The sequence below is a fragment of the Coccinella septempunctata genome, chromosome 8 (assembly GCF_907165205.1).
Source record: "Coccinella septempunctata chromosome 8, icCocSept1.1, whole genome shotgun sequence".
Lineage (NCBI taxonomy): Eukaryota > Metazoa > Arthropoda > Insecta > Coleoptera > Coccinellidae > Coccinella > Coccinella septempunctata.
The window spans coordinates 15,840,912-15,979,685 of record NC_058196.1 but is presented as its reverse complement, the minus strand read 5'-3'; the positions used below and the strand labels follow the sequence as shown (position 1 = coordinate 15,979,685).

At 34.6% G+C, this 138,774-nt stretch overlaps 7 protein-coding genes, 1 long non-coding RNA gene and 1 other non-coding gene across 9 annotated transcripts; all 9 read right to left on the bottom strand.

Moving 5' to 3' along the window:
* Positions 1-21,600: 21,600 nt before the first annotated feature.
* LOC123319380 (ubiquitin carboxyl-terminal hydrolase 10-like) lies at positions 21,601-29,215 on the bottom strand. The gene is made up of 3 exons (XM_044906300.1): positions 28,962-29,215; positions 28,638-28,878; positions 21,601-22,375 (listed from the first exon to the last, which is right to left on the bottom strand). The coding sequence occupies exons 1-3, from the start codon at positions 29,120-29,122 to the stop codon at positions 21,749-21,751; spliced, it is 1,029 nt and encodes a 342-aa protein (XP_044762235.1). The 5' UTR covers positions 29,123-29,215; the 3' UTR covers positions 21,601-21,748.
* Positions 29,216-41,393: 12,178 nt separating this feature from the next.
* On the bottom strand, positions 41,394-43,278 carry LOC123319026 (ubiquitin carboxyl-terminal hydrolase 10-like). The gene is made up of 2 exons (XM_044905831.1): positions 43,094-43,278; positions 41,394-42,168 (listed from the first exon to the last, which is right to left on the bottom strand). Exons 1-2 carry the CDS (start codon positions 43,100-43,102, stop codon positions 41,542-41,544), a joined length of 636 nt encoding a protein of 211 aa, XP_044761766.1. The 5' UTR covers positions 43,103-43,278; the 3' UTR covers positions 41,394-41,541.
* LOC123318345 (ubiquitin carboxyl-terminal hydrolase 10-like) lies at positions 43,120-43,687 on the bottom strand. Its single transcript, XM_044904955.1, has 3 exons — positions 43,418-43,687; positions 43,220-43,334; positions 43,120-43,161 (listed from the first exon to the last, which is right to left on the bottom strand). The coding sequence occupies exons 1-3, from the start codon at positions 43,576-43,578 to the stop codon at positions 43,120-43,122; spliced, it is 318 nt and encodes a 105-aa protein (XP_044760890.1). The 5' UTR covers positions 43,579-43,687.
* An 8,455-nt stretch (positions 43,688-52,142) lies between these two features.
* LOC123319048 (ubiquitin carboxyl-terminal hydrolase 10-like) lies at positions 52,143-54,427 on the bottom strand. The gene is made up of 3 exons (XM_044905891.1): positions 54,167-54,427; positions 53,843-54,083; positions 52,143-52,917 (listed from the first exon to the last, which is right to left on the bottom strand). Exons 1-3 carry the CDS (start codon positions 54,325-54,327, stop codon positions 52,291-52,293), a joined length of 1,029 nt encoding a protein of 342 aa, XP_044761826.1. The 5' UTR covers positions 54,328-54,427; the 3' UTR covers positions 52,143-52,290.
* Positions 54,428-64,704: 10,277 nt separating this feature from the next.
* LOC123319009 (ubiquitin carboxyl-terminal hydrolase 10-like) lies at positions 64,705-66,982 on the bottom strand. The gene is made up of 3 exons (XM_044905809.1): positions 66,729-66,982; positions 66,405-66,645; positions 64,705-65,479 (listed from the first exon to the last, which is right to left on the bottom strand). The coding sequence occupies exons 1-3, from the start codon at positions 66,887-66,889 to the stop codon at positions 64,853-64,855; spliced, it is 1,029 nt and encodes a 342-aa protein (XP_044761744.1). The 5' UTR covers positions 66,890-66,982; the 3' UTR covers positions 64,705-64,852.
* An 8,565-nt stretch (positions 66,983-75,547) lies between these two features.
* LOC123319079 (ubiquitin carboxyl-terminal hydrolase 10-like) lies at positions 75,548-80,780 on the bottom strand. Its single transcript, XM_044905925.1, has 5 exons — positions 80,569-80,780; positions 80,287-80,363; positions 76,501-76,526; positions 76,039-76,234; positions 75,548-75,955 (listed from the first exon to the last, which is right to left on the bottom strand). Exons 1-5 carry the CDS (start codon positions 80,572-80,574, stop codon positions 75,670-75,672), a joined length of 591 nt encoding a protein of 196 aa, XP_044761860.1. The 5' UTR covers positions 80,575-80,780; the 3' UTR covers positions 75,548-75,669.
* A 19,535-nt stretch (positions 80,781-100,315) lies between these two features.
* LOC123319623 lies at positions 100,316-100,453 on the bottom strand. Its single transcript, XR_006538577.1, has one exon. It is a non-coding gene; the product is annotated as a U4 spliceosomal RNA (small nuclear RNA).
* Positions 100,454-101,025: 572 nt separating this feature from the next.
* Positions 101,026-103,824, bottom strand: LOC123319362 (ubiquitin carboxyl-terminal hydrolase 10-like). The gene is made up of 3 exons (XM_044906279.1): positions 103,610-103,824; positions 103,287-103,527; positions 101,026-101,439 (listed from the first exon to the last, which is right to left on the bottom strand). Coding segments are annotated over exons 1-3 (456 nt in total). The 5' UTR covers positions 103,612-103,824; the 3' UTR covers positions 101,026-101,226.
* A 245-nt stretch (positions 103,825-104,069) lies between these two features.
* LOC123319363 lies at positions 104,070-105,108 on the bottom strand. Its single transcript, XR_006538466.1, has 3 exons — positions 104,702-105,108; positions 104,379-104,497; positions 104,070-104,275 (listed from the first exon to the last, which is right to left on the bottom strand). It is a non-coding gene; the product is annotated as an uncharacterized LOC123319363 (long non-coding RNA).
* Between the last annotated feature and the right edge of the window lie 33,666 nt (positions 105,109-138,774).

Sequence of the window (138,774 nt, the reverse complement as noted above, 5' to 3'; positions counted from 1 at the left end):
ATGCGTGTGGTAAAAACTACTTGGGTCGATTTATTGTGATTTAATGTCATCCTCCAAGTTTTATACCAATTGTTCAATTTATCGAAGTGTTCTTGGACCTTTCTGGTGAAGATATCTGGATCTTCGTCGTAGGCTAATATTGCTACGTCATCTGCAAATGCTGCAATGGTTGTATCACAAGCTTCTGGCATATCGGCGGTGTAAAAGTAAATGAAGCTATGGTCCCAGTACACTGCCTTGGGGTACACCAGATTTGATGCAGTGACAGTTTGACAGACAGTCTTTGTATCTGACCGAAAAGTTTCTGTTAGTGAGGTATGACCTCAGGATAAAGTAGTACTTGTTATCAAGGATTTTTTTGATCTTATATGATAACCCCACATTCGCATGCCATATCTTATCGAATGCCTTTGAGATATCCAGGAAGACACCATTACAGAAGTGAGTTTCAAATAACATTGACCATTCTGCAGTGGCGGCTCGAGCATATTTATCGTGGGTCGGCAGATATATATATATATATATATTTTTTTTAATATTTTCTATACCTATGTATTATGCAGATTTCCACATCACCATGGGGTACTGCACTCGGTGCGTTAGTTTTTCGTAGTGAAGTTTCGCCAAAATTTTTGTTTCTGTTTCAATAGTCTCTGAAGATAATCCGGAAAATGAAAAATGATTGAGAAGGACCTATTTTAGCCCTGCATACCACTTACAAATATGAAAATAAGAACCGAAAATATATATAACAAATAAAAATACTCTAAAAATGCTTATCCATAAAATAAAATTGGAAAAACAATCAAAAGTGCACTCTAGCGAAATTGAGAATTGCGAGAAATTAACTTCACCTCGAGCGCAAACGATAGAATCGAGATATCCCGAACGATCATTCTTCGAGTTACGGAAGAGAGGCATTCTAGGGACGGCAGGGTCGCTGCCTGCCGGACCTACATGTCCTACACCGTGCGAAGTATCGAGCCAACAATATCAACTTTCATCATAGTTTTGGTCTTTATTCTTTGAAAAGTTCTTAAAAAATTGTCGGAATTTCATTAGTATTATATATTCAGCACTCACGTTTATGAAAATTAACAAATACGATAAAAATTCGTTTTAAATAACAGCGATCTCTTGTAATTTGTTATGTGAAACTAAAACTATCGGATATTGGCGTAAAAAACATTAAATAAGAGGCTTATCTGATTTTAATTGTTATCCGAATGAAATTCCAACAAAAATTATTCAAGTTAGAAGCAACTTGACTCATTGATATTAGCGCTCCTTCGATATGTTTACAATCTAGATACTGCATGCCGTACCTGAATGAACAGAACGAACGGTCGGTCACTCGGTCGCTAGAGAAGGCATCTGCGGCGCTGTCTTCATAGCTCGATTGGAGATGAGCGTATTTTGTCTACGGACCGAGTAGATGTGGGATATAAATTGAAACAGCGTATTTCAAAGAAGTTCCATATTCAATTGATATCAGATATCATATACCTAATATTTTTATAAAATTTATTGAGAGCTATGTTATGTTTGGAGAATTTCTAATAAATTATTATTTTACACAAGTGAGAATTCACATTTTTTCTGCTTGCGAAATTTTGGGTCGGCACTGCCGACCTTGCCGTCCCTGACGGGCCGCCACTGCCATTCTGTGAGTCTGGTGGAGTGTAAACATCTGTTGGCGAAAGCCAATTTGATAGTCACGAATAACATTTGTTGGTTCGTGGTCATCTTGAATTCTTTTGAGTAGTATTCTCTCGAAGACCTTTCCAGGGATGGACAGGAGACTTATTGGTCTATATGATGCTGGTTCATGTGGAGGTTCTCCACTTTGTGAATCATGATGATGTGAGCATATTTCCATAGGATTGAAAAATAACCCAGATTCATCATGCGGTTGTATATTTGGTAGGAAGGAAAGCTATTGCTTTTCTGGCAGTGGCGGCTGGTGGTCATGAGAGCTGAGGAGGCTAATAGTTTTCGAGGAGTGTTGGAACAAACTCTTATCAGTCAATTAAGTATACTTCTTCAACATAATGAAAAGTTGTCAGTTCTAAGATTTTGAATGCAAGAGGATGCTATATGCTCCTTTGACTTGTTATGCCTTTCGATAGTTCGCGGTAAATTTTTCAAATCCGAAAACCCCGTTTTGAACCATGAAGTATATTCTGTTTGATGAGAAAATAGTAAATATGGCCAGCAAAATAATTTTTCCCGTTTGATCGATCCAGTTAACCAATCACATTTATCGTACCAAACAACACTGACTTCTATTCTGACGATTTTCGGTAGACTTTAGTGTAATTAAATTTGGTGGAGGTCTTGTAAAGGTTTTAACAACGTGTACAGTTAATTATCAATATTCAATTCCATTTTATTTTTTGATCCGTATCAGTACTTACCCCTAATGCCCTAACAAAACAACCTATCTTAACAAGAATAATTCACAAATTTCCCGAAGTTCCAGTTCTCCACGAAGTCGTTACATTCAAATTGAAAATTTAAATCATAACAACTACCGCCGGACAACGCCCCTACCGTCGGAGATCAAGCGAATATAGTCGAAGACGGCTCGAAGGAATCAATGGAGAACAGGGGAGCTGTGCCTCCTCTGGTTGGTACATTTTACGGGCGAATATGGTACAGTAAGTCAGCTGAATTCTTGTTCGGCTAGTATGTGAGTCCAGAGAACGTATGCGTGAGTTACACTATCAACGGAGGCAGCTGGCCCAACAGCCTCCGTCCGAATAGGCAGTACTAGGAAATATTCACATTCGACGCGGCGGACGCGTACGCAGCCGGTGGATTGTTATGCTGGATTTTTATGAGCGGAGGACCGAAAAATGAACTAATTTCTATCTGAATATCTAGTTCAGGTGTTCGGAAAATTTATATAGAAATTACTTTCTGAAAATGAGGACATGCGCGAAGTGAATGTATTTTAGCTCTAAGCTTTATGAGGAGGCTTAGCCTCCCTTGCCTCCTCTGACGAGCCGCCCTTGTTTTCTGGGTTATTGCTTCTTAGGATTTGCGCGGATATTAGGTCGTGTCCTGGTGCTTTGTGGTTTTTAAGCCTGCGTTTCTCTGCTTTTACTTCCTTGGGAGATATTGCCTGGATAGGAAGCGACATCTGACAGGGTGCATCCAACAATTCTTGTACACAGTGGCGGATTAACCTAACTGGGGGCCCTAAGCGCAAGACAAATCTGGGGCCCCTACTGAGCATACAATGTAGGACACAGACATATCTTATGTAAATACATAACGAGGGCTTTTTTTTCCAATTGTCTATGAAATGAGTTAAGCTACAAATAAAATTAATAAGAAAAATAAAAAAACATATTTGAATAATTGAAAATATAAAGAAGATATAGAAACTAATGCAGCTATTTTATTCTACAGGAAAAAAAACATAAAACTACTGAACAAAATTGAAAAATTCATAAAAAAATGAATGGACCATTTTTTTATTTAATTTTAATGAAATAAATAATCGCTTCTATTTTGACCATAGGTTTTTCCCGTGATCACTTATTACACTCAATTACAAAAGGACCTCTCTAATATTTTTGTAGCTATCAGCTAGGGCACAAACTGCATCAGCTCTTGATGATCATCTAGTATCGCAGATTCTCTTGATATGTTTAGTTTTGTCACTCAAGGTGTTCTGCAAAATATACCATCGTCTTGTTGAGGCAGAGAAATAAACACATAAATTCTAAACGAAACAGAAATAATGTATGGCACCTCGACATGATTCGGCTGCTGAGTTCCCAACTAAATTGAGAGAGTGGCTGGCACAAGGTATATATGTACCTAATATGCTGTTGGACAGAATTCAGATAAGTACCTATACAATGCAGGACAAAAAATTTCCTTCCTATTAGATTTTTCTCCTTCCCTGTGGCTCGAAAAGCGATTCTCAAAGAAGACAATAGTTTCACAGTATCGACAATCTTTTTTAGAATTTCACACCAATAATTTTTCTCTGCATCTAACTGTTTCATTAATTCTGTGTCAATGCGTCCAACAGTCATGCATCGCCTTCTGAATTAACACATTGCAGATATGTGTTCATTTTGAACATATTTCTCAAGTCACTGAAACCAGTTGCCAGTTTTGTGGTTTTTGAAAATATTTTGCAAACATAACAGTAAAGAGCATTCGTTGTCTCTGAAAATATCAGCCATTTTCGTCTTTCTTTCGAACCATTGATTTTCACTGTGTAAAAATCTGCTTCGTGTAACTGCCTTCGATAAATCCTATTTCTCTCAGTATTTGTCAGTTTTTATTTTCGAAATATCCCCGATATTACAGGGTTTATATGATTTTCAATCATTTCATTAGTGTTTTCTACCGACCATGAAGCTATGTCATGAGAAAAGGTTGTATTATTTGGCTATTAATTGATGGTACACTCACTTTATAGACAACAATAGTCGTGCTGGGGGTGTCACGTACGGAATTTTCATTTTCTCCTTCAACTGCGTTTTGGTACTCCCTGGGTTCAAATTTTCATTTCTCTGTTTTGAAACAGAGTTATATTCAGCAGCCACTAAAAATGAAGATAAGAAATTCTTCTGTTTTGTACATTGCTTCTCTCGTTGTCTCCGTTTTCTTCGCTTTTCAGCTCTCAAAAATGTTAAAAAATATGGGAAAAAGTTCGCATTAATTTGTAGGCCGAAGCACAATCTTTCTTTTGAGCGTTCACCCCGATAGTTGGCGAAGCGAATTCCATAGGCCTGCAATTAGGGACTACACTCTTGTCAGACATAAAAACAAGCTCTATTTCTTCTGGGAATAGATATCATAGCATTAAGGAGAAAGTTGGGCTCGAAATTGTAATGCGAATGATTGTTAAAAATTACCCTCGAAATTACCAGATGTAGAATTGGAACAGCGTCGTCAAAACGAATAAGAAAACACGATCAGGTCAGGTGTGGTGCAATTTTTGATGTTTGCAATAAAATTACGATAAACAACGGGAATTTTTCGGAGAGCCGGGGGGGCCCTATAGTTGGAGGCCCCAAACGGATAAGAAAGCACGGTCGGGTGGAGTGCAATTCTTATGATCTGTAATGAAATTTTGACAACTTTTTTTTTTGTTCCGACGAAAACGGATATTTTTCGTAGAGCTGGGGGCGCCTTTTTAGTTGGGGGCCCTAAGCGCGCGCTTAGTGCGCTTCTGTGATAATCCGCCACTGCTTGTACATTATTTTCGAAGCCTGGAATTTCCATTGGCTCTTCCAAAATCTCCGATAAGTGGGATGCGAAGATCTCAGCTTTTTCATTGTTTGAGCCTGTCCAACCATTAGGTCCGTATCGGGATGTAACTGATGGTGTTGGCTTTTTGAGCTTTTTCGTAGCCTTCCATAAACTGTGATCTTCGGTAGCTAGATGCTCAGTATACTTTTCGAAGTAAGCGTTCTGTGCATCTTTTAATTTCTTTGTCAGGTAACGTGTCAGTCTTCTCTGTATTGGTGTAGATCATTCATGTTGCGAGACCGTGCCACACACCTCTTGCTCTCCTTTTTTCAGTTGTCTCATATGTAGGGGTGTGCTAATAGCTTTGGGGATTTCTTTCTTTATCCAGGGAGTTGCATGCCAGGCTGCTTGTTGTATTGTTTCTGTGAAATGTTTGGTAGCTTAATCTATTTCTATTGGTTTTTTTATGCTCATGTTACAGTTTAGTTCTGCATTAAATTATTCTCGGAAGTGGTTCCAGTTAGTGTGTTTTGTAGCGAGTGTTGGTGGATGAGTGTCAACTTCAACAGGCGCGCTATGCAGATTCGTGCAAAACGGGTGAATGATCGGATGTTAGGTCATAACTCGACTCCAATGAGCAGTTTCGCGTTGGGATTCCGTTCAGTATAAAGAAATCTAAAAGATCAGGATCAGGCTACTTTCTTGGATGTGTTGGCCATTATATATGTGGGCTCTCCGTTTGAGAAGGGTTCATAATTTTTGTCAATCAGGGCTTGCAGCAAGTTTCGGCCCTTAATTGTTGTTAATCTGGAACCCCAATCTATATTTTGGCATTCCAGTCGCCGCGAGCAATGAACTTGTTTCTGAGGGTGGCAAAAAATTCCGTGTAATGTCAGTTGAAATTGTGTGACGTGGTGGGCAGTACATTGATGTTATGCATACATAACCAGTATGGATTTGGACTTTTACCGTGGTTGCTTGAATGGCATTCGTTTGAAAACTTTTCTGTTCTTTGTGACATTCACAGCGGGTTTCATAAAACTTTGATTGTCCGATCAACGATTTGACAGTTACTCGATTTCTGGAACAAAAATATTGAAACCTCTCATTTCTGAATATATTGGAGAAGTGGCAATCGAGAATAGTTGAATGAACGCATGAACATCATAATTTGATGCGATAATGATATTCTGAATGATCATGACTGAATTATCGATTGAAAACAAATTGACGTCTATTCGTCAATCAAGCGTTGATTCCCCGATCAAGCTTCATGAAACCCGGGGATAGAGTTTTTGATTATGATTGCCGAACCACCATTAATGTGCTGTTCTAACGAACGACTTATATTTTAGCTGAATGTTTCCACAATCAGGAAGATTGCGGATGAAGAGGATAACAAAGAATTTCCTTCTATTGAGACCCAAAAAAGTAGCATTTGAGAATTTTATATTTGAGTGAATTAATGCGAAAAGTTTACTATAAGATTTTCAATTAATGTCATCGAAAAATAAGTTCCCGAAAATTGATTCTTCTATTTTTCTTTTAACTTGTCCTATAAATTGCAAATGTCTGAAGGTACCAGTAAATACCTTATTATTATTATAATATCAATGTATTGAGATGAACAGCTTCAAAAACGCGCCAGTTGTCCTGTTAATTGTTTATTCATGTGAAATTTTTGTTCAAAGGTGAAGTTCCTCTTGAATTGAAACTTCCTTTAATTCTTTTTACCTACATTGATGCAAGATGATTTTTGTTGAAGAATTTAACATTCTTGTAATTATGTTCATTCCTGTTAATTCCTTCGAGAGATACCAATTCCAAACCACTGCATCATATGCATTTCAGCCTCGGGTTAATATTTTTGAAATCTACAAATGATGTAACGTATTCAAACTGTAGCCAAAGAAGATAACGAACATTAAAACTCTCCTCAAGCTAGTGCATATTATGATATTATATAGAACGGGCAACATAGCGTTGATTTAAAACCCAAAAATATTTTGACAAGCGTCATAACCCCACATTTTATTAGACCCCAGAACAGTATGTAAAAAATTAAGGTGTAAGATGATCCCCAGGGATCATCTTGCCCCAAGTTCAACTTTTTCATTCAGCATTAGCTATTATAACCTATATCTACGAACGTCATTGTCTTCAAATAAGCATATAAGGAAGCAACAAATATAAAAATCATTGTTATCAACCATTCACAACGAAAGTAGCATAATCTTAAAGTTAACCTAATCTCAGATTAAGCGGTCACAATTCATATTTTTCTCTGTGAATATCGACTGTTCGCTTGAACTGTACTAAAAAATTGACTGAAGTAGTGTTCGGTTCTTGATGTTTTGGGTAGCCCCTGTATTTGGTAACACTCGCATCTTTTTCGTTTTCTATGATTTTTCCCCTCCCTTTTTCCTACATGTGTGACCGAGAGAAATATGAGCGAGATTGAAAACGCATCGACTGCAACGAAGGAAAACGAAATAGTGTGAACGAAAACAAAAAGTGACTTCCGAAATAAGAAAACTGAGTATTGAACGCCGTGTGGTGATAACCGAGTTTTGTTTGTGTTTGGATTTGAAGAACTGCTGAAGAATTCGCCCCATAACGAGAGCTCTCGCAACGTGACCAGGAATAAAGAAGACTCAAGGTCAGTCCTCCTGGCTTTCCTTCTTTATTAAAAGTATTCAATGGATTTTTAGATTGTTTATAATTCAATTTAACCGGTCAGATTGTGAACAGATGGACTTCTTGGACATAGCGACGATTACGGGGTATGCGTGGGATTGTCCATACTCTTATTCTTCGAGAATCTGAAAATGGTCCATATTTGGATTCATCAGTGAAAAGGGCACTACGCCATTGATCGTTCCAATTGATATGTTGCCTTGCCCATTCCAGTTTTTGACGCTTATGGTCACGTGTCAAGGGAACTCCTCTTAATGGACGTCTAGAACCTAGATTCACCTCTCTCAAACGTCGTCTGTTGGTTTCGATGGAGACTTGGACCCTATCTGCATTTTGAAGAGTATTCCGTAGCATTCTACACGTAGATGTAGGGTTTCTCCTCGCCGAAACGGTGATGAAACGATCCTGAGCAGGTGTTGTTTTTCGTCGCCCACCAAGCCTTAGTCTTTCCAACAAGGAACCTGTCTCCCTGAACCTATTCCAAAGTCGAGATATCACACTTTGGCTGACTTGGAGCCTTTCCGCTACAACAACCTGAGTTAGGCCATCCTGTAGCATTCCGATAGCCCTATTAGCCTCAGCGTTTGTTAATTTACGTATTGGCATTTTCAGAAAACTCGTTTCAAATCAAAGCCTTTGATAAACTGACTTCATTTCAAAATAGGAACATTCATGAAGTTATCGATTTGTTCGATGAAATAAAGCTTTGATTCTGAAGTAACACCCAAATCACGAACATTATGGATCCTCTGCAGCTGCACTTTGTTTGTTTTTCTCTTGTCCTGAAAAATATCTTAAGATCATCTGCATATAACCAAAACCGAGCATGACGAAAACAGGAGAAAATATTATTCGAATAGATTATGAAAAACAGGGGACCTAGAAAGAAACCATGTTTTTCTTTGATATATTACAAAATATTTTGTCATGGTTTGTATTACTCTGTATATGTGCTGAAACCAAGTTAGAGGAAAAATAATTTCAGAAAATTATCTGACAACGCTTCACGTTTACAAATGGTGAATTTCTTACATTTCCCAAATGAATCATTCTAATCTTCACATTTGCCGAGATTTTCTGGTAGATTTCTTATTATATGGAAAATAATAAAACGAATGAATGCGATTTATATTGTTTATTCAAATATAATATATACTTTCATAATAATTGCACTTAATAATACGCATCAAGGAAAAGTAACAAAATAAAATATTCTATAATTGATCCGAACTAAACGAATAATTGATCAAATTTTTCCACTTTCACTTATTCGCCTATAAAATAAAAGATAAGGAACTCTATGACCTTGTGGTTTTAGAACACTATGTTCTGGTACAGCCTTGACCTTCTCATCATCGAACCTCAGCCAGGTGTTATAACCATCGTGAAAAGCATCTGTTAGGTAATGTCCATCACTGACTTCTTCACCTTCATGATACACTATAGCGAATAATTTATATTTTTCCTTTCCTGAAGAACGGTTGGTTCCCTCCGAAAGAATTTTTGAATCAATTTGGAGATTCATCGGGTAACTAACTTTTTTTGTTATCTTCGAGCAGTCGCCATTCCATTCAAATTGAAAGTATTTCAAATGTAGCACTAGAACTACAGGAAGCTGTTCAATTAACACCTGTTGCCAGGCCTCGATGTTCTGCTTGGATTTTGAAGAAATGAAACCCTCGATTTTGTTGACATCTGTGAGATGTTTGAGGGCTTCAGAGATTGTAGTGGCCCTTTCAATATCCAATTGAAGGGTGAAGAACGGTTGGGTATTCGACGTAGATTCCTCACCTTTTTTATGGATATTTGATAGAAGTTTTCTACCAAAAATATTCTCTATAGGAGTTTGTTTGTTTGTTTCTTCGTTTTCCCTCTTAAACATGTTCATCATCTAGAAAAATAAACATGAAATTACTTTATAAACGACTTTAGATGAATATTCAAAGTATATCTTCGTCAATTATAGATACAAAATGTCCTGGAAAGGGAAAAGTTTCCACGATGGAAATAATCAATCAAAGACATTGTATATAGACAACATATATGTTGTCTTCATGACAAGTCTATGTGGTTCCCGATATACATATTGGTTCGGGTATCTAAGATGATTGCGTGAACCAGTAGTGAATGCTGGACTTTCACCGAGGCCTACAGTATTGCAATTAGTTAGGTGCGTTAGTATTAATCATTGCGTCAAAAAAATTTAAGTATCTTTCAATACTTTTACCGGAAATGCCCAAAGTGTTTGGCGTCGACAGTACTAAACTACAAAACTCACACTACTAAACAAAACAAAACAATTAAAATTGTTGAATGAAGCTCTCAGTATAGGTAAAACATAAAATAATGAGTTTTAATATCACAAGAGTATAGACAATAGGTATTCGATTATACAACGACGCAGGATAGTTCTCGAAAAATCACCATTCAGGTGATGCCTTGTTTACCATCTCGTGCTGTTTTTGAAAACATGGGATTGAAGGTACTCGATACGTCCCGTATTTTGACAGGAATTGTCAAACTGCTCCTCCCAGATATTGGTGGAAAGCGATAATTGAGAAAGGCTTTGCGTCATTCGATCAGCGAAAATATCACAGAATTGTATGAGGATAGTAACTATGTATTCAAATATCTATGAAATCCTTGTGAAGTCGAGATTGGGACTAGTATTATTCACTTATTGATACTCACTTCCCAATCTATGAGTGCGCTGGTCTATTGATTTGGTAGAAACCGAAATCATGGATGATTTATCTCGCCTATTTTTGACTTCCGTCGACAATAATTGCGAATTCTGAAAAAAAAACTACGTTATATATTGAGGTATTAGCCTTATTGGAGAAATTTCAAACTTCCAGGAGAAGACCAGATTGTACATTAACTTTCAAAAATGAAAATAATATTTCTGATACTTAACGAAATAAAACCTTAATTATCAGAAAGTAATTGATGGAAACTAAATATAACAAAATCAAAAGTTAAATACTCACGTCCATAACTTGAAAATTGTATAACCTATAACACCAAAATATAAAACAACTTTTAGTTTGAGTATCGCCAGGAAATGAACACCTTAGAATAAGATACACAAAATTGAGAAATTTTCAGAGGCCTCTGACTTATATAGATGTGCCCCCTCCCTTCCCTATCTGGTTATCGTTTTTCTCAGAAAAGGCTAATGCTAATACCTGATGGGGGTAGTGAGGGTAGGAGGTATTGTTCTCTCTTTGGTGCGTTTTGAAAAATTTTAACGACTTTATTGAATTCAGTTTAGGGTAATGTTATATTTCATTTCATTTTACATTACATACAAAAATCCCTCTGATATCACCTACCTACCTAATTTTCGGGGATAATTCAGAATAATTAATTTTAGCATTAGTAAACAAATTGAAAATAATTTTCAAAAATGGTATCTAGAACTACGAATTTTTTGGAGACACTGATTTCTTCGCGAACCTTTGTCAGATCAAGATGTCAAATTCAATATAATGAACAAAATGAAATTTCGCACTCGTAGTAAAACCCGATGACCATTAATAAACGTTATCTTATATAATGAACAAAGTCATTATACATATATGTTACGGCTAAAGATAGGTGTGAGCATAAACTTAAGATTAGCCGGCTAAACTTAGGTTTATATTCGAGGATCGGCTAAAGTTCGATAAAATATTCATCTGCGTCAGGGCATTTCATCTTTAGCCGGCTAATGTGCACATTACCCAAAACGGAGCGGCTGAAAATGTATTCGATGGACACGCGGAGAGGTGATGTATCATGAATGGTCGGATGGGAGAGAACGAACGCACACGGCCACTTTTTTGTTTAAATTTTTAGAATTCAATTAGGCAAAAGAGCATCGAATGTATTGGGGTTGTATTACATAACGCCCATGGGTTTTCAATTTAACACTTAACCAATTATTTTCATCTGTTTAGGAGATTAATTCTCTTCAAATCAAGCCCAATTTGTGAAAAACCATAATATGACCCCACAAGGAAATGAGATATAAGACATAGAAAATTCTTCCTGTTAACAAAAGTATATTTTCCCTACCATTCAATAATTGGGTTTATGGAAAAATTACGAAATAGGAACTATATTTCTAAAGTTGCAATTTCTTTCGAACCAATTCTTTCGCAAAAAAGAACAAAAAAAACTATGAACATGAACATAGTTGAAAACACTTTCTCTAGCTGATTTTGTTAAAAATTTCTTCTCGAGTCATTGAACATACGGGTTCCAAAATACGCCACCCTTGATGAATCATCCCGGTGGATACAAGTGCATTATTCATCGTAAAGCTTATCAGCCAAATAGTCCCGTTAACTACAAACAAGATTGGGTACTTCTACTTATATTTTTCTAGAATTTGACCTTTGGTATTTTGATGAAGAAGTTCGCGGCATCATACTCGTCTTCATTCTCTCCTTTTGCTCATTCAATTCCTCTCAAATTATGAATAATAACAAGATGAAAAATAATCATTAACAATACAGTTTTCCCTCACACTGAAAATAGCAATTCTCGAATTTTGTCATCAAGCGTTTAGATTTTTAGATTCGTCAATAAGAATTCGTTGAAACACAGTTGAAACAAATATATGGTTATTCTCCAATTTCTCAACTGCTTAACAGAATGCTTTTCTGCTATTAAAATATGTGAAATTCATACAAAAAATGCATTGCATTAATAGTTTGATTAAACTCGTATTACTATTTCTTTACATTCTTTTATAATTGCCGAAAGTTTGCGCCCCTCAAGCCTTGTACATTTTAAGCCGATGGGATGTGGTTACACTTAAGTTTAGCCGGCTAAAGATAGAAGAAACTAACATTAGCCAATACCCGAAGCTAAACCTAAGTTTAGCCGGCTAATCTTAAGTTTATGTTCACACCTATCTTTAGCCGTAACATATATATTTTGTATAGAAGTATATGTAGAAAGTATTTTTTGAGAAATTGTGAGAGAATGTGTATTTAATATTATTATTATTAATATCTGAAGGGGAAAGAATAGTCTGTTTATCTATAATGAATGAATTCTAGAACTACTGAACTAATTACAATAATTTCTTTACCATTCTGAATATACAGGGTGATTCAAAACTCGAGGCGAAAAATTGAGGAAAGTATACAGGCTGCTATTCTTGATAAAGAAGATAAAATAAAATAATTGGATGTTGCTTTGTTTCCGAGATATAAGTGTTCAAAATTTCTGCATATCATCAATTTTAAACTTTAATAGCTGATAAAAATACAGAAAAAATTGAATCCAATGTTCAAAAATGCCACCATTAGCATCGATACATGCTTGGCAACGCAGAATAAAGGAATTGTACTCTAATTGCATGTTTTGCCTATTCTTAGTGGATTCGACTGCATTGATAATTCGTTTCATTAATTGTTCCTTATCATTAATTTCCACTGTGTCAACTTGTTCTTTTAAATGTCCCCATGCAAAATAGTCCAAAGGATTCAAATGAGATGAATTAGATTAGATTTTTGTCGTCTATTAGGAAATCTCATGTTGTACTCCCGACAAGCTTTTAATGAGCTGCCATCACAAAAACACAAAAATAATATCTGCCTATTCTTCGTTAGAAAATTGCATGTTTAACAGAAGGACTAAACCATCAAAGCAATTTTTAAATTGGCGAAAAATAATTGTTCTGTCAGCAGGTGACATTGATCTAATTCATTTCTAGGCTTACTGTAATTTATGTGATTTAATTGGTTGCATACAGAAACATTATTAATATCCAAAAACTCAGAATCGAAACCTCATCGGCCAAAACTTTTTTTTTACATTTAATCAAGAATATCAGTCTCCATATGTCCCTTCATTTTTTGCCTCGAGTTTTGAATTACCCTGTATAAGTACATTGATTTGGGGTGACATAAGACATACTTTATTTGAGTAAAGATATGATTCCATTCTGGAATAATGAAACTTCTATAGGCAAGTCGGAAGAAAAACCCTTTCCCAAACTCAGCCTGACGCTGGACAGCACTATGCAAAATCATATTATATGAAAATGTTCAATACAACTTTTCAGATCTCGAAAAGGACTGGTTATACTATATATTTATTTATTGTGTATGTAGCCCGTTCTGGCCATTTTTATAGCCTCGAATTTGTTTCAAAATAATACTATATTATTTGGAATATTTTGACTGAAATATTACAAATTCACAACGTTACGTTCTTATTAGAAACATCATTAATCTGCAGATGGAGTGATAATCGATCTGGTCCTTATACCTTATGCAGATCTCGCATTGAATAATAATTAATAAATTGAAATTTGTGAAGTACCTATGTCTTCTCTCAGCAAGGAGATTACCTATCAGCATTGAGTATTGAATACTCAAACTTAAAGGTTTTTGCATAAATCTCTTCTGAGAAAACTCCGGCAAATCTAGTAGATTCCAAATTATTAAATTCATCTGTTATATATACGATAATTATATGTAAGGGCAGACAATTATTGAGGCACCAACGGCTTATATAGGAGCAGAAAACATTACCGTTCATTCGCGATCGTTCTAGAAGGCAGCGGCCGCGGTCCTTCCAGAAGATAGCGGCCGCTAGGGCCGGCTGGTTATAGTATATATATCCGAAGTTTCATATTCGTAATCAGTCTGGGTTCATGTTCATGTTACTTGGAGTTCCCTGTTTATCGTTGGTAGTAAAACTACATTGATCCCAGAAAATTATCACATGTCTTATTTCCCCTACTTCAACCTTCAACAATCATTTTTTTTCAAACAAATGGAAATTCCAGGAATTCATTAAAAATATTTTTATATAGAAGTCTTTCATTAGGCCACAAAATATTTAAAAGCTATTCTAATATGATAAAATAAGTACTTTATCATAAAACCTTCAACAATTGGTTGGTATAGGGCCTTTCCTATATGATGTTACCTGACGGATAATTACACGCATTCTTCTTCTTCTTCCCCTTTCATTTAGGTCATAACCTGTTCTTCTTCAAGGTGTTTCTACTGAAGTGGAGACTCAGCTTACCCACCATCTTTTCCTCGATCTTCCTACCGCTCTCCTTCCAGAGGATCTTCTATCTTGCATTATCTTTTTAATTCATTCTTTTTTGTTCATTGTTCATCTACTGCTTTTGTTGAGATCATGACACTTTAAATATAATCCAACGTGTATACAGGGTGATTCAGAACTCGAGGCAAAAAATTGAGGAACAAGCTTCTATTCTTGATATAAAAAGTAAAATAAAATTTTTGGATATTGCCTTGTTTCCGAGGTATAAGTTTTCAAAATTTCTGCATGTCATCAATTTTAAACTCTAATAGCTGTTAAAAATACAGAAAAAATTCAATCAAATGGTCAAAAATGCCACCATTAGCATCGATACATGCTTGGCAGCGCAGAATAAGGGAATTGTACACTAATTGCATGTTTTGCCTATTCTAAGTGGATTCGACTGCATTAATAATTCGTTCCATTAATTGTTCTGTATCATTGATTTCCACTGCGTAAATATGTTGTTTCAAATGACCCCATGCAAAATAATCCGAAGAATTCAAATCAGGTGATCTCGCCGCTGGCCATAGCACCTTTGATAAGCGTCAGAAAACACTCGGCGAGATGGTTGTTGTCTATTAGGAAATCTCATGTTGTACCTACTCCCGACAAGCTTTTAATGAGTTGCAATCACAAAAACCATACACAAAATTAATATCTGCATAGTTTTAGTTAGAAAACTGCATGTTTAACAGAAAAACTAAACCAGCAAAGCAATTTTTAAATTGGCAAACAATAAGTGTTCTGTCACCAGGTGAAATTCATCTCATTTATTTATAGGCTTACTGTAATTTATGAAATTTAATTGGTTGCATACAGAAATATTGATGTCCAAAAACTAGGAAACGAAGCCTCATTGGCCAAAAATATTTTTTACGTTAAATCAAGAAAATCAGTCTCTATATGTTCCTTAATCTTTCGCCTCGAGTTTTGAATCACCCTGTATATAACAGTTCTGTGAGATTCCTTTATGAGATAAGATAGTCTGACAGAACAAGATGAAGGAATTGGGTTGACTATCAAAGAAAAATCGTTTGGCTTAGGAGTGTCCCGTATATCGTTCTAGGGAAATTCCCAGAAAATTAAATGAGATGTCTAATTTAACGTCCTTCAATCTTCTACAATAATGTACCTACCTAAATAAACTTTTTTCCCAACCAATGGAAATTCCAGGAATTCATTAAAAATATGTTTCATCTCGTTCTACAGTTCCTTTATCAAGCAACAACATATTTGAAATCTATTTAAATATGATAATAATGATAATAGGTACTTCACCATAAAACCTTCAATAATAGATTGACAAATGAAAAGGCCTTTTCTTCCTGTTGTTACCCCACGGATAATGACACCAATTCATATTCATAATATGAAATTTTTCTAATCCTTCATCAACAATAGGCTGGAGTTTATGTCAGTAATGTGAAATGGTTTTTGAATCTTTAATTTTTACAATTCTTCTGCATGTGAAATTTTCTGGTCAAAATAAATTAATTTTTTCTACAAGCGTTTGCTTTCAACTCTTTTGCAGCACGCATTTCAAGTTGAAGGATATAATTTTTCGACAAATGTGTGTATGGCAATAAAACTGAATAATTTTAAGGTTAGGTAAGGTAAGATTGAATTAGGACAGTGAAAAAATAATTTATCACATGAAAATTTAATTTGTAGGCAGTAATGAAATCAATAAACATTTATATTTAGTTATTTAAGTGTTGAACATAACTTGATGCTTTGTGAGAATATTATGATATCTCACGCATTTGGATGAAATTTTCGAGAATCTTGGACCAAAGCTTTCAAATATACAGTTTGCAAAGATATTAACTATTATAGTACCTATCAATGGATTTTCTTTCCCCTACGTAATTTTTTTTTCTACAATATAACAGCTTTTGAGAATTATACCATTGATTTTCGATGAAACTCACTTATTGTATCAGGTGTTTCAAAATAAAAGAGCCGTAAAAATTTCCTTTAATATTTATTGAATTTTTATGAAAACAATCTCAACATGTATCAAATCTAAATAACAATAATTTGTTTATTCTAAATTAGATATTCTATTCCGCACATACTGATGACATAATGCCTTCAGATGTAGGATGACCTAAAATATCCTCCTTGGAATTTCGCATCGAAGTATTCACTCGCCTTACTAATCACCACCAATTTTTGGCATCAATTTTTGAAGTAAGTTTTTTTATTCACAACATTTTTCAGAACATCAACTGTAATACTTTACACTTTCCTCTGTAATGAGAATTATAATTCCGTTTCAGTAAATGATTGCATTGAAAAATAGGAAACAAATTCAAGGAATCAACTACGTATAATCATGGTGTACGGGAATGGTGAAGAAAAATATCATAATCTGAACTTACAGTCCCTGGCCAGTTTATTAGACGCACTGAGAATTTTTTTTATATTTACTGGTATTGCCCGAGGAAAAAGCAGAATATTTGAATTTCATTTCCACAGAATGTCAGTTTTATCTACGACTCTCATTAAATTGTTCTATTTGGCATTTATTTTTGATGTTGTAGTATTAATACTTAAGTATGAATCAGTACTATGTCTTCCAGTGGACGTCTTGCATTCTGCAGGTTCGGACGTTATTTCGATAATCCACATATCAAATCATTATCTTCGAATGCAGCAAACCGAACAATTCTGCTTTGATAGTATGAAGCTCTCATAGCTACACAGGGTGGCTCAGCAAAATATTAGAATTTCATGTTTAATCATCAATAAATCAATATTTTTTATCCAATATGATATATTATATGTGAAAACCATTTACAGATGAAGTATATGTAACATATACATTCAATTTAATAATTCAATATTGAGATTTTGCATCGAATCAATGCGTCTAATAATATGGCCAGGGACTGTATAGATTACACTCTTATATACACTTCTCACAAAAATTAAAGGAACAAAAAAATTTTCGGAATTTTTAGGTGATTTTCAACAGGCTGTATTTCAGTGAAAAATGGTCGTACAGGAAATAAAAAAAAACTCTTTTGAAGCTTGAAGACTCTTGTTTTTGAAGTCATTGGTCAAAAATTTTTCGGAGCACCGGTAGCCATGCAATCCTTAGATTAAGTACGAAGAAAAAATTTTCAAAATTTTTCACATTTTTTTTTTGCTCTATGGGCATGGAAAAATTCTTTCGAGCTAGACCAATGCATAGGTCGCATAGCCTCTTTATTCAGCTTCAATTTGCTTCTTACGGGCTTCAGATACGACCATTTGTCTTTGAGATATCAAATTTTGAATGCAAAAGGATCCTTTTTCACTCAACTGCCAATATCTCTGGAACTACTGGTCGCCCAGCGAGCTGCCAGGCGGCGTCTTTTTCTACAGAAAATTTCCTACAAAAATCTGCTATGGTTAATTAAAAAAAAATTTTTTTCACCTGTTACGTTAACGTGAAAAAGGAGCAAAAAATGCCATTTTTCCTTTTTTTCGTTAATCGCCTATATCTTCGTCAATATTGGGGGACAGCTTAGGTTAGAAGAGAATTTTACAGTCTAATGTATCCCGAAGGCCCCCCTAAATCAGTAGATTGATCGGTTCAGCGGTTTTCCTGGACCGATTGATTGAAATTTTGAAAAAATTAAGGGAACAAGGTTTTTGTTCCTTAAACTTGACCTAATCTTTTTAAAAATCAATAATTTCATTTTTTTTCACTTTTTACTCAATTTTGTGTTTTTTAAAGATTAATTATCGAAAAAAAAAATCCAAAAAATTTTTTTCAGAAATTTCGAAATTTCCAAAAAAAAAATTTTTTGAAAATTTAAAAAAAAAAAGAATTTCGCACAACGAGTACCGTGGGCAGCTTAGATCAACTTTAAATTTATTCAATAATTTTTTTTTTGAGCTTCAGTGGAGGTGAGTCAGAAATGGCTTCTTGATTTTTTTCGATTTTTTTAAATTTTCAAAAATTTTTTTTTTGGAAATTTTCGAAATTTTTGAAAAACTTTTTTTTGGATTTTTTTTTCGATAATTAATCTTTAAAAAACACAAAATTGAGTAAAAAGTGAAAAAAAATGAAATTATTGATTTTTCAAAAAATTAGGTCAAGTTTAAGGAACAAAAACCTTGTTCGCTTAATTTTTTCAAAATTTCAATCAATCGGTCCAGGAAAACCGCTGAACCGATCAATCTACTGATTTAGGGGGGCCTTTGGGATACATTAGACTGTAAAATTCATTCTAACCTAAGCTTTCCCCCCAATATTGACGAAGATATAGGCGATTAGCGAAAAAAAGGAAAAATTGCATTTTTTTGCTCTTTTTTCACGTTAACGTAACAGGTGAAAAAAATTTTTTTTTTAATTAACCATAGCAGATTTTTGTAGGAAATTTTCTGCAGAAAAAGACGCCGCCTGGCAGCTCGCTGGGCGACCAGTAGTTCCAGAGATATTGGCAGTTGAGTGAAAAAGGATCCTTTTGCATTCAAAATTTGATATCTCAAAGACAAATGGTCGTATCTGAAGCCCGTGAAAAGCAAATTGAAGCTGAATAAAGAGGCTATGCGACCTATGCATTGTTCTAGCTCGAAAGAATTTTTCCATGCCCATAGAGCAAAAAAAAAATGTGAAAAATTTTGAAAATTTTTTCTTCGTACTTAATCTAAGGATTGCATGGCTACCGGTGCTCCGAAAAATTTTTGACCAATGAATTCAAAAACTAGAGTCTTCAAGCTTCAAAAGCGTTTTTTTTTATTTCCTGTACGACCATTTTTCACTGAAATACAGCCTGTTGAAAATCACCAAAAAATTCCGAAAATTTTTTGTTCCTTTAATTTTTGTGAGAAGTGTATATGAAAAAAAAGTTGAAAAAATCTACTTGTAAGTAACCGACACATAACAAGAATCTCAAATATCATGCACGGAAGAACTCAAAACAATCAAAACATTTCAAAGATTTCATAAGAAATGGAGGATTTCAATATTTAGAAGAAGATATTTAAGTCATCAATGTTTACGGAAATGAATATTTTATTTTTTATCAAATTCTGCTTTGTCGAAACCCTGTCATTATTGCATCTGCGAAAGAATAATTCAACTGGAAGCATTCTTTTTTACTGTGAAAAAATATTTATTTGAAAATTGATGGCTGCCTTTCTGCCGGTTTCTTATATCTAGCGAAAATTCAGAAATGATTTTTTCCCGCTAAAAGTTTGAATTTGGAAAAATATAATTATCATAACAACTGTTTCATTCAAAACTAGAGTGAAGTTTATACAATATTCAATATAAAACACATCAAGATTATGACAACACTCCTAAAAAGAGAACAGCTGTTTGCTGTATCGAAAGGCTATTACTATTAGACTTCTTTAATTTTTGAAAATATTCGTTTCTAGATTGAGATTATTACCTCGTTATTTCATTTCAATCTTTTTTGAATTGGGTTCTCAATTTTAGGTCAATCTGATGTATTGAATCTAATTTTATTATTTTATCATTTTCTGCTTTTGTTATCTCTTCATTTCAGATGAAAGTTTCTGGTATCTTGGAGATTTTCCTTTTTGTCGAAGTATCAATTTTTGCAGTACGAGATGCCCTTCAATATAAAATATTTCAGCTTATTCCCTGAACAATTTCATTTCTTATACAATCCACTACACTCACGAGCAGAATAATATAAATCGATCTCAGCGATGGCCAATCGGTAAGAGAAAATACTACAAACGTTAAAAAAAATAGATCGCTGAAGCTGATGCACGAGAGGTGCAGGCCTGCAGGATAATACAGAACAACAAATCAGCCAAGACAAGCTTGGTCTAACATAATTCGCACTAGGAAGATATATTTGGATATGAGTTTTTATTACTTATATGCAACAAATATTTATTAGATGGGAGCGATCGTTGTTCCACATATAACTTAGATTTTTTTGAAGTATCTAAGATTGGATGAAATGAGACAGTTCTTGGTCTTAATAAATTGTTATATTTGAGATGAACATAACAAGTTGCACCGAAAGATATATCTTCTACTAAAATATATTTTCTTTTAAAATAACATACATACGAAAACGCGATTTTAACTTCATTGTTATTTGTAGGTATCTAAGCTGTTAATTTCATTTTGAGCTTTAGTATTTGATAAATTTTATAAATAATGAATATTGATAAATATTATTCAATTTATATGGTTTTAACAAACTGTGAAATTGTATGCAAATAAATAAACCTTTCTCTCAGTATATTGGAACAGGAGATGATAATATTGATAATCTATCAAGGTCTTCCTGCGGTAAGTTACAATCATCTGTAATTCTTGTCCTGAAAAATATCTAAAGGGTATCTGCATATAACCAAAACCGAGCATGACGAAAACAGAAGAATATATTATTCGAATAGATTATGAAAAACAGGGACCTAGATGAGAACCCATGTTTTTCTTCGATACATTACAAAATCTTTTGTCATGGTCTGTATATGTGCTGAAACCAAGTTCTAGGAAAAATAATTCTCGAAAATTATCAGACACCAATCCAGTTTTACAAATGGTGAACTTCTTCAATTTTCCAAATGAATCTTTATATTTGCCGAGATTTTCTGGTAGATCTTTTATTGATGGAAAATAATAAAGAGAATGACTGCGATTTATATTGTTTATTAAAATATAATATACATATTTGCATAATATTTACAATTTATAATAGGCATCAAGGAAAAGAAACAAAATAAAATATTATATAATTGATCCGAACTATACGAATAATCGATCAAATTTTTCCACTATCACTTATATTCGTCTATAAAATAAAAGATAAGGTACCCTATGACCTTGTGGTTTTAGAACACTATGTTCTGGTACAGCCTTGACCTTCTCATCATCGAACCTCAGCCAGGTGTTATAACCATCGTGAAAAGCATCTGTTAGGTAATGTCCATCACTGACTTCTTCACCTTCATGATAAACTATAGCAAATAATTTATATTTTTCCTTTCCTGAAGAACGGTTGGTTCCCTCCGAAAGAATTTTTGGATCAATTTGGAGATTCATCGGGTAACTAACTTTTTTTGTTATCTTCGAACAGTCGCCATTCCAGTCAAATTGAAAGTACTTCAAATGTAGCACTAGAACTACAGGCAGCTGTTCAATTAATATCTGTTGCCAGGCCTCGATGTTTTGCTTGGATTTTGAAGAAATAAAACCCTCGATTTTCTTGACGTCTGTGAGATGTTTGAGGGCTTCAAAGATTGTAGTGGCCCTTTCAATATCCAATTGAAGGGTGAAGAACGGTTGGGTATTCGACGTAGATTCCTCACCTTTTTTATGGATATTTGATAGAAGTTTTCCACCAAAAATATTCTCTATAGGAGTTTGTTTGTTTGTTTCTTCGTCTTCCCTCTCAAACATGTTCATCATCTAGAAAAATAAACAAGAAATCACTTTATGATCGACTTTAGATGAATATTCAAAGTATCTTCGTCAATTATAGATACAAAATGTCCTGGAAAGGGAAAAGTTTCCACGATGGAAATAATCAATCAAAGATTGTATATAGACCTAACTAGGTGCGTTAATATTAATCATTGCGTCAAAAAAATTTAAGTATCTTTCAATACTTTTACCGGAAATGCCCAAAGTGTTTGGCGTCGACAGTACTAAACTACAAAACTCACACTACTAAACAAAACAAAACAATTAAAATTGTTGAATGAAGCTCTCAGTATAGGTAAAACATAAAATAATGAGTTTTAATATCACAAGAGTATAGACAATAGGTATTCGATTATACAACGACGCAGGATAGTTCTCGAAAAATCACCATTCAGTTGATGCCTTCTTAATAATAATAATAATAATAATAAACTCCTTTATTTCAGATTTTACATATAATTTCTTATATATAAGAAAATGAAATGACGTCAAATTAGTGACCAAGAAACTAAATAATATTATCCGAAAGAAAATAATCCGATAAATTATATGGTTCCAATTGAACCAGCAACCTCTTAATGGATTTCTTAAATTTACCCACATTATAACATCCCTTGAGACTATTTGGTAATCTATTAAACATTTTCACACATGCATAATATGGACCCTTTTCTATCATAGTTAATCTATGAAAAAAGGAAAAATGAGATCCAAACTTCTTGTGTTATAATTATGATCACCACATGCGATGAACATATTCCTATTCTTAAAGACAAACATCAAACTCTCATATATGTACAAACCGAATACAGTCAATATTCCCATGCTCCTAAATTTGCCTCTACACGATTCTCTATAATTCATTTTTAAAATGTTCCTAATGATCCTCTTCTGGACTACAAATATTGACGTAATTTTGCAGTTCCCTCCCCAAAAAATAATTCCGTATCTCAAAATTGACTCGACATTAGCAAAATAAATAATCTTTAATGTATTTTCATTTATGTAGTGGGCTAAAGTCTTAATTCCGAATCCCACACTGGATAACTTCAAACAAGTCTTCTCTATGTGTTCTTCCCAATTAAGAAACTCATCAACATGTACACCCAGGAATTTTGTGTCCGATACAATTTTAACTTCCTGATTTACTAGGTTAATATAAGCTGGAACAGAATATTGTGACTGCCTCGTCCGAAACAACATTAGACTTGTTTTGGATTCATTTATCATCAATCCATTCATAGAAAACCAATCGTTCAATATGCAAAACTTATCTTTATTTTTCTCTATAATTTGTTCCATATTATTTCCTCCAATTAAAACGTTAGTATCATCTACAAAGTTTGTAATTGAGCTATCATGAACTGTCAAAGGAAGATCATTTATGTAAATAATAAACAAAACTGGACCGGCAATACTGCCTTGTCCAACACCAAAATCTATAGAACAAATGTCTGATTTTACCCTATCCTTTCCATTGCTGACAACAACTTGTTGATTTCTATTTGATAAAAATGATCTTACCCAATCATTAGCTTTACCTCGTATGCCATATTTCTCCAGTTTTTTCAACAGAATTTCGTGATTAACACAGTCAAAAGCTTTACTTAGATCAATGAAAAGTCCCAAGACTAAATCTTTGTTTTCTAAATGATTCAATATTGCATTAACAAACTGATAAATAGCTGTGTTAGTTGATCTACCCTTTAAATATCCATGTTGAAACTGAGCAAATAATTTATTTTCATTCATGAAACAGAGCAACCTTGAAGTCAACACTAATTCAAAAATTTTGGAGAAAGCTGGTAATAAGCTAATCGGTCTAAAGTTGTTCAAATCATTTGGGTCTCCTTTCTTGAATATAGGTTTTATCAAAGCAAATTTTAGCTGGTCAGGAAATATTGAGTATTTCATAGAGTTATTTATGATGTAGCAGAGTACGTCCGATAGTGTCCCGATCGAGGCCTTCACAATATTTACAGGTATTTCATCATAACCACTACAATATTTACTTTTTAAATGCAGAGATAATTCTACCAGTTCAACTGCGCTAACAGGCCTAAGGAACATAGACCTATCCTGTTCTGGAATTTGACATTTGAAAGTTTTACCACATTGAACATTAGTTAAATTCTTTATAACTTCTACAAGGAAGGAATTGAATTCATTAGCAAATTTTGGTGGATCCTCACATATTAAATTCTCTTGATATTTATTTTTACCCGTTATTTCCCTACAAATGGCCCACATTGACTTCATCTTACAATCCGATTTTTGTATCCTATACTCATATTGCCTACTTTTCTCTTTTTGCAACAAACTATCATATTCTTTTTTCAACTGACTGTATTGGGACTTATAAACTGAGTTAAAACTAGATAAAACTAACATAATGTCCAATCTTTCTTTGATTTTATCTATTTCAACATTTTTTGTTACTTTAGGCTTTTTATTTCTGTGAACCACCGTTATTGGAAAAGATTCATTAAAAAGATTTATAAACTGATTAATGAAAACCTCCCACTGAACATTAACATTAGATTTTACAACCTTAACACGTTGACTGTCCCATGAATCACATATGATACATAAAAATTTTCGCCAGGAGTCCATGAGTCGTATGTAAGATGTCTAAAACACTGGTGTGTGCACTTGTCACTTTTTGCAGGCATCAACATTTCAGAAAATCGGGGATATGGGATCAGTTTCGTGGCGGCGCCACCATGTCATTTGCTTCCTTCTATCCTTGTTCTATCAAAGGAAGTCCAAGATACTCTCTCGTTTTATTTTGTTTTTCGTTGATATCGAATATCGATCAACGAGTGCAAAATAAAAACTGGCCCATTTTGTCAGCTGTTAAGGAATATTTGTGATTTACAGTTCAATTTTCTTTGTAAAAACAAATTTGTCAACATTTCAACACTACCGAATAAAGGTTCAAAGGAGTATTTACTGTTCTTCTTCAAGATAATTTCCGTTTGACAAGTTGAATTCGTGAGGGGGGTAATTCAATATGATTTTAATAAAACACAATTGATTGGTCAAATATCCAATATATTCAGTTGATAGAAAGGTAATTTTCACTATATCTATTCAGGAAGAATATTTGAAGAACAAACTCGAATAGATTTATGTATTTCTGATTTTCAATACATGCTCACAATTCACATTACGTATTTCCAATACAGATTCTTTGAAATATTGCTGAAGTTTCCATAAAACTTAGCTATATCGGTCCCGAATGTTCATTCATCTGATTTGGTTCTGCTTCAAATTCCAACAACACCGAATTATTAGCTGTAGTTCTTGATTGTCCATACAGAAACCTGAACTTACTGAACGACATGTTGAATAAATGAATGTTCTACACCCCTTTCTCGAAACTAATACATTTTCACACACCAATAATCGCTTATAAATACAACATATTCGTACGTCGTAGGAAATTATTTTCAAATATCAATTGACAATGCTCTGTCAAATTCTAAACAGCGCTACCTACAGTGGGAAAAACGAAACTGGTCCGATATCCCCACGAAATTAAAAACAATATCGAATCAGTGAATACACCAGAGTTTTAGACATCTTAGTCGTATGTGATTCATTGATTCATTTGACGTTCAAGATAAATATGGTTACTTTTCATGAACGCTGCAGTTTAATCGGTTCATATGGGCTTAACGTTTTGTAGAAATATGTATTGATAACCTCAATCATAATTAATCATACGCGATTCAAGAAACGTCAGCATCAAGCCTTCCATTGGACTTGAAGATTTTGAACAAGAACACTTTCTTAAATGGCTGCAGAATTAATTTTTCATAGAATATATATTTTATCACTCAAAAGTAACCCTTCTCTTTCGATAAATGTGTTGGACGTGGGGGGTGAAAAAAAAATTAGAATGGGGACAGTCAACGTGTTAAAGACATTTTCCCAATTTTGTTGTTCTAGCTTATGAATGAAACATTTCTTATTATCGATTGTAAAGAATCTTTTCCTCACAAGTTCATTTTTATCACTGTGTCCCACGTAGAAACAGACCTTTTGAGCTCTGTGGTCCGAAATATGATACTCTAGGACCTCAGATGATGAGATGCTGTTATGATTGGTGATTATATTATCTAAACAACTTTTTGAGTGGACAGTAATTCTCGTATATTCAGAAATTTGTGCTTTTAAGGAGAAATGATTCAGTAATGTAAATAACCTTGTTTTGAGACTGTTATCATCCTTCATCTCAATATTGATATCACCTGCCAAAAATAAGTCCCTATTGTGATTAACTTTTTCGGATAAGATAAATTCAAGTTTTTCAAAGAACAATTCGATATGTCCACTAGGTGGCCTGTAGATTGTGACAACAACAATCTTCGACTTTTGCACTACGCATTCCAATGCACAACATTCAAATTCACCTGCCACTGACAAAACACTAATGTGTTTGAGTTCTTTAGCCACAACACTTCCGCGAACATAAATTGCCGAACCCCCATATCCAGATTCTCGACAAAAGCTGGTTCCAAGTTTGAAGTTATGCAATCCCAGTTGTCTTAATTCATCTTCAGATTTCCAGTGTTCAGTTATGCATAATATAGCACATTCAGGATGGTCTGCTAGTAATTTCTCCACTTTATTGACACTATTTCCCATAGATTGGACATTTTGATGAATTACACTTATTGTATGTTTCGATATTCTTTGTTAATTGTGTTGCTGCCTGTTCTTCCGAAAAAATTGATTGTCGAAAGAAAACTCTCTCAAAATAATACCTTTTGGCCAAAATGAATCATTGAAAACTTTTTTGTATGTATCATCATCGGGAAGTCCAATACTGAATGCCGAATTTTCACCCACAGTATTGAGTTTTTTTACCATAATTTGTTCACTCTTTTCGACGTTTTTCAAAAACAATTTAATATCCTGCTCTGTAACATCTTTACCCGCTATTTTCCCAACATAAATCCAACTCCTTCTGATGGCGCCTTTTATTGGATTATCTTCATTTATATCCTTCGCCCATAACAAACTTTGTTTGTAATTCTTCCATTATTCGACTTTCTTCCTCTTCTGACAGTAGTCCATTTTTCTTCGTTATTAGGTTCCTTTTCTTTGGCGATAGCGTTCTCCGATAAATTATTCTCTAAATTCACATTGGCTTTGTTTATGTTGACACCGTCCATCTTAGATAATGTCCTTGCCGATGACATTTGCGACTGCGGGGTACACGTAGTCTGAGAGTTCCTCTTTAATACAGAAGAGAATGAAACTACACCGTCAGATGCAACGTCAATGTTCTGCTTCTTATCTTGATTTGTTGAATTCCCATGTTTCTTATCTTCTTGTTTACCACTTTTTATGCGATGTTCTAGATTGAGTACCTTTTCATTCAAGAGTTTATTATTCTCCATTAAAATCAAATTCTTGCTTCTTACTTCTTCCAGCAGTGACTTCAAATATGCAACTTCAATTTTAAGAATCTGATTTTCAGTTTTTGGCGTAACTTCTTCATCAGTTTCACTCTGTTCTGTTGCTTCATGTTGACAATTGGTATTTTTTCTACTTGCAGCTTTAATTAAGCATGAAGGGTGAAAAATTTCTTCACACTTCATACATTTCACAAACTTTGTAACTTTACTAATGCAATAATTGCATACTTTCTCTGAATTTTCACAAAACTTGTTTGAATTCGTAGAGCGATCGTCAGACACGTCTTCACACATCGACATCATGTTGATCAATCTTTACCATCTCGTGCTGTTTTTGAAAACATGGGATTGAAGGTACTCGATACGTCCCGTATTTTGACAGGAATTGTCAAACTGCTCCTCCCAGATATTGGTGGAAAGCGATAATTGAGAAAGGCTTTGCGTCATTCGATCAGCGAAAATATCACAGAATTGTATGAGGATAGTAACTATGTATGTATTCAAATATCTATGAAATCCTTGTGAAGTCGAGATTGGGACTAGTATAATGATTCAAATTGGGTTAAAACGAAAATGGCTGACGGCTTTAAATCGAATATTATTATATCAGAATTCTTGATGAGATTTTCACCAATACACCAATTCCTATGAAATGCGATGGCTCACAATAATTCTTCAAGGGATATTTGATCATAATTAATCAATGTAGTCTATGACCGCGACGAAGGGCTAGACAATTTCGTATCCGACACAGAAATGCAGTTTAAAACATATCAGACAAGTATAGTTTTGTATAGTGTAACGAAAATTGTACTCACACTTTTCATTTCATAGTTGAGCCCATTCAAAAGGAGACCCAGAAATTCTTCGGCATCTTCTTGCTGCCCTTCAATCAGGAATGTGTCACTTCTGCTACCATTCAGAATTTTGTAGAAAGATGAAACTTCGAGGGAATCTCCACAATAGGCATCGAAGTTTCTTCGTTTATTTTTATTTTTTTTCGATAAACGAGTTTCAGGTGAACCAGAAAACTCCTTAAATTGGCTGAAGAATTCGCACCTACAATAATTGAAAGAATTAAATTTGTGATTATCAGAACATTTATATCCAAGAGACGGAAATTCAAACAGAATGAAACTTACATGATTTCGATGCAAGGTGTTGAGGTGATGATTCCATTCGAAGTATAATTAAGTCCTTTCAGTAATTGGCATAATGGTGAACATGCTAGAAGGGCTTGTAATATGGAGTTTATATAACAGAATGTGCTCCTGTTGATCAAACCCCTAGGTTGTAGGCTCATATTACTTCTATCAATTTTGTAATCGTATAAGTATTCTGAAAGAAAAGAAATTTATTTAAAATATTTCCAATTTCCTACAAATAGAAAATAAAAACACAAAAATCTTTAATTCAACACCCAGTTAAATGTTGATGTGATATGAAAGAAAACTTGCTCGATTGACTGGAGCTCTTCGAAATGAGAAATATGCAAGCTTTTACTGCTCATAATGTAAAAAAATATTTATTGAAAAACCTTTTACTAGTTAGAATATATAAGTTATTTCAGCTGGATGAAGATTTTATTCACTTATTGATACTCACTTCCCAATCTATGAGTGCGCTGGTCTATTGATTTGGTAGAAACCGAAATCATGGATGATTTATCTCGCCTATTTTTGACTTCCGTCGACAATAACTGCGAATTCTGAAATAAAAACTACGTTATATATTGAGGTATTCTTTCCAAAGCCTTATTGGAGAAATTTCAAACTTCCAGGAGAAGACCAGATTGTACATTAACTTTCAAAAATGAAAATAATATTTCTGATACTTAATGAAATAAAACCTTAATTATCAGAAAGTAATTGATGGAAACTAAATATAACAAAATCAAAAGTTAAATACTCACGTCCATAACTTGAAAATTGTATAACCTATAACACCAAAATATAGAACAACTTTTAGTTTGAGTATCGCCAGGAAATGAACACCTTAGAATAAGATACACAAAATTGAGAAATTTTCAGAGGCCTCTAACTTATATAGATGTGCCCCCTCCCTTCCCTATCTGGTTATCGTTTTTCTCAGAAAAGGCTAATGCTAATACCTGATGGGGGTAGTGAGGGTAGGAGGTATTGTTCTCTCTTGGGTGCGTTTTGAAAAATTTTAACGACTTTCTTGAATTCAGTTAAGGGTAATGTTATATTTCATTTCATTTTACATTCCATAAAAAATCCCTCTGATATCACCTATCCACCTAATTTTCGGGGATAACGCAGAATAATTAATTTTAGCATTAGTAAACAAATTGAAAATAATCTTCAAAAATGGTATCTAGAACTACGAATTTTTTGGAGACACTGATTTCTTCGCGAACCTTTGTCAGATCAAGATGTCAAATTCAATATAATGAACAAAATGAAATTTCGCACTCGTAGTAAGACCCGATGACCATTAATAAACGTTATCTTATATAATGAACAAAGTCATCATACATATATATTTTGTATAGAAGTATATGTAGAAAGTATTTTTTGAGAAATTTTGAGAGAATGTGTATTTAATATTATTATTATTAATATCTGAAGGGGTCTGTTTATCTATGATGAATGAACTCTAGAACTACTGAACTAATTACAATAATTTCTTTTCCATTCTGAATATACAGTGATTCAAAACTCGAGGTGAAAAATTGAGGAACGTATACAGGCTGCTGTTCTTGATAAAGAAGATAAAATAAAATTATTGGATATTGCTTTGTTTCCGAGATATAAGTGTTCAAAATTTCTGCATATCATCAATTTTAAACTTTAATAGCTGATAAAAATACAGAAAAAATTAAATCGAATGTTCAAAAATGCCACCATTAGCATCGATACATGCTTGGCAACGCAGAATAAAGGAATTGTACTCTAATTGCATGTTTTGCCTATTAGTGGATTCGACTGCATTGATAATTCGTTTCATTAATTGTTCCTTATCATTAATTTCCACTGTGTCAACTTGTTCTTTCAAATGTCCCCATGCAAAATAGTCCAAAGGATTCAAATGAGATGAATTAGATTAGATTTTTGTCGTCTATTAGGAAATCTCATGTTGTACTCCCGACAAGCTTTTAATGAGCTGCCATCACAAAAACCGTACACAAAAATAATATCTGCCTATTCTTCGTTAGAAAATTGCATGTTTAACAGAAGGACTAAACCATCAAAGCAATTTTTAAATTGGCGAAAAATAATTGTTCTGTCAGCAGGTGACATTGATCTAATTCATTTCTAGGCTTACTGTAATTTATGTGATTTAATTGGTTGCATACAGAAACATTATTAATATCCAAAAACTCAGAATCGAAACCTCATCGGCCAAAACTTTTTTTTTACATTTAATCAAGAATATCAGTCTCCATATGTCCCTTCATTTTTTGCCTCGAGTTTTGAATTACCCTGTATAAGTACATTGATTTGGGGTGACATAAGACATACTTTATTTGAGTAAAGATATGATTCCATTCTGGAATAATGAAACTTCTATAGGCAAGTCGGAAGAAAAACCCTTTCCCAAACTCAGCCTGACGCTGGACAGCACTATGCAAAATCATATTATATGAAAATGTTCAATACAACTTTTCAGATCTCGAAAAGGACTGGTTATACTATATATTTATTTATTGTGTATGTAGCCCGTTCTGGCCATTTTTATAGCCTCGAATTTGTTTCAAAATAATACTATATTATTTGGAATATTTTGACTGAAATATTACAAATTCACAACGTTACGTTCTTATTAGAAACATCATTAATCTGCAGATGGAGTGATAATCGATCTGGTCCTTATACCTTATGCAGATCTCGCATTGAATAATAATTAATAAATTGAAATTTGTGAAGTACCTATGTCTTCTCTCAGCAAGGAGATTACCTATCAGCATTGAGTATTGAATACTCAAAGGTTTTTGCATAAATCTCTTCTGAGAAAACTCCGGCAAATCTAGTAGATTCCAAATTATTAAATTCATCTGTTATATATACGATAATTATATGTAAGGGCAGACAATTATTGAGGCACCAACGGCTTATATAGGAGCAGAAAACATTACCGTTCATTCGCGATCGTTCTAGAAGGCAGCGGCCGCGGTCCTTCCAGAAGATAGCGGCCGCTAGGGCCGGCTGGTTATAGTATATATATCCGAAGTTTCATATTCGTAATCAGTCTGGGTTCATGTTCATGTTACTTGGAGTTCCCTGTTTATAGTTGGTAGTAAAACTACATTGATCCCAGAAAATTATCACATGTCTTATTTCCCCTACTTCAACCTTCAACAATCATTTTTTTTCAAACAAATGGAAATTCCAGGAATTCATTAAAAATATTTTTATATAGAAGTCCTTCATTAGGCCACAAAATATTTAAAAGCTATTCTAATATGATAAAATAAGTACTTTATCATAAAACCTTCAACAATTGGTTGGTATAGGGCCTTTCCTATATGATGTTACCTGACGGATAATTACACGCATTCTTCTTCTTCTTCCCCTTTCATTTAGGTCATAACCTGTTCTTCTTCAAGGTGTTTCTACTGAAGTGGAGACTCAGCTTACCCACCATCTTTTCCTCGATCTTCCTACCGCTCTCCTTCCAGAGGATCTTCGATCTTGCATTATCTTTTTAATTCATTCTTTTTTGTTCATTGTTCATCTACTGCTTTTGTTGAGATCATGACACTTTAAATATAATCCAACGTGTATACAGGGTGATTCAGAACTCGAGGCAAAAAATTGAGGAACAAGCTTCTATTCTTGATATAAAAAGTAAAATAAAATTTTTGGATATTGCCTTGTTTCCGAGGTATAAGTTTTCAAAATTTCTGCATGTCATCAATTTTAAACTCTAATAGCTGATAAAAATACAGACAAAATTCAATCAAATGGTCAAAAATGCCACCATTATCATCGATACATGCTTTTGGCAACGGAGAATGAGGGAATTGTACACTAATTGCATGTTTTGCCTATTCTAAGTGGATTCGACTGCATTAATAATTCGTTCCATTAATTGTTCTGTATCATTGATTTCCACTTCGTAAATATGTTGTTTCAAATGACCCCATGCAACATAATCCAAAGAATTCAAATCAGGTGATCTCGCCGCTGGCCATAGCACCTTTGATAAGCGTCAGAAAACACTCGGCGAGATGGTTGTTGTCTATTAGGAATCAGAGGCGTAGGAAGGGGGGTGCGGAGGGGGCGGACCGCCCCGGGTGCCAGCCCTGTGGGGGTGACAAAAATGAGGCTTACATTTGATTAGAGCGTATTTTCCTAGCAGAGAATAACAAAGTACATCTAAGTCGGATCGATTTTAGATATAGTTTACGTACGATCGCCTAAAATTGTGGGTGAAGTACAATTATCTATTAGGATAGGAAAATGGCTACTAAGCGAGGAGCGGAACAGTGAGCAAAGAGTACGATCGCGTCGAGAAGGAAACTTGAAGTCAGGGCTGAATAGAGTAGGAGCAGCGAATGTCCGGGTGGAGTGATTTATGACCCATTATGTTTCCACTGCGCCTGCCTCTTCCAGCAGTTTAATTTTGTCATTCATCCTCAGTGCGTCTGCGTCAGTACCTAAATTCGACTGCAATAATACGCAAGCGCAGTTTACTCGTTTATTGTTTGTGCTTCTTTGTAGTAATCTAGACTAGCTGTGTTATTGGTGCCGTGGTGTACGTATAATCGTACAGAAATACAATATTGAATCAGTGGTCCAGATTATTCTACCTCTTCGATCTGGCAGCTATTTAGGAATTTGGGTGAGTTTTGTTTTCCCATGCGTTTTGATAGTTCGAAATGTGATAGGATGAGGAGCAGAGGTAGGTAATCTACATATGCACACTTTCGCAAGTTAGTGAAGGTCGAGGTGTTGAGAAGTATCAGGAGGACTGACAAGGTGGAGTGCTCAGTATGAAGCTGTTAAGCCTGTATTCCAAAGTTCCAAGAAGATTGCCGATATAGCATTGAGGAACTTTGTGACCCATCAGAAACTATCCACACTTGAAGAGTAGCTCAAACTGCAGAATGTGATTTTTTATTCTTGTGCTATTTGAGTCTTTGGAATAGTGCACTAGAAGAAAAAAGGGTTTCAAGCTTCTCATTCTTATGAGAAACTTTTCGACACTTATTCCTACAGTGCCTCATCACAATGAGAAGTTTAATGGCCTTTTTGATTGAAAACAGGGAAATTTTTGTGGAAAAGGCAATGTAATTTGCGAAAGGTATTTGTGACGAGATGGAAATTCCTACCGCCAAAAGAAGAACCTTCAGAAGAAGGAAATCTATGCCCGGAGAAAAAGATATCGGACGATCGATGTTAGGGTGCATTGACACGTTTCAACAAGAAATAAACACTCGTTGCCAGGGCATGGAAGTGTTATCACTCAGGTGTGCTACCTTGCAGACCAAGAACTTGCTGAAGAGTTCAGAAACTGAATTGCTACAATTAGTTGGCAGTTTAGTTTGGAGTTATGAAGAAATGTATTCAGAAGACATGTTGAAAGAAATCCCACGTCTGAGGAGGTTTTTAAAAGTGCGGCTAGCGTTCCTGAAGAAGAAGCTCTGAAGTAGAGTTCTTTGAGAGTATTGCAGTTTAATGTCGAGTATGAGCTTCCAGATTCTGTTCCAAATTTAACGTTAGCACTTGGGGTTTACCTTACATTATGTGTTTCTGAGTTTTTCCAAAAATAAGCTTTTCCAAAGTTATCTCAGATCTACTATGAGCCAAGCTCGACTATCTTGCTTGGATATTTTATCTAATAAGCATGGTGTAGCCAGAGGGATCGACTTTGATGAGACTATTTCTCAGTTTGCAGAGAGCAAAGTCAGAAAAAAGAAGTTCTGAAAGAAAAGATGCTGATAATTTGTTGAATTTGTGCAAAAAACTTTCATTGAAATATAATATTTTACGTGTTGCCCTTCACACCTCTATTCCCATGTTTCAAACACTTCAAATAAAAACTTGTGAGTTTGTTAACAAACAAGGCTCAACAATGTTATGTAATGTTGGGGGACGACAAGTTGAAATTCCGCCCCGGGTGGAGTAGCTTGCTACGCCTCTGAATTAGGAAATCTCATGTTGTACCTACTCCCGACAAGCTTTTAATGAGTTGCAATCACAAAAACCGTACACAAAATTAATATCTGCATAGTCTTCGTTAGAAAACTGCATGTTTAACAGAAAAACTAAACCAGCAAAGCAATTTTTAAATTGGCAAACAATAAGTGTTCTGTCACCAGGTGAAATTCATCTCATTTATTTATAGGCTTACTGTAATTCATGAAATTTAATTGGTTGCATACAGAAACATTGATGTCCAAAAACTAGGAAACGAAGCCTCAATGGCCAAAATTTTTTTTACGTTAAATCAAGAATATCAGTCTCTATATGTTAATTAAATTTTTCGCCTCGAGTTTTGAATCACCCTGTATATGACAGTTCTGTGAGATTCCTTTATGAGATAAGATAGTCTGACAGAACAAGATGAAGGAATTGGGTTGACTATCAAAGAAGAATCGTTTTGCTTAGGATTGTCCTGTATATCGTTCTAGGGAAATTACATTGAACCCAGAAAATTAAATGAGATGTCTAATTTAACGTCCTTCAATCTTCTACAATAATGTACCTAAATAAACTTTTTTCCCAACCAATGGAAATTCCAGGAATTCATTAAAAATATGTTCCAACTCGTTCTACAGTTCCTTTATCAAGCAACAACATATTTGAAATCTATTTAAATATAATAATAATGATAATAGGTACTTTACATAAAACCTTCAATAACAGGTTGACAAATGAAAAGGCTTTTTCTACCTGTTGTTACCCCACGGATAATGACACCAATTCATATTCATAATATGAAATTTTTCTAATCCTTCATTAACAATAGGCTGGAGTTTATGTCATTAATGTGAAATGGTTTTTGAATCTTTAATTTTTACAATTCTTCTGTTCAAAATAAATTAATTTTTTTTACAAGCGTTTGCTTTCAACTCTTGCAGCACGCATTTCAAGTTGAAGGATATAATTTTTCGACAAATGTGAGTATGGCAATAAAACTGAATAATTTTAAGGTTAGGTAAGGTAAGATTGTACGAAGGCGTAGAAGGGCCACATAATATTTTAAAAATATTTTTCCTTAAATTCCGACTTTGAAGTCGGAATTTAGTTAAATTCCGAGTTCAAAGTCGGAATTTTGTTAAATTCCGAGTTCAAAGTCGGAATTTAACTAAATTCCGAGTTCAAAGTCGGAATTTTGTTAAATTCCGAGTTCAAAGTCGGAATTTACTAAATTCCGACTTCAAACTCGGAATTTTATTCACTTCCGAACTTCTACAGGGTGTTCTACGACGACGTAGATTTGTTCCTGAATTACAGTTTGCGTTTCTACAAATAGTCAAATTCATATAACAAGGTGTTCCCACATTTATGATGAATGAATAATTATGTACACAGGGTGTACATTATTATTTGAGTTTTCTTCTATGAGAGGTCATAACAATGATATGACAACCTTTTACAGAGATGACATGACATGACATGAATATTTTTTTAGACATAACAGGTTTTTAGGTATATTCCGGATATTTTATGAATAAATTTCCTTCTCATATGTACTCGTGAGGTTCAATGGACAAGAAATCAGTACACACCGAGGTACACCCGGTGTGCTTTGATGTTTCTTACATGAAGAGGTCATTACAACGGTGAGAAAACCTCATATAGGCAGCTCTATGACGAATTGGTTCATTTCCAAATATGCTGAGATATTCACGAGAGGATTCAGATCTCTGAATTTAACGGAATTTTACTAAATTCCGACTTTGAACTCGGAATTCTGTTAAATTCCGACTTTGAACTCGGAATTCTGTTAAATTCCGACTTTGAACTCGGAATTTAGTTAAATTCCGACTTTGAACTCGGAATTTTGTTAAATTCCGACTTTGAACTCGGAATTTAACTAAATTCCGACTTCAAAGTCGGAATTTAAGGAAAAATATTTTTAAAATATTATGTGGCCCTTCTACGCCTTCGTAAGATTGAATTAGGACAGTGAAAAAATAATTTATCACATGAAAATTTAATTTGTAGGCAGTAATGAAATCAATAAACATTTATATTTAGTTATTTAAGTGTTAAACATAACTTGATGCTTTGTGAGAATATTATGATATCTCACGCATTTGGATGAAATTTTCGAGAATCTTGGACCAAAGCTTTCAAATATACAGTTTGCAAAGATATTAACTATTATAGTACCTATCAATGGATTTTCTTTCCCCTACCTAATTTTTTTTTCTACAATATAACAGCTTTTGAGAATTATACCATTGGTTTTCGATGAAACTTACTTATTGTATCAGGTGTTTCAAAATAAAAGAGCCGTAAAAATTTCCTTTAATATTTATTGAATTTTTATGAAAACAATCTCAACATGTATCAAATCTACATAACAAAAATTTGTTTATTCTAAATCAGATATTCTATTCCGCACATACTGATGACATAATGTCTTCAGATGTAGGATGACCTAAAATATCCTCCTTGGAATTTCGCATCGAAGTATTCTCTCGCCTTACTAATCACCACCAATCCTTTACTAATTTTTGGCATCAATTTTTGAAGTAAGTTTTTTTATTCACAAAATTTTTCAGAACATCAACTGTAATACTTTACACTTTCCTCTGTAATGAGGATTATAATTCCGTTTCAGTAAATGATTGCATTGAAAAATAGGAAACAAATTCAAGGAATCAACTACGTATAATCATGGTGTACGGGAATGGTGAAGAAAAATATCATAATCTGAACTTATAGATTACACTCTTATATACACTTCTCACAAAAATTAAAGGAACAAAAAAATTTTCGGAATTTTTAGGTGATTTTCAACAGGCTGTATTTCAGTGAAAAATGGTCGTACAGGAAATAAAAAAAAACTCTTTTGAAGCTTGAAGACTCTTGTTTTTGAAGTCATTGGTCAAAAATTTTTCGGAGCACCGGTAGCCATGCAATCCTTAGATTAAGTACGAAGAAAAAAATTTTCAAAATTTTTCACATTTTTTTTTTGCTCTATGGGCATGGAAAAATTCTTTCGAGCTAGACCAATGCATAGGTCGCATAGCCTCTTTATTCAGCTTCAATTTGCTTTTTACGGGCTTCAGATACGACCATTTGTCTTTGAGATATCAAATTTTGAATTCAAAAGGATCCTTTTTCACTCAACTGCCAATATCTCTGGAACTACTGGTCGCCCAGCGAGCTGCCAGGCGGCGTCTTTTTCTACAGAAAATTTCCTACAAAAATCTGCTATGGTTAATTAAAAAAAAAATTTTTTCACCTGTTACGTTAACGTGAAAAAGGAGCAAAAAATGCCATTTTTCCTTTTTTTCGTTAATCGCCTATATCTTCGTCAATATTGGGGGGAAAGCTTAGGTTAGAAGAGAATTTTACAGTCTAATGTATCCCGAAGGCCCCCCTAAATCAGTAGATTGATCGGTTCAGCGGTTTTCCTGGACCGATTGATTGAAATTTTGAAAAAATTAAGGGAACAAGGTTTTTGTTCCTTAAACTTGACCTAATCTGTTTAAAAATCAATAATTTCATTTTTTTTCACTTTTTACACAATTTTGTGTTTTTTAAAGATTAATTATCGAAAAAAAAAATCCAAAAAATTTTTTTCAGAAATTTCGAAAATTTCCAAAAAAAAATTTTTTGAAAATTTCAAAAAAAAAAGAATTTCGCACAACGAGTACCGTGGGCAGCTTAGATCAACTTTAAATTTATTCAATAATTTTTTTTTTGAGCTTCAGTGGAGGTGAGTCAGAAATGGCTTCTTGATTTTTTTCGATTTTTTTAAATTTTCAAAAATTTTTTTTTGTAAATTTTCGAAATTTTTGAAAAACTTTTTTTTGGATTTTTTTTTCGATAATTAATCTTTAAAAAACACAAAATTGAGTAAAAAGTGAAAAAAAATGAAATTATTGATTTTTCAAAAAATTAGGTCAAGTTTAAGGAACAAAAACCTTGTTCGCTTAATTTTTTCAAAATTTCAATCAATCGGTCCAGGAAAACCGCTGAACCGATCAATCTACTGATTTAGGGGGGCCTTTGGGATACATTAGACTGTAAAATTCTTTTCTAACCTAAGCTTTCCCCCCAATATTGACGAAGATATAGGCGATTAGCGAAAAAAAGGAAAAATTGCATTTTTTTGCTCTTTTTTCACGTTAACGTAACAGGTGAAAAAAATTTTTTTTTTAATTAACCATAGCAGATTTTTGTAGGAAATTTTCTGCAGAAAAAGACGCCGCCTGGCAGCTCGCTGGGCGACCAGTAGTTCCAGAGATATTGGCAGTTGAGTGAAAAAGGATCCTTTTGCATTCAAAATTTGATATCTCAAAGACAAATGGTCGTATCTGAAGCCCGTGAAAAGCAAATTGAAGCTGAATAAAGAGGCTATGCGACCTATGCATTGTTCTAGCTCGAAAGAATTTTTCCATGCCCATAGAGCAAAAAAAAATGTGAAAAATTTTGAAAATTTTTTCTTCGTACTTAATCTAAGGATTGCATGGCTACCGGTGCTCCGAAAAATTTTTGACCAATGAATTCAAAAACTAGAGTCTTCAAGCTTCAAAAGCGTTTTTTTTTATTTCCTGTACGACCATTTTTCACTGAAATACAGCCTGTTGAAAATCACCAAAAAATTCCGAAAATTTTTTGTTCCTTTAATTTTTGTGAGAAGTGTATATGAAAAAAAAGTTGAAAAAATCTACTTGTAAGTAACCGACACATAACAAGAATCTCAAATATCATGCACGGAAGAACTCAAAACAATCAAAACATTTCAAAGATTTGATAAGAAATGGAGGATTTCAATATTTAGAAGAAGATATTTAAGTCATCAATGTTTACGGAAATGAATATTTTATTTTTTATCAAATTCTGCTTTGTCGAAACCCTGTCATTATTCAATAATTCAACTGGAAGCATTCTTTTTTACTGTGAAAAAATATTTATTTGAAAATTGATGGCCGCCTTTCTGCCGGTTTCTTATATCCAGCGAATATTCAGAAATGATTTTTTCCCGCTAAAAGTTTGAATTTGGAAAAATATAATTATCATAACAACTGTTTCATTCAAAACTAGAGTGAAGTTTATACAATATTCAATATAAAACACATCAAGATTATGACAACACTCCTAAAAAGAGAACAGCTGTTTGCTGTATCGAAAGGCTATTACTATTAGACTTCTTTAATTTTTGAAAATATTTGTTTCTAGATTGAGATTATTACCTCGTTATTTCATTTCAATCTTTTTTGAATTGGGTTCTCAATTTTAGGTCAATCTGATGTATTGAATCTAATTTTATTATTTTATCATTTTCTGCTTTTGTTATCTCTTCATTTCAGATGAAAGTTTCTGGTATCTTGGAGATTTTCCTTTTTGTCGAAGTATCAATTTTTGCAGTACGAGATGCCCTTCAATATAAAATATTTCAGCTTATTCCCTGAACAATTTCATTTCTTATACAATCCACTACACTCACGAGCAGAATAATATAAATCGATCTCAGCGATGGCCAATCGGTAAGAGAAAATACTACAAACGTTAAAAAAAATAGATCGCTGAAGCTGATGCACGAGAGGTGCAGGCCTGCAGGATAATACAGAACAACAAATCAGCCAAGACAATCTTGGTCTAACATAATTCGCACTAGGAAGATATATTTGGATATGAGTTTTTATTACTTATATGCAACAAATATTTATTAGATGGGAGCGATCGTTGTTCCACATATAACTTAGATTTTTTTGAAGTATCTAAGATTGGATGAAATGAGACAGTTCTTGGTCTTAATAAATTGTTATATTTGAGATGAACATAACAAGTTGCACCGAAAGATATATCTTCTACTAAAATATATTTTCTTTTAAAATAACATACATACGAAAACGCGATTTTAACTTCATTGTTATTTGTAGGTATCTAAGCTGTTAATTTCATTTTGAGCTTTAGTATTTGATAAATTTTATAAATAATGAATATTGATAAATATTATTCAATTTATATGGTTTTAACAAACTGTGAAATTGTATGCAAATAAATAAACCTTTCTCTCAGTATATTGGAACAGGAGATGATAATATTGATAATCTATCAAGGTCTTCCTGCGGTAAGTTACAATCATCTGTAATTCTTGTCCTGAAAAATATCTAAAGGGTATCTGCATATAACCAAAACCGAGCATGACGAAAACAGAAGAATATATTATTCGAATAGATTATGAAAAACAGGGACCTAGATGAGAACCCATGTTTTTCTTCGATACATTACAAAATCTTTTGTCATGGTCTGTATATGTGCTGAAACCAAGTTCTAGGAAAAATAATTCTCGAAAATTATCAGACACCAATCCAGTTTTACAAATGGTGAACTTCTTCAATTTTCCAAATGAATCTTTATATTTGCCGAGATTTTCTGGTAGATCTTTTATTGATGGAAAATAATAAAGAGAATGACTGCGATTTATATTGTTTATTAAAATATAATATACATATTTGCATAATATTTACAATTTATAATAGGCATCAAGGAAAAGAAACAAAATAAAATATTATATAATTGATCCGAACTATACGAATAATCGATCAAATTTTTCCACTATCACTTATATTCGTCTATAAAATAAAAGATAAGGTACCCTATGACCTTGTGGTTTTAGAACACTATGTTCTGGTACAGCCTTGACCTTCTCATCATCGAACCTCAGCCAGGTGTTATAACCATCGTGAAAAGCATCTGTTAGGTAATGTCCATCACTGACTTCTTCACCTTCATGATAAACTATAGCAAATAATTTATATTTTTCCTTTCCTGAAGAACGGTTGGTTCCCTCCGAAAGAATTTTTGGATCAATTTGGAGATTCATCGGGTAACTAACTTTTTTTGTTATCTTCGAACAGTCGCCATTCCAGTCAAATTGAAAGTACTTCAAATGTAGCACTAGAACTACAGGCAGCTGTTCAATTAATATCTGTTGCCAGGCCTCGATGTTTTGCTTGGATTTTGAAGAAATAAAACCCTCGATTTTCTTGACGTCTGTGAGATGTTTGAGGGCTTCAAAGATTGTAGTGGCCCTTTCAATATCCAATTGAAGGGTGAAGAACGGTTGGGTATTCGACGTAGATTCCTCACCTTTTTTATGGATATTTGATAGAAGTTTTCCACCAAAAATATTCTCTATAGGAGTTTGTTTGTTTGTTTCTTCGTCTTCCCTCTCAAACATGTTCATCATCTAGAAAAATAAACAAGAAATCACTTTATGATCGACTTTAGATGAATATTCAAAGTATCTTCGTCAATTATAGATACAAAATGTCCTGGAAAGGGAAAAGTTTCCACGATGGAAATAATCAATCAAAGATTGTATATAGACCTAACTAGGTGCGTTAATATTAATCATTGCGTCAAAAAAATTTAAGTATCTTTCAATACTTTTACCGGAAATGCCCAAAGTGTTTGGCGTCGACAGTACTAAACTACAAAACTCACACTACTAAACAAAACAAAACAATTAAAATTGTTGAATGAAGCTCTCAGTATAGGTAAAACATAAAATAATGAGTTTTAATATCACAAGAGTATAGACAATAGGTATTCGATTATACAACGACGCAGGATAGTTCTCGAAAAATCACCATTCAGTTGATGCCTTCTTTACCATCTCGTGCTGTTTTTGAAAACATGGGATTGAAGGTACTCGATACGTCCCGTATTTTGACAGGAATTGTCAAACTGCTCCTCCCAGATATTGGTGGAAAGCGATAATTGAGAAAGGCTTTGCGTCATTCGATCAGCGAAAATATCACAGAATTGTATGAGGATAGTAACTATGTATGTATTCAAATATCTATGAAATCCTTGTGAAGTCGAGATTGGGACTAGTATAATGATTCAAATTGGGTTAAAACGAAAATGGCTGACGGCTTTAAATCGAATATTATTATATCAGAATTCTTGATGAGATTTTCACCAATACACCAATTCCTATGAAATGCGATGGCTCACAATAATTCTTCAAGGGATATTTGATCATAATTAATCAATGTAGTCTATGACCGCGACGAAGGGCTAGACAATTTCGTATCCGACACAGAAATGCAGTTTAAAACATATCAGACAAGTATAGTTTTGTATAGTGTAACGAAAATTGTACTCACACTTTTCATTTCATAGTTGAGCCCATTCAAAAGGAGACCCAGAAATTCTTCGGCATCTTCTTGCTGCCCTTCAATCAGGAATGTGTCACTTCTGCTACCATTCAGAATTTTGTAGAAAGATGAAACTTCGAGGGAATCTCCACAATAGGCATCGAAGTTTCTTCGTTTATTTTTATTTTTTTTCGATAAACGAGTTTCAGGTGCACCAGAAAACTCCTTAAATTGGCTGAAGAATTCGCACCTACAATAATTGAAAGAATTAAATTTGTGATTATCAGAACATTTATATCCAAGAGACGGAAATTCAAACAGAATGAAACTTACATGATTTCGATGCAAGGTGTTGAGGTGATGATTCCATTCGAAGTATAATTAAGTCCTTTCAGTAATTGGCATAATGGTGAACATGCTAGAAGGGCTTGTAATATGGAGTTTATATAACAGAATGTGCTCCTGTTGATCAAACCCCTAGGTTGTAGGCTCATATTACTTCTATCAATTTTGTAATCGTATAAGTATTCTGAAAGAAAAGAAATTTATTTAAAATATTTCCAATTTCCTACAAATAGAAAATAAAAACACAAAAATCTTTAATTCAACACCCAGTTAAATGTTGATGTGATATGAAAGAAAACTTGCTCGATTGACTGGAGCTCTTCGAAATGAGAAATATGCAAGCTTTTACTGCTCATAATGTAAAAAAATATTTATTGAAAAACCTTTTACTAGTTAGAATATATAAGTTATTTCAGCTGGATGAAGATTTTATTCACTTATTGATACTCACTTCCCAATCTATGAGTGCGCTGGTCTATTGATTTGGTAGAAACCGAAATCATGGATGATTTATCTCGCCTATTTTTGACTTCCGTCGACAATAACTGCGAATTCTGAAATAAAAACTACGTTATATATTGAGGTATTCTTTCCAAAGCCTTATTGGAGAAATTTCAAACTTCCAGGAGAAGACCAGATTGTACATTAACTTTCAAAAATGAAAATAATATTTCTGATACTTAATGAAATAAAACCTTAATTATCAGAAAGTAATTGATGGAAACTAAATATAACAAAATCAAAAGTTAAATACTCACGTCCATAACTTGAAAATTGTATAACCTATAACACCAAAATATAGAACAACTTTTAGTTTGAGTATCGCCAGGAAATGAACACCTTAGAATAAGATACACAAAATTGAGAAATTTTCAGAGGCCTCTAACTTATATAGATGTGCCCCCTCCCTTCCCTATCTGGTTATCGTTTTTCTCAGAAAAGGCTAATGCTAATACCTGATGGGGGTATAGTGAGGGTATAGGAGGTATTGTTCTCTCTTGGGTGCGTTTTGAAAAATTTTAACGACTTTCTTGAATTCAGTTAAGGGTAATGTTATATTTCATTTCATTTTACATTCCATAAAAAATCCCTCTGATATCACCTATCCACCTAATTTTCGGGGATAACGCAGAATAATTAATTTTAGCATTAGTAAACAAATTGAAAATAATCTTCAAAAATGGTATCTAGAACTACGAATTTTTTGGAGACACTGATTTCTTCGCGAACCTTTGTCAGATCAAGATGTCAAATTCAATATAATGAACAAAATGAAATTTCGCACTCGTAGTAAGACCCGATGACCATTAATAAACGTTATCTTATATAATGAACAAAGTCATCATACATATATATTTTGTATAGAAGTATATGTAGAAAATATTTTTTGAGAAATTGTGAGAGAATGTGTATTTAATATTATTATTATTAATATCTGAAGGGGTCTGTTTATCTATAATGAATGAACTCTAGAACTACTGAACTAATTACAATAATTTCTTTTCCATTCTGAATATACAGCGATTCAAAACTCGAGGTGAAAAATTGAGGAACGTATACAGGCTGCTGTTCTTGATAAAGAAGATAAAATAAAATTATTGGATATTGCTTTGTTTCCGAGATATAAGTGTTCAAAATTTCTGCATATCATCAATTTTAAACTTTAATAGCTGATAAAAATACAGAAAAAATTAAATCGAATGTTCAAAAATGCCACCATTAGCATCGATACATGCTTGGCAACGCAGAATAAAGGAATTGTACTCTAGTTGCATGTTTTGCCTATTAGTGGATTCGACTGCATTGATAATTCGTTTCATTAATTGTTCCTTATCATTAATTTCCACTGTGTCAACTTGTTCTTTCAAATGTCCCCATGCAAAATAGTCCAAAGGATTCAAATGAGATGAATTAGATTAGATTTTTGTCGTCTATTAGGAAATCTCATGTTGTACTCCCGACAAGCTTTTAATGAGCTGCCATCACAAAAACCGTACACAAAAATAATATCTGCCTATTCTTCGTTAGAAAATTGCATGTTTAACAGAAGGACTAAACCATCAAAGCAATTTTTAAATTGACGAAAAATAATTGTTCTGTCAGCAGGTGACATTGATCTAATTCATTTCTAGGCTTACTGTAATTTATGTGATTTAATTGGTTGCATACAGAAACATTATTAATATCCAAAAACTCAGAATCGAAACCTCATCGGCCAAAACTTTTTTTTTACATTTAATCAAGAATATCAGTCTCCATATATCCCTTCATTTTTTGCCTCGAGTTTTGAATTACCCTGTATAAGTACATTGATTTGGGGTGACATAAGACATACTTTATTTGAGTAAAGATATGATTCCATTCTGGAATAATGAAACTTCTATAGGCAAGTCGGAAGAAAAACCCTTTCCCAAACTCAGCCTGACGCTGGACAGCACTATGCAAAATCATATTATATGAAAATGTTCAATACAACTTTTCAGATCTCGAAAAGGACTGGTTATACTATATATTTATTTATTGTGTATGTAGCCCGTTCTGGCCATTTTTATAGCCTCGAATTTGTTTCAAAATAATACTATATTATTTGGAATATTTTGACTGAAATATTACAAATTCACAACGTTACGTTCTTATTAGAAACATCATTAATCTGCAGATGGAGTGATAATCGATCTGGTCCTTATACCTTATGCAGATCTCGCATTGAATAATAATTAATAAATTGAAATTTGTGAAGTACCTATGTCTTCTCTCAGCAAGGAGATTACCTATCAGCATTGAGTATTGAATACTCAAACTTAAAGGTTTTTGCATAAATCTCTTCTGAGAAAACTCCGGCAAATCTAGTAGATTCCAAATTATTAAATTCATCTGTTATATATACGATAATTATATGTAAGGGCAGACAATTATTGAGGCACCAACGGCTTATATAGGAGCAGAAAACATTACCGTTCATTCGCGATCGTTCTAGAAGGCAGCGGCCGCGGTCCTTCCAGAAGATAGCGGCCGCTAGGGCCGGCTGGTTATAGTATATATATCCGAAGTTTCATATTCGTAATCAGTCTGGGTTCATGTTCATGTTACTTGGAGTTCCCTGTTTATCGTTGGTAGTAAAACTACATTGATCCCAGAAAATTATCACATGTCTTATTTCCCCTACTTCAACCTTCAACAATCATTTTTTTTCAAACAAATGGAAATTCCAGGAATTCATTAAAAATATTTTTATATAGAAGTCCTTCATTAGGCCACAAAATATTTAAAAGCTATTCTAATATGATAAAATAAGTACTTTATCATAAAACCTTCAACAATTGGTTGGTATAGGGCCTTTCCTATATGATGTTACCTGACGGATAATTACACGCATTCTTCTTCTTCTTCCCCTTTCATTTAGGTCATAACCTGTTCTTCTTCAAGGTGTTTCTACTGAAGTGGAGACTCAGCTTACCCACCATCTTTTCCTCGATCTTCCTACCGCTCTCCTTCCAGAGGATCTTCGATCTTGCATTATCTTTTTAATTCATTCTTTTTTGTTCATTGTTCATCTACTGCTTTTGTTGAGATCATGACACTTTAAATATAATCCAACGTGTATACAGGGTGATTCAGAACTCGAGGCAAAAAATTGAGGAACAAGCTTCTATTCTTGATATAAAAAGTAAAATAAAATTTTTGGATATTGCCTTGTTTCCGAGGTATAAGTTTTCAAAATTTCTGCATGTCATCAATTTTAAACTCTAATAGCTGATAAAAATACAGACAAAATTCAATCAAATGGTCAAAAATGCCACCATTATCATCGATACATGCTTTTGGCAACGGAGAATGAGGGAATTGTACACTAATTGCATGTTTTGCCTATTCTAAGTGGATTCGACTGCATTAATAATTCGTTCCATTAATTGTTCTGTATCATTGATTTCCACTTCGTAAATATGTTGTTTCAAATGACCCCATGCAAAATAATCCGAAGAATTCAAATCAGGTGATCTCGCCGCTGGCCATAGCACCTTTGATAAGCGTCAGAAAACACTCGGCGAGATGGTTGTTGTCTATTAGGAAATCTCATGTTGTACCTACTCCCGACAAGCTTTTAATGAGTTGCAATCACAAAAACCTTACACAAAATTAATATCTGCATAGTTTTAGTTAGAAAACTGCATGTTTAACAGAAAAACTAAACCAGCAAAGCAATTTTTAAATTGGCAAACAATAAGTGTTCTGTCACCAGGTGAAATTCATCTCATTTATTTATAGGCTTACTGTAATTCATGAAATTTAATTGGTTGCATACAGAAACATTGATGTCCAAAAACTAGGAAACGAAGCCTCAATGGCCAAAATTTTTTTTACGTTAAATCAAGAATATCAGTCTCTATATGTTAATTAAATTTTTCGCCTCGAGTTTTGAATCACCCTGTATATGACAGTTCTGTGAGATTCCTTTATGAGATAAGATAGTCTGACAGAACAAGATGAAGGAATTGGGTTGACTATCAAAGAAGAATCGTTTTGCTTAGGATTGTCCTGTATATCGTTCTAGGGAAATTACATTGAACCCAGAAAATTAAATGAGATGTCTAATTTAACGTCCTTCAATCTTCTACAATAATGTACCTAAATAAACTTTTTTCCCAACCAATGGAAATTCCAGGAATTCATTAAAAATATGTTCCAACTCGTTCTACAGTTCCTTTATCAAGCAACAACATATTTAAAATCTATTTAAATATAATAATAATGATAATAGGTACTTTACATAAAACCTTCAATAACAGGTTGACAAATGAAAAGGCTTTTTCTACCTGTTGTTACCCCACGGATAATGACACCAATTCATATTCATAATATGAAATTTTTCTAATCCTTCATTAACAATAGGCTGGAGTTTATGTCATTAATGTGAAATGGTTTTTGAATCTTTAATTTTTACAATTCTTCTGTTCAAAATAAATTAATTTTTTTTACAAGCGTTTGCTTTCAACTGTTGCAGCACGCATTTCAAGTTGAAGGATATAATTTTTCGACAAATGTGAATATGGCAATAAAACTGAATAATTTTAAGGTTAGGTAAGGTTAGATTGAATTAGGACAGTGAAAAAATAATTTATCACATGAAAATTTAATTTGTAGGCAGTAATGAAATCAATAAACATTTATATTTAGTTATTTAAGTGTTGAACATAACTTGATGCTTTGTGAGAATATTATGATATCTCACGCATTTGGATGAAATTTTCGAGAATCTTGGACCAAAGCTTTCAAATATACAGTTTGCAAAGATATTAACTATTATAGTACCTATCAATGGATTTTCTTTCCCCTACGTAATTTTTTTTTCTACAATATAACAGCTTTTGAGAATTATACCATTGATTTTCGATGAAACTCACTTATTGTATCAGGTGTTTCAAAATAAAAGAGCCGTAAAAATTTCCTTTAATATTTATTGAATTTTTATGAAAACAATCTCAACATGTATCAAATCTAAATAACAATAATTTGTTTCTTCTAAATTAGATATTCTATTCCGCACATACTGATGACATAATGCCTTCAGATGTAGGATGACCTAAAATATCCTCCTTGGAATTTCGCATCGAAGTATTCACTCGCCTTACTAATCACCACCAATTTTTGGCATCAATTTTTGAAGTAAGTTTTTTTATTCACAACATTTTTCAGAACATCAACTGTAATACTTTACACTTTCCTCTGTAATGAGAATTATAATTCCGTTTCAGTAAATGATTGCATTGAAAAATAGGAAACAAATTCAAGGAATCAACTACGTATAATCATGGTGTACGGGAATGGTGAAGAAAAATATCATAATCTGAACTTATAGATTACACTCTTATATACACTTCTCACAAAAATTAAAGGAACAAAAAAATTTCGGAATTTTTAGGTGATTTTCAACAGGCTGTATTTCAGTGAAAAATGGTCGTACAGGAAATAAAAAAAAACTCTTTTGAAGCTTGAAGACTCTTGTTTTTGAAGTCATTGGTCAAAAATTTTTCGGAGCACCGGTAGCCATGCAATCCTTAGATTAAGTACGAAGAAAAAATTTTCAAAATTTTTCACATTTTTTTTTGCTCTATGGGCATGGAAAAATTCTTTCGAGCTAGACCAATGCATAGGTCGCATAGCCTCTTTATTCAGCTTCAATTTGCTTTTTACGGGCTTCAGATACGACCATTTGTCTTTGAGATATCAAATTTTGAATGCAAAAGGATCCTTTTTCACTCAACTGCCAATATCTCTGGAACTACTGGTCGCCCAGCGAGCTGCCAGGCGGCGTCTTTTTCTGCAGAAAATTTCCTACAAAAATCTGCTATGGTTAATTAAAAAAAAATTTTTTTCACCTGTTACGTTAACGTGAAAAAGGAGCAAAAAAATGCCATTTTTCCTTTTTTTCGTTAATCGCCTATATCTTCGTCAATATTGGGGGGAAAGCTTAGGTTAGAAGAGAATTTTACAGTCTAATGTATCCCGAAGGCCCCCCTAAATCAGTAGATTGATCGGTTCAGCGGTTTTCCTGGACCGATTGATTGAAATTTTGAAAAAATTAAGGGAACAAGGTTTTTGTTCCTTAAACTTGACCTAATCTTTTTGAAAATCAATAATTTCATTTTTTTCACTTTTTACTCAATTTTGTGTTTTTTAAAGATTAATTATCGAAAAAAAAAATCCAAAAAAATTTTTTCAGAAATTTCGAAAATTTCCAAAAAAAAATTTTTTGAAAATTTCAAAAAAAAAAGAATTTCGCACAACGAGTACCGTGGGCAGCTTAGATCAACTTTAAATTTATTCAATAATTTTTTTTTTGAGCTTCAGTGGAGGTGAGTCAGAAATGGCTTCTTGATTTTTTCCGAAAATTTTTTGTTCCTTTAATTTTTGTGAGAAGTGTATATGAAAAAAAAGTTGAAAAAATCTACTTGTAAGTAACCGACACATAAAAAGAATCTCAAATATCATGCACGGAAGAACTCAAAACAATCAAAACATTTCAAAGATTTCATAAGAAATGGAGGATTTCAATATTTAGAAGAAGATATTTAAGTCATCAATGTTTACGGAAATGAATATTTTATTTTTTATCAAATTCTGCTTTGTCGAAACCCTGTCATTATTGAATCTGCGAAAGAATAATTCAACTGGAAGCATTCTTTATTTACTGTGAAAAAATATTTATTTGAAAATTGATGGCCGCCTTTCTGCCGGTTTCTTATATCCAGCGAAAATTCAGAAATGATTTTTTCCCGCTTAAAGTTTGAATTTGGAAAAATATAATTATCATAACAACTGTTTCATTCAAAACTAGAGTGAAGTTTATACAATATTCAATATAAAACACATCAAGATTATGACAACACTCCTAAAAAGAGAACAGCTGTTTGCTGTATCGAAAGGCTATTACTATTAGACTTCTTTAATTTTTGAAAATATTTGTTTCTAGATTAAGATTATTACCTCGTTATTTCATTTCAATCTTTTTTGAATTGGGTTCTCAATTTTAGGTCAATCTGATGTATTGAATCTAATTTTATTATTTTATCATTTTCTGCTTTTGTTATCTCTTCATTTCAGATGAAAGTTTCTGGTATCTTGGAGATTTTCCTTTTTGTCGAAGTATCAATTTTTGCAGTACGAGATGCCCTTCAATATAAAATATTTCAGCTTATTCCCTGAACAATTTCATTTCTTATACAATCCACTACACTTACGAGCAGAATAATATAAATCGATCTCAGCGATGGCCAATCGGTAAGAGAAAATACTACAAACGTTAAAAAAAATAGATCGCTGAAGCTGATGCACGAGAGGTGCAGGCCTGCAGGATAATACAGAACAACAAATCAGCCAAGACAAGCTTGGTCTAACATAATTCGCACTAGGAAGATATATTTGGATATGAGTTTTTATTACTTATATGCAACAAATATTTATTAGATGGGAGCGATCGTTGTTCCACATATAACTTAGATTTTTTTGAAGTATCTAAGATTGGATGAAATGAGACAGTTCTTGGTCTTAATAAATTGTTATATTTGAGATGAACATAACAAGTTGCACCGAAACATATATCTTCTACTAAAATATATTTTCTTTTAAAATAACATACATACGAAAACGCGATTTTAACTTCATTGTTATTTGTAGGTATCTAAGCTGTTAATTTCATTTTGAGCTTTAGTATTTGATAAATTTTATAAATAATGAATATTGATAAATATTATTCAATTTATATGGTTTTAACAAACTGTGAAATTGTATGCAAATAAATAAACCTTTCTCTCAGTATATTGGAACAGGAGATGATAATATTGATAATCTATCAAGGTCTTCCTGCGGTAAGTTACAATCATCTGTAATTCTTGTCCTGAAAAATATCTTAAGGGTATCTGCATATAACCAAAACCGAGCATGACGAAAACAGAAGAATATATTATTCGAATAGATTATGAAAAACAGGGACCTAGATGAGAACCCATGTTTTTCTTCGATACATTACAAAATCTTTTGTCATGGTCTGTATATGTGCTGAAACCAAGTTCTAGGAAAAATAATTCTCGAAAATTATCAGACACCAATCCAGTTTTACAAATGGTGAACTTCTTCAATTTTCCAAATGAATCTTTATATTTGCCGAGATTTTCTGGTAGATCTTTTATTGATGGAAAATAATAAAGAGAATGACTGCGATTTATATTGTTTATTAAAATATAATATACATATTTGCATAATATTTACAATTTATAATAGGCATCAAGGAAAAGAAACAAAATAAAATATTATATAATTGATCCGAACTATACGAATAATCGATCAAATTTTTCCACTATCACTTATATTCGTCTATAAAATAAAAGATAAGGTACCCTATGACCTTGTGGTTTTAGAACACTATGTTCTGGTACAGCCTTGACCTTCTCATCATCGAACCTCAGCCAGGTGTTATAACCATCGTGAAAAGCATCTGTTAGGTAATGTCCATCACTGACTTCTTCACCTTCATGATAAACTATAGCAAATAATTTATATTTTTCCTTTCCTGAAGAACGGTTGGTTCCCTCCGAAAGAATTTTTGGATCAATTTGGAGATTCATCGGGTAACTAACTTTTTTTGTTATCTTCGAACAGTCGCCATTCCAGTCAAATTGAAAGTACTTCAAATGTAGCACTAGAACTACAGGCAGCTGTTCAATTAATATCTGTTGCCAGGCCTCGATGTTTTGCTTGGATTTTGAAGAAATAAAACCCTCGATTTTCTTGACGTCTGTGAGATGTTTGAGGGCTTCAAAGATTGTAGTGGCCCTTTCAATATCCAATTGAAGGGTGAAGAACGGTTGGGTATTCGACGTAGATTCCTCACCTTTTTTATGGATATTTGATAGAAATTTTCCACCAAAAATATTCTCTATAGGAGTTTGTTTGTTTGTTTCTTCGTCTTCCCTCTCAAACATGTTCATCATCTAGAAAAATAAACAAGAAATCACTTTATGATCGACTTTAGATGAATATTCAAAGTATCTTCGTCAATTATAGATACAAAATGTCCTGGAAAGGGAAAAGTTTCCACGATGGAAATAATCAATCAAAGATTGTATATAGACCTAACTAGGTGCGTTAATATTAATCATTGCGTCAAAAAAATTTAAGTATCTTTCAATACTTTTACCGGAAATGCCCAAAGTGTTTGGCGTCGACAGTACTAAACTACAAAACTCACACTACTAAACAAAACAAAACAATTAAAATTGTTGAATGAAGCTCTCAGTATAGGTAAAACATAAAATAATGAGTTTTAATATCACAAGAGTATAGACAATAGGTATTCGATTATACAACGACGCAGGATAGTTCTCGAAAAATCACCATTCAGGTGATGCCTTCTTTACCATCTCGTGCTGTTTTTGAAAACATGGGATTGAAGGTACTCGATACGTCCCGTATTTTGACAGGAATTGTCAAACTGCTCCTCCCAGATATTGGTGGAAAGCGATAATTGAGAAAGGCTTTGCGTCATTCGATCAGCGAAAATATCACAGAATTGTATGAGGATAGTAACTATGTATGTATTCAAATATCTATGAAATCCTTGTGAAGTCGAGATTGGGACTAGTATAATGATTCAAATTGGGTTAAAACGAAAATGGCTGACGGCTTTAAATCGAATATTATTATATCAGAATTCTTGATGAGATTTTCACCAATACACCAATTCCTATGAAATGCGATGGCTCACAATAATTCTTCAAGGGATATTTGATCATAATTAATCAATGTAGTCTATGACCGCGACGAAGGGCTAGACAATTTCGTATCCGACACAGAAATGCAGTTTAAAACATATCAGACAAGTATAGTTTTGTATAGTGTAACGAAAATTGTACTCACACTTTTCATTTCATAGTTGAGCCCATTCAAAAGGAGACCCAGAAATTCTTCGGCATCTTCTTGCTGCCCTTCAATCAGGAATGTGTCACTTCTGCTACCATTCAGAATTTTGTAGAAAGATGAAACTTCGAGGGAATCTCCACAATAGGCATCGAAGTTTCTTCGTTTATTTTTATTTTTTTTCGATAAACGAGTTTCAGGTGAACCAGAAAACTCCTTAAATTGGCTGAAGAATTCGCACCTACAATAATTGAAAGAATTAAATTTGTGATTATCAGAACATTTATATCCAAGAGACGGAAATTCAAACAGAATGAAACTTACATGATTTCGATGCAAGGTGTTGAGGTGATGATTCCATTCGAAGTATAATTAAGTCCTTTCAGTAATTGGCATAATGGTGAACATGCTAGAAGGGCTTGTAATATGGAGTTTATATAACAGAATGTGCTCCTGTTGATCAAACCCCTAGGTTGTAGGCTCATATTACTTCTATCAATTTTGTAATCGTATAAGTATTCTGAAAGAAAAGAAATTTATTTAAAATATTTCCAATTTCCTACAAATAGAAAATAAAAACACAAAAATCTTTAATTCAACACCCAGTTAAATGTTGATGTGATATGAAAGAAAACTTGCTCGATTGACTGGAGCTCTTCGAAATGAGAAATATGCAAGCTTTTACTGCTCATAATGTAAAAAAATATTTATTGAAAAACCTTTTACTAGTTAGAATATATAAGTTATTTCAGCTGGATGAAGATTTTATTCACTTATTGATACTCACTTCCCAATCTATGAGTGCGCTGGTCTATTGATTTGGTAGAAACCGAAATCATGGATGATTTATCTCGCCTATTTTTGACTTCCGTCGACAATAACTGCGAATTCTGAAATAAAAACTACGTTATATATTGAGGTATTCTTTCCAAAGCCTTATTGGAGAAATTTCAAACTTCCAGGAGAAGACCAGATTGTACATTAACTTTCAAAAATGAAAATAATATTTCTGATACTTAATGAAATAAAACCTTAATTATCAGAAAGTAATTGATTCAAACTAAATATAACAAAATCAAAAGTTAAATACTCACGTCCATAACTTGAAAATTGTATAACCTATAACACCAAAATATAGAACAACTTTTAGTTTGAGTATCGCCAGGAAATGAACACCTTAGAATAAGATACACAAAATTGAGAAATTTTCAGAGGCCTCTAACTTATATAGATGTGCCCCCTCCCTTCCCTATCTGGTTATCGTTTTTCTCAGAAAAGGCTAATGCTAATACCTGATGGGGGTATAGTGAGGGTATAGGAGGTATTGTTCTCTCTTGGGTGCGTTTTGAAAAATTTTAACGACTTTCTTGAATTCAGTTAAGGGTAATGTTATATTTCATTTCATTTTACATTCCATAAAAAATCCCTCTGATATCACCTATCCACCTAATTTTCGGGGATAACGCAGAATAATTAATTTTAGCATTAGTAAACAAATTGAAAATAATCTTCAAAAATGGTATCTAGAACTACGAATTTTTTGGAGACACTGATTTCTTCGCGAACCTTTGTCAGATCAAGATGTCAAATTCAATATAATGAACAAAATGAAATTTCGCACTCGTAGTAAGACCCGATGACCATTAATAAACGTTATCTTATATAATGAACAAAGTCATCATACATATATATTTTGTATAGAAGTATATGTAGAAAATATTTTTTGAGAAATTGTGAGAGAATGTGTATTTAATATTATTATTATTAATATCTGAAGGGGTCTGTTTATCTATAATGAATGAACTCTAGAACTACTGAACTAATTACAATAATTTCTTTTCCATTCTGAATATACAGCGATTCAAAACTCGAGGTGAAAAATTGAGGAACGTATACAGGCTGCTGTTCTTGATAAAGAAGATAAAATAAAATTATTGGATATTGCTTTGTTTCCGAGATATAAGTGTTCAAAATTTCTGCATATCATCAATTTTAAACTTTAATAGCTGATAAAAATACAGAAAAAATTAAATCGAATGTTCAAAAATGCCACCATTAGCATCGATACATGCTTGGCAACGCAGAATAAAGGAATTGTACTCTAATTGCATGTTTTGCCTATTAGTGGATTCGACTGCATTGATAATTCGTTTCATTAATTGTTCCTTATCATTAATTTCCACTGTGTCAACTTGTTCTTTCAAATGTCCCCATGCAAAATAGTCCAAAGGATTCAAATGAGATGAATTAGATTAGATTTTTGTCGTCTATTAGGAAATCTCATGTTGTACTCCCGACAAGCTTTTAATGAGCTGCCATCACAAAAACCGTACACAAAAATAATATCTGCCTATTCTTCGTTAGAAAATTGCATGTTTAACAGAAGGACTAAACCATCAAAGCAATTTTTAAATTGACGAAAAATAATTGTTCTGTCAGCAGGTGACATTGATCTAATTCATTTCTAGGCTTACTGTAATTTATGTGATTTAATTGGTTGCATACAGAAACATTATTAATATCCAAAAACTCAGAATCGAAACCTCATCGGCCAAAACTTTTTTTTTACATTTAATCAAGAATATCAGTCTCCATATATCCCTTCATTTTTTGCCTCGAGTTTTGAATTACCCTGTATAAGTACATTGATTTGGGGTGACATAAGACATACTTTATTTGAGTAAAGATATGATTCCATTCTGGAATAATGAAACTTCTATAGGCAAGTCGGAAGAAAAACCCTTTCCCAAACTCAGCCTGACGCTGGACAGCACTATGCAAAATCATATTATATGAAAATGTTCAATACAACTTTTCAGATCTCGAAAAGGACTGGTTATACTATATATTTATTTATTGTGTATGTAGCCCGTTCTGGCCATTTTTATAGCCTCGAATTTGTTTCAAAATAATACTATATTATTTGGAATATTTTGACTGAAATATTACAAATTCACAACGTTACGTTCTTATTAGAAACATCATTAATCTGCAGATGGAGTGATAATCGATCTGGTCCTTATACCTTATGCAGATCTCGCATTGAATAATAATTAATAAATTGAAATTTGTGAAGTACCTATGTCTTCTCTCAGCAAGGAGATTACCTATCAGCATTGAGTATTGAATACTCAAACTTAAAGGTTTTTGCATAAATCTCTTCTGAGAAAACTCCGGCAAATCTAGTAGATTCCAAATTATTAAATTCATCTGTTATATATACGATAATTATATGTAAGGGCAGACAATTATTGAGGCACCAACGGCTTATATAGGAGCAGAAAACATTACCGTTCATTCGCGATCGTTCTAGAAGGCAGCGGCCGCGGTCCTTCCAGAAGATAGCGGCCGCTAGGGCCGGCTGGTTATAGTATATATATCCGAAGTTTCATATTCGTAATCAGTCTGGGTTCATGTTCATGTTACTTGGAGTTCCCTGTTTATAGTTGGTAGTAAAACTACATTGATCCCAGAAAATTATCACATGTCTTATTTCCCCTACTTCAACCTTCAACAATCATTTTTTTTCAAACAAATGGAAATTCCAGGAATTCATTAAAAATATTTTTATATAGAAGTCCTTCATTAGGCCACAAAATATTTAAAAGCTATTCTAATATGATAAAATAAGTACTTTATCATAAAACCTTCAACAATTGGTTGGTATAGGGCCTTTCCTATATGATGTTACCTGACGGATAATTACACGCATTCTTCTTCTTCTTCCCCTTTCATTTAGGTTATAACCTGTTCTTCTTCAAGGTGTTTCTACTGAAGTGGAGACTCAGCTTACCCACCATCTTTTCCTCGATCTTCCTACCGCTCTCCTTCCAGAGGATCTTCGATCTTGCATTATCTTTTTAATTCATTCTTTTTTGTTCATTGTTCATCTACTGCTTTTGTTGAGATCATGACACTTTAAATATAATCCAACGTGTATACAGGGTGATTCAGAACTCGAGGCAAAAAATTGAGGAACAAGCTTCTATTCTTGATATAAAAAGTAAAATAAAATTTTTGGATATTGCCTTGTTTCCGAGGTATAAGTTTTCAAAATTTCTGCATGTCATCAATTTTAAACTCTAATAGCTGATAAAAATACAGACAAAATTCAATCAAATGGTCAAAAATGCCACCATTATCATCGATACATGCTTTTGGCAACGGAGAATGAGGGAATTGTACACTAATTGCATGTTTTGCCTATTCTAAGTGGATTCGACTGCATTAATAATTCGTTCCATTAATTGTTCTGTATCATTGATTTCCACTTCGTAAATATGTTGTTTCAAATGACCCCATGCAACATAATCCAAAGAATTCAAATCAGGTGATCTCGCCGCTGGCCATAGCACCTTTGATAAGCGTCAGAAAACACTCGGCGAGATGGTTGTTGTCTATTAGGAAATCTCATGTTGTACCTACTCCCGACAAGCTTTTAATGAGTTGCAATCACAAAAACCGTACACAAAATTAATATCTGCATAGTCTTCGTTAGAAAACTGCATGTTTAACAGAAAAACTAAACCAGCAAAGCAATTTTTAAATTGGCAAACAATAAGTGTTCTGTCACCAGGTGAAATTCATCTCATTTATTTATAGGCTTACTGTAATTCATGAAATTTAATTGGTTGCATACAGAAACATTGATGTCCAAAAACTAGGAAACGAAGCCTCAATGGCCAAAATTTTTTTTACGTTAAATCAAGAATATCAGTCTCTATATGTTAATTAAATTTTTCGCCTCGAGTTTTGAATCACCCTGTATATGACAGTTCTGTGAGATTCCTTTATGAGATAAGATAGTCTGACAGAACAAGATGAAGGAATTGGGTTGACTATCAAAGAAGAATCGTTTTGCTTAGGATTGTCCTGTATATCGTTCTAGGGAGATTACATTGAACCCAGAAAATTAAATGAGATGTCTAATTTAACGTCCTTCAATCTTCTACAATAATGTACCTAAATAAACTTTTTTCCCAACCAATGGAAATTCCAGGAATTCATTAAAAATATGTTCCAACTCGTTCTACAGTTCCTTTATCAAGCAACAACATATTTGAAATCTATTTAAATATAATAATAATGATAATAGGTACTTTACATAAAACCTTCAATAACAGGTTGACAAATGAAAAGGCTTTTTCTACCTGTTGTTACCCCACGGATAATGACACCAATTCATATTCATAATATGAAATTTTTCTAATCCTTCATTAACAATAGGCTGGAGTTTATGTCATTAATGTGAAATGGTTTTTGAATCTTTAATTTTTACAATTCTTCTGTTCAAAATAAATTAATTTTTTTTACAAGCGTTTGCTTTCAACTCTTGCAGCACGCATTTCAAGTTGAAGGATATAATTTTTCGACAAATGTGAGTATGGCAATAAAACTGAATAATTTTAAGGTTAGGTAAGGTAAGATTGTACGAAGGCGTAGAAGGGCCACATAATATTTTAAAAATATTTTTCCTTAAATTCCGACTTTGAAGTCGGAATTTAGTTAAATTCCGAGTTCAAAGTCGGAATTTTGTTAAATTCCGAGTTCAAAGTCGGAATTTAACTAAATTCCGAGTTCAAAGTCGGAATTTTGTTAAATTCCGAGTTCAAAGTCGGAATTTACTAAATTCCGACTTCAAACTCGGAATTTTATTCACTTCCGAACTTCTACAGGGTGTTCTACGACGACGTAGATTTGTTCCTGAATTACAGTTTGCGTTTCTACAAATAGTCAAATTCATATAACAAGGTGTTCCCACATTTATGATGAATGAATAATTATGTACACAGGGTGTACATTATTATTTGAGTTTTCTTCTATGAGAGGTCATAACAATGATATGACAACCTTTTACAGAGATGACATGACATGACATGAATATTTTTTTAGACATAACAGGTTTTTAGGTATATTCCGGATATTTTATGAATAAATTTCCTTCTCATATGTACTCGTGAGGTTCAATGGACAAGAAATCAGTACACACCGAGGTACACCCGGTGTGCTTTGATGTTTCTTACATGAAGAGGTCATTACAACGGTGAGAAAACCTCATATAGGCAGCTCTATGACGAATTGGTTCATTTCCAAATATGCTGAGATATTCACGAGAGGATTCAGATCTCTGAATTTAACGGAATTTTACTAAATTCCGACTTTGAACTCGGAATTCTGTTAAATTCCGACTTTGAACTCGGAATTCTGTTAAATTCCGACTTTGAACTCGGAATTTAGTTAAATTCCGACTTTGAACTCGGAATTTTGTTAAATTCCGACTTTGAACTCGGAATTTAACTAAATTCCGACTTCAAAGTCGGAATTTAAGGAAAAATATTTTTAAAATATTATGTGGCCCTTCTACGCCTTCGTAAGATTGAATTAGGACAGTGAAGAAATAATTTATCACATGAAAATTTAATTTGTAGGCAGTAATGAAATCAATAAACATTTATATTTAGTTATTTAAGTGTTAAACATAACTTGATGCTTTGTGAGAATATTATGATATCTCACGCATTTGGATGAAATTTTCGAGAATCTTGGACCAAAGCTTTCAAATATACAGTTTGCAAAGATATTAACTATTATAGTACCTATCAATGGATTTTCTTTCCCCTACCTAATTTTTTTTTCTACAATATAACAGCTTTTGAGAATTATACCATTGGTTTTCGATGAAACTTACTTATTGTATCAGGTGTTTCAAAATAAAAGAGCCGTAAAAATTTCCTTTAATATTTATTGAATTTTTATGAAAACAATCTCAACATGTATCAAATCTACATAACAAAAATTTGTTTATTCTAAATCAGATATTCTATTCCGCACATACTGATGACATAATGTCTTCAGATGTAGGATGACCTAAAATATCCTCCTTGGAATTTCGCATCGAAGTATTCTCTCGCCTTACTAATCACCACCAATCCTTTACTAATTTTTGGCATCAATTTTTGAAGTAAGTTTTTTTATTCACAAAATTTTTCAGAACATCAACTGTAATACTTTACACTTTCCTCTGTAATGAGGATTATAATTCCGTTTCAGTAAATGATTGCATTGAAAAATAGGAAACAAATTCAAGGAATCAACTACGTATAATCATGGTGTACGGGAATGGTGAAGAAAAATATCATAATCTGAACTTATAGATTACACTCTTATATACACTTCTCACAAAAATTAAAGGAACAAAAAAATTTTCGGTATTTTTAGGTGATTTTCAACAGGCTGTATTTCAGTGAAAAATGGTCGTACAGGAAATAAAAAAAAACTCTTTTGAAGCTTGAAGACTCTTGTTTTTGAAGTCATTGGTCAAAAATTTTTCGGAGCACCGGTAGCCATGCAATCCTTAGATTAAGTACGAAGAAAAAAATTTTCAAAATTTTTCACATTTTTTTTTTGCTCTATGGGCATGGAAAAATTCTTTCGAGCTAGACCAATGCATAGGTCGCATAGCCTCTTTATTCAGCTTCAATTTGCTTTTTACGGGCTTCAGATACGACCATTTGTCTTTGAGATATCAAATTTTGAATTCAAAAGGATCCTTTTTCACTCAACTGCCAATATCTCTGGAACTACTGGTCGCCCAGCGAGCTGCCAGGCGGCGTCTTTTTCTACAGAAAATTTCCTACAAAAATCTGCTATGGTTAATTAAAAAAAAATTTTTTTCACCTGTTACGTTAACGTGAAAAAGGAGCAAAAAATGCCATTTTTTCTTTTTTTCGTTAATCGCCTATATCTTCGTCAATATTGGGGGGAAAGCTTAGGTTAGAAGAGAATTTTACAGTCTAATGTATCCCGAAGGCCCCCCTAAATCAGTAGATTGATCGGTTCAGCGGTTTTCCTGGACCGATTGATTGAAATTTTGAAAAAATTAAGGGAACAAGGTTTTTGTTCCTTAAACTTGACCTAATCTGTTTAAAAATCAATAATTTCATTTTTTTTCACTTTTTACACAATTTTGTGTTTTTTAAAGATTAATTATCGAAAAAAAAAATCCAAAAAATTTTTTTCAGAAATTTCGAAAATTTCCAAAAAAAAATTTTTTGAAAATTTCAAAAAAAAAAGAATTTCGCACAACGAGTACCGTGGGCAGCTTAGATCAACTTTAAATTTATTTAATAATTTTTTTTTTGAGCTTCAGTGGAGGTGAGTCAGAAATGGCTTCTTGATTTTTTTCGATTTTTTTAAATTTTCAAAAATTTTTTTTTGTAAATTTTCGAAATTTTTGAAAAACTTTTTTTTGGATTTTTTTTTCGATAATTAATCTTTAAAAAACACAAAATTGAGTAAAAAGTGAAAAAAAATGAAATTATTGATTTTTCAAAAAATTAGGTCAAGTTTAAGGAACAAAAACCTTGTTCGTTTAATTTTTTCAAAATTTCAATCAATCGGTCCAGGAAAACCGCTGAACCGATCAATCTACTGATTTAGGGGGGCCTTTGGGATACATTAGACTGTAAAATTCTTTTCTAACCTAAGCTTTCCCCCCAATATTGACGAAGATATAGGCGATTAGCGAAAAAAAGGAAAAATTGCATTTTTTTGCTCTTTTTTCACGTTAACGTAACAGGTGAAAAAAATTTTTTTTTTAATTAACCATAGCAGATTTTTGTAGGAAATTTTCTGCAGAAAAAGACGCCGCCTGGCAGCTCGCTGGGCGACCAGTAGTTCCAGAGATATTGGCAGTTGAGTGAAAAAGGATCCTTTTGCATTCAAAATTTGATATCTCAAAGACAAATGGTCGTATCTGAAGCCCGTGAAAAGCAAATTGAAGCTGAATAAAGAGGCTATGCGACCTATGCATTGTTCTAGCTCGAAAGAATTTTTCCATGCCCATAGAGCAAAAAAAAATGTGAAAAATTTTGAAAATTTTTTCTTCGTACTTAATCTAAGGATTGCATGGCTACCGGTGCTCCGAAAAATTTTTGACCAATGAATTCAAAAACTAGAGTCTTCAAGCTTCAAAAGCGTTTTTTTTTATTTCCTGTACGACCATTTTTCACTGAAATACAGCCTGTTGAAAATCACCAAAAAATTCCGAAAATTTTTTGTTCCTTTAATTTTTGTGAGAAGTGTATATGAAAAAAAAGTTGAAAAAATCTACTTGTAAGTAACCGACACATAACAAGAATCTCAAATATCATGCACGGAAGAACTCAAAACAATCAAAACATTTCAAAGATTTCATAAGAAATGGAGGATTTCAATATTTAGAAGAAGATATTTAAGTCATCAATGTTTACGGAAATGAATATTTTATTTTTTATCAAATTCTGCTTTGTCGAAACCCTGTCATTATTCAATAATTCAACTGGAAGCATTCTTTTTTACTGTGAAAAAATATTTATTTGAAAATTGATGGCCGCCTTTCTGCCGGTTTCTTATATCCAGCGAAAATTCAGAAATGATTTTTTCCCGCTAAAAGTTTGAATTTGGAAAAATATAATTATCATAACAACTGTTTCATTCAAAACTAGAGTGAAGTTTATACAATATTCAATATAAAACACATCAAGATTATGACAACACTCCTAAAAAGAGAACAGCTGTTTGCTGTATCGAAAGGCTATTACTATTAGACTTCTTTAATTTTTGAAAATATTTGTTTCTAGATTGAGATTATTACCTCGTTATTTCATTTCAATCTTTTTTGAATTGGGTTCTCAATTTTAGGTCAATCTGATGTATTGAATCTAATTTTATTATTTTATCATTTTCTGCTTTTGTTATCTCTTCATTTCAGATGAAAGTTTCTGGTATCTTGGAGATTTTCCTTTTTGTCGAAGTATCAATTTTTGCAGTACGAGATGCCCTTCAATATAAAATATTTCAGCTTATTCCCTGAACAATTTCATTTCTTATACAATCCACTACACTCACGAGCAGAATAATATAAATCGATCTCAGCGATGGCCAATCGGTAAGAGAAAATACTACAAACGTTAAAAAAAATAGATCGCTGAAGCTGATGCACGAGAGGTGCAGGCCTGCAGGATAATACAGAACAACAAATCAGCCAAGACAAGCTTGGTCTAACATAATTCGCACTAGGAAGATATATTTGGATATGAGTTTTTATTACTTATATGCAACAAATATTTATTAGATGGGAGCGATCGTTGTTCCACATATAACTTAGATTTTTTTGAAGTATCTAAGATTGGATGAAATGAGACAGTTCTTGGTCTTAATAAATTGTTATATTTGAGATGAACATAACAAGTTGCACCGAAAGATATATCTTCTACTAAAATATATTTTCTTTTAAAATAACATACATACGAAAACGCGATTTTAACTTCATTGTTATTTGTAGGTATCTAAGCTGTTAATTTCATTTTGAGCTTTAGTATTTGATAAATTTTATAAATAATGAATATTGATAAATATTATTCAATTTATATGGTTTTAACAAACTGTGAAATTGTATGCAAATAAATAAACCTTTCTCTCAGTATATTGGAACAGGAGATGATAATATTGATAATCTATCAAGGTCTTCCTGCGGTAAGTTACAATCATCTGTAATTCTTGTCCTGAAAAATATCTAAAGGGTATCTGCATATAACCAAAACCGAGCATGACGAAAACAGAAGAATATATTATTCGAATAGATTATGAAAAACAGGGACCTAGATGAGAACCCATGTTTTTCTTCGATACATTACAAAATCTTTTGTCATGGTCTGTATATGTGCTGAAACCAAGTTCTAGGAAAAATAATTCTCGAAAATTATCAGACACCAATCCAGTTTTACAAATGGTGAACTTCTTCAATTTTCCAAATGAATCTTTATATTTGCCGAGATTTTCTGGTAGATCTTTTATTGATGGAAAATAATAAAGAGAATGACTGCGATTTATATTGTTTATTAAAATATAATATACATATTTGCATAATATTTACAATTTATAATAGGCATCAAGGAAAAGAAACAAAATAAAATATTATATAATTGATCCGAACTATACGAATAATCGATCAAATTTTTCCACTATCACTTATATTCGTCTATAAAATAAAAGATAAGGTACCCTATGACCTTGTGGTTTTAGAACACTATGTTCTGGTACAGCCTTGACCTTCTCATCATCGAACCTCAGCCAGGTGTTATAACCATCGTGAAAAGCATCTGTTAGGTAATGTCCATCACTGACTTCTTCACCTTCATGATAAACTATAGCAAATAATTTATATTTTTCCTTTCCTGAAGAACGGTTGGTTCCCTCCGAAAGAATTTTTGGATCAATTTGGAGATTCATCGGGTAACTAACTTTTTTTGTTATCTTCGAACAGTCGCCATTCCAGTCAAATTGAAAGTACTTCAAATGTAGCACTAGAACTACAGGCAGCTGTTCAATTAATATCTGTTGCCAGGCCTCGATGTTTTGCTTGGATTTTGAAGAAATAAAACCCTCGATTTTCTTGACGTCTGTGAGATGTTTGAGGGCTTCAAAGATTGTAGTGGCCCTTTCAATATCCAATTGAAGGGTGAAGAACGGTTGGGTATTCGACGTAGATTCCTCACCTTTTTTATGGATATTTGATAGAAGTTTTCCACCAAAAATATTCTCTATAGGAGTTTGTTTGTTTGTTTCTTCGTCTTCCCTCTCAAACATGTTCATCATCTAGAAAAATAAACAAGAAATCACTTTATGATCGACTTTAGATGAATATTCAAAGTATCTTCGTCAATTATAGATACAAAATGTCCTGGAAAGGGAAAAGTTTCCACGATGGAAATAATCAATCAAAGATTGTATATAGACCTAACTAGGTGCGTTAATATTAATCATTGCGTCAAAAAAATTTAAGTATCTTTCAATACTTTTACCGGAAATGCCCAAAGTGTTTGGCGTCGACAGTACTAAACTACAAAACTCACACTACTAAACAAAACAAAACAATTAAAATTGTTGAATGAAGCTCTCAGTATAGGTAAAACATAAAATAATGAGTTTTAATATCACAAGAGTATAGACAATAGGTATTCGATTATACAACGACGCAGGATAGTTCTCGAAAAATCACCATTCAGTTGATGCCTTCTTTACCATCTCGTGCTGTTTTTGAAAACATGGGATTGAAGGTACTCGATACGTCCCGTATTTTGACAGGAATTGTCAAACTGCTCCTCCCAGATATTGGTGGAAAGCGATAATTGAGAAAGGCTTTGCGTCATTCGATCAGCGAAAATATCACAGAATTGTATGAGGATAGTAACTATGTATGTATTCAAATATCTATGAAATCCTTGTGAAGTCGAGATTGGGACTAGTATAATGATTCAAATTGGGTTAAAACGAAAATGGCTGACGGCTTTAAATCGAATATTATTATATCAGAATTCTTGATGAGATTTTCACCAATACACCAATTCCTATGAAATGCGATGGCTCACAATAATTCTTCAAGGGATATTTGATCATAATTAATCAATGTAGTCTATGACCGCGACGAAGGGCTAGACAATTTCGTATCCGACACAGAAATGCAGTTTAAAACATATCAGACAAGTATAGTTTTGTATAGTGTAACGAAAATTGTACTCACACTTTTCATTTCATAGTTGAGCCCATTCAAAAGGAGACCCAGAAATTCTTCGGCATCTTCTTGCTGCCCTTCAATCAGGAATGTGTCACTTCTGCTACCATTCAGAATTTTGTAGAAAGATGAAACTTCGAGGGAATCTCCACAATAGGCATCGAAGTTTCTTCGTTTATTTTTATTTTTTTTCGATAAACGAGTTTCAGGTGAACCAGAAAACTCCTTAAATTGGCTGAAGAATTCGCACCTACAATAATTGAAAGAATTAAATTTGTGATTATCAGAACATTTATATCCAAGAGACGGAAATTCAAACAGAATGAAACTTACATGATTTCGATGCAAGGTGTTGAGGTGATGATTCCATTCGAAGTATAATTAAGTCCTTTCAGTAATTGGCATAATGGTGAACATGCTAGAAGGGCTTGTAATATGGAGTTTATATAACAGAATGTGCTCCTGTTGATCAAACCCCTAGGTTGTAGGCTCATATTACTTCTATCAATTTTGTAATCGTATAAGTATTCTGAAAGAAAAGAAATTTATTTAAAATATTTCCAATTTCCTACAAATAGAAAATAAAAACACAAAAATCTTTAATTCAACACCCAGTTAAATGTTGATGTGATATGAAAGAAAACTTGCTCGATTGACTGGAGCTCTTCGAAATGAGAAATATGCAAGCTTTTACTGCTCATAATGTAAAAAAATATTTATTGAAAAACCTTTTACTAGTTAGAATATATAAGTTATTTCAGCTGGATGAAGATTTTATTCACTTATTGATACTCACTTCCCAATCTATGAGTGCGCTGGTCTATTGATTTGGTAGAAACCGAAATCATGGATGATTTATCTCGCCTATTTTTGACTTCCGTCGACAATAACTGCGAATTCTGAAATAAAAACTACGTTATATATTGAGGTATTCTTTCCAAAGCCTTATTGGAGAAATTTCAAACTTCCAGGAGAAGACCAGATTGTACATTAACTTTCAAAAATGAAAATAATATTTCTGATACTTAATGAAATAAAACCTTAATTATCAGAAAGTAATTGATGGAAACTAAATATAACAAAATCAAAAGTTAAATACTCACGTCCATAACTTGAAAATTGTATAACCTATAACACCAAAATATAGAACAACTTTTAGTTTGAGTATCGCCAGGAAATGAACACCTTAGAATAAGATACACAAAATTGAGAAATTTTCAGAGGCCTCTAACTTATATAGATGTGCCCCCTCCCTTCCCTATCTGGTTATCGTTTTTCTCAGAAAAGGCTAATGCTAATACCTGATGGGGGTAGTGAGGGTAGGAGGTATTGTTCTCTCTTGGGTGCGTTTTGAAAAATTTTAACGACTTTCTTGAATTCAGTTAAGGGTAATGTTATATTTCATTTCATTTTACATTCCATAAAAAATCCCTCTGATATCACCTATCCACCTAATTTTCGGGGATAACGCAGAATAATTAATTTTAGCATTAGTAAACAAATTGAAAATAATCTTCAAAAATGGTATCTAGAACTACGAATTTTTTGGAGACACTGATTTCTTCGCGAACCTTTGTCAGATCAAGATGTCAAATTCAATATAATGAACAAAATGAAATTTCGCACTCGTAGTAAGACCCGATGACCATTAATAAACGTTATCTTATATAATGAACAAAGTCATCATACATATATATTTTGTATAGAAGTATATGTAGAAAGTATTTTTTGAGAAATTTTGAGAGAATGTGTATTTAATATTATTATTATTAATATCTGAAGGGGTCTGTTTATCTATGATGAATGAACTCTAGAACTACTGAACTAATTACAATAATTTCTTTTCCATTCTGAATATACAGTGATTCAAAACTCGAGGTGAAAAATTGAGGAACGTATACAGGCTGCTGTTCTTGATAAAGAAGATAAAATAAAATTATTGGATATTGCTTTGTTTCCGAGATATAAGTGTTCAAAATTTCTGCATATCATCAATTTTAAACTTTAATAGCTGATAAAAATACAGAAAAAATTAAATCGAATGTTCAAAAATGCCACCATTAGCATCGATACATGCTTGGCAACGCAGAATAAAGGAATTGTACTCTAATTGCATGTTTTGCCTATTAGTGGATTCGACTGCATTGATAATTCGTTTCATTAATTGTTCCTTATCATTAATTTCCACTGTGTCAACTTGTTCTTTCAAATGTCCCCATGCAAAATAGTCCAAAGGATTCAAATGAGATGAATTAGATTAGATTTTTGTCGTCTATTAGGAAATCTCATGTTGTACTCCCGACAAGCTTTTAATGAGCTGCCATCACAAAAACCGTACACAAAAATAATATCTGCCTATTCTTCGTTAGAAAATTGCATGTTTAACAGAAGGACTAAACCATCAAAGCAATTTTTAAATTGGCGAAAAATAATTGTTCTGTCAGCAGGTGACATTGATCTAATTCATTTCTAGGCTTACTGTAATTTATGTGATTTAATTGGTTGCATACAGAAACATTATTAATATCCAAAAACTCAGAATCGAAACCTCATCGGCCAAAACTTTTTTTTTACATTTAATCAAGAATATCAGTCTCCATATGTCCCTTCATTTTTTGCCTCGAGTTTTGAATTACCCTGTATAAGTACATTGATTTGGGGTGACATAAGACATACTTTATTTGAGTAAAGATATGATTCCATTCTGGAATAATGAAACTTCTATAGGCAAGTCGGAAGAAAAACCCTTTCCCAAACTCAGCCTGACGCTGGACAGCACTATGCAAAATCATATTATATGAAAATGTTCAATACAACTTTTCAGATCTCGAAAAGGACTGGTTATACTATATATTTATTTATTGTGTATGTAGCCCGTTCTGGCCATTTTTATAGCCTCGAATTTGTTTCAAAATAATACTATATTATTTGGAATATTTTGACTGAAATATTACAAATTCACAACGTTACGTTCTTATTAGAAACATCATTAATCTGCAGATGGAGTGATAATCGATCTGGTCCTTATACCTTATGCAGATCTCGCATTGAATAATAATTAATAAATTGAAATTTGTGAAGTACCTATGTCTTCTCTCAGCAAGGAGATTACCTATCAGCATTGAGTATTGAATACTCAAAGGTTTTTGCATAAATCTCTTCTGAGAAAACTCCGGCAAATCTAGTAGATTCCAAATTATTAAATTCATCTGTTATATATACGATAATTATATGTAAGGGCAGACAATTATTGAGGCACCAACGGCTTATATAGGAGCAGAAAACATTACCGTTCATTCGCGATCGTTCTAGAAGGCAGCGGCCGCTGTCCTTAAAGAAGATAGCGGCCGCTAGGGCCGGCTGGTTATAGTATATATATCCGAAGTTTCATATTCGTAATCAGTCTGGGTTCATGTTCATGTTACTTGGAGTTCCCTGTTTATCGTTGGTAGTAAAACTACATTGATCCCAGAAAATTATCACATGTCTTATTTCCCCTACTTCAACCTTCAACAATCATTTTTTTTCAAACAAATGGAAATTCCAGGAATTCATTAAAAATATTTTTATATAGAAGTCCTTCATTAGGCCACAAAATATTTAAAAGCTATTCTAATATGATAAAATAAGTACTTTATCATAAAACCTTCAACAATTGGTTGGTATAGGGCCTTTCCTATATGATGTTACCTGACGGATAATTACACGCATTCTTCTTCTTCTTCCCCTTTCATTTAGGTCATAACCTGTTCTTCTTCAAGGTGTTTCTACTGAAGTGGAGACTCAGCTTACCCACCATCTTTTCCTCGATCTTCCTACCGCTCTCCTTCCAGAGGATCTTCGATCTTGCATTATCTTTTTAATTCATTCTTTTTTGTTCATTGTTCATCTACTGCTTTTGTTGAGATCATGACACTTTAAATATAATCCAACGTGTATACAGGGTGATTCAGAACTCGAGGCAAAAAATTGAGGAACAAGCTTCTATTCTTGATATAAAAAGTAAAATAAAATTTTTGGATATTGCCTTGTTTCCGAGGTATAAGTTTTCAAAATTTCTGCATGTCATCAATTTTAAACTTTAATAGCTGATAAAAAAACAGACAAAATTCAATCAAATGGTCAAAAATGCCACCATTAGCATCGATACATGCTTTTGGCAACGGAGAATGAGGGAATTGTACACTAATTGCATGTTTTGCCTATTCTAAGTGGATTCGACCGCATTAATAATTCGTTCCATTAATTGTTCTGTATCATTGATTTCCACTGCGTAAATATGTTGTTTCAAATGACCCCATGCAAAATAATCCAAAGAATTCAAATCAGGTGATCTCGCCGCTGGCCATAGCACCTTTGATAAGCGTCAGAAAACACTCGGCGAGATGGTTGTTGTCTATTAGGAAATCTCATGTTGTACCTACTCCCGACAAGCTTTTAATGAGTTGCAATCACAAAAACCGTACACAAAATTAATATCTGCATAGTCTTCGTTAGAAAACTGCATGTTTAACAGAAAAACTAAACCAGCAAAGCAATTTTTAAATTGGCAAACAATAAGTGTTCTGTCACCAGGTGAAATTCATCTCATTTATTTATAGGCTTACTGTAATTCATGAAATTTAATTGGTTGCATACAGATACATTGATGTCCAAAAACTAGGAAACGAAGCCTCAATGGCCAAAATTTTTTTTACGTTAAATCAAGAATATCAGTCTCTATATGTTAATTAAATTTTTCGCCTCGAGTTTTGAATCACCCTGTATATGACAGTTCTGTGAGATTCCTTTATGAGATAAGATAGTCTGACAGAACAAGATGAAGGAATTGGGTTGACTATCAAAGAAGAATCGTTTTGCTTAGGATTGTCCTGTATATCGTTCTAGGGAAATTACATTGAACCCAGAAAATTAAATGAGATGTCTAATTTAACGTCCTTCAATCTTCTACAATAATGTACCTAAATAAACTTTTTTCCCAACCAATGGAAATTCCAGGAATTCATTAAAAATATGTTCCAACTCGTTCTACAGTTCCTTTATCAAGCAACAACATATTTGAAATCTATTTAAATATAATAATAATGATAATAGGTACTTTACATAAAACCTTCAATAACAGGTTGACAAATGAAAAGGCTTTTTCTACCTGTTGTTACCCCACGGATAATGACACCAATTCATATTCATAATATGAAATTTTTCTAATCCTTCATTAACAATAGGCTGGAGTTTATGTCATTAATGTGAAATGGTTTTTGAATCTTTAATTTTTACAATTCTTCTGTTCAAAATTTGTAGGCAGTAATGAAATCAATAAACATTTATATTTAGTTATTTAAGTGTTAAACATAACTTGATGCTTTGTGAGAATATTATGATATCTCACGCATTTGGATGAAATTTTCGAGAATCTTGGACCAAAGCTTTCAAATATACAGTTTGCAAAGATATTAACTATTATAGTACCTATCAATGGATTTTCTTTCCCCTACGTAATTTTTTTTTCTACAATATAACAGCTTTTGAGAATTATACCATTGATTTTCGATGAAACTCACTTATTGTATCAGGTGTTTCAAAATAAAAGAGCCGTAAAAATTTCCTTTAATATTTATTGAATTTTTATGAAAACAATCTCAACATGTATCAAATCTAAATAACAATAATTTGTTTCTTCTAAATTAGATATTCTATTCCGCACATACTGATGACATAATGCCTTCAGATGTAGGATGACCTAAAATATCCTCCTTGGAATTTCGCATCGAAGTATTCACTCGCCTTACTAATCACCACCAATTTTTGGCATCAATTTTTGAAGTAAGTTTTTTTATTCACAACATTTTTCAGAACATCAACTGTAATACTTTACACTTTCCTCTGTAATGAGAATTATAATTCCGTTTCAGTAAATGATTGCATTGAAAAATAGGAAACAAATTCAAGGAATCAACTACGTATAATCATGGTGTACGGGAATGGTGAAGAAAAATATCATAATCTGAACTTATAGATTACACTCTTATATATATGAAAAAAAGTTGAAAAATTCTACTTATAAGTAACCGACACATAACAAGAATCTCGAATATCATGCACGGAAGAACTCAAAACAATCAAAACATTTCAAAGATTTCATAAGAAATGGAGGATTTCAATATTTAGAAGAAGATATTTAAGTCATCAATGTATACGGAAATGAATATTTTATTTTTTATCAAATTCTGCTTTGTCGAAACCCTGTCATTATTGAATCTGCGAAAGAATAATTCAACTGGAAGCATTCTTTATTTACTGTGAAAAAATATTTATTTGAAAATTGATGGCCGCCTTTCTGCCGGTTTCTGAAATACGGCGAAAATTCAGAAATGATTATTTCCCGCTAAAAGTTTGAATTTGGAAAAATATAATTATCATAACAACTGTTAAATTCAAAACTAGAGTGAAGTTTATACAATATTCAATATAAAACACATCAAGATTATGACAAAACTCTTAAAAAGAGAACAGCTGTTTGCTGTATCGAAAGTCTATTACTATTAGACTTCTTTAATTTTTGAAAATATTTGTTTCTAGATTAAGATTATAACCTCGTCATTTCATTTCAATCTTTTTTGAATTGGGTTCTCAATTTTAGGTCAATCTGATGTATTGAATCTAATTTCATTATTTTATCATTTTCTGCTTTTGTTATCTCTTCATTTCAGATGAAAGTTTCTGGTATCTTGGAGATTTTCCTTTTTGTCGAAAAAAGTATCAATTTTTGCAGTGCGATATGCCCTTCAATATAAAATATTTCAGCTTATTTCCTGAACAATTTCATTTCTTATACAATCCACTACACTCATGAGCAGAATAATATAAATCGATCTCAGCGATGGCCAATCTGTAAGAGAAAATACCACAAACGTTAAAAAAAATAGATCGCTGAAGCTGATGCACGAGAGGTGCAGGCCTGCAGGATAATACAGAACAACAAATCAGCCAAGACAAGCTTGGTCTAACATAATTTGCACTAGGAAGATATATTTGGATATGAGTTTTTATTACTTATATGCAACAAATATTTATTATTATTATTTATATTTGCCGAGATTTTCTGGTAGATCTCTTATTGATGGAAAATAATAAAGAGAATGACGGCGATTAATATTGTTTATTAAAATATAATATACATACTAGCATAATAGTTACAATTAATAATACGCATCAAGGAAAAGAAACAAAATAAAATATTTAATAATTGATCCGAACTATAGGAATAATTGATCAAATGTTTCCACTATCACTTATATTCGTCTATAAAATAAAAGATAAGGTACTCTATGACCTTGTGGTTTTAGAACACTATGTTCTGGTACAGCCTTGACCTTCTCATCATCGAACCTCAGCCAGGTGTTATAACCATCGTGAAAAGCATCTGTTAGGTAATGTCCATCACTGACTTCTTCACCTTCATGATACACTATAGCAAATAATTTATATTTTTCCTTTCCTGAAGAACGATTGGTTCCCTCCGAAAGAATTTTTGGATCAATTTGGAGATTCATCGGGTAACTAACTTTTTTTGTTATCTTCGAACAGTCGCCATTCCAGTCAAATTGAAAGTATTTCAAATGTAGCACTAGAACTACAGGCAGCTGTTCAATTAATATCTGTTGCCAGGCCTCGATGTTTTGTTTGGATTTTGAAGAAATGAAACCATCGATTTTGTTGACGTCTGTGAGATGTTTGAGTGCTTCAGAGATTGTAGTGGCCCTTTCAATATCCAATTGAAGGGTGAAGAACGGTTGGGTATTCGACGTAGATTCCTCACCTTTTTTATGGATATTTGATAGAAGTTTTCCACCAAAAATATTCTCTATAGGAGTTTGTTTGCTTGTTTCTTCGTCTTCCTTCTCAAACATGTTCATCATCTAGAAAAATGAACATGAAATTACTTTATAATCGACTTTAGATTAATATTCAAAGTATATTCGTCAATTATAGATACAAAATGTCCTGGAAAGGAAAAAGTTTCCACGATGGAAATAATCAATCAAAGACATTGTATATAGACTACATATATGTTGTCTTCATGACAAGTCTATGTGGTTCCCGATATACATATTGGTTCGGGCGCACAAATAAAATATTTGAGTTGTAGATGGCGAACAAAATATCTACATTTTCTTGTCATGGAATGATGTCGGTGAAATCGGCTCTCAAAGTTTAATAAATATTGTCACAGCTTTGATTAAAAATGAATTATTTTTCAATTTCTTCAAATAGTAAAGTGATAAATATCGGAAAAATGTAGCGACGAGAATGAAAATGAATACGACAGATAAAAATGAATGAGTATTGTTTGATAAGGTTCTGAAAATACACAAGTCATAACACGTTCAATTTTGAAAGTAATCGAGCCATTTTCGTTGTGTTTAATTCTTGTAGCATATGTGAATAATACGATTTGCACTTACCCACAAAATATCTAAGATGATTGCCTGAACCAGTATTGAATGCTGGACATTCACCGAGGCCGACAGTATTGCAATTAGTTAGGTGAGTTAGTATTAATCATTGCGTCAAAAAAATTGAAGTATCTTTCAATACTTCAATACCGGAAATGCCCGAAGTGTCGATAGTACTAAACTACAAAACTCACACTACTAAACAAAACAAAACAATTAAAATTGTTGAATGAAGCTCTCAGTATAGGTAATACATAAAATAATGAGTTTTAATATCACAAGAGTATAGACAATAGGTATTCGATTATACAACGACGCAGGATAGTTCTCGAAAAATCACCATTCAGGTGATGCGTTGTTCACCATCTCGTGCTGTTTTTGAAAACATGGGATTGAAGGTACTCGATACGTCCCGTATTTTGACAGGAATTGTCAAACTCCTCCTCCCAAATATTGGTGGAAAGCGATAATTGAGAAAGGCTTTGCGTCATTCGATCAGCGAAAATATCACTGTTCAGAATTGTATGAGGATAGTAACTATGCATTCAAATATCTATGAAATCCTTGTGAAGTCGAGATTGGGACTAGTATAATGATTCAAATTTGGTTAAAACGAAAATGGCTGACGGCTTTAAATCGAATATTATTATATCAGAATTCTTGATGAGATTTTCACCAATACACCAATTCCTATGAAATGCGATGGCTCACAATAATTCTTCAAGGGATATTTGATCATAATTAATCAATGTAGTCTATGACCGCGACGAAGGGCTAGACAATTTCGTATCCGACACAGAAATGCAGTTTAAAACATATCAGACAAGTATAGTTTTGTATAGTGTAACGAAAATTGTACTCACACTTTTCATTTCATAGTTGAGCCCATTCAAAAGGAGACCCAGAAATTCTTCGGCATCTTCTTGCTGCCCTTCAATCAGGAAAGTGTCACTTCTGCTACCATTCAGTATTTTGTAGAAAGATGACACTTCGAGGGGATCTCCACAATAGGCATCGAAGTTCCTTCGTTTATTTTTATTTTTTTTCGATAAACGAGTTTCAGGTGAACCAGAAAACTCCTTAAATTGGCTGAAGAATTCGCACCTACAATAATTGAAAGAATTAAATTAGTGATTATCAGAACATTTATATCCAAGAGAAGGAAATTCAAACAGAATGAAACTCACATGATTTCGATGCAAGGTGTTGAGCTGATGATTCCATTCGAAGTATAATTAAGTCCTTTCAGTAATTGGCATAATGGTGAACATGCTAGTAGGGCTTGTAATATGGAGTTTATGTAACAGAATGTGCTCCTGTTGATCAAACCCCTAGGTTGTAGGCTCATATTACTTCTATGAATTTTGTAACTGTATAAGTATTCTGAAAGAAAAGAAATTTATTTGAAATATTTCCAATTTCCTACAAATAGAAAATAAAAACACAAAAATCTTCAATTCAATACTCAGTTAAATTTTGATGTGATATAAAAGAAAACTTGCTCGATCGACTGAAGCTCTTCGAAATGAGAAATATGCCAGCTTTTACTGCTCATAATGTAAAAAATTTTAATTGAAAAACCTTTTACTAGTTAGAATATATAAGTTATTTCAGCTGGATGAAGATTTTATTCACTTATTGATACTCACTTCCCAATCTATAAGTGCGCTGGTCTCATCATTGCTGTATCCCGTTACCGGGAATAAATCTACAAAAAGAAGAAGAAAAAAAAAAAAAAAAATTCGAACAGACTTGTAACTTCTTAGTGCTAGTTGCGACTGTGTGCCCTCCTGTGACTAAAGAGACCCAACCGTGACCTGCAGATCCTTCCACACTCAGGGCATGGATAGTCTCCAACCAGATCTGGCCGCCGCTGTATCCTTCTCGATTCTCCACTATAACTGTGGACCAAAGACCTCCACTGTGACCTGTCTAACGCTAGTTGTTCCCAGTTATGATTAGCATTAACTGATTTTAGGGATTGATGTAGTGTATCCTTAAACCGCTTATACTGGCCTCCTGGTTTCCGGGCTCCCTCAGTGAGTTCGCCGTATAGAGCTATTTTGGGGAGACTTGTGTCTTGCATCCTCAGAATGTGGCCGCTCCATCTGAGTCGGGCCCTCGTTACTTGAGTCTCAATTGTTGTACAACTCGCGCGCTGCAAGACTTCTGCATTCGAAACTTTGTGGAACCATCTGATGTGCATTATCTGTCTTAGATGACGTTGCTGCGTCTGTTCAAGCTGTTTAATATGTCGCCTGTAGGGAGTCCAGCTTTCGCTTCCGTAAAGAAGCGTTGGGAGGACCACTGCTCTGTAAACAGCTGTCTTGGTCTTCAGATTGAGGTCGTGATTTTGGAACACTCTGTCCTTCAGCTTCCAGAATGCCCGTGATGCCGAATTGATACGGTTGTGTATTTCCGTGTCAAGGTTAGCCCCAGTATTTATGAAGCTTCCCAAGTATTTGAACTGCTCAACCTGTTCTAGAGTTTCATTGTCCAGGCTGATATCTGTTTGAAGGCTTTCTGGCGGACTTATCAGGATTTTGGTCTTGTCAATATTGAGTCTAAGGCCTAAAGCTTCGTATATATGTTTATAGGTGTCCATCATTATCTGTAGATCCTCTGAGCTGCTAGCGATGAGTGAACAGTCGTCTGCATATTGAAGTTCCGTGATAAACTTGGTACGGGTTTTTGCTCTGAGGCGCTTCAGGTTAAACAGGCCTCCATCAAATCTGAATCTTATCCCAACACCTCTTACGGGCATGCTCATGTCAGCAATTATCGATACAGCTATGGCGAAAATATTGAACAGTAAAGGCGCTAATACGCAGCCTTGTTTTATTCCAGAGTTGGTTGAGAAATGGTCGGTTGTAGAGCCATTATGCTGTATTCTAGCGGTGTTGTTGTTATGAAGGCTTTTACACACTGCTAGGAATTTTTCGGGTACTCCTAGACGTGCCATGATTTTCCAGAGCGCTCTCCGATTCACCGAGTCGAATGCCTTGCTTAAATCGATGAAGGCTGTATAAATCCTTGATTGTTGTTCACGGGCCTTTTCTTGTAGCTGTCGAAGTGTAAAAATTAGGTCCACCGTACCTCGATTTGGTCGAAAGCCGCACTGGGATTCAGGTAAAAGCCTCTCTAAGAGTGGAACCAGACGATTAGCCATAATCTTCGAGAGAATTTTACCGGCCACATTAAGCAACGATATGCCCCTGTAAGGCGCGGTTCTCACTGGAGCGATACGATAAACGATGCGACAGATGATTCGATAAGCAACCCGACCCTGATTCGACACGGCTCTCTTATAACCGTGCAAACGTAATGGAAGCAACTAATTCAGTGCACACTGAAGCGATCGCGATACTACACCGATAAATATCGAAATCGCGTCGGTTTGGGCGACACAACTGCCGGGTCGCTTCAGCGACAGAAAGGTGATTGAGAATCAAATCGGAAAAAGTAGCATAGAATTTCGTAATTGATTGACAATTTAGCGCTTGATTTGTCTATCGTATCGCTTCAGTGTGCACTGGAGTGTTGCGAAGATAAAAGTTGCATCGGGCGATAAAAAATTGCTCATGTTGCATCGCTTGTCGTATCGCTCCAGTGAGAACCGCGCCTAATTGTTGCAATTCGTCGTATCGCCTTTGTTCTTATAGAGGTTGATAACTAAAGCGTCTCTGAAGTCTTGTGGCACATCTCCCTGTTCCCAGATCTTGCGGAATAGTATTAGGAGACTATTGACAATGTCCTCATCCAAGGCTTTGAATATCTCCGCCGGAATGCCGTCTAGACCAGGGGACTTATCATTTTTCATATTTTTAATCGCGCTTATGATTTCCGACATTGAAATTTCGTCATCAAGCGATGTCATCGGACTATACGCGGGAAGCAGTTCTAAAATGGATAAATCCGAGTCGTTATTTTGATTCAAGACCTGTGAGTAATGCTCCTTCCATCTTTCGAGAATTTTTCTATCATCAGTTAGAATAGCTCCATGAGCATCTCTTATAGGAAAGCTAGCTTTTCTGCTTGGACCGTAAACAGTTTTAATAGCTTCGAAAAAACGCCTGTAGTCATGGTTATCGGCGTAAGCTTGTATTTCTCTAGCTTTTTCTTTCCACCAGCTGTCTTTGATTTTTCTTATTTCTTGACGGACCTCGCGTTTTATGTTTATGAAACCTATTTGGGCTGCAACATCGCCAGGCTTGTTCATTGCGGTTTTCATCGCTTTGTGTTTTGCGTCCAAAAGGGGTGCGATATGAGTTTCGCTGTCTGCAAACCAGTCTGGGGATTTTCGGGAGCGTTCCGTGCCCAGTATTTCCTTCGCTGTATTCGTAAGGGATGACTTGAAACGGAGCCAATGAGTCTCAATGTCGTCGTTATAATCCGGTGGTGTTAGGCTATCTTTGACGGCAGCTGTGAATCTGTCCTTTGTAGAAGGGTTTTGTAGTTTGGATATTTGAAGGCGCTCTCTTAGATACTTCGGCTTGCGTTGATATTTTGGGCGCATTGAGATTTTCATTTTCGAGATTACCAGTCTATGATCAGTCCAGCACTCCAGATCTGCTCTGGGTTTAGTGACCAACACCTCTTTCAGATCTTTCCTTCTCACGATCACATAGTCGAGGGTATGCCAATGCCCTGAGCGCGGGTGGCGCCAGGTCCCCCTTGAATTGGGTCTCGTAATAAAATAGGTGTTCGTTATACACAGATTGTGTTCTGCACAAAGAGCCAGCAGACGTTCTCCATTCGAATTGATGCTGTCTGTGCCGTCTTTCCCTATTATTCCCGGCCATAGTTCTGAGTCTTGACCTCTGCCCACTCTAGCGTTGAAGTCTCCAAGGAGAATTATTCGTTCCCGTTTTGGGATTTTACTTAATGTAGCAACGAGTGTTTCGTAAAAAGTGTCCTTTAAGTTGTCAGAGGAGTTCAAAGTGGGTGCGTATACTGCAATGATGTTCACAAACGTGTTATTCGCTGCAGGAAAACGTAGGGTCATTAAACGTTCTGAGATACCAACTAAATTTTCGGTAAGTTTGGCGGCCAGGTCGTTTCTAATGGCAAAGCCTACGCCATGTTGTCTGATTTCGCCTTCCGGCAAGCCTTTCCAGAAAAATGTATACGCTTGTTCTACCAAGCTACCTTCGTCCGAAAAGCGTGTTTCGCTTAAAGCAACTATTGCAATGGATGTTCGTTGCAGTTCCTTATCGATTAGGGCAGTACGCCTCTCTGGTCGGTCGGCCTTGGGGTTGTCTAGCAAGGTTCTGACGTTCCATGCTGCAAAAGCTATGTGCTTTTCATTGGTGTTTGTTCGATGATTCACTCGCTCAGGCACCCTCCCCCGGAGATCCGAATGGGAGGGTATTTTACCTCCGGATACGAATTTTGTCCTGTTCGACTGATCCATCTTTTTGTATGAGCGCTGGTCTATTGATTTGGTAGAAACCGAAATCATGGATGATTTATCTCGCCTATTTTTGACTTCCGTTGACAATAACTGCGAATTCTGAAAAAAAAAACTACGTTATATATTGAGGTATTCTTTCCAAAGCCTTATTGGAGAAATTTCAAACTTCCAGGAGAAGACCAGATTGTACATTCACTTTCAAAAGTGAAAATAATATTTCTGATACTTAATGAAATAAAACCTTAATTATCAGAAAGTAATTGATGGAAACTAAATATAACAAAATAAAAAGTTAAATACTCACGTCCATAACTTGAAAATTGTATAACCTATAACACCAAAATATAAAACAACTTTTAGTTTGAGTATCGCCAGGAAATGAACACCTTAGAATAAGACAAAACACAAAATTGAGAAATTTTCAGAGGCCTCTAACTTATATAGATGTGCCCCCTCCCTTCCTTATCTGGTTATCGTTTTTCTCAGAAAAGGCTAATGCTAATACCTGATGGGGGTAGGAGGTATTGTTCTCTCTTGGGTGCGTTTTGAAAAATTTTAACGACTTTACTGAATTCAGTTAAGGGTAATGTTATATTTCATTTCATTTTACATTCCATAAAAAAATCCCTCTGATATCACCTTTCTACCTAATTTTCGGGGATAACGCAGAATAATTAATTTTAATATTTAGTAAACAAATTGATAATAATCTTCAAAAATTGGTATCTAGAACTACGAATTTTTTGGAGATACTGATTTCTTCGCGAACATTTGTCAGATCAAAATGTCAAATTCAATATAATGGACAAAATGAAATTTCGCACTCGTAGTAAGACCCGATGACCATTAATAAACGTTATCTTATATAATGACCAAAGTCACTATACATATATATTTTGTATAGAAGTATATGTAGAAAGTATTTTTTGAGAAATTGTGAGAGAATGTGTATCTAATATTATTATCATTAATATCTGAAGGGGAAAGAGTAGTCTGTTTATATATAATGAATGAATTCTAAAACTACTGAACTAATTACAATACTTTCTTCACCATTCTGAATATACAGGGTGATTCAAAACTCGAGGCGAATAATAGAGGAACGTATACAGGCTGCTATTCTTGATAAAGAAGATAAAACCAAAATTATTGGATATTGCCTTGTTTCCGAGATATAATTGTTCAAAATTTCTGCATATCATCAATTTTAAACTTTAATAGCTGATAAAAATACAGAAAAAATTAAATCAAATGTTCAAAAATGCCACCATTAGCATCGATACATGCTTGGCAACGCAGAATAAGGGAATTGTACACTTATTGCATGTTTTGCCTATTCTAAGTGGATTCGACTGCATTAATAATTCGTTCCATTAATTGTTCTGTATCATTGATTTCCACTGCGTAAATATGTTGTTTCAAATGACCCCATGCAAAATAATCCAAAGATTTCAAATCAGGTGATCTCGCCGCTGGCCATAGCACCTTTGATAAGCGTCAGAAAACACTCGGCGAGATGGTTGTTGTCTATTAGGAAATCTCATGTTGTACCTACTCCCGACAAGCTTTTAATGAGTTGCAATCACAAAAACACAAAATTAATATCTGCATAGTCTTCGTTAGAAAACTGCATGTTTAACAGAAAAACTAAACCATCAAAGCAATTTTTTTATTGGCAAACAATAATTGTTCTGTCACCAGGTGACATTCATCTAATTCATTTCTAGGCTTACTGTAATTTATGTAATTTAATTGATTGCATACAGAAACATTATTAATATCCAAAAACTCAGAAACGAAGCCTCATCGGCCAAAACTTTTTTTTTACATTAAATCAAGAATATCAGTCTCTATATGTCCCTTAATTTTTTGCTTCGAGTTTTGAATTACCCTGTATAGGTACATTGATTTGGGGTGACATAAGACATACTTTATTTGAGTAAAGGTATGATTCCATTCTGGAATAATGAAACTTCTATAAGCAAGTCGGAAAAAAGAACCCTTCCCCACACTCCGCCTGACGCTGGACAGCACTATGCAAAATAATAATATATGAAAATGTTCAATACAACTTTTCGGATCTCGAAAAGAACTGGTTATACTATATATTTATTTATTGTGTATGTAGCCCGTTCTGGCCATTTTTATAGCCTCGAATTTTTTTCAAAATAATACTATATTATTTGGAATATTTTGACTGAAATATTACAAATTCACAACGTTACGTTCATAGTAGAAACATCATTAATCTGCAGATGGAGTGATAAAATCGATCTGGTCCTTATACCTTATGCTGATCTCGCATTAAATAATAATTAATAAATTGAAATTTGTGAAATACCGTGAGGTACCTATGTCTTCCCTCAGAAAGGAGATTACCTATCAGCATTGAGTATTGAATACTCAAACTTATAGGTTTTTGCATGAATCTCTTCTGAGAAAACTCCGGCAAATCTAGTAGATTCCAAATTATTAAATTAATCTGTTATATGTACGATAATTATATGTAGAGGCAGACAATTATTGAAGCACCAACGGCTTATACAGGAGCAGAAAACATTACCGTTCATTCGCGATCGTTCTAGAAGGCAGCGGCCGCGGTCCTTCCAGAAGATAGCGGCCGCTACGGCCGGCTGGTTATAATATGTATATCCGAAGTTTTAAATTCGTAATCAGTCTGGGTTCATGTTCATGTTACTTGGAGTTCCCTTTTTATCGTTGGTAGTAAAACTACATTGATCCCAGAAAATTATCACATGTCTTATTTCCCCTACTTCAACCTTCAACAATCATTTTTTTTTCAAACAAATGGAAATTCCAGGAATTCATTAAAAATATTTTTATATAGAAGTCCTTCATTAGGCCACAAAATATTTAAAAGCTATTCAAATATGATAAAATAAGTACTTTATCATAAAACCTTCAACAACTGGTTGGTAAATGAAAGGGCCTTTCCTATATGATGTTACCTGACGGATAATTACACGCATTCTTCTTCTTCTTCCCCTTTCATTTAGGTCATAACCTGTTCTTCTTCAAGGTGTTTCTACTGAAGTGGAGACTCAGCTTACCCACCATCTTTTCCTCGATCTTTCTACCGCTCTCCTTCCAGAGGATCTTCGATCTTGCATTATCTTTTTAATTCATTCTTTTTTGTTCATCGTTCATCTACTGCTTTTGTTGAGATCATGACACTTTAAATATAATCCAACGTGTATACAGGGTGATTCAGAACTCGAGGCAAAAAATTGAGGAACAAGCTTCTATTCTTGATATAAAAAGTAAAATAAAATTTTTGGATATTGCCTTGTTTCCGAGGTATAAGTTTTCAAAATTTCTGCATGTCATCAATTTTAAACTTTAATAGCTGATAAAAAAACAGACAAAATTCAATCAAATGGTCAAAAATGCCACCATTAGCATCGATACATGCTTTTGGCAACGGAGAATGAGGGAATTGTACACTAATTGCATGTTTTGCCTATTCTAAGTGGATTCGACCGCATTAATAATTCGTTCCATTAATTGTTCTGTATCATTGATTTCCACTGCGTAAATATGTTGTTTCAAATGACCCCATGCAAAATAATCCAAAGAATTCAAATCAGGTGATCTCGCCGCTGGCCATAGCACCTTTGATAAGCGTCAGAAAACACTCGGCGAGATGGTTGTTGTCTATTAGGAAATCTCATGTTGTACCTACTCCCGACAAGCTTTTAATGAGTTGCAATCACAAAAACCGTACACAAAATTAATATCTGCATAGTCTTCGTTAGAAAACTGCATGTTTAACAGAAAAACTAAACCAGCAAAGCAATTTTTGAATTGGCAAACAATAAGTGTTCTGTCACCAGGTGAAATTCATCTCATTTATTTATAGGCTTACTGTAATTTATGAAATTTAATTGGTTGCATACAGAAACATTGATGTCCAAAAACTAGGAAACGAAGCCTCATTGGCCAAAAATTTTTTTTACGTTAAATCAAGAATATCAGTCTCTATATGTTCCTTAATTTTTCGCCCCGAGTTTTGAATCACCCTGTATATAACAGTTCTGTGAGATTCCTTTATGAGATAAGATAGTCTGACAGAACAAGATGAAGGAATTGGGTTGACTACCAAAGAAGAATCGTTTTGCTTAGTATGTAAAGTCCAAATTCGTAATCAGTCTGGTTCACTCTACATGACAAGCGGTCTCGTTACTTGGAGTGTCCTGTATATCGTTCTAGGAAAATTACATTGAATCCAGAAAATTAAATGAGATGTCTAATTTAACGTCCTTTAGGCCCAGTTGCAGGAAAGACTATTAAGATTTGATGTCCCGTCAAAATTTAAAACTGTCATTTTTGAAGGGGAAAATGGAGGATTAAGATTTTAATGAAGTATTAAATTTTAATGGACTTTCCTGCAACTGGACGTATATCTCCTACAATAATGTAAATAAACCTTTTTCCCAAACAATGGAAATTCCAGGAATTCATTAAAAATAATAATAATAATAATAATAAATCTTTATTTATCCTGTGAGACATTTAACAATGTATAGGACAAGTCAGGAAATTGCATAGAACGAACATATTCATCTAGCAGAAAAAGAGAGCAAGGAAAAAATCCTTAATTCCTAAAAAGTATCACAAAGAAATTCATCTACACTATAGTAACATTTCTCGTACAACAATGCCTTTACTGCTGCACGAAAACACTTTTTGTCGAGAATTTTTATACCTTCTGGTAGTTTATTGAATAACTTGATACATATATAAGTTGGAGATGATTCAAATTTGCTGGTGTTATGCTTGGGTATGGACAACAAACTTACATTTCTTGTGTTATAATGATGAAAGCTGGAGAGTTTAACATAGAGGTTTTCATTATCCCTAGTGTGGAGAAGACATTTATAAATATAGATACATGGAACAGTCAGAATTTTATGTTTACGGAAGATAGGTTTACAAGATGTTCGTGAGCCAAGACCAAATATCAAACGTAAGATACGTTTCTGTGCAATGAGTAATCTCATGGAGTCAATTGAGTTGCCCCAGACCTCATTGTTATATGACAGCTGAGAATAAACTAGACCATAATAGACGTTCAATAATGCTTCGAGTGGAAGCGAGCTCCTCAGTCTGCGTATAGCGTAAAAAGAAGAGGAGAGTTTTTTACTAACATAGGCAACATGTTCGCACCATCTCAAATTGCTATCGACTATTACACCTAAGAACTTTGTGGAATGTTTGGAACGGAGAACCTCCTTTCCAGAACTCAGACTTAACGGAGAGGACTCTCTCAGTTCGAATTTTATCACTTCAGTTTTACCCACATTTAGTATAAGTCCATTTGCCTGACACCATGATGTGAAGGTTTTCAATAACAATTCACACAGATCAATGAGCTCGCCTAAACTCTTTGCTCTCACAACAAATGAGGTATCATCTACAAATATTACAATTTTGGCCATCTCTATATGTTCCGATAAATCATTTATAAATAATATGAATAGTAATGGTCCTAGTACCGAACCTTGTGGAACACCGAGTTCAACAGCAAATTCAGAAGAGCATTGATCTCCCACCCTCACAGTTAATTTACGATGGGTCACGAAACTTACAATCCATCCCAAGAAAGTACCCCGAAATCCAAGATTATAAAGTTTACTTTCGAGGAAATTAGGATCAATGGTATCAAAAGCTCGCGACAAGTCGAAAAAAAGACCGGCAACAGCATAACCTTCATCCAAAGATGACTGAACGAACTGAATAAAATCTACTATAGCAGTCCCAGTTGAGCGTTTAGATCTGAAGCCATGTTGACAATCGGCAATAACATTGAATTTAACTAAGTATGACATCATGCGGTCTAGTATTATTCTTTCTATGACTTTCGAAAATACACTTAATATAGAAATTGGGCGATAGTTGGCCACATCATTCACATCATCCTTCTTGTGTATTGGAATTACAGTTGCTAGTTTGAAACAGTTTGGAAAAACGCCATAAGAAACTGATTCATTAACAAGATGCGCGAGATGTTCAGAAATATCATCCGCTATTAGTTTTATTATCCTCACAGAAACCAAATCGTGACCAGTCGATTTTTTATTCTTCAATTGATTTATTGCACCAATAACTTCAATCCTATCTACGGGATGGAAGTAGAAAGAATGATTGCGAATAGAAGAGGTTGTACATATTTGACTTAGTGCATTACCGTAATTCTTTTCTAGGCTCAATTTAGCAATCTCAGAAAAATATTTCGCAAAAGAATTGGCTACATCTACATCTTCAGAAATCCCTACACCATCAATAATCAATTTAAATTTACTATTATTATTTTTAGTTTTTTTTGCAGTTTCCATATTCACTATTCTCCAAACCATTTTATTTTTATTATCAGATATTCTAATCATGTGTTCAAAAAAGCTTAACTTAGTCATCTTTATCATATGGTTGAAAGCATTCTTTGCGTCCTTGTACAGTTTTTGTGATTGACTAGTTTTCAAATTATTGTTGAGCCAATGAAGATGTTTCAATTCTTCACTAGCTTCTCTTATTCTGGGTGTTATCCAATTTTTTGTTATGTTGGTTCTTACATTATTATATACTAGTGGACAGTGATACTCAATGAGGCTCCTTATCGTGTCAACAAATGTCTGGAACATAATGTTTACATCTGAGTTTTCATATAAATCTGCGAAGGAATAGTTAGAAACATCTTCAGCCAAATTCAACAGATTTTGAGGTGACATATTTCTGCATAATTTACGTTGAGGACCATTTTCATGCCTCACTTTATTGTCAACGAAAACATCTAGTAAGAAAGCTTTATGATCGCCAAATTGAACCGGAAATACGTCAGCTTTACAATCTTTCATGTCTTTATTTGTTAGAATATAATCGATTTTTGAGGAAGATGTCTGGCCTAATATATTTGTGAAAACCCTTGTTGGTTGCGATGAAGTGATTTTCAGTTGGAAACAGTCGAATAAATCATTCAGAAGTTGAGTCTCTTTCGAACTCACCTGAAGATAATCAACATTTAGATCACCACAGAGAAAGACATGCTCGACCTGTTTGAAACAGTGATGTAATATATTCGACAAGTGTGAGATAAACGATTCAAATTTGTCTGAGTGTGGTCTGTATACACTGATGACCCCAAATGCACTCTCCCCAATCATTAACTTAACCGCACTACCCTCACACAGCATCTCCTCAGTGAACTTCATCACCTTTATTTCCTGAGTGTCCAAACAGTCTCTCGCAAAAATGGCGACACCTCCGTGTTCACGATTCACACGGCAGAAACAGGCCACTAGTTTATAGCCAGGAAATTTAATAATTTCCAGGCTCTCCCTCGTACACCAATGTTCAACAATGGAGAATATGTCGGGATTCTTTTCTGTTATCAGAAGTAACATCAAATCAACTTTGTTATTAATGGATTGAACATTCAACTGCAATAGTCTCAGCTTCAAGACAGCATCAACTATGGGTTCTGATGTATCGATTTGCGCTGGTAAAAATTATGTACACTTGCTCTATTTGGCCAGTGTTCCTGGATAGAGACCTTGTCGTATTCCTCTACCGGGATGAGAACTTTAAAAGAAGAATAACTTTCAGGGTAGCGAGATTTGAGGGATTCACATTTCACCTCAGAGAAGGTTTTCAACAGAAACATCTGTAGATCTTCTACTTTAGTTTCAGGTTTTAAATTTGATACATGCAGAGCCTTAAATTTTTTCACACCCTCAACTGTTGAATCAATAAAACTTCCAACAACAAGAGCTCTTTGCCTTTTTCCTTTCACTCTTCTGCGAGAGGCAGTTTGCCACTCTGTTTCACTATCAGGTTTCGCCAAAATACCAGTATCCTTAGCATCACCATCATGTAAAGTTACTTGTTTTTGATTATTCATCTCACTAGTTTTACTTTGTTTCATTGTTTGTTTATACCCAGGTATTTCATGGGGTACTGTAACAGAAGGTCTCGGTAAGGTGCCAGTTCTCGACGATCTTGTCGCATTATTATCCATCGGAGTAGCGGTTGCCGCATGCCTATACGTATACGTATTGCTGGGCTCGCAGATATCCTCATGAACGGTTGCGAGTTCCTTATCTTGTTTATCTTGTTTACCTTTTTTACTTCTTAGGTTGGATATGATTGTGTCCCTCTGGGCGATTTCTTTTTCTAGCATGGAGATTTTAAATTCTGATAGTTTTGAGTTTTCTATCAGTATTTTATTTTTACTCTCCAACTCGAATATTATTTTCAGCAACAAATCTTGAGTTGACGATTCACTGTTTACAACGATATCATCGACGAGTGGTGGAAATAATTTTTCACTTGTTTCTGAACACGCTGGAGAATTAACGAATTCTCTATCACAACACTTTCCCATTTTTCTACTGCAGTGACTGTGGTAGACTTTATTACAAATTGAACAATTCATGCCGGATTTTGCAATATTTCTTTTGCAAACAGCACATTCAATATTGTACATTCGCGGAGCGTTTGATGGAACATCCTTACACGTTGACGCCATGACAAACTATGTTCCATCTCGTTCCATCTCGTTCTACAGTTCCTTTATCAAGCAACAACATATTTGAAATCTATTTAAATATGATAATAATGATAATAGGTACTTCACCATAAAACCTTCAATAATAGATCGACAAATGAAAAGGCTTTTTCTACCTGTTGTTACCCCAAGGATAATGACACCAATTCATATTCATAATATGAAATTTTTCTAATCCTTTATTAACAATAGGCTGGAGTTTATGTCATTAATGTGAAATGGTTTTTGAATCTTTAATTTTTACAATTCTTCTGCATGTGAAATTTTCTGTTCAATTTAAATTAATTTTTTCTACAAGCGTTTGCTTTCAACTCTTTTGCAGCACGCATTTCAAGTTGAAGGATATAATTTTTCGACAAATGTGTGTATGGCAATAAAACAGAATAATTTTAAGGTTAGGTTAGGTTAGATTGAATTAGGAGAGTGAAATAGTTATTTAATCAACAAGGTTATTAATGAAAGCGATTAATGATTGAGATATTTTAACGTGCGAGCGGATCGAGCACTCTTAAAAAAAGAACAGCTGTTTGCTGTATCGAAAGTCTATTACTATTAGACTTCTTTGATTTTTGAAAATATTTGTTTCTAGATTAAGATTATTACCTCGTCATTTCATTTCAATCTTTTTTGAATTGGGTTCTCAATTTTAGGTCAATCTGATGTATTGAATCTAATTTTATTATTTTATCATTTTCTGCTTTTGTTATCTCTTCATTTCAGATGAAAGTTTCTGGTATCTTGGAGATTTTCCTTTTTGTCGAAAAAAGTATCCATTTTTGCAGTGCCAGATGTCCTTCAATATAAAATATTTCAGCTCATTTCCTGAACAATTTCATTTCTTATACAATAATCCACTACACTTACGAGCAGAATAATATAAATTGATCTCAGCGATGGCCAATCGGTAAGAGAAAATACCACAAACGTTAAAAAAAATAGATCGCGTGAAGCTGATGCACGAGAGATGCAGGCCAGCAGGATAGATATATTTGCTTTATTTGATCAATTTTTACTTATACTAAACAATAGGTGTAGATCGTGTCAAGAATAATACAATAACTAAAAAGAAACAATGAAATGCTATCAAAACCCCAAATTTACCCCTATAACCCCTCAAAATCCCCTTCAAGGAAGTATTCTCCTAGAGAATAATAACATTTTTTACATAAAAAAATTTTTAAAATCTTTTTATACTTATTGTTACCTTTACAATTAATTTTGGACTTGAAACTATTCGGTAATTTATTCCATATTGCAAACATACTATAAGTCACATTTTTTTGTATGTATGTTAAGCTTGTTATATTCTGTATTGAATTGTTTTTATTTCTTGTTTCATATTTATGTTTGAGCTCATAATGTTCAAATTCAGTATAATTATTTGCTACATAGATAATGCATTCATATATATATTGACAATATAAAGATAAAATATTTTCTGCAACAAAAAGATTTCTGCAGCTTTCGGTTGGTTTCATCTTGAATACAATTCTCAAACTTCTTTTCTGCAATTTGAACATTCTGTCAGCTTCGCTACTCCTGGCCCAAAAAATAATTCCATATCTGATCTTGGAATGAATGTAGGCATGGTACGCTGACAAAGCAGCTTCAACTCCTATGTTTTCTCTAATTACACGAAGGGCATAACAATATTTTGAAACATCTGTGGCAACTTTCGCTACTTGTGATCTCCAGTTTAAGTTCTGATCTATTACTATTCCCAAAAATTGTATTTGATTAACTGTTTTGATTTCGGTATTCTGTGCTCTAACTGTGAATCTCTGGTCAGCATGTTCTCGAAATATCATTATTTTAGTTTTCGTGACATTTAAAAGTAAATCATTTCCTGTCAGCCATTCATTTATGGTTTCTAATTCCTTTTCTATATTTTCCTTGCATAGTTCTTTATTTTCAGCCTTACATATCAGTGATATATCATCAGCAAACATCACTGCCTTATTTTCAGGAAATCATTGGTATAGATTATAGAGTGGTCCCAAGATGGACCCTTGTGGGACTCCTTGTCGTACACATAATGACTCAGATCTAACTATTTCTCCTTCTTTGTTTACCTCTACTACCCCCTGTGATCTTCCAGTTAAATAGGATTTTATTAATTTTAAGGCAATACCTCTGATTCCATACTTTTCAAGTTTTTCTAGCAATATATCGTGGTTCACTCTATCGAAGGCTCTAGACAAATCTAGGCTCACTGCAGCTGTAAATTTTTTTTCGTTAATAGACTTGATGGCAGCCCGCAACACTGCATAAACTGCCTGAATTGTGGATTTTCCTTTTCTAAAACCACATTGTTCTTTCACAAGCGTTCCTTTTTTTCTAAAAAAACGTTTATTTTATCATATAAAATTTTTTCCAATATTTTATTTATATTTGAGAGTAATGACACCGGCCTGTAGTTTTCGTGATTTTCTTTATCACCTTTTTTGTGAATGGCCCTTACCCAGGTTTCCTTCAATTCTTTTGGGTATATTCCAGTTACAAAGGTTTGGTTGATGATGTGTGTAATAGGTGTTGATATTATAAATGCACTTTCTTTCAATAATTTCACAGGAATACCATCATATCCTACAGACCTTTTATTTTTCACATTCATTATGTACTGGTATACTTCATATTCTGTTACAGGGTGTAAAAATATGCTTTGATTAGATGATTTTATTTTCTTCGTAGTGTGTTTTCCATTTATTTTGTTTTTATCACATAGATGAATAAATTTTTTGTTGTAATCATTCAATACATCTTCTTCATTTTTATTCGGAAAGGTTTTAAATAAACCACTAGAGGATTTATTGTTATCCAGTATTTTATTCACCAAATTTCATGTAGCTTTGGTCTTATTTTCAGCTTTATTAATATAGTTTTCGTGATACTTCCTTTTAGCCAATTTCACAATACATTTCAACATTAAAAATGAACAACCAATAAGCCAAGACTAGCTTGGTCTAACGTAATTTGCACTAGGAAGATATATTTGGATATGAGTTTTCATTACTTATATGCAACAAATATTTATTAGATGGGAGCGATCGTTGTTACACATATAACTTAGATTTTCGATTTATTTGAAGTATCTATGATTGAATGAAATGAGACTGTTCATGGTGTTAATAAATTGTTATATTTGAGTTGAACATAACAAGTTGCACCGAAACATATATCTTCTACTAAAATACCTATATTTTCTTTTAAACTAACATACATACGAAAACGTGATTTTAGCTTCATTGTTATTTGTAGGTATCTAAGCTGTTAATTTCATTTTGAGCTTTAGTATTTGATAAATTTCATAAATAATGAATATTGATAAATATTATTCAATTTATATGATTTTAACAAACTGTGAAATTGTATGCAAATAAATAAACCTTTCTCTCAGTAGGTATATTGGAACAGGAGATGAAGTTATCGATATATTCGATATATTCAATATCAGATAATCTATCAAGGTCTTCCTGCGGTAAGTTACAATCATCTGTAATTCTTGTCCTGAAAAATATCTTAAGGTTATCTGCATATAACCAAAACCGAGCATGACGAAAACAGAAGAATATATTATTCGAATAGATTATGAAAAACAGGGGACCTATATGAAAACCCATGTTTTTCTTTGATACATTACAAAATATTTTGTCATGGTCTGTATATGTGCTGAAACCAAGTTCTAGGAAAAATAATTTTCGAAAATTATCAGACAACGATTCATGTTTACGAATGGTGAACTTCTTCAATTTCCCAAATGAATCTTTATATTTGCCGAGATTTTCTGGTAGATCTCTTATTGATGGAAAATAATAAACAGACTGACTGCGATCTATATTGTTTATTCAAATAAAATATACATACTTCTATAATAGTTGCAATTAATATTACGCATTGTGATGAACCCCAGTTTTCTGAGGAAAATTGGAGTTCATCTTAGTGCATTTTTTTCGTTTTAAATTTCCGTCTTTGAAAATATTTTAATTCTCGAATATTCCGTACGTTCATTCCGACAGGCAGAGTAAATGTAAAAAACCGCTTATCTGTATTTCACGTTGTTTTTCTTACATGCCGCTGAAGATTTCGACGTTTTTCATCTGTTGATATGCGATAAACCGGAGCTGACGACGTTTTTCATTCTTGTCGTATTCTGGAATTTTCAGATTTTTACCGTGAGAGGGGATATGCCTATAAAAGTAAATTTTCCCCCCGCGACGGTCACTTTTCGACTTTTCGACTGTTACTTCAGTTCTTCGGCTGACTTTTGAATTTTACTTCAGTGCTTTCCTTTCGCTTGAGTACATTTCGCTTTTTAACGTGGTTTCTAACTTCTGTTATAAATTCAGTTGATTTTCCGTATTACTTTCGCCGTTGAAGATAATCATTTTGTGATATTTGCATCAGTGCTTAGAGTTAATTTTTTAGTTTTTTTTCTTTTAAATCCTTTGAGTTTCGAGTGCTTGAAACAAAGGAGGTAGGTCCCCGTCTGTACCGTTCAGTTTCTTTGTTAGACCTACGCCGTTACTTCTTCAACTTTGACACTGCTGTACTGTATCGTTTCCTGTTGTATTTTATCGTTCTTTACCCTGTCCGCGTTCCGCGTCATAAGTGTTAAATCCGAAATCTCTTCTTTTCTGTCAATCATGGTGTGCTATAACCCTTGGGGCAGAGAATAAGAGATACCGCACGTAGTCAGTGAGATCCCGTAGTTGCGTTAAAAATAGACATTTTCTTCGCTGTCAGTCATGGCGTGCTAAAACCCTTGGGGCAGCGAATAAAAGTCTCGAACAGATCCGCCCTAGCCCTTGGGGTACTGAAGGGAAAGTTCCGTCAACCCCCCTGTCCGCGTTCCGCGTCATAAGTGTTAAATCCGAAATCTCTTCTTTTCTGTCAATCATGGCGTGCTATAACCCTTGGGGCAGAGAATAAGAGATACCGCACGTAGTCAGTGAAATCCCGTAGTTGCGTTAAAAATAGACATTTTCTTCGCTGTCAATCATGGTGTGCTACAACCCTTGGGGCAGCGAATAAAAGTCTCGAACAGACCCGCCCTTATTGTGTTTCATTCCCGGAGAAATACAACTACACACCGATACCGTATAGCAAGTCCTTAGCCTTCGTCAGTTCTGGTTGGCGCATTTTTATTGAACCGTTAATTTTTCACTACACCCGGTATAAATTTCATAAAGTGCTCGTGACCGGATAAGATTTCCCGAATGTATTTTCACTTATAGAATCACTCATATCTCACATATCTCCCTTGTACATATAACTAGTTTCCGAAGGTGTGAATAAACTTTTACATAGTTCGATTTTGACTTCTTCGTTGTCGCTACTACCCTAGACAACACCGAGCTCTGTCTCTGGCTAGCAGCTACCCTGGTAGGTTTGCTATTCTTCCTATTGAAAAGAATAGCTGGCGCTCGAGATTAAGGCTTCTCCGAGAAACGCACGTTACAGCATCAAGGAAAACTAACAAAATAAAATATTCTATAATTGATCCGAACTATACGAATAATTGATCAAATTTTTCCACTATCACTTATATTCGTCTATAAAATAAAAGATAAGGAACTCTATGTCCTTGTGGTTTTAGAACACTATGTTCTGGTACAGCCTTGACCTTCTCATCATCGAACCTCAGCCAGGTGTTATAACATAACCATCGTGAAAAGCATCTGTTAGGTAATGTCCATCACTGACTTCTTCACCTTCATGATACACTATAGCAAATAATTTATATTTTTCCTTTCCTGAAGAACGGTTGGTTCCCTCCGAAGAATTTTTGAATCAATTTGGAGACTCATCGGGTAACTAACCTTTTTTGTTATCTTCGAACAGTCGCCATTCTAGACAAATTGAAAGTATTTCAAATGTAGCACTAGAACTACAGGCAGTTGTTCAATTAATACCTGTTGCCAGGCCTCGATGTTTTGTTTGGATTTTGAAGAAATGAAACCCTCGATTTTGTTGACGTCTGTGAGATGTTTGAGGGCTTCAAAGATTGCAGTGGCCCTTTCAATATCCAATTGAAGGGTGAAGAACGGTTGGGTATTCGACGTAGATTCCTCACTTTTTTTATGGATATTTGATAGAAGTTTTCCACCAAAAATATTCTCTATAGGAGTTTGGTTGGTTGTTTCTTCGTCTTCCCTCTTAAACATGTTCATCATCTAGAAAAATAAACATGAAATTACTTTATAATCGACTTTAGATGAATATTCAAAGTATCTTCATCAATTATATATATATATATATATGTTAGATTTAATAAAACACGTGGTTGGTACTTTTTATTCACAAAGTAAGATGGCGGTCGGTTATCTAACACGTGGAGGTGCACTAACAAAAGGGTCAGATAAAAGCGTACCGCTCGACAGGGAAGTTCGCCAAATTATTTGCTCGACCTGTGCAAAGAGAAAGCAGGTAACATTGGAGCACAGAGTTCACAGAGCATAGGTTCTAGCTCTTATTCTTCCTTCGACGTTCGTCGTCGGACATTATCAGTATATTTTAAGGGGGGTCAAATTAACATTTGCTAACACATATATATATATATATATATATAATGAGGATATATATATATATATATATATATATATATATATATATATATATATATATATATATATATATAGATTTGTTCGACCGCATATACAGACCCAAAACGGTATACTCGACCGACTTTTCAGTCCAAAAGTGACGTTGTCAGACCCGGCTCCGGGTCTGGTAACGTTCGACCATAGAATCGTTATAAGGGGGGTTAGGGGATGCTAGGGGTGAATTTTCAGGTGGGTCTGAAAAGTCGGTTATACTCGTTATTATATACAGAAAACTTCAGAGTTTGGCCAGTGCGAGGGCGCTTCGAGCGACATGAACTTGATGTATATAGTCCGCATAGTTGACCGACGCATCTAGTCCGAAAATTTGGCAACGCTGCATTTGAAGAGCTTGAGAATTTATTTTGTCATCTTTTCGATTTATACACCACAAATGTACTATAAGAAAACTTATACGATCCCGGTATGATGAACAGTCGTCATGAGAAATATTCAATGACAATATTTTGAATTGAATTGAAGTGGTGTTATTGGATTCTTTTCGTATACGAACTATAATAGCACACGTATGGAAACTTATACAAGCCCGATTAAGTGAAGTGAGTCGACCTAATTTCAGGAGTACTGGCACGTTTAGGATCCTATGCACAAAAATTGTATTTTCACCACACCCTACTTGACCCTCTGTCGTGTTTACGAATTTCCTGAACATCATTGTAGTTATATTTGGTTGACTTGACAGGAACTCTTTTCCAGAAATTTTTCAGAAGATCAATATACAAAAGCAATGGAGATTTTTTACTCCTATCACAGTGATAAAAAGGTTTTTTCAGTATGAAGTCCTTATATTCTTGAAAAACTATTCTTGAAAACTCTATCTCTGGTACAAGTATTCTTCAGCAACTGCATTTTTGTTTGAATCATAGAGATGAAATATTGGAAATTACTCGAGTATCCCGAACTAACAATTGGAAATTTTCAGTTCAGGAGGTGGAAGGGTATTCCTCAGTCAAACTTTCGATTTAATCATTTATAAAAATACACATAAAAATCATTATCAATTCAGAGGACTTTCAGTTACACAATTGGTTTTCGCCTATAGGTACAAGTTAATTTACAGAGTGATGTGATACCTAATATAAGTTTAATATAGATATTTGAATTAGCTTGAGCTGAAATGAACAGATGATATAATATACCAAAATAAATAAAAACACCTAAAAACTGTCTCTCACCAATTCATTCTACAAGAACTACCGGTTTCGGGATGACTAATCGCATCCTATCTTCAGGTTCCAACACTGAACTGGACTTTAAAAACCTACTGGGATGTAAATGATTCTGGAAAAGACCATAGTGATTTTTCAAATTTTGACATTTAAATTGACATTTTCTGGAACTCATCTATGTCTTGAAATTTTTACTTCTCGTAACTAGTAAATTATTTCGCAAATGTTGCGATAAACTAAAATTAAATACCTTCAGTGACGACTGAGACGATTTAAAAGGAATCTGCGAGGAACGTTTGACTATTGACGGCAGAGGGTAGAGTAGGGTAAAGTTGAAATTAATTTTTTTTTGGCGAAGATCCTGACTTCATCGGACGTTTATAGTTTTGCGGACGTGTGATAATCTAGTTTGCTTACGAAAAGAATTCGATAACACCACTCAGATTCTATTCAAAATATTGTGATAACTTTTTCTTTCAAGGTGTTCCAGACATAAAAATCCAAAAGCGTAAGGTCGGGGCTTCTTGTTGGCCATCTTACCGGACTGTACCTTCCAATCCATTGCACCCCAAAATATTGATTTATTTAGTCCCGTACATTCCGGCTATTATGAGCTGGGCAGCCATTCATTTGAAACCAGACATTTTCTCCAATATGTCTGTCAAGATGCTTTGGATCAATCGGATCGGGAAATATTACTCGTCCGAAAAGTTCACCTCTCATGACTGCCAACCACACGTTGACCCTCAACCCATGTATGGAAAAGAGAAAACATGAGTTGAGGGCAACGTAAGATGGCCACAAAGAGGCTCCGACCTTACGCCTTTGGATTTTTATGTCTGGAACACCTTGAAAGAAAAAGTTTATTAAATTAGCGTTCAGACTCGAGAGGTCCTGATCGAAAGAATAACATTGTGTTATGCTGAAATGCGTCAGAAACTTCGCAGGGTTGCAGATTCACTACAAAAACGATGTATAAAATGTATTGAACAAGGCGGTGGACATTTCGAGCAATTATTACGAGTATAAGTACTAGTAGTAATTTGTTTTCTTTACATGTTTTCATAAAATCTATATCATTAAAATTTAGTTTATGCATTTGGGTTATTTGATTTTGCAGATAAATTCATGATTTCCATAATAATTTTAATATTCAATCATTCAATCGAATTAAGGTTTGGAATGTGTCGAGTTTTTCGTTGTTATCTTGTTAGCCATTATATTCATATGTTAACACTTTCTCCTTAACCGTATATTTCACAACTGGAACCGTCTCCCTGAATGCGTAGTGCGATCGACCTCGGTAAACGGTTTCAGAAACAGTTATGACAGGTAGAAGTCCTCTCTGTGAGGAACTGTGGTGTTATATCTAATTTTTTTTTCTTTTTTGTATATGATATTTCAGTTTTGTATTTTTCGCTTTCATTTTCGTTTATCCACACAGTTTATGTATGCATGTATGTAATCTATAACCTTCGAGTTTATAGGCTTGTCCTCTACTGGAAACAATTATGTAATAAATAAATATAATGGAAGAAGACTAGCAGCAAGAATAAAAGCTTATATGTCATTCGGAAGCAATCTGAATGGGGTATTTTTTGTTGAAAAGAAAACATATCCATAATTAATAATTTTTCATTGATAAAACCATTGGAAAAATAGGCTTAATTTTGTTCACTTCAGAATCGTGATATTCATCCCATCCCCTTACCAAGCCCGCAATAAAAAAATTTTTCGTACACACGAATTCTCATCATGTAGCAGATTTATTGCTGTTTCCAGATATGTGGTCAAATTTAATTAGGCTACTGTAGTGTGATTGATACTATTAGAAAAACTGGGAATATTTCGTGAAATCAAAAAATTTTATATTAAAGAATGACCGATAACATTTCGATTATGTGTTATATGACATTTTTCGTTCCAAATCACTTGGATTATCTCATCATGAAGTTTGGCCCTTTTAAAAGTGGACACGCTGTATAAACCAATAATCAATTAGATTTCAACCTTGACAGTCGAAAATTGAATTTTCAACAGTATTCAATTGCAAAGCGCAGTATACAAGAGTTTCCTCTCCACATGCAGTATGTAGAATGTTTAGAACTTGGAGATAATATTCAACCTTGAATTTTTCAAATTGTATGGCCAATCACAAACCTTCTCTGTATATGAGAATCTGCAGTGATGATGATGATGCTCAGTTCATTGAAGATCATGCGTTTAATACTCCAGAGATCGAATAGTATCATCGTGTGAAACCATAAGAAATACTACCGGGATATTCGAAAGAATACGAAGGTCTACGAGACAGAGAGTTGATGCATATATTTTAGCGAGAGGTAGTCATTTTGAACATTTATTATAGTTTTGCGTTATTGTATCTGAAATAAAATGAAAAGTACTGTTTTCAATCATGCTCATTAATCGAAAGAAATTTCAATTTGTTAAATTAAAATATTAGGGATATAATTTTCTTCCGGAAATTAGTAATTTAACCTTCAGAAAGATTCATAGAACATCTTTATCTCCCGTCATAGACATACAATATCTCAGAATATTCATTCTATGGAACACTTTTACGACGAAATGGAATGAACAGTAATCAGAACTGATTGCAAGTTTATATTTCTTCCGAGAAAGTATCGAATGTATCGAAACTTTGCAGGCGATTTTTTCTCCCGAATCGAATAGGAATCCATAAGAGAATTTTGTTTTTTGAATATCTATCCCACGAAAACAATTTTTGAAGGAAAATCATAAAGGGTTGTTATGTTCAACCCTCAATAATGAAATTATGAGATCTAAAAAATTGTGTGAGTAATAATATTTACTTAGTGCTTCATATTATGTATAGTTTTATTACTCAGTGTTCTTTAGAACCCGTAAAACAATCAACTACTATAAACTCGTCATCGCCTTCCAAAGGCTGTATCTTGGATGGGAGGTCCATTTCGAAAAAAATTCATAGGAACTACCCCTGCTTATTTTCATCGAGGAATCATCTCCCTTAGTCCTTTGCATTTGTATAATATTAACTTTCCACAAAATATTTCTCCTGGCATGCCACAGGGCATAAAAATCGGAGAAACACATTTTCAAAGTAAGGAATGGCCTGAACAATACCTATCCAATTAAATGAATTGGTCCAGCAGGCCCAACTAGGAACCATGACCTTATAGATTACCAGATCTTAAACTTTCATACAATTCTTTGTGGGTAAAATTGAAGGAGGTTTATGAGGAGGATATCCAGACGACGAGAAACCAATTGAATGCATTCAATTGAATGATGAATTTTTGTGATCTATTAAGAAACAGTGGCAAAATGGATCGAAAGGCTTTATCTCATAGGAGAATTCAACGTGACAGATGTGTACAAACAAACGGTTCTCATTTCGCAAAACTTTCAAAATAATATTGACGGAATTTGAACATCAGTTATCAATTTTTTCATTTTTGTTTGTGTTATTTCATTTCAGTGTTTCGCATTAATGAAAGATTGTACCTATCGAGGAAAGCTTTTACGATTATTCTGGTCGTTTTGAAGCTTGTTATGGAATATTTCACATCTCATACCTATTCATTGACGCGATATTTATAGGAATCAATTAGATTTTGCTTCTTTTTTTTATTTCAATGTGGAAAATACATTAGAGGAGGAACTCTGGGCTCGGCATGGACTTCTTGGAAAGTGAAACAATTATTTTCAATTCGACATACAGGATGATATGATAAAACTGAACACATTTCAACTAGCTAGCAATAATCGCATCTCGGATAAACGTCATTGATTACGATATTGCCTCTGCGCAGAGATTGGTTATGTTATTAATGGGTCAAAATTTGAGAAGAATCTGTTAAAAGGGAATTTGCTTCATGAGAATATCGAGAAAATACTTCTTTTCCAACAAACTCACATATATACGAATTTCTACCGTAACACCTACTTTTTCGCGTCATTTTATACATCGAAATTGTCGGCTCCATTCCCGTCAAACTGGCAACAGCGCTGGGATCGTGAACGTTGGCCATATTTACCGCTGGAGTATATGTAGGATTGTAAAGTTGGTGCAATGTCTCGGGTTTGAAAAATATTATCGATTATGCTACTTTTTCAAATGAAGGAATTCTTTTCCCCTCTAAGTGTGCCTAAGGAGTTATAATTCTCATTAACGTTATTTCATCATATATACTCGAAGAAAACATTCGGATCATGTGGGTCTCAGGTCGCCTTAGAAACGTATCGGGGCTGGAAACGTCTATTGGACAAATATATATATATATATATATATATATATATATATATATATATATATATATATATATATATATATATATATATATATATATATATATATATATATATATATATTTTTCCTCTCCTGAAGAACGGTTGGTTCCCTCCGAAAGAATTTTTGAATCAATTTGGAGATTCATCGGGTAACTACCTTTTTTTGTTATCTTCGAACAGTCGCCATTCCAGTCAAATTGAAATTATTTCAAATGTAGCACTAGAACTACAGGCAGCTGTTCAATAAATACCTGTTGCCAGGCCTCGATGTTTTGCTTGGATTTTGAAGAAATGAAACCCTAGATTTTGTTGACGTCTGTGAGATGTTTGAGGGCTTCAAAGATTGTAGTGGCCCTTTCAATATCCAATTGAAGGGTGAAGAACGGTTGGGTATTCGACGTAGATTCCTCACCTTTTTTATGGATATTTGATAGAAGTTTTCCACCAAAAATATTCTGTATAGGAGTTTGGTTGGTTGTTTCTTCGTCTTCCCTCTTAAACATGTTCATCATCTAGAAAAATAAACATGAAATTACTTTATAATCGACTTTAAATGGATTGAAATTGTTGATTGAAGCTTTCAGTATAGGCAATACATAAAAAATGAGTTTTAATATCACAAGAGCATAGACAATCGAATAATATGAATAATTATTCGATTATTATATACCAACGCACGAGAGTTCTCGAAAAATCACCATTTAGAATCGGTGATGCGTCGTTAACCATCTAGTGCTGTTTTTGAAAACATAGGATTGTAATCCATACGTCCCGTATTTTGACAGTAATTGTCGAACTCCTTTTTAAAATAGTCAATTGAGTTAAAGGTTGCTTCATTTCCTTGCCATGCCAATTCCACATCATAAATTAGGTAAATTATTTTTGTAAACCGTCTGGTGTATCTTCATAAAAGCTCGAAAGAATTTTGGTTATTTCTTTTTCGTTAAGAGCAGCTTTCTTTTTTCTGCCAAGAATTGCTCGTAATTCCCTTATTTAAGGTGTACTAGACTTTCTTACATTTTCAAAGAGTATATATTCAAATAGATTCATTTCGCTGTTGAATTCTTCATGAAATTTTTTCTGTAAGATTTGAGCAGAAATATTTCTAATGATTTTTACTTTGTTCTAGTACTTTCCTTATATTCTTTGCCTCGGCATGTTATTGTTAAATGCCCAATCTTTCTGTAAATCTGCTAGTTCTTCATAAGAAATATCAGCACAAAGTTGCTCCCAAATATAAAAATGTGTTTTTTTGGTATTTTATGGTGACAAATTTCTTTATCTATTTCATCATTAGAACTATAACTAAAGCGCTGAATTTTGAAAAATTAAAGGACATTTCACGGAGCTTGACTTTAATTTTTTTAACGAACGTCTAAGAACGTTACTTTGGAAATGATCACAAAATGGCAGGAGGTGAAACGCCAAAACCTAACCTAACTCTTTAATCTTTGGCCAAAACGTTTAAATATTAAACGTCGATTAGTTTAACCATGGTTACCAGCGAAACGGTGCAAACGGGCATTATTATACTACTTCGTCCAGAGAAAATTCACTCATCAATTCGCCGAGCCATAACTATGGTAAATTAACGGATTTGATTGGTTCATTAAAAAATGAGTTATATGATCGAAATGATACCATTCACCTGTCAGATCAATCACCTCTGCTCTAAAATATAGTTTTTCTAATTTTGACATATAATATAAAGTGACATTTTAGAGAACTCATTGTCATTTTGAAACGTTTTACTTTTCGTTACCAGTTATGAAAAGTATAAAGAAATAAAATATTTCGCAGATGATGATGATCCTTCCATAGTAAAGGAGTGAAAAATGATATTTTTCCTGCGATGGACGCTTGTATAGACTTCTTTTCCCAACTAGTTGGACGAATATGTAACTATTTCCTACACCACTTGTGCGAGAGAGAAGGAATTTCCTCCCAGATATTGGTGGAAAGTGATAATTGAGAAAAGTTTTGCGTCATTCGATCAGCGAAAATATCACTGTTCAGAATTGTATAAGGATAGTAACTATTTATTCAAATATCTATGAAATCCTTGTGAAGTCGAGATTGGGACTAATACAATAATTCAAATTGGGTTAAAACGAAAATGGCTGACGGCTGTAAATCGAATATTATTATCTGAGTTCTTGATGAGATTTTCACCAATACACCAATTCCTATGAAATGCGATGGCTCATAATAATTCTTCAAGAGATATTTGATCATAATTAATCAATGTAGTCTATGATCGCGAATAAGGGCTAGACAATTTCGTATCCGACACAAAAATGCAGTTTAAAACATATGAGACAAGTATAGTTTTGTATAGTGTAACGAAAATTGTACTCACACTTTTCATTTCATAGTTGAGCCCATTCAAAAGGAGACCCAGAAATTCTTCGGCATCTTCTTGCTGCCCTTCAATCAGGAAAGTGTCACTTCTGCTACCATTCAGAATTTTGTAGAAAGATGAAACTTCGAGGGAATCTCCACAATAGGCATCGAAGTTTCTTCGTTTATTTTTATTTTTTTTCGATAAACGAGTTTCAGGTGAATCAGATAACTCCTTAAATTGGCTGAAGAATTCGCACCTACAATAATTGAAAGAATTAAATTAGTGATTATCAGAACATTTATATCCACGAGAGGAAATTCAAACGGAATGAAACTTACATGATTTCGATGCAAGGTGTTGAGATGATGATTCCATTCGAAATATAATTAAGTCCTTTTAGTAATTGGCATAATGGTGAACATGCTAGTAGGGCTTGTAATATGGAGTTTATATAACAGAATGTGCTCCTGTTGATCAAACCCCTAGGTTGTAGGCTTATATTTCTCCTATCAATTTTGTAACTGTATAAGTATTCTGAAAGAAAAAAAATTATTTAAAATATTTTTAATTTCCTACAAATACAAAATGAAAACACAAAAATCTTTAATTGAATACTTAGGTAAATTTTGATGTGATATGAAAGAAAACTTGCTCGATCGACTGGAGTTCTTCGAAATGAGAAATATACAAAATTATTCTGCTCATTATGTAAAACATATTAATTGAAAAACCTTTCATGTATAAGTTATTTTAGCTGGATGAAGATTTTATCCACTTATTGATACTCACCTCCCAATCTATAAGTGCTCTGTTCTATATTGATTTGGTAGAAACCGAAATCTTTGATGATTTATCCCGCCTATTGACTTCCGTTGACAATTCTCTATTTGTTGCATCAGGTGTAATTTCTTCGAAAAGGTTAACATTAGGTTTCTCCACCCAAACATTCACAGATGATTTCAAAGCACTTTCCTCTTAAGAAATTAGATTTTTACTGCAATTTTCTGAAAATAAGGCGATTGTTGATTTTATAATCACTCAAAGTCATAATATACAGTGCACTATGAATATAATACGTATATAATTGAAAAACAATTTAGTACTAACTCTGGAGGGAATTTCTCTGGAGTATCAGAGGTGAAAATGTTCCGTTTGACTCATCGAACCGACAAGGAAAATTTTCACTCCTCCGTTTGCATTTTCGTTACGCCTAAGAAATGCGAATTCTGAAAAAAAAATAGGTTAGATATCGAGGTATTCTTTCCAAAGCCTTATTAGAGAAATTTCAAACTTCCAGGAAAAGATCAGATTGTACGTTCACTTTCAAAAGTGAAAATAATATTTCTAATACTTAATGAAATAAAACCTTAATTATCAGAAAGTAATTCACTGACAACCAAATATAACAAAATAAAAAGTTAAATACTCACGTCCATAACTTGAAAATTGTATAACCTATAACACCAAAATATAAAACAACTTCTAGTTTGAGTATCGCCAGGAAATGAACACCTTAGAATAAGATACACAAAATTGAGAAATTTTCAGAGGCCTCTAACTTATATTGATGTGCCCCCTACCTCCCTTATTTGGCTCCCTTAACTTTTTTCTCAGAAAAGGCTAATGCGCTAATGCTAATACCTGATGGGGGTGGTGAAGATAGGAGGTATTGTTCCCTCTTGAGTGCGTTTTGAAAAATTTTAACGTCTTTCTTGAATTCAGTTAAGGGTACTTGTTAAAAATTGAGCGAAGCCCCCCTCCGACCTCTCTCTAGTTGACGCTCCTGACCAGCTCCGGTGGCCACGTAAGGTACCCCGATTCTGCGGTGCTCTGGTTGAACGACCCACTTTCAGTGTTTTTCAGACATTTTCTTAATGATTCTCTTTGTTAGCACCGTAGAATTCATTTCTCGCTGTTATCTTTTTGATTTGTATCACCTCGCTTTAGATCACCTCTTCTAGTGTAATCTCATTTTCAAGTCTTCTCACTCGGTAAAGTACACTCAGACTTCTCAAAATTATTAATTTCACCATTTTCATGATAATCTAATTCTGATGAAATAAGTCCACGTGCAAGATATTTCAGAATCTTAAAACAGATTCATAATCCTTGCTAGCACCGCTCAACTGAAACGTCCACTCAAGACAAATCGAACCATTGCCGTCTCAGAACTATATATTTTATTATATTTCATAATTTATATAGATTTTCAGACTTCCCTAGATCTTCTCACATGAAAATGGGTATGTAGCACCAGGATCGAAACTTCTCAAGTCCTTCTCAATAATAATGATTACTGATTTATTGTCTGCTCATGATATTCCTTCTTATTAGAATCAGTTTAATCATTTTTTGAGACAAAACTCTTATGATCACCTCTATGTACATGTAACTAATTACTGTTGTTGAGTTTCAGATGAATGAATCCTCATATTCTCCAGGGTGGACCCTGGATGTAGTAGTTTTCCTCAGAACAGGATGTGAACATGTCAACTATGGTTAAACGATCATTGATATTGCTCGATACACTCTCGACCTAGGCTCCACCCTGGAAAGTCTGCTCGAGTACTCTTGTACACTCATTTGGTATGATCTACTCCTTATAATTTGTACTCTCATTGATTCTTTTCCACATTCTTTCATCGGACTCAGCATACACGTTAATTTCCTTAGCCTTCAGCACATCTCAAAAATCAACGATTAGTGATTTTTTTTTATAACTCAGTACTCTCTTGTCCTTTTCTTAATTTATCAATTGTTTTTTTTTTGTTTTTCTGATGAACGTTCTAATCGTGCTTACTTGTAATTCAATTCAATTGATTGCTCTATCACTGTGTGACCGTTGTGTTAATATTGAATTTATTGAATTACAAAATCATAACACCCTCGATTTTGAACATTTGTTCCTTCGGGCCGGATAATTGAGTTGGAATTTCATCATTGTTCACTAATCATATTTCTCCTCTCATGGAATTGTGCACCTCGACCACGAATACTTTGAGTAAGATAAATTCTTTCTTAATATGCCTGCTCATGCCTTCATCTCCACAAGCATTCGTCATCACAAGGAGTCTCTCGAGCCACCTCAAACGCCATCTCAACCGGTTGCTTCGTCCTCGTCTGCTCAGACATCTCATTACCAGTATTCTCTGGCGACTACTCAAGTTGGACCTCTCCCAGTCCCTCGTAATTCAACTCCTCAATTTCTAATGCTGAACGCCTCCATTACCTCAGATCTTCTCTTCAGTCGACTCCTTTGAAGTAGATTTGTCGCTTGGCTCTCACTGGCACCTCACTTCCCATAGCTTGGGGAAGTCTCACTTCTCAATTCGAGAACAAACATCTCCTCTTGGATGCGATAAGATCTTCTCGACCCCTCAATGTTCGTCTCAAACAAGTCCTCGTTTTGATTATGAGACCCAGCTTTAGACCAAAACCTTCATACTCTCACTATGCCGCCTCTAATATCGCCTCGTCTAAAATATCCTCTAAGATCTGGTCAAGCATCGTGCCTCCTCGTTTAACGGCCCCACGACCACCTCAGCCGAGCCGTCTCACCAAAGTGACCTCAAGTCTCCTCATCCAAGCCTACTCAAAAGACCAGCGAAGCCAAGGGCCTAAAGTGCACCGGCAGTCATCAAAACCCCTCGAAGACAGCTCATCTCATTATCGACCGCTCATCACACCAGTCATCTCGTACAACGCAAGGCTCCTCATCGACTCTGGATCGGAACTCTCGTTCATCTCTGAAGACTTCTCAAGACAACTCAGCCGTCCTCGAAGCCAGTCCAAAATCGAATTGGTGGAGCCGCCTCAAGATCAAGAGGATCAGTACTGATCACACTGAAATCTCTTCACAATCACAAAACCTTGAATATAAATGCTCATATCTTGTCATCTCCGTTTACTAATCTGCCATCTTTCAATTGTTGCACACGACCACACTTGCCTCACCTCGACAATCCAGAGATCTACACCTCAAGTTGAATCGACATCATATTGGGTGCTGATGTCTATCGTTCCATCATTCTTCCTCAACTCCGACAAGGGCCAGATGGTTCAACTCCAACAGCTGAGCTCTCGATCTTTGGATGGTTGGTCCTAGGTCCAATATGCCCTCATCAAGAAGTCTGCTCAAGTGTGTCTCCTCTATACCATGCCACTCAAGAATCTGACCTTCAAAGCCTTCTCGAAAAGTTCTGGGAACAAGAAGAAGTCAAGTCCACCTCCGTAAGTCACCTCACTGCTGACGAGCAGGAATGTGGAGACCACTTCAAGACCACTCACTCTCGACTTTCTTCTGGACGATACATGGTAAGACTCCCATTAAAATCATCTTCTAATCTTTTGGGATCTTCCAGACAGCGTGCCTTCCTATGCCTCCAAGGACAATTTTGCAAGTTCGAGGGAAACCAAGAATATTGCCAGCTCTTCACGGACTTCCTAACTGAATACGAACAACTCATGCACATGCCTCTTCTCTTTTTGTATTCATAATAATAATAATAATGAAGAAGGCACCCTCAGACACCTCGCATACCAGATACTATTTGCCGCATCATGGAGTTCTCAAGCCGGACAGCTCCTCCACCAAATTGCGAGTAGTTTTCAATGATTCCAGTCCCACCTCAACAGGCCTCTCACTGAACGACATCATGCACACAGGAGCGAAACGTCAAGTTAGATGTTATTGATGTATTGTTCTGGGTATGTGCTTTAAATTTGTGTTTTCCACAGACATCACGAAAATGTACAGACATATCATGGTGCATCCAGACGATTGGGATCTCCATTGCATTCCCTGGCGAAACTCAGAAGATGAGCGACGTACCACCTCACCACCGTCACCTACGGAACCAAGGCTGCTCCCTTCTTGGCCATTCGAGTCCTCCTCCAGCTCATCAAAGATGAAGGTCACAAGTATCCACTCGCCATTCCACCACTCACCAAAGGTCGCTATGTTTATGATATCTATGGAGGTGCAGACACGAAAGAAGAACTCTAAGAAATCTCTGCATGGAGGGCGGCCTCCCCTTAGCAAAGTGGCAATCGAACTCTCCAAGAACGCCCAAGATGGTAACCGAGGAAGAAATGATACCATCGCCGATCTCATTTGACGACTGTTCTACTTCAACAAAACTTCTAGGCCTACTCTGGTATCCTCAAGAGGATTACTTCTCATTCAAGATCAACTCAAGCTCATCTGGGTCTGTGGTAACTAAACGTACTATGTTATCTCATATTGCTCAGCTCTTTGATCCACTTGGTTTAGTATCCCCTGTCACGATCAGGGCCAAAATGTTGTTGCAGGAACTTTGGCTCCAGAAACTGTCTTGGGACGAACCACTGTCATCTCAACTCACAGAAAGATGGTGTAACATCAGAGAAGATCTCAAATCACTGGCCAGTGTACGTGCTCCTCGATGGGTAGGCACCCAAGAAAATGCTACCATAGAACGGCTTCTCTTATGCTTCTCAACTTGCCATGGCAGCAGTCCTCTATCTCGTAGTCCGCTCACCGTCCACAGAATCCAAAGTCACATTGCTCTGCTCGAAAACAAAAGTAACGCCTTTGAAACGCCTCACAATCCCTCGAATTGAACTCTCAGCATCTCTCATCCTGGCCAGGTTAACTAATTATGCTCATCGTGTTTTAGATACACATATACACTCAACGACTTTGTGGACGGACTCGACAGTCTCTCTCTCGTGGATCACTTCTCACCCAGCACGCTGGAAGGACTTCGTTCGAAACAGGGTAGAGCTCATCCAAGACCTAACTCCAACTGCGCAATGGAGATACGTTTCCGGCAAGGAAAATATAGCGGACTGTGCTTCTAGTTGCTTCTCGTCTTCTCAACTACTGAACAGCACTCTATGGTGGACGGGACCACCATGGATTTCCAAGTCAACAGATTCCTGGCCCAATCGTCGCCCGGCAACGACAATGGACCCCGAATCTGAAGCAAGACCCACCAAGAACCTCCTCACGGCCGTAACTCCAGACTACTCGTGGGATCTTAATCTCTCAATAAATTGTTAAGAATCACCTCTCTTTGTTTAAGAGTCCTCGCCCGACTCAGACACTCCTCAAGTCTGAACTTATCATCTCCGCTCACCTCAACTGACTTGGAAAAATCGAGGATCTATTGGATCAAGGCTACTCAACAAGTGTATTTTCCTCAAGAACTCAAGGCTCTTCCAAATGGTACTGCTCTGTCATCGTCACATGTGTTCAGTAGACTCACTGCGTTCATCGATCATGAAGGTGTTATTCGTGTAGGCGGACAAATCAACAACGCTCAGACCCAGAGAGCAAGCATCCTGCAATAATTCCTCAACCTTTTCAATTGACTCCTCTGATTATAGATTCTGCTCACAAACGAACACTCCAAGGAGGTACACAATTCACACTGTCCACCATCCGACAACAATATTGGATCATTGGAAGAAGAAAGTGAAATCCCACATCCTGAAGTATGTTATATGTTCAAGGCAACGAGGTATAAGAGCTCAATAACTCATGGGACAATTACCAGAACAACGTGTCAGACCATCTCGTTCCTTTCTCATCACTGACGAGCGATTACCTCCATGTGATTGGCCATGAGGGCGAGTAATGGCAATGCACCCAGGTTTGGACGGCCTTGTTCGAGTCGTTACCCTCAAGACCTCCACCTCCACTCTAACCCGACCAATATCGATGAAAGCAATTCTACCAGTCACCTCTTCAGACGAAGCAACCAAGAAAGAATTTCAACCTCTCTAGTCATTTCGATTACTAACGCTGTTAGTTATGGCGGCGGAATGTTAAAAATTGAGCGAAGCCCCCCTCCGACCTCTCTCTAGTCGACGCTCCTGACCAGTTCCGGTGGCCACGTATGGTACCCCGATTCTGCGATGCGCTAGTTGAACGACGCAGCAGCCCAACTTTCAGTGTTTTTCAGAAGTGAAAAATTACACATTTACACATTTTCTTAATGATTCTCTTTGTTAGCACCGTAGAATTCACTTCTCGCTGTTATCATTTTGATTTGTCAACCTCGCTTTAGTTCACCTCTTCTAGTGTAATCTCATTTTCAAGTCTTCTCTCTCAATCCTGGTGCTAAATTGTTCTTCTCACTCGGTAAAGTACACTCAGACTTCTCAAAATTATTAATTTCACCATTTTCATGATAATTTCATTCTGATGAAATAAGTCCACGTGCAAGATATTTCAGAATCTTAAAACAGATTCATAATCCTTGATAGCACCGCTCAACTGAAACGTCCACTCAAGACAAATCGATCAATTGCCTTCTCAGAAATATATATTTTATTATATTTCATAATTTATATAGATTTTCAGACTTCTCTAGATCTTCTCACATGAAAATGGGTATGTAGCACCAGGATTGAAACTTCACAAGTCCTTCTCAATAATAATGATTACTGATTAATTGTCTGCTCATGATATTCCTTTTTATTAAAATCAGTTTAATAATTTTTTAAGACAACTCTTATGACCACCTCTATGTACATGTAACTAATTACTTTTGTTGAGTTTCAGATAAATGAATCCTCATATTCTCTAGGGTGGACCCTGGATGTAGTAGTTTTCCTCAGAACAGGATGTCAACACGTCTACTATGGTTAAACGATCATTGATATTGCTCGATATACTCTCGCCATAGGCTCCACCCTGGAAAGTCTGCTCGAGTACTCGTGTACACTCATTTGGTATGATCTACTCCTTATAATTTGTACTCTCATTGATTCTTTTCCACATTCATTCATCGGACTCAGCATACACGTTAGTTTTCTCAGCCTTCAGCACATCTCAAAAATCAACGATTAGTGATTTTTTTTTATAACTCTGTACTCTCTTGTCCTTCTCTTAACACGTTCGCGACATCGAGAGATTCACAGAGGGACCCGTGTGGACGTTATTTCACTTTTCTTTGAATTACGTATGTTCATTTTAAACATGAATATAACCTATTTTTATGTCGAACTTGTCTGTTTTTCAAGTTTTTGACCATTTTCCGTCGTGTCCACCGGTGACCCACCGGTTGGACACGCAAGGCCTCTAGCAATAACCAGCGTGACCCACCGGTGGGTCATGACGTCGTGAATGTGTTAATTTATCAATTGTTTTTTCTGTTTTTCTGATGAACGTTCTAATCGTGCTTACTTGTAAGCAGTTCGTCTCTGTAAATGTTGAATTCAATGATACATTTTTGCACTCTTCAAGACCAACTCAATGTATATGAATTATACTATGTTCTTCTAAGATTAATTATGATTGTTCTTTTCATTTAATTAATTATTATTGAGCTTCTCATTCAATTAGAATTTATTGCACTTTTCATATTATTTTTAATATTCTCCTGCTTCTCAAATTCATTAATTTTGTGCTTCTCATTTAACTGGTTCTGCTTTAACTTACATTATACTTATTGATCAACTCATATTTTAATGTATCGATTCCTCGTTGATGATCAGACTTAGACATTGCAGTTTCACCTCTGGCCTATTTCACTGTACTCGCGACTTCTCCTTAAAATTCAGCATTCTAACCTTTTTTCTGATGGAACAAAGAGGATCTCGCAATCAATTTTCAATTGATTGCTCTATCACTGTGCAACCGTTGTGTTAATATTGAATTTTTTGAACTCCTCAACGTCTACGTCTGATATCAAGTGAATAATGTCTCTCTGAGTCTATAGATGTTGTTAATATTAGTTGCTTTTGCTTTTACTGTACTAGCTCCATGCAGGTGACATATTAATTTTATGATTGTGAACGATATTCAATAAATGTTTTTATACCATCTATAACTTAATTACCTTTTCATACAGTTCACTACTCTTTAATTACAAAATCATAACACTCTCGATTTTGAACAGTAATGTTATATTTCAGTTCTTTCTACATTCCATAAAAAAATCCCTCTGATATCACCTACCTACGTAATTTTCCGGGATAACGCAGAATAATTAATTTTAACATTAGGAAACAAATTGAAAATAATCTTCAAAAATTGTGTCTAGAACTACGAAATTTTTGGAGATACTGATTCCTTCGCGAACAGATCAAGATGTCAAATTCAATATAATCGACAAAATGAAACGTCGCACACTTAGTAAGACCCGATGACCATTAATAAACATTATCTGATGTAATGAACAAACGTCCAGTTGCAGGAAAGTCCATTAAAATTTAATACTTCATTAAAACCTTAATCCTCAATTTTCCCGTTCAAAAATGACAGTTTTAAATTTTGATAGGACATCAAATCTTAATGGACTTTCCTGCAACTGGACGTAAGTCACTATACATATTTAGTACAGAAGTATACGTAGAACGTATTCTTTGAGAAATTGTGAAAGAATGCGTACCTACTAATATTCTGAATGATAATGAATGAACTCTTAAACTGCTGAACTGATTACAATAATTTTTGACCATCAATATAGGTACATTGATTTGGGGTGACATAAGACATACTTTATTTGAGTATGATTCTATTCTGGAATAATGGTCGCATTCAGCGGACGGAGCGCAAAACGCTTCTGCTACCCATCGGTAGCGGTAGCGGTCGGGAACATGTTGAACGTTCGCTGGCAAGCCGAGATAGGATAAGGCAGTCCAACGAGCTGTCACTATCAGCTGATTAGTTGAGAAGTCTGTAGGAAAGACGTAAACAAACGGATTTTTTAAGTTTCGTTAACCTTGTTCTGGTTAAGTCAGTTTTTTTTTGTGAAAAACATAACTTAGAATTCTGACGAATTACTTTGTTGCTCTAGTATATTTCCTATAACTTATTTAACATCCTTCTCTATTACCTTCCATCAATTTTCATTTCATTTTCCTCAACAAACTCAAGCTCGTGCATCTTCCACACTAAATAACAACTACCTACTCAGTTCAAGTCCAACTTTCGCTCCTTTCCGCTACCGCTACCTAGCACAAATCAAATCCGCTCCCAAAAGTGGCGTCCGCTCCAGAACGTGTTGAGAATGTAGCGCATATGTCACCGAACGTTTACGCTAGCGTTTGGTAACAGTTGCGCAACTGTTTCGTCCGCTGAATGCGACCAATGAAACTTCTTAAGCAAGTCGGAAAAAAAGAACCCTCTCCCAAACTCAGCCTGACGCTGACAGCACTATGCAATATAATTATAATTTATTATGTAGCCCGTTCTGGCCATTTTTATCGCCTTAAATTTGTTTCAAAATAATGAGTACTATATTATTTGGTATACTGAAATATTACAAATTCACAACGTTACGTTCGTATATTAGAAGCATCATTAATTTGCAAATGGAGTGATAAGGTGGTTGCGCCTAAAAAGGCCGGTTCCAAATAATCCATCTCTTCAAACTTCCGGCACTTAATACTTAAAATAAAACTAATGCTACCTGGAGCCTCCCCAGTTACCAATCAAAAAAGTGCATCGACATTCATTGCTTTCGAGCTCATCATTTTTTGAGTGACTCTGTATGTTGCCTCAGGGTCACTCGACGTGACCCAATTTATAAAATATCTTCATTCTGTTTTGCGTGGTTTCAGTAATAAAACCCAGTTATTGTGCAGTAATTCTGCAGTAACCGTATTAAAACACTGTTGAAGCGTGGATTGACGGATAAGTAACCAAAATTATTGATTCTTTATTTTGATTTTGTTTGATTTGCCCAGGACATACCTAAGTACCAAACAAGATCCACTTTGTCGTCTCCAAATAAGGGATTATAGGTTTTTGTATAAATCTCTTCTGAGAAAACTCCGGCAAATCCAGTCGATTCCGAATTATTTAATTAATCTGTTATATGAACGAAAATTATATGTAAGCATTTTGAAGCAACAAAATTACAAAGGTAATATAGTTTATAAATCAGGAAGCCAGATATCTTAGTATGTGTATCCGAAGTTTCAAATTCGTAATCAGTCTAGGTTAATGTTCATGTTACTTCTAGTTCCCTGTAGGTATATCGTTGGTAGGAAAACTACATTGATCCCAGAAAATTATCGTTTGTCTTATTTCACCTTCTTCAACAATAATTTTTTTTCTAACAAATTTAAATTTCAGGAATTCATTAAAAATATTTTTTTCTAGAAGTCCTTCATTGGGCCATTAAATATTTAGAAGCCATTCAAATATGATAGAAATAAGTAGGAGACGATGGGGTAATTGCGGACGCGGGGTAAAAGCGGACACAGGGATATCTACTAGATCCTTCTCCATACGCTCAGTTATGACCAAGTTATCTAGTTTCAATCATCTTTAGTGCGAAGAAAACAGCTACTACCGGTGTTCGTTCATAGTTTTCAAGATAAGTCATTTCAAAAATTTTGTAACTTTTGATCTAATTTTGAGGATTTATCATTTTGCTTGTGGTTTATATAAAAAAAGTGATGTCGAATAGTGAAAAATTTCTATCGATTGTTTTGTTTCAATAGAGGTGATTCTCAAATAACATTCAACAAAATATTGTACCAGTCTCAAATTTTTGTTTTATTATTTTCGAAATTCCATTTGGCGTAATTGCGAACAAGGCAATCACCCCAGATATAGTGAATAAAAAACAATAGTAATTATTGTTTGTTCACTGATGTTTCGAAAATATATATGAAAGACGTACAAAAATAATTTTGCAACAGAAAAAAATTGACTAATTCTGCCTTTTCTGCTAACTACTATTTCTTAGATTGAGAATATTTGTAAAATGCGGTAATTGGGTACACGAGAACTGTTCAGGTGGAACATCCTCCGAAAAAGGTTTTATCTGTGTTTTCTGCAATTAATATTTACTCAATGTGTGCATCTAACCCAACACACTGTTGGGTTGTGTTGTTTCCTTTTTTCCGGTTTTGTATTTCTTGAAAAAAACAATTTTGTTCATTAAATCCGTGAAATTATGAATGATAATTCTATAGTTGATTAACCAAAGATTAATAAATTAATAAAATCAGACTGATAAGTCATTATCTACAAGTGTTATACTTCATTTTCCTTCAGCGTTCGCAATTACCCATCGTCCCCTACTTCGTCATAAAACCTTCAACCATTGGCTGATAAATGAAAGGGTTTTTCCTATTTGATGTTACCTGACGGATAATTACACGCATTCTTCTTCTTCATCCCCTTTCATTTAGATTTAGATCATAACCTGTCTTCTTCACGGTGTTTCTACTGAAGTGGAGACTCAGCTTACCAACCATCTTTTCCTCGATCTTCCTACAGCTCTCCTTCCAGCGGGTCTTCGATCTTGCATTATCTTTTTTGTTCATTGTATGCTCATCTACTGCTTTTGTTGAGATCAAGACACTTCGAATAGAATCCAACGTGTATATATAGCAGTTCTGTGAGATTCCTTTATGAGATAAGATAGTCTGACAGAACAAGATGAAGGAATTGGTTTGACTTCCAAAGAAGAATCGTTTTGCTTAGTATGTAAGTTTCAAATTCGTAATCAGTCTGGTTCACTCCACATGAGTGACTTGAAGTGACCTGTATCTATTTCTAGGAAAACTACATTGAACCCAGAAAATTGAATGAGATGTCTCATTTAACTTCCTTCAATCTTCTACAATAATGTGAAACAACTTCTTTCATAACAAATGGAAATTCTAGGAATTCATTAAAAATAGGCTCCATCTGGTTCTAGAAGCCTTTTATTAAGCCTCAACATATTTAAAATATATTTAAATATGATAATAATGAGTAACTTCACCATAAAACCTTCAATAATAGGTGAAATGAAAAGGCTTTTTCTACGTGTTGTTACCCCACGGATAATGACACCAATTCATATTCATAATATGAAATTTTTCTAATCCTTTATTAACAATAAGCTGGAGTTTATTTCATTAATGTGAAATGGTTTCTAAATTTTTAATTTTTACAAATCTTCTGCAAGCTGCATGAGAAATTTTCTGTTCAATTTAAATTAATTTTTTCTATAAGCGTTTGCTTTCAACCCATTTGCCGCACGCATTTCAAGTTGTAAGTCACTTTCTCAATTAGTGCGGGAAAAACGCCTGAATTTGTTAATGTTAAAGAACAAATTAAATTCTGCACCCAACGCAATTGATGAGATAATCATGGTAACGACATGAAGAATAACGTTTGTCGTTACACTCATTACAGCTGAACTAATCAAATTTGTGTATTTAGTATTTAGTGAAATGGATATATTATTTATATATTTCAAGGGCTTCTAGAAAAAATAGAATAGTTCTATTCTAGATATTTATTCAAGTCCCAATCTTAGCAAACTTTCAATTTGAACGATATAATTTCTCGAAAAATGTGTGGATGGAAATAAAACTGCATAATTTTAAGGTCACTTTGTCAATAAAACACAAAAATTGTGTGGGCGCTCTTTGAAAATATTCTAAATTGATAAAAATGGTGCCGTGTTCAGATCACGAGAAGGCTGATATTCATTTCATGGTTTTCATGCATGCAAAACCTGATGAAAACTCGCTTGCTTCTCCTAAAAGAGTTCTTCTCTCTTTTTCTCACTTTTCTCCCTTCAACACCTGAACTTGATAAAGATGGTTCTACCTGTAAGGTTGTAACAATTCACCCAGCACTTTACTTTTATATGCAAACCATTCAAATTTTACTTACTTTTATTTATCTAAACTGAATAACTTTTATAAATAGGGTGAGCTTCGAAGTGATAATATAATAATAATGATAAATCGACTCTATTGGCACTATTTAACAAGAAAAAAAGAACTATGTATACAAATCGCCGGAGCGAAGTTTAGTTTCAAAGACTACTCTTACACGTAACTCCGCGGACTCCCGACTCCCCTATGGTAAATTACAATATAAAAAATGAAATATAGAGTGCACACATAGCAAATAGACAACCAACAGCCTCAAAGAAGGAGAATAACAATCTCCATGCAAAAAAATAGCATTCTACATTAATTAAACATAAAGGAAAATATGAGCACTACCACTGACTAAAAAGACCTGAAGAAAATACATATCTATTCTCTGGTAAATAGAAAAGATTTAAGCTGACACTTAGATATCATAAATAATAATAATGAACTCTATTTCTTTGTATATAATACGAATGTATTCAGCAAATATGAAGAAGTGTCAAATTGACTTCAGCCTATAGGTGGCACATTCCAGAAACCAGACCTGCTCTCCATAATTCAATTTGTGAACGACTGAAGATGCAAAAAACTGAACTCGAAAAACAATAAATCGTCATTCAAGCTCCGTTCAAATTCATCATCTATCCAAACTATTATAGCATCCTTCAATCTAAAGACTTTTCACATCGAAAGAAACTCAAACCCGCCCTTTTCCGATTTCCTTTCAGTCCTGGAAACAGCGGAAGTAAATCATCACATTCGTTCGTCCCGATATTCAACAAATTCCCCGATATTTCCATAAAAGGATCAAGTGTCATCTCCGCTTGTATATTTTTCACGAAACCCGTAATACCGGGTAGGGGAAGGGGGTTGTGATCCCTGCGCGCCCCCTCGGTGATTAATTACATCGCGATGAATATGCATGAAGGCCTATGTAGCGGCAGGGTGAGCGCGAAGTGTTATCGGCATGCTAAATACTTACAAACTCAATGACACCGGGGTAATGTGCTTGCTACCCCTGCCTTTCCCTCCATCTGCCGAATGTGTGTATGTGTGATTAGCTTTAAATGGATATTGGATTGGAAATTTGCATCCGTAAACTACCCTTTTATTTCGGCTAATTGACATTTATGCGCGCCTAATGTGATGTCCTACTTTTCCGGATTTTTGATGTGAATTATTGAAGGGAACTTCAAATTATGATTTCTGCACTAATCTACTCATCTGATCCATCTGCACTACATATAGCTCGTATACCTGCCCGCTCCCAGGCCGATTATTTTCAGAAGGCAATTATCGTAATAATTGCAGAAGTGCATCAAAATTACCAGTAATTTTGTATGACAGCGTGTTGTCAAAAACTGCATAAGTTCATTTTCATTTTTGGAGATAGACACCGTATACGGTCATTTTGATGGACGAGTGTAATTCGGGGGAATATTTCCCGAATAAACTGTTGTATAACTTGGCAAACTGACGTTATTAATTTATTGATTCTTACGGCCAACTTCATAATCAAAATTATGTCCAATTTCAATATCAAATTAACAGTCACTTCAACTTTAAGCTTGAAGCTTTCTCAGTGTCATTTTTAGAAGGGTTAAAGGAAGCTTTCAAATTGAAGGGGCTTTAGGTTTGATTATGAAACCAGCAGTTAATAGTTAATGTCGCTTTAATTTTGAAGCTTCCTTTAACCCTACTAAAAATAACACCAACGGCCGATTTCATAATCAAACCTAAAGCCCCTTTAATTTTAAAGCTTCCTTTAAGCCTAATAACGTCCAGTTTCATAATCAAACTGAATGTCACTTTAAGCTTAAAGCTTCCATTACTGTCATTTTTACTACCAGTTTCATAATCTAACGTCACTATAAGCTTAAAGGTTTCTTTACTGTCTTTTGTAGTAGGGTTAAAGAAAGCTTTAAAATTAAAGAGACTTTAGGTTTAATTATCAAACCGGCCGTTAGCAGGGTTGAAGGAAGCTTTAAAATTAAAGCGACTTTAGGTTTGATTATGAAACCGGTCGTTAAAATGACAGTAAAAAGGAAGAAGCTTAAATTGACTTTAAATTTGATTAGGAATTTGATTACTGAATCAAACATCACACCACGATAGAGTAGACCAAATATTTTCGAATGACACAACAAAAATGTACCGTTTTCAAAATAATTAGAATTTTATTAAAATACCTAAATTTGCCGATTTTCGAACTATTTTTCTCAATCACAGGGCCAGTTTGTGAAAAAGGATATCGATTCTGAATTATATTGAACTAAGATTATTGTTTTATCTCCCCTAATTGAAATTATTTCAAGTAGTTAATCGATAACCTGAGTAAATGTAAATTAAAACAATTGATTTTTCTACATGATTTTTATTAATCAGAATAAACCCCCTCTATAAGGGGTGATAATATGGGGGAAAACGCTATCCTTAATCACAAATTGGCCTTGTAATTGAAAAAAATAGTTGGATAATCGGCAACTTTAGGTTTTTTCAGTACATCTTCGCCCAACTAATGTTGGTGTCATTCGATAGTATTTGATCTACTCTATCGTGCTGTGACGTTTGATTCACTAGTTTTGGGACACCCTATATATTATGAGTATATACTTAAAAATATTATGAAACTATGTATTTACAAAGATTATAGAATAGAAATATAGTAAACGCCCTCATATCTCTAGTTCTAAAAACCGACTACATTTTGGCTAGTGAAAACACATTTGACAATGAGATGGCACTAAAAACGTACTGTCAATACAGAAAATTTGTTTAACAACAGTTTTCTGTTTCATAATTGGGAGGCGAGAAATTCGAATTCTTCCTTGTATCTTGTATTGAATTTCAATATCGACTGTGTTGAGACCAGAAAACAAACATCCTGAGCGACAAAACAAAAGTATGGTTTTATGTTAGTAGTAAGCTCCGCCTGAATACCAATGGACGACAACCAATAATACAACCTTCATGTATAGATGGTCATAAAAGTTAGATGTCGTATTGTATGGAAGTAAAACTCCCGATCGATGACTAAGATCGATTCTATGGATGAAATCAACCAGCTGATAAAGGTTATGAAGCTCGGTCTATTCTGCTGTAGTATTCGCTAGAATTAGATGCTATACGAATACACCTTAGAAATTTAGAAGTGCTAGCTTAGAGCTAATAAAGAAGTTTAAGAGTTCATTGTGTTATTACTTATATCCCTTGTGTGCTGGAAGAATTTCCTCAATAACACGATAACTCCAACATTTTGTTTTGTGACTAGGAAATGATATTTCATCTGAACATTCTTTGGAATCAATTGATATCAATGAAATACGCTGTCGGATGTGCTATATTTTTATTTGCAACTAATAAAGCTTTGACTAGGACACAAAAGTATATAGTGATCTGCTATACGTCAAAGGTGTTATTTCTGTACAATACGTTGTTTCGAATTAATAAATTTAGTTGAATTTGTACAATTTATATCAGAAATTAATATGAATCAATATTCTATATATCATCATAGCATACCATAGATTAAATGAACAGAGAATAGATGGACCACTCGAAAAACAAACTTCAGCGTCATCTGTTTTTACGGTACATATACTAATTTTCGACGAAACCAAATAAAAAAGGAATCTGTAGCGCTCATTTTTAATTTTCTTGTAATGATCAAGGCCGAATATATTTGAGAATTTCTGAGTGAAACTCAGAGAAAAATTCGAATAAATTTCTCATTGAGAAATTGCATCTCATTGAGAAATTGCAGTGAGATAATGAATAAGACGAATCTTTATCTGGATTTTTCTCTGATCCGAAGAATCGAAAAAAAAAATCAGTTCATAATTGAAAAATTTATTGCATTGTTCTTCAAACACTGATTCATTGTATAATTGAAATTAGCTTTTAAATTCATTTTTTTATTCTAATTCATTACACAAAAACAATTCAATATTTATACATAATATACGCATATTCTATTGAATATCAGCAATACATTTTTGAATATCAAACAATAAAGCATATGTATGACATGAAAAAGGTTCAGTAGAGGTTGATGTAATGAGGTCATACAATTCGGCGTATGATACAAGAGCTCAGAGAAGAAACCTCAGTGAGAAAACCCTGCCCCCTCGAGAGTATTGTAGGGCGATGTTTAATTGTACTTTGGGGAAGTAGCGAACATCCTATGAACTTGTTTAATGAAGGTTTTAAGATCTTTTGAATTCAATGTAATGTCGCATAATTACCTTCTTGCATCACGATTTTTGCACCCAACACAGCACGACTTCACTCTTGCAGACATTTCGCTTCGCCCATTGGATAATTTATTAGAAAATTATGACAATTCGTAGATTGACAGATAATCAAAAATACATTTAAGTCTGTCGGTCTATAGATATCTTGATTAGTCATTTGAATATTCGGCGGAGATCACGGTCATTCACGAGTGATAACGATCGAAAGCTCAAAATGCAGTGACACCTTACGATCAAATTTAGAATAATGTTTTGTGATTAGTGTACCATAACAATAGATGGCGCCACTTGTCAGAGTGATCCATCTATATTTTAAGTTAATCTATGATACCATACACCTTTCAGTTACTTACATAATATTCACAGAATTTTCACAACCCCGATTGAAAAAACCTTACAGAGGTATGCAAGACTTATATGTTAGCTCGTCAGTTTAGATTCTTTAAGGTTTTTTATGATGTCTTTATGGTATGGTATGGTATGGGGTATGACAATATAAAAATTGATTGATGAACACAGATCTGTGTTGATGATTGTAAGATGTCTAAAAACATGGTGTATGCACTCGTCAATTTTTGAATGGAATGACATTAGACTAAATCGAAAATAAGAGATTCGTTTCGTGGCGGCACCACCATGTTCTATCCTTGTTCTATGAAAGAAAATCTAATGATTATCTCTCGCTTTATTTTGTTCTGCGTTTTTATCGATCACAGATTACAGTCATCTCTGTGATCCTGATCCATCAAAGAATCCAAAAAACATGAACCGGACTAATATTTTCTCAGCTGCTAACGAATATTTGTGATTTACACTTGAATTTTCGTTGTAAAAACGAATCTGCAGATATTTCAACATTATCAAAGGATTCAAAAGAGTACTTACTATTCTTCTTCAAGATAATTTCTGTTTGATGAATTGTATTCGTGAGGAAGGTAATTCAATATGATTTCAATAAAACATAGTTATTTGGCGAAATATTCAATATATTCAGTTGACAGAAACGCAATTTTCACTATACTTGTGAAGAATATTTGAAGAACAGACTCGAACAGATTAACGTATTTCTGTTTCTCGATTCATGCTCACAAATCACATTACGTATTTTCAATACAGTTCCTTTGATTAAATATTGCTGAAGTTTCCATAAAACTGTTAGCTCTATCCGTCCCGAATGTTCATTTGATTCGGCTCTGCCACAATTTCCAACAACAAAGAGTGATAGTCCAACATCACCGAATTCTTAGCTGTAGTTCTTGATTGTCCGTATAGAAAACTGAACGACATATTCAATAAATGAATGTTGTACGACCTTTCTCGAAAGTAATACATTTTCACACACCAATAATGGCTTATAAATACAGCACATTCACAAGTCGTAGGAATGCATTCAAATTATTTTCAAATATCAATTGACAACTGTCATTTCCTGAACAGCGCTACCTACAGTGGGAAAAACGAAACTTATCATTTATTTTCGAAACGGGAAAAATAAAATCTAATCAGTGCATACATCATGTCAAAGATTATAGAGTAGAAAGATAGGAAACGAGGCGACTAGAGTGATGTGAGCGCCATCTGTGTTTGAAATGTGTTTTTAAGGCCCTAAGACTGGTTAAAATTTTAATTCGAGGGACATATGAAATTTTGCGAGATGTCAGAGTTATATGGCCATTTTGATCAAACAGGTTTTGAATGTTTTGATTTTCGTATCGCCTTTTGTTTTCCGAGCCCGTTCTAGTTGCTGATTATTGAAAGTTTTGTCTAATTTCTTGGCGAAAATTTCAGAATATCGTTCGAAAATTATTGTATGGTGAAGAACTGTGGATCCAATAAAACGAATTTTACTAAGGAAAATGGGAATGTAAGTATTAACTGGTAACATGTGACTCGGTCATTCATTGATTTTTGTTTTCAGTGCTACGAAGTGGATAAAATTTTCAGGGCGTAAAGGCCTGCAAACATTACTGACTACACCATGTGCAATGAACATTTTACTGCAAGTCGATTGAGAACTGTTCATCCACGTGAATTGTTTTATGCAGGTGGCATCCCTTACTTGAAGGGCTCATGTAGGGGAAATTATGATTTTTTCACGTCTATTCAAAGATTCTCAATTGCCTTCAATATATTCAGAAATGCAAAAGTTTTATGGATTTCGATTTGGGAATCGGGTGACTGTCAAATTGTTGTTTGGAAACTCAAAGTTTTATGAAACCTTATATTGTGTCATGAAGAGACCATACCATGAAGAAATCATGAAAAAGCATGAAGAAATTATACTGACGGGCTTGAATACAAGGCTTGTATACCTCTGTAAGGTTTTTTTCAATTGTGGTTCTGAAAATTTTGTAAATAATATGTAAGTAACGGAAATGTGTATCCTATGACGGTAAATTGAATATTGGTTCATATCAATTTCTGATATAAATTGTAAAAATTCAACTCAGTTTATCAATTCGAAACTTTTTCACAGAAAGAACACCTCTCACGTAACTATAGCAGATAACCATGTACTCTTGTATCCTAGTCAAAGCTCTATTCGTTGTCCATAATTTCAAATTTTCGTAAATTTTTTATAGATTGCAAATAAAAATTTATCACATCCAATAGCGTGTTTCATTGATACCAATCGATTCCAAACAATGTTCAGATGAAAACTAACATCCTGATCACAAAAGAAAACCATCCTTTTGTTTTGTCGCTCAGGATGTTTGTTTTCTGGTCCCAACAAGGTCAATATTGAAATTTAATGCAAGGAATAGAATTCGAATTTCGCGCCCCTCAATTATAAAACAGAAAACTGTTATTAAACAGTTTTTCTGTATTGATGTTACGTTTCCAGCGCCATCTCATTGTCAAATGTGTTTTCACAGTCCAAAATGTAGTCGGTTTTTAGTACTAGCGATATGAGGGCGTTTCCTATCTTTCTTCTCTATAATCTTTGCATCATGTTTTTAGACATCATAGATGAATAGACAAAAGACTGACAGCAGCTTTCATAAAACTTTGACTTTACTTTTGACCTTTGCATTTCTGAAGGTTGAAGGAGTAGCAATTGAGAAGCTTTGAATGTACATATCAAAGTAATAAATTCCCCTAAAAAGGCCCTTCATGCAAGGTATACTTTCTGCATACAACAATTTACGTGGATAAACAGCCCTCAACAGTAAAAAGTTAACTTTACATGGTGTAGTCAGTAGTGTTTGCTGAAGTCATTGTTTTTACGCCATGGAAATTTTATCCATTTCGGAGCACTGAAAATAAAATACAATGAATGACCGAGTCACATGTTACCAGTTTTAGTAGGTACTCCATTTTCCTCAGTGAAGTAAAAAACTTAATTTCGGAAAATCCATATTATTTCATCTACAGTTCTTCACCATGCAATGATGTTCGAACGATATTTAGGGGTTTTCATCGAAAAATCAGACAAAAAAATTCAAAAAACATCAACTAGAATGAGCTAAATAAACAAAAGGCATTACGAGAATCAAAACCTCCTTGATCAAAATGGCCATCTGAAATCCCAAAAATATTCATATGTTCATGCGAATGGCCCTCGAATTAGTAAGTATTTTAAACAGTTTTAGGGTCCTAAAACACATTTGAAACACAGATGGCGCTCACATCACTTTAGTCGTTTCGTTTCCTGTCTTTCTACTCTATAATCTTTCACTATTTATTTAAGGTTAACCTGAATCAAAAGTTGCCGGAACTGCAGTGAAATACACAATTAGTATACGTATACGTATAGGTATTATACACTATTCGGTAACTCCAACTCTTATTATGAATCAATATCAATAACGGGGTTTTGGATGAAAAAGGGCTGTAATTGTGTGAAACTACATTTATTCATTGGCGACGTATAGGTATTCTGGTTAGACAATGCTATCGGTGCATTAACGGCAGAAGAGGATGTTTGAGAATGCTGTGCCTGTGGTAAGTCATTGCCACGCATTTTTTCAAGTCTTTCTTCATGGTGATCTTCATCCACTTGAAGATACGGCATCATTGATTTTGAATTTGAATGATCCGTAAGTTGCTGCTGACCCACCCCAAACTAATATTCATGCCTTCAGGACAATAGTTTTCATCATGAATTCTTTTAGAATGTTCAAAAAAGAAGTAAGAAGTTTATTGGTAGTGTCAAAAGTTCGCATCAAGTATCGGATAATAAAAATATTTTCATTTGATTAATCAAAATAGATTAAGCGAAGAAAGTTATTTGAGAAAAAATTCAACTCAATCCTTTCGTTGTGTTCCAATGTGAAAACTTTGTATCCCACATGGTGTGATGGGCTTTTTTTCACCCTGGCCGCTCCTTACCTTTGCTCAGGCGCCAGTGGGGCAATCAGTGAAACCCCACGTCTCTCACAGAATCTCCAGAGATTTACAGAGCTCGGGTAGACTTAAATGATCAGTAAGGAAGGGTAGCAGTGAAAACTAGGGTGGTAGCGTCTTTTTGGTCTCTGCCTTCTGACGGTTTTTAATCGTTCAAAAAGAGAACCCTCCTCTTCTGACGAAAATCTAGCTGTAACTGATTTAGGGAACAAATTCTCACTGGCAAAAATAACTGACAACAAAATAAACGTTCAGTTCTTTATTCCTGCTGGATTAAATTATATACAGAAATGTACAAGTAATAACAAATGTTGATTTCAACCGGTGGCCTGGTCGGTGTGGGGAGGCTGATGAAATACTGTCTCTCCAGGAAAATACGGTTGTATTTGTACGGTCACTCCAGGGGAATACGGTTGAAATAGACGGTAAATACGGTTAACTTGTGAAATCCTGACAAGTCACTTCCTCAATGCACGCTGTCTCTCTCTCTCTCTCTCTCTCTCTCTCTCTCTCTCTCTATCTCTTTCTGTCTGTGACACTCAAAATGGCTGCCAGTCAGATAGCAGGTCGGAAGAACCTGTAACTTGATCGGTCGGAAGTCGGCAATAAATTAACAAAATGAGCACCAAAAATACAGTAGGAACCCCAAGTCCTCCTGGGACCCAACGGCGGTCGAACGGTCGCGGAAGCCGGCAATCTACACAGCCTACGATGACTAGATCAAGTTTGAAGGAAGCGGAAAATAGCGAAGATATCCTCTCAGGTATGCACTACGTAAGGAATAATAATGCTACAAGTGACTTGCCTTAAATTTTCAGACTTGTCGTATTTGTAACTGTCCTGCACGGTAAAACACCTTATACTTATACACTTTCCTTAGCACCTCGATCTCAATTAACTTCGCTCTTGACCTTCAGCGTAGGGTCTCGAAGAAGTACCCCTCTCCGCAGTCTCCGCGGAAAACGGTTCCCTCTATTGGTAACTCATTTCCCCATTCAATATATTGAAACTGCAGAGAAGGAAGAACGGAACAAGTTGAAAGACCTTTTTAGAGTCAGAAAAAGTACGGTTGAACGGAAATAATTCTAAAATATATGAATTCTGAAAACAAAAGACATACGGTTTCCGCTACAAATATGGGACTGATCGGTGGACAACAATGACAGAATATCAATTGGTAAATCCCCCTATGATAATATAACGGTTTTCTTCCAAAATATTCCGATTGTCAGGTCCTATTATGAAGGTATCGGTGAAGAAATTTCCTTTTGTGGTGGAGCAAAAATCTGCCTCGTCACATCCCCCTCCTTCGTCGGTAAGAAAAATAAAATTAAGTTTTATTTTTCTATCAACCTCCCTGTGTATCGTTACGGTATTTCTAAATGTCGGTCTCATCCTGTGAACAAAGAAAAGCTGCGGGGTTGTTGACCTCGGAGTTATTTTATGACCTGATGAAGTGGAACAGTAATTTGAAACGGTAGGCTGGCACATTCACCATTTCGGTAAGAAGACTTTGAGCCTTTTAGGTTTTTCAAATTGGAAAATTATTCGGTCAGGTTCTTAACGGTATATACCTTTCAGTCCCGGGGACTTCAGGTCCTTTATATGAATGTGTCTGACAACCTTACCACTGTCATCCTTGATATCATACACCACAGGAGAGACTACGTTTATAACGGTATATGGTCCGGAGTATTTCGGAGGGATGCTCTCTTCGGTACACTTGCTCTCCAATCCTATGACGCCAGTGCCTACGACGTAGGTTATAGTGACTTTGCTGGGCGAAGGCTCGTGTTAATCTAGGTCGGACAAATTTAAAAGTTTCGGTAAAACCTTGTATCGGCTACATTTTCGGCAACTTCTCGGAACATTCCTGGCCAATAGTATCGCGGGCTATGCGAAATTTTGATTTTGCTATCCCCAATTGTCCAGCGGTCGGTCGGTCGTGGTTTTCGAGAAGGACTTCTCTTCGGTCATCTTTCGGAACACATAACTTAAAGGGACGGCGACGGTAACGGTAACGGTAACGGCAACGGTGACGGTAACTGATTCTGAATTTTCTGCGTCATGGGCTTGTCCTTTAGAGACCTGCCACTCAGAAAGCATTCGGCGGTTTGGAGATTGATGGAGAAGTCGTGTGCTCTCAGTACATCCATTCCCAGTACTACACTGATCGGCAAACTAACATCCAAGTAGCCTCAATATTTTCGGATCCAATCTGAACCTGTGCTGTGTAGAGGGTGAGCAAAATTGGTGATACCTGAACTACAACTTTTTAACCCAACGCGATAGAGGAAAATGAATGTACCATTCATGTCGTCTTTTTTTTTCTAGATATATCACAAAGGATGAGGATCATTCAAAGCTTTCCATTCAAGCTCTTGGAGTTTCTAGTTTCTATGGAGTCACTATAGACGTGTGTGGTTTGGCGTTGTCCTCACATGAACAAACACTACTCTTGCTGGCCAATTCTGGTCAATCGTTAGCAAACAGTCAAATCAATAGAGATCTGAGTACGTACCACTAGCGCACGACTCGACAGTAATCGCGTTTTCTCTTTTTTTCCCTACCTTATCTTTAAGTCGAGTAGGTGAAAATTTGTACTACAGATGATCGTTTTCCACTCTATGAACATTTTGTTAACACGAAAAGTGTCGGGTATAATTAGATTGCCGACAACTCCGTGAAAGATCTGGGTATCATATTGGACTTCAAATTGCTCTTCGATCAGCATATCTTCAATATTTCGAAAAGGGCCAATCGGATGCTTGGTTTCATATTTCGGACATCATTTGAATTCCGGAATGCCGATGTGGCTCGCACTCTTTTCCTGGCCTACGTCAACAGCATCTTTTGTTTTGGGTGTGTTGTGTGGAACTCGCGCTATGGAATTTATAGAGATAGACTGGAGGGTGTTCAGAGGAGGTTCGTGAGATATTGCCAGGGACGATTTTTCCCTCTTGTGAATAGTACATCCGAAGTTTATCGGAAATTAAACTTTATTCCCTTGAGCATTGCAGAAGGATAGCTGATGCAATGTTTACTTACAAACTGGTGAACGACAGAATTGATTGTACTCATTTGTTTAGTATGTGAGGTTGGTCGTTCCCTCTTACAAGACTCGGCACACGGATAAATTTTTTACTGATTTCGGGAGTACTTACTATTTTCTTAATTCTCCAATTCACAGATTAATGAAAACACATAATGATCTGTCTAAAGTCACTAACATTGATATATTTTCTGACTCTGCCTCTAGAATAGAATGAATAAAATAAATAAATAAATACTTCATCGAATCCGACATCCATAAGTTGTCGAAAGCTTGTTGATCGATCGTGGTACCACTGCTGATTCAGTGTTACCCTTCAGTGTTTGTCCAGAGTATCAACTCTGATACTCTTTGCCATATGGAAGCAACGGATAAAAAGTTACTCATTGCCACCTCCACCAAATGCTCAGCAGAACTTTCCTGATAGTAGGTCCTGTTTTGGCCATCATTTGAGCACAGAGTGCTGTTGTATGTCGCATAAGGATGAGGATAGTTCCAATAAAACTCCTTCTTCAGGGCTGCAGCGTAAAGATAATTTTATTGAGAGCAATTTTACAGACTTCTTTCTTGAGAGAATATAATAGTGTTATTTTAATTCTTTACAGTTCTAGAATGCCTTCTTTCAGGATTCAGAGTAGAGATCACGCGCCATGTGTTATCAGTACACTATTATGAATTCGTATTATCGGAGGAAAAATCAAACAATAATTATTCAAATTATTTTTGTTGTACTTGTGAGAAAATCGATCAGGCAAGAGTTGGGGGGTGATTATTAGGGGTGTACAACACATTACTATGCTTCAGCATCTCAAAACAAGCCCAATGGAAGATGAAAACTTCGTACATGCACATGATTTCCCACGGTGGGTTGCCTATATTGGACGTTTTTTTTACATAAATTGATCCAAACAGAAAAAAAAATTCCACATAAAAACAAAGAAATGATCAAGTAAGCTAACAAAAAATAAAGAATAGAATATACAGTGATTGATTGACAAAAGTTTTCATATACAACTTCACAGAGAACACAGAGAAAAACAGAAACCTACGTTTCAAATGCTCAGAAGAATAAAGAGAATAAAAAATAATTCATACTTGCCTGATAGTGTTTTTCAATTATTTTATTAATGGATGAAACTGTGAATTATGATATATTACATATATTGAAAGAATTACAGTATTTGATATGCAGGGTTTAATATTATTCAAAATATACCACATATAATCATGTGGTATATAAGATCAATTGCAATAATTGTGAGGGTGTATACATAGGACAGACGGAACAAAAACTGAAAGACAGACTGAAAGGACACAAGTACTCCAAAACACAAACAGCACTTTACAAGCACAAAACCGAGAATGGACATACATTCAATTATGACGAGACTATAGTGTTGGACCGAGAAACAAATAAAAAATCTAGAGAAATTCTCGAAATGATTCACATAAAACAAAATGAAAAATCCATTAATGACAGATCAGACATTAGATACCTTCACAACATCTACTCCACTATTTTGAACAGTCTCAAATAAGCCGACCAACGAAAACAAACAAGAAGAAGAAATCATTATTGATGTGACAACTCCAAAATCATTTAAAATCATAACCCCAATGACATCCAACAAATAAGTTGGGAAATAACTTAAAATGAATTATTTCGAAGGTAATAAAAAAAATTAGATCTCTATCCAACAAAGTTTTCAGAATTTTATAATACTTATAAATTGTTTGTTTGTTCTTATTGTTTTTACATTGTGTAGGTATATTGTTTTTTACAGGCTAGAAAAAGGGTACTGCCCGAAACGTTGCCAATTACCATTATATTTTGAATAATATTAAACCCTGCATATCAAATACTGTTATTCTTTCATAAGTCACATTGGGTAAATACTTATCATTCGATAAATTACATATATTGTTACACTTTCTGAATTACATATGACAAAGGACCAAATATTTTGAACTCGTCGATATATGCAATCGTCCTTTCCATAATAATACACGTCTTTTGTGCTATATCCGCTTCTGGAACCAGGTTGCAATAACCAGCGTTTCCCATAAAATATATATTCTTTTTTGGCATCCGTACATCCTCCCAAACATAGCGACGATGAAGCAACAATGTAGATAGGCGTTTTGTTGAAGTCTGATTCAAAATGAACTCCTAGTAGGTAACCTGCATACAATGCATCAACTACGCTAGATACAAAGCCTCGCACAATGGGGCGCGATAATAGTGCCGTAGAACAATGGCGTGAAGTTAGACGGCGGGTAATCCTGCCGGTCCACGCGGACAATGAGAGGATCCACTCGCGGTTATCCTGCCCGGTTTTCGGAATTTCCATCACAATGCCGCTTTTGTGAACTCCGGTTCTGCCTGCGGAACTCTCCCCTTACGGTGATATATTGCGCGATTCGGAAACCTATTTATCATATCTTTGTGATTAATATCGTTGGGAGGTTTTTTTATGGAAAAGAATCGGAAGGTGATGAGGACGAAAATGTAGGATTCTAAGGCGTCCCAGAAAAGGCGCAACATTGAAATTTTTGTTAAATGTTGGCAGCTTTATCGCTTATATTTGACTCAAAATTTGATTGAAAAAATATGTTGGCACTCGGCAGCAGACTTGGAACTCTTGATTTTCTCATTCTCTGTTTGGAGGAATCATTCATTCATTCATTGCTGTATCCCGTTACCGGGAATTAATCTACAAAAAGACATAAAAAAGAACAGACTTATATTTTCTTGGGGCTAATTGCGACTGTGTGCCCTCCTGTGACTGAAGAGACCCAACCGTGACCTACAGATCCTTCCACACTCCGTCCATGGATAGTCACCAACCAGATCTGGCCGCCGCTGAATTCTTCTCGAGTCTCCATTATAACTGTGCACCATAGATCTCCACTGTGACCTGTCTAACGCTAGTTGTTCCCAGTTATGATTGGCATTAACTGATTTTAGGGATTGATGTAGTGTATCCTTAAACCGCTTATACTGGCCTCCTGGTGTCCGGGCTCCCTCAGTGAATTCGCCATATAGAGCTATTTTGGGGAGTCTTGTGTCTTGCATCCTCAGAATGTGGCCGCTCCATCTGAGTCCGGCCCTCGTTACTTAAGTCTCAATTGTTGTACAACTCGCGCGTTGCAAGACTTCTGCATACTCCTCTCATAAATCCGCCTTTTGGAGGAATAGTGCCACAATGGACATGTGTGTGAAATTGGCCCAGCACTTTTCGATTTTCGAAAACAATTTTTTGTGTTGAATTGTACGAAGTTTGTGCTGCTTTGTGCCGTAGAGATTTTTTTTTACTTCCATATGGTTATGAAGATATTCCATAAAATGTATGGAATGGGCCAGCCAAGCACTTTTAGAAAAGATGGGTTTTTATGGCTGAAATAGATTGTGCTACATGTATGTAATGAGTTGTGCCGTTCGAATTTTTGCGAAATTTCCTCTTATTTCCCGAAAAATCGGAAATGAAGAAAAAAGCCCAGCACTTTTTTTTTGTTTCTGAGAATGAGTGAAATAATTTGTGCTACATTTGTGCTGACTTGTGCAGTAAATATTTTCCAGAAAATTCGTCGAATTTTCCTGGAAATCGCGAAATTGAAAAAAAGCTAGCGCAGCGTTTTCGTTTTTTCTCAACGAAAACATAAAGAAAAAATTGTCCTACACATGTACCTACTAATTTGTGCTGTTGAAATTTTCACGAAAAAGCTCCCAATTTCTTCCTCAAATGGTGGATATGAGAAAAAAGCAGTAGATTGTTTGAAAATCACATGGCATCACATCACATCACATCACATAGCATGTTGCCACATGGCAACAGGCCTAATATTCATACCGTTGAGGATCTCTTTATACACAACATACGACTCTTTAAGTTCTACATAGTGTTATTCCGTATGGAATTGAAAAAAAAATTCAACGGCACAAAGTAGCACAAACCTAGCACAATCCAGCACAAACTTTTTTTACAAAGATCGAAAAGAACTGGGCCAACTTGTCTCCACTTGTAGCACTCAGAGAGATTATTAAGAGTTTGAAAACAAGAAAGCGTCGATTCAGGTGGAGGCAAAAAAACGGACGTCATGCTGAAGAAATGCCAAGAGAAGGCATTGTCAACGGAATCATAAGTACAGAACATTAGCCTAGAAGATGGAAACTGCCGAAGTCGTCGTGTTCAACAAACTGGAAAAAAGAGAAAATTGTCACCAAACTACAGAACGATAAGTCTACTATCGGCTCTTTGAAAAGTAATTGAAAAATTAATAGCCTAAAGGCCTACAGAAGAAATCTCCTGCCTGCAGAACTATTTGGGTTCAGGAAAGAACACTCGATAGAAAAACAATTATTGAGGCTTACGAATACATAACAGAAGGATTCCCGAATAAGTAAACAACATGTCTTGTATTACTACACGTCACCAGAGCATTCGACAGAGTATGGCATGAGGGATTGATATACAAAATACGAAAAGTTGTAGGTGAATGCTCAACCATAGAATATCTGGGACCAGGAGTTCCCCAGGGATCAATACTAGGGCCTTTACTTTACAACATTTATATCCAATATGTAACGAAGAATGCAAGAAACATAATTGCATTATACGCAGAATAGCAGCCCGACATAGCAATATAGAGGTTATGGTTATACAAACAAGATTACCAGAACATGCTTATGAAATTAACGACCGGAGTATTAATTACAAAATTAAACATAACGGACAGAAGAGAAGGCTGAGGGTAACGACAAACTCAGAAATAATGGAGAGCCAATGGCCTACAGAGAACTGAATGAAAAGATTCACAAAGAAATCAGAAAGATTTTCGGAATCATAAAACTAGATTAATCCAAGACGCACTAAAATACAATGCTTACATAAAAGTTCGAAAGATCGAAATCGTCCACTGGCAGATGCAGAATAACTTGAGCAAATGATTCAACATGGAATTATTATATCTGATAATAATAGGCATTTCTGCAAACGTCTCTTTACGTCAACTAAACTAAGTCCAAGAAATACTGGCTGTATTCGGGTTCGACTTTCGGACGGTCCAGAATTGTTCTAGAACTGCGCAAAACTTTTGCACTCTAGTATCTAATCCTCCGCGAAGTTCAAGAACCATTCTCGGACTGTCCGAAAGCCGAACCCGAATACAGCTACTATTTCTGTTGTGCGCAATGAGGGCTCCGAAGATATAATAACAAGAGATTAAATAAGGGGTGCTCTAACACAGATGAAAAACTGAAAATGTCGTGGAGAAGATAAATTTAGTCTGCCAATTTTATGTTCCATTTCTGAATATCTGAATAATATATCAGCCTTCCTGAAATGGTTTGAAGTTTCACTATATTCTTCATCAAAAATAGCGTTCTTCAGTAGATGCAACAAAAAAAAATCTTCCTAAAATGACTGCAATTTCATCATTTTTAGCTATAAAGATGCGCTGCGCACTAAAGAACGCAACGTCACTCAGACTGACATGTGCAGCATTTGGAAAAATGAAATTTATATTCAAGAACAACAATATCCCTATAGGTGAAATTGAAACGAAGAGTTTTTAACACCTGTAGATTGACATATGGCATATGGCCTTGAAACAATGACTCTGACTAAAAAGTCCACGAACAAACTCGGCGTAATGCAGAGGGCAATAGATCGTGCGATGCTGGTTTGAGTATTAGGCCTGCCGCAGACATGCAACTTTTCAGTTGCGCAACAGTTTGATTGCAAGCGGTTCGGGGGCGCACACAAAGGCAATCGCTGCAACTTTTCAGTTGCATGTCTGCGCGGTCCCATATAGATGCATTGTACTCACTTCTGCAACTAAACAGTTGCAAAACTAAAAATTGCATGTCTGCGGCAGGCCTTAGAGATAGAATAAAAAGAAATACGTCCTAGATGTCAAAGATATCTAATCTTAATCTTTGGTAGACGTAATACAGCGTGCTGCAGATTTGAAATGGCACTGGGTGGGGTGGGTCAAAATCCTAACATGTTGACCAATAAGCTCATAGATACACTGGAGGCCCAGATAAACAAAATGCAGTGTGGGAAGACGACAGAGACGATTTTTTGATGACATCAAAGTCCAGGTGGGAAATAAGTGGCATCAAGTGGCCCTGGACAGATCGATGTGGAGAAGATTGATAAGACTATGTTCAGGAGTGGACCAATAATGGCTGAAAAAGAAGAAGAACTACGAATACTGTCCGATCGTGAGATTAGGGTTGCCTGACTCGGGTTTGTCAGACGTTTTTTGTCCCGGTCACTAACGACACCATGCGGCAGAAAAAAGAACTCTTCATCTGTCAATCATCACAACAATAACAATTTCATTGTCGGACGCGCCGAAAGTTTTCTCATAAAACTAAAGTTATCCTCTATAATATCGCCGCATTCGTTGCACCATTTGGCATCTTTATTGAAATCATCTACTAATTTAGTCACAGTGATATTGAGCAACTTTAAGGCCCAGTTTCACAATCATTGGTAACCAGTGGTGGTTTATTAACCACTACCTTTGAGTTAACCCAAGGTTTAAAAAGATGCTCGTTTCACAACAAAAAAACGAGTGATGGTTTTTTGACCATCGGTTTAAATTTTTTTCTGAAGGTAGGTAATGTTTTTCGTGTACGATAGATCTACTTTTGGGTTATTTATTACTGATATTTCGTATTTCTGTGAAACAAGAACTTAAGAATATAGAAATTGTTATGAGTATGACAGAAAACGAATAAAACGTATGAGCACCGTACGAATGTTTGATGTTCTGTGCTGATATGAGGTTCATTATTGCCTAAAGGTTATTTTTCGTTTGGATTTTGATTTAAGTGAAGCTGAAGCGTTCGTTTTTTCTTGTGCGAAATAAGAAAAAACAGTGCAACTGTGCTGGACCAATAGAAATTATTACTTTATTGAAAAATTCAAACAAAATTGAGTTTTGCATTTATAACTTAAAGTTCCTTAAATAATTTATTTCTATCTAGGTGTTTTCCTCAACAATTCCACAAAAGCCTATTTTTATTGATTATTTGAGTTTGAATTGAGATGCTTTGATCTATTTCAAAAGTTCAAATTTCACCACTCTAATTTAACATATTTGCATAATAACTATTCATTCAGTCTAGTTCTTCTAGTTCTATTATTTGACAATAATTCTTGATCCCCTACAGGGGGCACAGCAACATTTTGATATGAATTCATTGCTTCTTCTTCTCCTCATGAAGGAGGTTGTCCTTCATTTTTATGACAAGATATGTTATGTAAAAAAACTGTGGACTTAATCATCATCATTGCATCTATACTTTGAATATTCGCATTGAAGGAGCTGAGATTATTCGCTTCCAACTGCCTTCCTTTCCACTGTGTTTCTGAATCTACAGAAGAAATCCTGGTCGACATATTACTCAAAATAATTCCTCCTAGCTCCAAATCTTCTGGGCCTCACTGTTTATTCATCACTACTATGAGTATTCATCATAATCGTCCACGATAATCGTAAATAATAACTAATAAACACCCAATAAATGTAAAACGTTTCCTAACCAGTATTCCCCAAGAAATGCTGACTTGTCTCTGACAGAACTCAAAATATGTTATCTATGCAGAAAAGCATACGCCACGAAACTTCTATGTCCAGGCAACTCATAGTTAACTCATAAAATTTTCGGGGTTAAGTCAACCACAAGTTTACTTTAGGTCAAACGATAAACCACACTTTGTGAAACAGAATTTTTGATTTAACCACTGGTCACTACATAACTTTGGGTTAACCATATATTGTGAAACTGGGCCTAAGTGTAGTGCCTCGTGTCTTCCGTATCAGCGACGTGGTTATCACGAAGCTTGTACGGAAGGAAGGTGAGTTCCCTGTTTCCATCCCTTTAGGAAAATCCTTCCTGCTACCAGATCAGTGGAAATTAATCTAGGTAATTTTCTTCTCAAGCTCCTTAGTGTAAGTATTTGCATTTTCACCAGTTTAGTTGCTCAGTATCCACAACAATAATCATCTGAAATTGGTCGCAAACACTTTGCGAACCAATTAAATACCATGTAATTTAGGGTGTTATTTGTATGAACAAAGATATAAAATCACATATTTTCAGGCAAATAATTCCATTTAATTTCATTCCACCGATTTTGTTCCCAACAATCGAAAGGAAAACTGTAATCGATAGCAGATAAATCGTACGGATTGGTGAGCGCCACGTCCGAGTCTTTAAGCTGTATAAAACCGAGACGTGGGATGCTGGAAGCTATTAAATCTTTAAAAAGCCAAGTTGCAAATACCGAGCATTAACGATAAGCAGTGCATTCAATTAAGGCCTTATCCTGCCTTCCTCCGCCGTGTTTTAACCACTTCGGTCGATCACTTGTGAGACTAATGGAAATAAATCTGCAAATGAATCGTTTCGACCGTTATTTGAGCGGTTGATGATTCGAGTTTCAGCTCGAATAATGGATTTTGAAATTTATAGTGGGATAATAGAGAAAAGAATCGTTTTCTCTTTATTATTATAAGATATCATCATCAGTTACGCGTTTGATAGTATTGATACTTCTATTTATTAGATTGTCTAAAACAATGGTATGCTCATTTAGTTTTGCCCATTTTTAGGAATATAGGACCAGTTTAGTTTTCTCCTCAGTTGATGTAATGGTCCCATTTAATAATATGATATTCGAAAATTCGAAAACATCTTGAATGAATTCTTACGAATGTGTTGTGTTTTGTGTTATTTGGGATTAACATTGTGTGGAATGAATGTGGTCCAATAGTCATTCCATTTCACTCATTCAAAGGAGATATAACAATATACCACACCAGTAACCCTACTCAAGAGGAAGGTTACGTGGGAAATAGAAGAAGCAGAAAAACTTTGGATCAGAAAATCACAAGACGAAAATTTTAAAGAAGAAGTGAGTCAACTACGAATAGAATCTTCTATAAAAAGGTCGAGCAGAATATATAAATTATCACCATTGCTGGATGATGAAGGGATTTTGAGGATAAAAGGATGATTGAGAAATTCAACTGATGTAGGAAAGAATGTGAAGACTTCAATAATACTCGATCTCAAGAATCGATTCACGAAGTTGTTATTGAATTTCTACCATCAAGAAGCACGACATCAGGGACAGGAATATGTAGTAAATGAGGTACGCCAGAAATATTGGATGTTGAGTATAAGACAAGCAGTAAGAAGTAGGTACTAGGAATTCCTGTCAGTACTGCAAGAACTTGAGAGAAAACCCGCTTGCACCTGAGATAGCTCCGATACCGGCTTGCAGATTGAACAGCTTTGTAAGACCATTCACAAATACTGGTATGGATTATTTCGGTCCTATGAACGTGTCCATAGGACGAAGAAGAGAAAAAAGCTTCATCGCTCAGTTCAGACTCTACAATTATGGCAATAAGACGTCTCATTGCATAGGCGTAGCCAGGGTTGAGTTTCGGGGGGGGTTTTAAAATGAAATTTTTCTGATTTTGTCATATAAATTGTGACTTTTCGAAACTGATATTATGTAACTTTATTATTTCGGGGGGGGGGGGGGTTTGAACCCCCAAAACCCCCCCCCCTGGCTACGCCCGTGTCTCATTGGTAGAAGAGGATGCCCTCAAAACATATATTCTGAAAATGGAACGAACTTTCACGGGGCTGACAAGGAATTGAAACAGGCAATAAAGGACATGCAGAAGGAGTCCATGATAACAGAGATGACGTCACGAGAAATTGAATGGCAATTTAATCCTCCAGGCACACCACATATGGGTGGCAGTTGGGAACGGTTGGTACGGTCTGTGAAGACGACATTAAAAACCGTTTTAAAAGAACAAGTTCCAAAAGAGGAGATCTTATGGACCCTGATGGTGGAAGCTGAACATATTGTCAATTCACGACCACTCGTGCACGTATCTATCGACCCTGAAGATGATGAGGCTCTGACATCAAATCACTTCCTGATAGGTACCTCTAGTTCCGCCTGCCTTTTCCTCAACTTTTCTGAAAGAGATCTAGTTTCCCACAAGCAATGGAGGGTGTCTCAGTTTTTAGCCGATTGTTTCTGGCGAAGGTGGATAAGAGAATACTTACCTACCCTCACCAGAAGAACCAAATGGTTCCAAAAAGATCCTTGTACGGTGAATGTTGGTGATGTCGTCGTTCTTGTAGATGGTGACCTTCCAAGAATTCATTGGCCCAAACGAAGAATTATGGCCGTATATCCCG

What these genes read in the sequence shown, in the direction of transcription:
- LOC123319362 (XM_044906279.1), bottom strand. An exon ending in TCAACTATGAAATGAAAAGT is followed by an intron (nt 101,440 to 103,286) that starts GTGAGTACAATT and finishes TTATTTTTCTAG; the next exon opens with ATGATGAACATGTTTAAGAG.
- LOC123319079 (XM_044905925.1), bottom strand. An exon ending in GCGCACTTATAGATTGGGAA is followed by an intron (nt 76,235 to 76,500) that starts GTGAGTATCAAT and finishes CTTTTCTTTCAG; the next exon opens with AATACTTATACAGTTACAAA. An exon ending in ACACCTTGCATCGAAATCAT is followed by an intron (nt 75,956 to 76,038) that starts GTGAGTTTCATT and finishes CAATTATTGTAG; the next exon opens with GTGCGAATTCTTCAGCCAAT.
- LOC123319380 (XM_044906300.1), bottom strand. Translation starts at nt 29,122, where the DNA reads ATGAGCCTACAACCTAGGGGTTTGATCAACAGGAGCACATTCTGTTAT. An exon ending in ACACCTTGCATCGAAATCAT is followed by an intron (nt 28,879 to 28,961) that starts GTAAGTTTCATT and finishes CAATTATTGTAG; the next exon opens with GTGCGAATTCTTCAGCCAAT. An exon ending in TCAACTATGAAATGAAAAGT is followed by an intron (nt 22,376 to 28,637) that starts GTGAGTACAATT and finishes TTATTTTTCTAG; the next exon opens with ATGATGAACATGTTTGAGAG.
- LOC123318345 (XM_044904955.1), bottom strand. Translation starts at nt 43,578, where the DNA reads ATGAGCCTACAACCTAGGGGTTTGATCAACAGGAGCACATTCTGTTAT. An exon ending in ACACCTTGCATCGAAATCAT is followed by an intron (nt 43,335 to 43,417) that starts GTAAGTTTCATT and finishes CAATTATTGTAG; the next exon opens with GTGCGAATTCTTCAGCCAAT. An exon ending in ATTGTGGAGATTCCCTCGAA is followed by an intron (nt 43,162 to 43,219) that starts GTTTCATCTTTC and finishes TCCTGATTGAAG; the next exon opens with GGCAGCAAGAAGATGCCGAA.
- LOC123319009 (XM_044905809.1), bottom strand. Translation starts at nt 66,889, where the DNA reads ATGAGCCTACAACCTAGGGGTTTGATCAACAGGAGCACATTCTGTTAT. An exon ending in ACACCTTGCATCGAAATCAT is followed by an intron (nt 66,646 to 66,728) that starts GTAAGTTTCATT and finishes CAATTATTGTAG; the next exon opens with GTGCGAATTCTTCAGCCAAT. An exon ending in TCAACTATGAAATGAAAAGT is followed by an intron (nt 65,480 to 66,404) that starts GTGAGTACAATT and finishes TTATTTTTCTAG; the next exon opens with ATGATGAACATGTTTGAGAG.
- LOC123319048 (XM_044905891.1), bottom strand. Translation starts at nt 54,327, where the DNA reads ATGAGCCTACAACCTAGGGGTTTGATCAACAGGAGCACATTCTGTTAT. An exon ending in ACACCTTGCATCGAAATCAT is followed by an intron (nt 54,084 to 54,166) that starts GTAAGTTTCATT and finishes CAATTATTGTAG; the next exon opens with GTGCGAATTCTTCAGCCAAT. An exon ending in TCAACTATGAAATGAAAAGT is followed by an intron (nt 52,918 to 53,842) that starts GTGAGTACAATT and finishes TTATTTTTCTAG; the next exon opens with ATGATGAACATGTTTGAGAG.